Genomic DNA, 144,179 nt, shown 5'->3' with positions numbered 1-144,179 from the left:
GCCAAGATTCTGTTTTTTTCTACCCTCAATGGCTTATAGCCTAGTAGTAATCACTGTGTCTTGGACACTCATGACACCAGACTTTTCCAGTGTGACTTCCTTTTGTGTTCTTCTGGCAAGGTATTCTTTAAGCAAAGGATGATCCAGACTAGCTTGTTCTTTCCTAGCCCCAGCCAGGCCATAAGGTATTTCTGTACTAAGCCAGAGTTATTTTTTTGAGACCTTGTATTTAGGCATTGGTATCTGGTTGCTGGGAGGGAACATTTTCATGGGGTCACTTGATTTAGAAGATACATGCAGACATCCATCTGTGCTTACAGCTATAGGTTCACACTGTTTTTCTTCCTGGCTCCCATTATCTCATGGATCTGTCCCTTTATATTATTGAATTGTGACAGCCACTGCTTTGTACCCACAGAAATGTACCAATGCTCCCAGCATGAACCTTCTCTGCATCCTTCCACAGGAGGGGCTCTAATACTACTCAGTGTCTCATTTACAGATCGAGTGTCTTCCAGATTGAATTATTCAGAGAGAGAGAGGGAGAGAGAGAGAGAGAGAGAGAGAGAGAGAGAGAGAGAGAGAGAGAGAGAGGGCGGGGAGAGAGGGAGAGAGGGAGAGCAGAGAAGAGATAAAAGAGAAATTTGCTAGAAATCTAAAAACATGTTTTAAGGCTCATGGTGTTTGATTGAATTATCCTACTATTCTTTACTTTCCATTGAAAAACAATGTCTCTTTTATATATGAGAAAGAAGTTACATGACCTTCTCAGGAGTCGATATCAATGAAAACTGTCTATTCTATCTAGGATACATTTGTCTGTATCAAATGTCAGTGACCCTCAAATATTTATGGCTTAGACAAAATAGAATTTTTATGAGTAGCTACGCATTTACTTTTAAATTATATACTTAATACTTATATTATGTACCCCCTCTGTTGGCCTTCATACTGGAGGCTTTCCACAGAGGTCTCTGGCCCAGCCAGTTTCAAGGGTTAATTCAGGTAGGGAGGGGGAATTGGCTCAGCTCCAAGGTGTTGGCTGGGCTGAGCCAGTAGGAGGCTGGCTAGCCAGCAAGGGGTGCAGAGTAGATCTCTTCCCCAAGTGTCAGTGTTACAGCTCTTATGACAGATGCTCTCAGATGACAGAGGAGTTCTTGCACACCTTTAATCCTTCTGGATAAAATTCTTATATACAGTTTTGGTGTGGGTTGGGATCTCACAGTAGGTACTTCCTATTAGCTTGGTATGAGAGCTTGGGAAGGCCTATCTACATGTGAGAGGGCATGGTCCTGCTTCTAAGTGACTGATGGACACAAGCCTCTCTACAGGGGAATGTGGGGACCTGTAGCTATGTAAGAGGTGCCAGGCCTCCTGAGAGTTTAGGGAAATGCCTACCATCCCTTAGGATCACCGGATTTTCAACCTTATCTCTTTCTCGACCTGGAACCGGGATACCTTTCACACCCTGCAGCCCCGCCCCTCTGTTTTGTGTGTGTATCTGTGAATGTGTGAGTGTAGGTGCCCCTGGTATCCAGAAGGGGTGTTGGATTCTCTGAAGTTAGCATACAGGCTCTTGTGAATCAATTCATGTGGGTGCTAGGAATCTAACTCAGGTCCTCTGTAAGAGTAGGTTTTTAACTACAGAGCCAGCTATCTTACCTCCTGCTTACTATTTTTTAAACTAACACATGCTAAACACTATTTTAATCACATTACATGCTATATTTCATTCAGTCTTTAATGTGTGTGTGTGTGTGTGTGATGTTTGTGTGTATGCAGCTACATACGTGTGTGTACATGGAGGCCAGAGGACAGCCTTGGCTATTGTTCCTCAGGTGTTGTCTGCCTTGTTTTTATTTTAAATATTTGTGTGTTTTGCCAAGTTTATCATGGCATGTGTATGTCAGAGGTCAGAGGACAACTCGGTGAAGTCAGAGTCCACGTTTACCTATGTGTGGGTCCTGGAAATCAAACTCAGGTTTCTTTGAGACAAGGGTTTGTATTGCCCTGCAACTCACCAGGTAGGCTAGACCGGCTTGCTAATGAGCTGCAGGGATCTCCCTGTCTCCATTCCTCGGTGCTGGGGTATTAGTATATGTGACTGTCTGGCTTACTTTATTTTTTATTAGGATTCTGCAGGACTGAATTCACATCATAAAATTTTTAAGATAAATATTTACCAAATGTGCTATCAGTCTACCTATGGTAGTCTAATTTTAAACCTCTACTAATGGCTACCTATACCTTCATAGTCTGGCTAACTGCAGTTGTCGAAACAAATGCAGATGTAAGTACAATAAGTCTTAACAGTCATGGTTGCTCTTCATGTTGTCTACATTCTACTTTACAGGATTATACTGCATTTATAACTCATCAGTGCTATCCTCAGTTAAATTAAACTGATACCTAAAAAACCTAAAAGACATGTGTCCATCAGATGTTAACTTAACCAACAGTTACATTTTCCATAAGTTGCTTAGACAAAACCATGGACTTAGAGGTTTGTGTGTTAAGTAACTCTCTGTGTCTCTGTCTCTGTCTCTGTCTCTGTCTCTGTCTCTGTGTTTCTGTCTCTCTGTCTCTGTCTCTGTCTCTGTGTCTCTGTGTCTCTGTCTCTGTGTCTCTGTCTCTGTGTCTCTGTGTCTCTGTCTCTCTGTCTCTCGGTCTCTCTCTCTGTCTCTCTCTCTCTCTGTGTGTGTGTCTTTTTTTCTCTTTCTCTCTCTCTCTATCACACTGTAGTTAGAAGATGCAGAATCAAATACCAGCAAGCACCCAAACTGAGACGCGGTGGGACAGTTCAGAGCAGGCCAGAATCTAGGAGGAGGAACCTACATTTAGGAGTGCAACCAGAATGCTTTTAGAGTCATTTTAATTACAGATGCCCATGGACTCTAAACATATTGCCTCAAATGTTTATGCATGCTTTTATGTAAAATAATTTCATAAATTGAGACCATATCATGTGCTGTTGTGCATATTGCCTTGTAACATAAGCAAATCACCCGACAGAATTCTTTCCTAAAATAAAGTGCCCTGAAAATTTTGGGAACAGGGACTGCCTTGGTGGCCTACTTAGATGCCACTTTTGGTGTAGCTATCAATGAGAATTTACTACTGCCTCCTGTGCTTGCTTCCCATCTGGAAGATGAAGTTGTAGTATCAATTTACATCTCTTACTCAAGGGTTTACTAACTAGAGTGGGGCTTATCACAGATCAGAAGGATGGGAGAGGACCTTTCTAGTAGTTACCAGATCCTAGAGAGTGGCCAAGTCTTCATCTTCCAACCAGCACAAGAACCTTTTATGAAAGTTAGGACAAAGTTTCAAAGATCCATTTTGCTCACAGTAGACAGAGACATGGGGCTAGATTTGGTCTATGGGCTGCTCTCATGGTTGACATTAACTGTCAGTTTTACAGAACTTAGAACCCCATTGAAGACTGGATTGTGAGGTATTATCTAGATTCAGTTGATTGAGATGGAAAAAGCCACTCTAAGTGTGGCCAGTACCATTCTGACTGTGGACTCATCTTCTCCAGCTGCCTTGTTATTCTGCTCCCTTGCCTTTTCCCACCTTGACAGACTGTAGCTTCAGACTGTGAGCCACAGTCAACTCTTCCTTAAGTTGCTTTGCTCAGGTATTGTACTGTAGCAATGAAGAAAGCAACTGACACTGTCCAACTTCCTTTATAGAACCCAGTGGCATTTGTGAAGCTGTTTAAAAGCAAATAGAAATAGCCAATATGGGGTGGAGAGATGGATCAGCAGTTAAAAGCAGTGGCTGCTCTTCCAGAAGTCCTGAGTTCAATTCCCAGCAACCCATCTGTAATGGGATCTGATGCCCTTTTCTGGTGTGTTAGTGACAATATATTTATATACATAAAATAAATAATTAAATCTTAAAAAGAAGTAGATAACATATGTCTATATTATCTATTTTGCCACAAGACTATTAACCTTGCTTGGTTGTCCTACAGGAAGTGACATGGTCATGGAGCTTTATAAGTTCGGAGATCAGTATCCAACTTTAAAGTTGAAAACTCAAGACAGATGATTAAAATGCGAATGCTTCACTCCTTCTTTAAAAGGGGAACAAGAATACCCTTGGCAGGGAATAGGGAGGCAAAGATTAAAACAGAGGCAGAAGGAACACCCATTCAGAGCCTGCCCCACATGTGGCCCATACATATACAGCCACCCAATTAGACAAGATGGATGAAGCAAAGAAGTGCAGTGTGTCTCCTGAGAGACACAGCCAGAATACAGCAAATACATAGGTGAATGCCAGCAGCAAACCACTGAACTGAGAACGGGACCCCCGTTGAAGGAATCAGAGAAAGGACTGGAAGAGCTTGAAGGGGCTTGAGACCCCATATGAACAAGAATGCCAACCAACCAGAGTTTCCAGGGACTAAGCCACTACCCAAAGACTATACATGGACTGACCCTGGACTCTGACCTTATAGGTAGCAATGAATAGCTTAGTAAGGGCACTAGTGGAAGGGGAAGCCCTTGGTCCTGCTAAGACTGAACCCCCAGTCAATGTGATTGTTGGGGGGAGGGCGGCAATGGGGAGAGGATGGGGAGGGGAACACCCATATAGAAGGGGAGGGGGAGGGGTTAGGGGGATGTTGGCCCGGAAACTGGGAAAGGGAATAACAATCGAAATGTAAATAAGAAATACTCAAGTTAATAAAGAAAAAAAAGTTGAAAACAACGTTTTCTAAGTTTCTACGATTAATATTTGGGGGCATCTTGAATTTTCTCTTCTCTTCAATTCATTACAAAAACCAAGCTGCTATAAATGCTTTAATTGCATAAAGTGGGTTTTTCAAAATTTCCTGACAACAGAATAAAGCCTGGATGTTGACTGAGTGTGGTTCTGTTTTTCACCATTTCTCTTGGTGTGTCCAGGTGCTGCTGCATACCAAGAGGGGAAGGATGGAGTGGAGCTTAATTTTATGGTCTGCATTTCTTCTGTTTTTTTGGTCCCAATGCACATCCAGCAGAAAAGGGTGAAGTAGAGTTCAGACTGGGTGTTTCAGCAGGCTCCTGTCTGGCAGTGAATACACAAAAACCATCATAAGTCAAAAACCAATGTACTGAAGAGTTTTGGGCTGAACCCACACTGTTTCCAGCATACTTAAGTTAGCTTGTGGCTAGACCAAATCATTCAGCGCCAGGCTTTGATAAATTGTAGAAAATCTGTAACTTATGACTGCCTGTGTGATGAACATGAAGAGTTTCTAGGGCTACTAGCACTGACCTTGCTCCAGAAGCAGGAGCCAAAGGCTGGCTCCAAAGGAAACACATGATGTACAGTTTCCAATGAGTGTGTATCACATTTGTAGAACTCCAAGGGGAAAACATCACTACTTGCGGTACAGTTCTGTTTCCTATGGTTAGTCTAGAAATTTCTACCTTGGCTCCTTTCAGGTATTTGAAAACACCCAGAATAGTTTTCTAGGAAGATTTTACTGTTTAGTTTTCTTCTTCCTTCACAGATTACAGTCAGCACAAATGCAGGGAGATAATGTAACACGTTACCAAACTTTAGCACATGATCATGGTTGTATCGTAGGCTCATAGGCAAGTCATGAGGCCTCAACCATTGACAAAAAACCTATAGGTCATAGTCTTCACCAGGGAAGAGCACATAAATGTTTATTCAAATCCCAAAGGTTATCCCTGAAAACATATACATGTAAGTAATATTATATGGTCTGAGCAGGTTGTATTTATATATTTAGGAGTATGTGTGTATAATATATATATATATATAATATAGTTAGTTATATATACAACTATATACACAATTATATTAAAATATATAAACAATGAAAGAGAAAGCCATAAATTTGATAGGGGTGTGGTTTATAGTGAAGAGTTTGGGAGGAAAAAAGGGAGAGGAGAATAATGTAATTATATTATAAACTCAAAAATTAAAAAAATTAAAAAAGATCCTGAACATGATCTTGGGCAAGATTATGTGAGTTTTGGTATATATGTTTATAAACCACTTGAGTTCCCCCTTGGAAGAAGCAGAGAATGGGACATATGTGTTCCATGTATACTTGGGTTTGTCAAGGAAAGAGAAGACAGCCCATGCAGAGATCTTACATATCTGAGAAAATCTTGGAGATTTCTTGAAGGGTGTGTTAGAAGGATGCTCATTTCTACAGAAATTCACATAATCTTTTCTCAAAATTTCCTTGAAATTGTATTTTTCCTTTGAGATGCAGTACTTATAGAAATTTTAAAAGTTGTATTTGATATTCAGTATTCAGGCTTTGTTTTGGGGTCACCTTTTATGTGAGATTGTATTAAGCATTCTAATAAAAATTGTGCAGTTGCCATCTCACTTAAACCAAGCATCCACACTTGAAGGTTTTACTTTTCTCATAGACCTACAGAGGAAGAAACAGGGGACTAATGAATTCATCAGATAAATGGAGCCTCAGATTCACTGTCTGTGATCTGGACTTTGCTCTATCCTACTCTATTACCATTTGTAAAATATCATGCAACTACCTGAATTGTGTCTGTCTTCTTTCTTTTTCTTTCCTTCCTTCCTTCCTTTCTTTCTTCCTTCCTTCCTTTCTTTCTTCCCTCCCTCCCTCCCTCCCTCCCTCCCTCCCTCCCTTCCTTCCTTCCTTCCTTCCTTCCTTTTTTTTACACTCAAGATTTTATTTCCCTTCTGGCTCACCCTCCTACTGTTCCACATACCATACCTTCTCACTTCCCACCCTCTAAACCCTCAACACCTGTATCCACTAGGATGTCTCCACTCCACCAACCCTGCCAGACCTCTAAACTCCCTGGTGCCTCCAGTCTCTTGCCAGTTAGGTGCATCTTCTCTGACTGAACCCACCTTGGCAGTCCTCTGTTGCATATAGGGGCCTCATCTCAGCTGGTGTATGCTGCCTGGTTGGTGATCCAGTGTCTGAGAGATCTCAGGGGTCCAATTTAATTGACACTGCTGGTCCGCCTACAGGGTTGCCCTCCTCCTTAGTGTCCTCCAGCTTTTTCCTAATTCAACCATAGGGATCAGCAGTTCCTGTTGATTGGTTGGGTGCACATAATCTGCATCTGACTCTTGTTGGGTCTTTTGGAGAACAATCATGATAAGTCCCTTTTTGTGAGTGCTCCATAACCTCAGTAATAGTGCCCCCCCCAAGCTGTATCCACTTTTGGGCCTGTCCCTGGATCTCGTTTTCCTTAGGTTCTTCTTCATTTCCATCCCTGCAGTTCTTTTAAACAGGAATGATTATGGGTCAGAGTTTTGACTGTGGGATAGCAACCCTATCTCTTGATGCCCTGTCTTTTTGCTCGAGGTAGTCTCTACAAGTTTCCTCTCTCCACTGTAGTGCATTTCATCTAGGGTCCCACCTTTGAGTCCTGAGGGTCTCTTACCTCCGGGGTCGCTGGTGCATTTTGGAGGGTTAACCAACCTCCCATCTCCCGAGGTTGTCTGTTTCTATTCTTTCTGCTGTCCCTCAGGGCTTCAGTCCTTTCCCCCCACTTAATACCAGATCATGTTCCCCTCTTCCTCCCCACCTCCATCCCCTTTCTCACCCAGGTCTCTCTCCAATTGTGACTGCTTTTTTTTCTCCCTCCCAAGTGGAATGAAGGCATCCTCACTTGGACCCTTCAGCTTGTTGACCTTTTTGAGATTTGTGAACTGTATCTTGGGTATTCTATACTTTTTTTTTTGGCTAATATCCACATACTAGTGAGTACATACTGTGCATGTCCTTTTGGGTCTGAGTTACCTCATTCAGGATGATATTTTCTAGTTCCATTCACTTGCCTGCAAAACTCAGGATATCATTGTGTAAATGAACCACTTTTTCTGTATCCATTCTTCTGTCATGGGATATCTTGGTTATTTCCAACTTCTGGCTATCACAAATAAGGCCACTATGAACATAGCGGAGCACATGCCCCTGTGGCCTGGTGGAGTATCTTTTGGGTATTTCCAAGAGTGGTATATCTGGGTCTTCAGGTAAATCTATTTCCGATTTTCTGAGTAACCTCCAAATTGATTCCCAGAGTGGTCATACCAGTTTGCAGTCCTAGCAGCAATGAATAAGTGTTCCTCTTTCTGCATATCCAAGCCAACATGTGCTATCACCTGAGGTTTTGATTTTAGGTTCTGGTGGAATCTCAGGGTGGTTTTGATTTGCATTTCTCTGACCACTAAGGACTTAGAACATTAATTTAGGTGCTCCTCAGCCATTTGAGGAATGTTGTTCATCTGTAGTGAATTCTTAGTTTAGTTCTATATCTCATTTTTGTTGTTGTTGTTGTTGGTTTTTTTTTTTTTTTTGATTGGGTTGTTTGGTTTTTGGTGGGTTGCTTCTTGAGTTATTTATATATTTTGCATATTAGACCTCTATCAGATGTAGGATTAGTAAAATTTTTTCCCAATCTGTATATTGCCTATTTGTCCTATTGATTATGCCTTTTGCCTTACAGAAGCTTTCCAATTTCATAAGGTCCCATTTATCTATCAATTCTTGAGCTGAGGGCATGAGCCATTGGAGTTCTGTTTAGGAAATTCCCCCATGTGCCAATGAGTTCAAGGCTCTTTCCCACTTTCTCTTCTATTAGATTCAGTGTATCTGGTTTTATATTGAGGTCCTTGATTCACTTGGACTTGATCTTTGTGCAAGGTGGCAAATATGGGTCCATTTTCATTTTTCTACATACAGACTGCCAGTTAGACCAGCACCATTTGTTGAAGATGTTTTCCTTTTTCCACTGTATGATTTTGACTTCTTTGTCAAAGATCAAGTGGCCATAGGTAAGTGGATCTTCAATTCTATTCCATCAATCTTCCTGCCCATCTCTGTATCAATGCCATGTGGTTTTTATCACCATTGCTCTGTAGTACAACCTGAAGTAAGGGATGGTGATTCCCCTAGAAGTTCTTTTATTGTTAAGAACTGTTTTCATGAGCTGAAGGGGCTTGCAATGCCATAAGAACAACAATGCCAACCAACCAGAGCTCCCAGGGACTATACCACTACCCAAAGACTATACATGGACTGATCCATGGCTCTAACTGCATTATGTAGCAGAGGAAGGCCTTGTTGGGCACCAATGGAAGAGAAGCCCTTGGTCCTGCCAAGGTTGGACTCCCAGTGTAGGGGAATGTCAAGAGGGCTGAGAAGGGGAGGTGGATGGGGTGGTGAACACCCTTATAGAAGGGGAGGGGGATCGGATAGGGAGCTTATGTCCGAGAAACCGGGACAGAGAATAACATTTGAAATGTAAATACAAAAATCCAATAAAAAGAAATGCAATAATTGAAATTCCTTCAAAACAATGGATGGATGGCAAAACATAAGCCTACGAAATAAGACTGTCAAGAGCTGATGGTTTTTGAAGCTGATCCAAAGGGTGCAATCAAAATTCATTAAACTGTTTTCTCCAAAAAAAAAAAAGTTTTCACTATTCTTTTTTTTTTCATATGAAATTAAGAATTGCTCTTTCCATGTCTGTGAAGAAGTGTGATGGAATCCCGATGGGAATTGCATTGAAGCATAGATTGCTTTTGGTAGGATGGCCATTTTTACTGTTAATTCTGCCAAACCACGAGCATGGGAAACCTCTCCATTTTCTGAGATCTTTGATTTCTTTCTTGAGAGATTTGAAGTTATTGTCATACAGATCTTTCACTTGTTTGGTTAGAGTTACCCCAAGATATTCTATATTATTTATGATTTTTGTCAAGGGAGTTGATTTCCTAATTTTTCTCAGTCTGTTTATCATTTGTATAAAGGAAGTCTACTGATTTATTTGAGTTAATTTTATATCCAACCACTTTGCTGAAGTTGTTTATCAGCTAGAGAAATTCCTTGGCAGAAATTTTGGGGTCACTATATATACAATAGTATCATCTACAATTAGTGACACCTTTATTTCTTCTTTGCCAACTTGTATCCCCTTGATCTCTTTTTGTTATATTATTGTTCTAGCTAACACTTCAAGTAGTATATTGAGTAGATACCGGGAGAGTGGGCATCCTTGTCCTGTCCCCTATTTTAGTGGGATTGCTTCAAGTAACTCTCCATTTAATTTGATATTGGATGTTGGTTTGCAGTAAATTACTTTTATTATGTTTAGATATGGACCTTGAATTACAGATCTCTTCAATACTTTTAATATGAAGGGGGATTGTATTTTCTCAAATGCTTTTTCTGCACCTAAGGAGATGATCATGGGATTTTTTTTCTTTGAGTTTGTTTATATAGTGGATTACATTAATGGATTTTCGCATATTGAACCAACCTTACATCTCTGGGATGAAGCCCACTTGATCATGGTGAATGATGGTTTTAATGTGTTCAAGAATTTTATTATTTTTACATCGATATTCATAAGCGAGATTGGTCTGAAGTTCTCTTTTTTGGTAGGGCCCTTGTGTGATTTTTCTATCAGGGTAATTGTCATTTCATAGAATGAATTATGTAGTGTTCCTTCTGTTTCTATTTTGTGGGATAGTTTGAGGAATATTGGTATCAGGTCTTCTTTGAATGTCTGGTAGAATTCTGAACTAAATCCATCTGGCCCTGGGCTTATTATTTTGTTGTTGTTGTTTTGTTTGTTTGTTTGGGAGGTTTTAATGTTTTTTTTTCTATTTCCTTATGCGATATGGACCTATTTAGAAAGTTTACCTGCTCTTGATTTAACTTTGGTATGCGGTAGCTGTTTAAAAATCCAATCATTTTTTCTAGATTTTCCAGTTTTGCTGAGTATAGGCTTTTGTAATAGGATCTGATGATCTTTTGAATTTCCTCTGCTTCTGTTATTATATTTCCCTTTTCATTTCTCATTTTGTGAATTTGGATACTGCTTCTGGGCCCTTTAGTTAGTTTGGCTAGGGGTTTATCTATCTTGTTGATTTTCTCAAGGAACCAGCTTTTCGTTATTTTGATTCTTTATTTCTATTTGGTTGATTTCAGCCCCAAGTTTACAATTTCCTGCCATCTACTCCTCTTGTGTGAGTTTGCTTCCTATTTTGTTCTAGAGCTCTCAAGCGTGCTATTAAGTTGATAGTATAAGATTTCTCCAGTTTCTTTACAAGGGCACTTAGTGCTATGAATTTTCCTCTTAGCACTGCTTTCATTGTGTTGCATAAGTTTGGGCATGATGTGTCAACATTTTCATTAAATTCCAGGAATTCTTCAATTTCTTTGTTTCTTCCCTGACCAAATTATCACTGAGTAGAGAGTTGTTCGGTTTCCACGTGTTTGTGGGTTTTCTGTTGTTTTTAGCTATTATTAAAGATGAGCCATAGGTCATGGTGGTCTGATAGGGTGCATGGGATGATTTCAATCTTTTTGTATTGATTGAGGGTTGTTTTGTGACCAATTATATGGTCAGTTTTGGAGAGGATATCATGAGGTGCTGAGAAGAAGGTGTATTCTTTTGTTTTAGGGTGAAATATTCTGTAGATAACTGTTAAATCCATTTGGTTCATAACCTCTTTTAGTTTCACTGTGTCTCTGTTTAGTTTCTGTTTCAATGACCTGTCCTTTGTTGAGAGTAGGGTGTTGAAGTCTCCCATTATTATTGTGTGGGATTCAATGTGTGTTTTGAGCTTTAGTAAAGTTTTATGAATGTGGGTGCCCGTGCATTTGGGGCATAGATATACAGAATTGAGACTTTCTCTTGGTGGATTTTCCTTTTCATGAATATGAAGTACCTTCCTCATCAGATTTGATAACTTTTCATTGAAAGTCTATTTTATTGGATATTAGAATGGCAATTTCAGCTTGTTTCTTGGGACCATTTGCTTGAAGGACCTTTTTCCATCCTTTTACTCTGAGATAGTGTATGTCTTTTTTATTGAGGTGTGTTTCTTGTGTGCAGCAAAGTTCTGGATCTTGTTTGAGTATCAAGTGTGCTAGCCTATGACTTTTTATAGGTCAGTTGAGTCCATTAATATTGAGAGATATTATAGATAGATAGATAGATGACTGTTGGTTCCTGAACTTGTGGTTCTCTCAAAAAGAGGTGTTTATGAGATGCTTAATATCTTGTCTTTTCTTTGGTGTAGGTACCTTCCTTGTGTTGGAGTTTTCCTTCTAGGATCCTCTGTAAGGCTGAATTGGTAGATAGATACTGTTTGAATTTAGTTTTATCCTGGAATATTTTGGTTTTTCCTTCTATGTTGATTGAGAGTTCTTCTGTGTATAGTAGCCTGGGCTAGTATTTGTGTTGTTTTATAGTCTTCATGACCTCTGACTAGTCTTCTGGTATTCATAGTCTCTTTTGAGAAGTCTGATGTAATTCTTATAGGTCTGCCTTTGTATGTTATTTGGCACTTTTCCCTTGAAGCTATCTTTCTTTGTTCTGTATATTTAGTGTTTTGATTGTTATGCGATGAGAGGATTTTCTTTTCTGGTTCCATTTGTGTGGATTTAGTGTTTTGATTGTTATGCGATGAGAGGATTTTCTTTTCTGGTTCCATTTGTGTGGTATTCTATAGACTGCTTGTACTTTTATGGCCATCTTTATATTGGGGAAGTTTTCATCTATCATTTTGTTGAAGACATTTTCAGGTCCTTTGAGTGGGAATCTTCACTTTCCTCTATTCCAATTATTCTTAGACTTGCTTTTTTCATTGTGTCTTAAATTTCCTGGATGTTTTGGGTTTGCAGCTTTTTATGTTTTGAATTTTGTTTGACAGTTGTTTCAATTCCTTCTAAGGTATCTTCTACACCTGAGATTCTCTCTTCTATCTTTTGTATTCTGTTGGTGATGCTTACATCTGTAATTCCTGACCTCTTTCCTATGTATTCCATTTCTTGGTTTGCCCGAATTTGTGTTTTCTTTATTGTTTCTACTTCCACTTTCAGGTCTTGGACTGCGTTATGCAATTCCTTCACATATTTGTGTATTCCCGTATTTCTTTAAGAGATTTCTTTGTTTCCTCTTTAAGGACTTCTACCTGTTTACCTGTGTTTCCCTGTATTTCTTTCAGTAGTTATGTATATCCTTCTTAAAGGACTCTATTCTTTTTATGAGATAGGATTTTAGATCAGCTTCCCAATTTCAGGTGTATTGGTATATTCAGTGTTTGCTGTGGTGGGTGAACTGGGTTCAGATGATGGCCACATATATTGGCTTCTGTTGCTTATGGTCTTGCACTTGCCTCTTGCCATCTGGTCATCCCTGATGTCTACTGGTCTGGATGACTCTGTCTGGAGTCTGGAGTCTGCCTCTGCCTCTTTTTTTCTGTGTTGCTATAGGTATCCTGTTAGGCCTGCTGTACTGTCTGTAGCAAATATCCTGTGGGGCTTTTTAACTGGAGGGTCTTCATAGGGGCAGAGAAACTGCTGATTTGTTGCCCTGGCTGCAGTAGATCTCCTGAGTATTTTACAGACTATTGGGCCTTCAGAGGAGCAGTCAAACTGTTGTTCTGTGTGAACCTGTTCTCCAGGAGAGCCTATGGACTGTGGTTTCTCTTTCCCTGTTTGCAGCAGAACCCCAGTGAAGCCTTCAGTCTTTTGTGTTAGTTGCCCTGTGTGCCGGGGATCTTTAGACTATGGTATCAGTGGCCCAGTTGCCCTATGTACAGAGGCACTCCTGGGATGCCTACAGAGGTGTCCTGAGTGCAGTCCATCTCCTGTGATGTCTCTAGCTGTGGTGTCAGATGCCCTGGGTGCAGCAGGTCTCTTAGAATACCTCACAATATGGTGTCTTCTGGGGAGTCGATTAACTAGCACTCAAATGCTCTGAATGTAGCCTCTGGTATGCCTCAGGATATAGCCTCTTTCAGGGAGCAGACTAGTTAGCAGTCAGTACCAGCAGAAAGGAACAGACAGAAGGGCATGTCTCTTCTTAATGTTCAAGGTCTCTGGAGAAGCTCTGTAGCTCTCTTGGAGCTGAGTCAGGGAGAATGTGGAAGGGTAGGGGTGGCTTTTCATTACATCTGGAAATGATAAGACATAATTTTTGCCCAAAGCACATAGATCTAGTAACATGGCTATATCTCAGGAAGTCTTGTGAATCAGGTCTACGGATACTGCCTATTGCCTTCCTCTCACTCTTTTCCATTTGGTTGCCATTGTGTGAACTACTCTGCCACGTATTCTCCACCATTATTGACTAAAGCATGTGGAACAATGAGCCAGAGTATGTTGTTTGTACTTTGACTTGCTTATGTAAGGTGTTTTTATTTTTCCTTCTTACTATGATGTAAAATGCAGTACATTGATTAGGTATTAGGTTTATATGAAAATTAGAATTAAGAAAGGTACCTGTACTAGTGCAATTTTCATTGCTATGACAAAGTACTGGAAATGGGATAATGTATAGAAGGGAAAAGCTTATTAATTTATTCTTGGATATTTCAGTACAAATAACACGGTGCCAGCTCTGGAGAGGGTTCTTTTTGGTTTTGTCACATCATGGTAAATGACATTAGGATAGAAGAATAAAAGCAAGTGAGATATGGTGATTTAGGAAACCAGAGAACTGGAGGGAAAGCCCTGTCTTTTTATAGAGTATCCTTCCACTGAGAACAAACCAAAGTCCTGTGAGAAGTACATTCATCATTTGGAAGGGCAATGTCCAGTGACCTGATTACCACCAACTAGGCCTTACCTCTTAGCAATTCTACTGTCTTGACACTTCCCCACTGAGGACTGAGTGTTCAGGACAGGAACCCTGAGGGATGCACTCAAAATACACCCAAACCTGAGCAGCAGGTAAAACCTTCAGATGCTGAGGTGAGAACACAAGGAATTTTTGTGATGTGGGATTGAAGGTTGAAGAGAGGGTATAAGATAGGCCCTAGAAGGGGTTGGGGATTTAGCTCAGTGGTAGAGTGCTTGCCTAGTAAGCACAAGGCCCTGGGTTCGTTCCCCAACTCTGAAAAAAAAAGAAAAAAAAAGATAGGCCCTACAGTGGGCAAGGGCCTTACTGATGTATTTGGCTAGGGTAGATTTTTCAGCTGTAATAACAATACCTATCTTCTCCTCCTTTCTGTGGCAGAAGGAATTGTGTAGGGAGTGTGTTACCCAGTTTATTTGTTTGGGGAGATGTGCATCTCCAGCAGTTGTTTTGGTGGTCCACAGTTCTCTCCCTCTCTCTAGTCATGTGCCTTGGGTGTTCTCTGATGAGGATAAATATGCTCATATTATAGAGTCTTCTTCTAGCTATCTCTCCATCACTAGATATTTACATGTTTTATGTCCACAGCACCTCCATATTTGCTCATATGTCAATGAAGCCCACTCTGACTACCACATGGCAAACTGTAATTAAGGGTATCTACAGGTGACAGGCAGGAAAACAGACCACAATGAGGTGAAACCTGCAGGTGTCAGGCAGGGACACAGATTATAAAGAGTCGAGAATCAAAACTCTGCTCAAATTAATTTCATCAACCTGGTTTTTGGGGGAGTTTGATGGCAGGTAGTTTATTGATTTAAACCCAGTATAATTTGGAAAAACTTTCTGGGTGGAATACAATTTCTAATGCACAAGAAAACATAATTATATTGAAACTCAATTCAGGGTACATGTCATTTCTTCCAAGATGAGTTCTAGAAATTGTCTACCTGTGCTAGTTTAAGGGCTTAAGAAGGATCTGGCCTGGTCTTAGTCATATAGATAACATGGAAGTCATTTGCACCATTGGCCACTATAGTCCTGGTTGTATGAGATTCGGTTATCCCCTGGCTATATAGAAAAATATAAGGGCCATTTGGACTATTAGATATCTCTGGTCCTGGTTGTGGGGTATGGGGAATCCCTGGTTCAAAGGGTCATTTAGCTTCTAGCCACTTCTGGTCCTGGTTGTGGGAGTTTGGTATGACTTGGCCCAGCAAATAACACAGATTACTGGGCTATTGATTATCCCCAATTTCCAGATTTCTGGATAGAAGAACAGATTTTACATCTTTCCTAATGGAAAAAAAATTGTGTGTGCCTAGCACTGCTGGTCTCTCTGGAGATCTGTGAGTGCAGACACCTTCATGCTGTGCTCCCAAGAGTGTACTCTCCTTTCCTTCTTGATTCTATATCTTACTGCAACACTGACTATATTTAAGCATACTATAGATTCATAACTGACATGCTATTTGCATAATCTTTATTATGGTTACTTTTTTGTTGTCCACCTTTGACTACTAGAATAGACACTATAAAAGAAGGAGCTTTGTTCTTTCCCTATGTGATGTATTTTAATTCTCAGAATATGATTTAGCTTACAAATGCTCAGTAAATATTTGCCAAATGACCTTTCAAATAGTTTATTTTTGAATTAAATAAAAGTAAATAAACTATCACATGCAATAGTTGTCCAATAGTAACCTCTAGAAAAGTGGGAATACTCCAGATCTGCACAGTTCATCTCATTTTCTGTAGGTGTCTAAAGTTGAGGCATTGTTATGTTTTTGCCACTTTTAATGATAGATCTGGCACTATTAGGATTTATTGAAAAAAAATCTGGACAACATCTTTTATAATCTTTTTTTTTTATTAACTTGAGTATTTCTTATATACATTTCGAGTGTTATTCCCTTTCCCGGTTTCCGGGCAAACATCCCCCTCCCCCTTTCCCTTCCTTATGGGTGTTCCCCTCCCGACCCTCCCCCCATTGCCGCCCTCCCCCCACCAGTATAGTTCACTGGGGGTTCAGTCTTAGCAGGACCCAGGGCTTCTCCTTCCACTGGTGCTCTTACTAGGATATTCATCGCTACCTATGAGGTCAGAGTCCAGGGTCAGTCCATGTATAGTCTTTAGGTAGTGGCTTAGTCCATGGAAGCTCTGGTTGCTTACCATTGTTGTACATATGGGGTCTCGAGCCCCTTCAAGATCTTCCAGTTCTTTCTCTGATTCCTTCAACGGGGGTCCTATTCTCAGTTCAGTGGTTTGCTGCTGGCATTCGCCTGTGTATTTGCTGTATTCTGGCTGTGTCTCTCAGGAGCGATCTACATCCAGCTCCTGTCAGTCTGCACTTCTTTGCTTCATCCATCTTGTCTAATTGGGTGGCTGTATATGTATGGGCCACATGTGGGGCAGGCTCTGAATGGGTGTTCCTTCAGTCTCTGTTTTAATCTTTGCCTCTCTCTTCCCTGCCAAGGGTATTCTTGTTCCCCTTTTAAAGAAGGAGTGAAGCATTCACATTTTGATCATCCGTCTTGAGTTTCATTTGTTCTAGGTATCTAGGGTAATTCAAGCATTTGGGCTAATAGCCACTTATCAATGAGTGCATACCATGTATGTCTTTCTGTGATTGGGTTAGCTCACTCAGGATGATATTTTCCAGTTCCAACCATTTGCCTACGAATTTCATAAAGTCGTTGTTTTTGATAGCTGAGTAATATTCCATTGTGTAGATGTACCACATTTTCTGTATCCATTCCTCTGTTGAAGGGCATCTGGGTTCTTTCCATTTTCTGGCTATTATAAATAAGGCTGTGATGAACATAGTGGAGCACGTGTCTTTTTTATATCTTGGGGCATCTTTTGGGTATATGCCCAAGAGAGGTATAGCTGGATCCTCAGGCAGTTCAATGTCCAATTTTCTGAGGATCCTCCAGACTGATTTCCAGAATGGTTGTACCAGTTTGCAATCCCACCAACAATGGAGGAGTGTTCCTCTTTCTCCACATCCTCGCCAGCATCTGTTGTCCCCTGACTTTTTGATCATAGCCATTCTCACTGGTGTGAGGTGAAATCTCAGTGTTGTTTTGATTTGCATTTCCCTTATGACTAACGATGTTGAACATTTCTTTAGGTGTTTCTCAGCCATTTGGTATTCCTCAGCTGTGAATTCTTTGTTTAGCTCTGAACCCCATTTTTTAATAGGGTTATTTGTTTCCCTGCGGTCTAACTTCTTGAGTTCTTTGTATATTTTGGATATAAGGCCTCTATCTGTTGTAGGATTGGTAAAGATCTTTTCCCAATCTGTTGGTTGCCGTTTTGTCCTAACCACAGTGTCCTTTGCCTTACAGAAGCTTTGCAGTTTTATGAGATCCCATTTGTCGATTCTTGATCTTAGAGCATAAGCCATTGGTGTTTTGTTTAGGAAATTTTTTCCAGTGCCCATGTGTTCCAGATGCTTCCCTAGTTTTTCTTCTATTAGTTTGAGTGTGTCTGGTTTGATGTGGAGGTCCTTGATCCACTTGGACTTAAGCTTTGTACAGGGTGATAAGCATGGATCGATCTGCATTCTTCTACATGTTGACCTCCAGTTGAACCAGCACCATTTGCTGAAAATGCTATCTTTTTTCCATTGGATGGTTTTGGCTCCTTTGTCAAAAATCAAGTGACCATAGGTGTGTGGGTTCATTTCTGGGTCTTCAATTCTATTCCATTGGTCTATCTGTCTGTCTCTGTACCAATACCATGCAGTTTTTATCACTATTGCTCTGTAATACTGCTTGAGTTCAGGGATAGTGATTCCCCCTGAAGTCCTTTTATTGTTGAGGATAGCTTTAGCTATCCTGGGTTTTTTGTTATTCCAGATGAATTTGCAAATTGTTCTGTCTAACTCTTTGAAGAATTGGATTGGTATTTTGATGGGGATTGCATTGAATCTGTAGATTGCTTTTGGTAAAATGGCCATTTTTACTATATTAATCCTGCCAATCCATGAGCATGGGAGATCTTTCCATCTTCTGAGGTCTTCTTCAATTTCCTTCTTCAGTGTCTTGAAGTTCTTATTGTACAGATCTTTTACTTGCTTGGTTAAAGTCACACCGAGGTACTTTATATTATTTGGGTCTATTATGAAGGGTGTCGTTTCCCTAATTTCTTTCTCGGCTTGTTTCTCTTTTGTATAGAGGAAGGCAACTGATTTATTTGAGATAATTTTATACCCAGCCACTTTGCTGAAGTTGTTTATCAGCTTTAGTAGTTCTCTGGTGGAACTTTTGGGATCACTTAAATATACTATCATATCATCTGCAAATAGTGATATTTTGACTTCTTCTTTTCCGATCTGTATCCCCTTCACATCCTTTTGTTGTCTGATTGCTCTGGCTAGAACTTCAAGAACTATATTGAGTAAGTAGGGAGAGAGTGGGCAGCCTTGTCTAGTCCCTGATTTTAGTGGGATTGCTTCAAGTTTCTCTCCATTTAGTTTAATGTTAGCAACTGGTTTGCTGTATATGGCTTTTACTATGTTCAGGTATGGGCCTTGAATTCCTATTCTTTCCAGGACTTTTATCATGAAGGGGTGTTGAATTTTGTCAAATGCTTTCTCAGCATCTAATGAAATGATCATGTGGTTCTGTTCTTTCAGTTTGTTTATATAATGGATCACGTTGATGTTTTTCCGTATATTAAACCATCCCTGCATGCCTGGGATGAAGCCTACTTGGTCATGGTGGATGATTGTTTTGATGTGCTCTTGGATTCGGTTTGCCAGAATTTTATTGAGTATTTTTGCGTCGATATTCATAAGGGAAATTGGTCTGAAGTTCTCTTTCTTAGTTGTGTCTTTGTGTGGTTTATGTATAAGAGTAATTGTGGCTTCGTAGAAGGTATTCGGTAGTGATCCATCTGTTTCAATTTTGGTGAATAGTTTGGATAATATTGGTATGAGGTCTTCTATGAAGGTTTGATAGAATTCTGCACTAAACCCTTCTGGACCTGGGCTCTTTTTGGTTGGGAGACCTTTAATGACTGCTTCTATTTCCTTAGGAGTTATGGGGTTGTTTAACTGGTTTATCTGTTCCTGATTTAACTTCGATACCTGGTATCTGTCTAGGAAATTGTCCATTTCCTGAAGATTTTCAAGTTTTGTTGAATATAGGCTTTTATAGTAAGATCTGATGATTTTTTTGAATTTCCTCTGAATCTGTAGTTATGTCTCCCTTTTCGTTTCTGATTTTGTTAATTTGGACACACTCTCTGTGTCCTCTCGTTAGTCTGGCTAAGGGTTTATCTATCTTGTTGATTTTCTCAAAGAACCAACTTTTGGTTCTGTTGATTCTTTCTATGGTCCTTTTTGTTTCTACTTGGTTGATTTCAGCTCTGAGTTTGATTATTTCCTGCCTTCTACTCCTCCTGGGTGTATTTGCTTCTTTTTGTTCTAGAGCTTTTAGGTGTGCTGTCAAGCTGCTGACATATGCTCTTTCCTGTTTCTTTCTGCAGGCACTCAGCGCTATGAGTTTTCCTCTTAGCACAGCTTTCATTGTGTCCCATAAGTTTGGGTATGTTGTACCTTCATTTTCAGTAAATTCTAAAAAGTTTTTAATTTCTTTCTTTATTTCTTCCTTGACCAGGTTATCATTGAGTAGAGCATTGTTCAATTTCCAAGTATATGTGGGCATTCTTCCTTGATTGTTATTGAAGACCAGTTTTAGGCCGTGGTGGTCTGAAAGCATGCATGGGATTATTTCTATCTTTCTGTACCTGTTGAGGCCCGTTTTGGGCCAATTATATGGTCAATTTTGGAGAAAGTACCATGAGGAGCTGAGAAGAAGTTATATGCTTTTGCTTTAGGGTAGAATGTTCTATAAATATCCGTTAAGTCCATTTGGCTCATGACTTCTCTTAGTCTGTCTACATCTCTGTTTAATTTCTGTTTCCATGATCTGTCCATTGATGAGAGTGGGGTGTTGAAATCTCCCACTATTATTGTGTGAGGTGCAATGTGTGTTTTGAGCTTTAGTAAGGTTTCTTTTACATATGTAGGTGCCCTTGTATTTGGGGCATAGATATTTAGGATTGAGAGTTCATCTTGGTGGATTTTTCCTTTGATGAATATGAAGTGTCCTTCCTTATCTTTTTTGATGACTTTTAGTTGAAAATTGATTTTATTTGATATTAGAATGGCTACTCCAGCTTGCTTCTTCTGACCATTTGCTTGGAAAATTGTTTTCCAGCCTTTCACTCTGAGGTAATGTCTGTCTTTGTCTCTGAGGTGTGTTTCCTGTAGGCAGCAGAATGCAGGGTCCTCGTTGCGTATCCAGTTTGTTAATGTATGTCTTTTTATTGGGGAGTTGAGGCCATTGATGTTGAGAGATATTAAGGAATAGTGATTATTGCTTCCCATTATATTCATATTTGGATGTGAGGTTATGTTTGTGTGCTTTCATTCTTTTTGTTTTGTTGCCAAGACGATTAGTTTCTTGCTTCTTCTAGGGTATAGCTTGCCTCCTTATGTTGGGCTTTACCATTTATTATCCTTTGTAGTGCTGGATTTGTAGAAAGATATTGTGTAAATTTGGTTTTGTCATGGAATATCTTGGTTTCTCCATCTATGTTAATTGAGAGTTTTGCAGGATACAGTAACCTGGGCTGGCATTTGTGTTCTCTTAGCGTCTGTATGACATCAGTCCAGGATCTTCTGGCCTTCATAGTTTCTGGCGAGAAGTGTGGTGTGATTCTGATAGGTCTGCCTTTATATGTTACTTGACCTTTTTCCCTTACTGCTTTTAATATTCTTTCTTTATTTTGTGCGTTTGGTGTTTTGACTATTATGTGACGGGAGGTGTTTCTTTTCTGGTCCAATCTATTTGGAGTTCTGTAGGCTTCTTGTATGCCTATGGGTATCTCTTTTTTTAGGTTAGGGAAGTTTTCTTCTATGATTTTGTTGAAGATATTTACTCGTCCTTTGAGCTGGGAGTCTTCACTCTCTTCTATACCTATTATCCTTAGATTTGGTCTTCTCATTGAGTCCTGGATTTCCTGTATGTTTTGGACCAGTAGCTTTTTCTGCTTTACATATCTTTGACAGTTGAGTCAATGATTTCTATGGAATCTTCTGCTCCTGAGATTCTCTCTTTTATCTCTTGTATTCTGTTGGTGATGCTTGTATCTACGGCTCCTTGTCTCTTCCTTTGGTTTTCTATATCCAGGGTTGTTTCCATGTGTTCTTTCTTGATTGCTTCTATTTCCATTTTTAATTCCTTCAACTGTTTGATTGTGTTTTCCTGGAATTCTTTCAGGGATTTTTGTGATTCCTCTCTGTAGGCTTCTACTTGTTCTCTAAGGGAGTTCTTCACGTCTTTCTTGAAGTCCTCCAGCATCATGATCAAATATGATTTTGAAACTAGATCTTGCTTTTCTGGTGTGTTTGGATATTCCATGTTTGTTTTGGTGGGAGAATTGGGCTCCGATGATGCCATGTAGTCTTGGTTTCTGTTGTTTGGGTTCCTGCGCTTGCCTCTCGCCATCAGATTATCTCTAGTGTTACTTTGTTCTGCTATTTCTGACAGTGGCTAGACTGTCCTATAAGCCTGTGTGTCAGGAGTGCTGTAGACCTGTTTTCCTCTCTTTCAGTCAGTTATGGGGACAGAGTGTTCTGCTTTCGGGCGTGTAGTTTTTCCTCTCTACAGGTCTTCAGCTGTTCCTGTGGGCCTGTGTCTTGAGTTCACCAGGCAGCTTTCTTGCAGCAGAAAAGTTGGTCTTACCTGTGTTCCCGAGGCTCAAGTTCGCTCGTGGGGTGCTGCCCAGGGGCTCTCTGCAGCGGCAGCAACCAGGAAGACCTGTGCCGCCCCTTCCGGGAGCTTCAGTGCACCAGCGTTCCAGATGGCCTTTGGTGTTTTCCTCTGGCGTCTGAGATGTGTGTACAGAGAGCAGTCTCTTCTGGTTTCCCAGGCTTGTATGCCTCTCTGAAGGTTTAGCTCTCCCTCCCAGGGGTTTGGGTGCAGAGAACTGTTTATCAGGTCTGTTTCCTTCAGGTTCCGGTGGTGTCTCAGGCAGGGGTCCTGCCGCTCTTGGGCCCTCCCACACGGGAGCCCAGAGGCCTTATACAGTTTCCTCTTGGGCCAGGGATGTGGGCAGGGGTGGGCAGTATTGGTGGTCTCTTCTGCTCTGCAGCCTCAGGAGTGCCCACCTGACCAGGCGGTGAGGTCTCTTTCCCACGGGGTCTGGGAGCAGAGAGCTGCTGCGGGCCGGGATCCGCGGGCGTGGGACTTCCGGGAAACACAGGACGTGCCTGGTCCTAGATGAACTCTGCCTCTGTGTGTCCCGATCTCACCAGGCAGCTCTCTTGCAGCAGACAAGTTGGTCTTACCTGTGGTCCCGAGGCTCAAGTTTGCTCGTGGGGTGCTGCCCAAGGGCTCTCTGCGGCGGCAGCAACCAGGAAGACCTGTGCCGCCCCTTCCGGGAGCTTCAGTGCCCCAGGGTTCCAGATGGCCTTTGGTGTTTTCCTCTGGCGTCCGAGATGTATGTACAGAGAGCAGTCTCTTCTGGTTTCCCAGGCTTGTCTGCCTCTCTGAAGGTTCAGCTCTCCCTCCCACGGGATTTGGGTGCAGAGAACTGTTTATCCGTTCTGTTTCCCTCAGGTTCCGCTGTGTCTCAGGCAGGGGTCCTGCCGCTCCTGGGCCCTCCCCCACGGGAGCCCAGAGGCCTTATACAGTTTCCTCTTGGGCCAGGGATGTGGGCAGGGGTGGGCAGTGTTGGTGGTTTCTTCTGCTCTGCAGCCTCAGGAGTGCCCACCTGACCAGGCGGTGAGGTCTCTTTCCCACGGGGTCTGGGAGCAGAGAGCTGCTGTGGGCCGGGATCCGCGGGCGTGGGACCTCCGGCAAACACAGGACGTGCCCGGTCCTAGATGAACTCTGCCTCTGTGTCCTGATCTCACCAGGCAGCTCTCTTGCAGTAGACAAGTTGGTCTTACCTGTGGTCCCGAGGCTCAAGTTTGCTTGCGGGGTGCTGCCCAAGGGCTCTCTGCCCATCTTTTATAATCTTAAAAACATCCTTCTATACTATTCTCAACAATAAGAGAACTTCTTGGGGAATCAGCATCCCTTACCTCAAGCTGTACCACAGAGCAATAGTAATAAAAACAGCATAGTATTGGCTCAGAGACAGACAGGTAGATCAGTGGAATAGAATTGAAGACCCAGAATTAAACTCACACACTTATGGTTACCTGATCTTTGACAAAGAATCTAAAACCATTCCGTGGAAAAAGGACAGCATTTTTAACAAATGGTGCTTGCTCAAGTGGTGGTTGACATGTAGAAGAATGCAAATGGATCAATTCTTATCTCTTTGCATAAAGCTGAAGTCCAAGTGGATCAAGGACCTCCACATAAAACCAGATACACTGAATCTAATAGAAGAGAAAGTGGAAAAGAGCCTCAAACACATTGGCAGAGGGGAAACTTTCCTGAACAGAACACCAATGACTCAGGCTCTAAGATCACCTATACACAAATAGAACCTCATGAAATTGCAAAGCTTCTGTAAGGCAAAGGATACTGTCAATAGGTCAAATCAGCAACCAACAGATTGGGATATTATTTTTACCAATCCTCCATCCAATAGAAGGCTAACATCCAATATATACAAAGAACTTAAGTTAGACTCCAGATAACCAAATAACCCAATTAAAAATGGGGTATAGAGCTAAACGAAGAATTCTTAACTGAGGAATCTTGAATGGCTGAGAGACACCTAAAGAAATGTTCAACATCCTTAGTCATCAGGGAAATGCAAATCAAAACAACCCTGAGATTCCACCTCATACCAGTCAGAACGGCTAAGATCAAAAACTCAGGTGACAGCAGATGCTGGTGAGGATGTGGAGAAAGAATAACACTCCTTCATTGCTGGTGGAATTGTAAGCTGGTAAAACCACTTTGGAAATCAGTCTGGTGGTTCCTGAGAAAATTGGAAATTGTTCTACCCAAGGACTCAGCTATACCCTCCTGGGCATATACCCAAATATGCTCCAACATATAACAAGGACACATGCTCCACTATGCTCATAGCAGCCTTATTTATAATAGCCAGAAGCTGGAAACAGCCCAGATGTCCCTCAACAGAGGAATGGGTACAGAAGATGTGGTACATCTACACAATGGAGTACTACACAGCTGTCAAAAACAATGACTTCATGAAATTCTTAAGCAAATGGATGAAACTAGAAAATATCATCCTGAGTGAGGTAACCCAGTCACAAAAGAACACACATGGTATGCACTCACTGATAAGTGGTTATTAGGAAAAAAGCTCAGAATACCTACAATACAACTCACAGACCATATGAAGCTCAATAAGAAGGAAGATCAAAGTGTGGAAATGCTTCAGTCAAACTTAGAAGGGGAAACAAAATAATCATGGGAGGTAGAGGGTGGAAGGGACCTGGGAGGGAGAGAAGAGGGGGAGGGAAAAAGGTGGGTAAGATCAGGTGTAGAAAGAGATGAGGGAGATGTAGAGAGGTCAGAAAATTGAACAGAGGTTTGTGGCAGTGGGGGATGGGGAACTGGGGTAGCCACTAGAAAGTACCAGATGCTCAGAAAGCGAGGGGCTCCCAGGACCCCACAGATATAACATTAGCTGAAGTACCCAACAAAGGGGAGGTAGAAACAGTAGAGATCATATTCAGAGGTTAGGCACAGCCCCTGGTTCAGGGATGGGGCCACCCATCCATCTCAAAAATTCTAACCCAGAATTGTTCCTCTCTAAAGATAATGCTGGGACAAAGAGTGGAGCAGCCCATTTGCAGACACCAATCCCAGATATTATTGCTGATACCAAGAAAAGCTTACTGACAGGAGCCTGGTATGGCTGTTCCCTGAGACTCTGACCAATACAGATGTGAATGGTTTCAGCCAACCATCAGATTGAGCACAGGGACCCCAATGGAAGAGTTAGAGGAAGGATTGAAGGAGCGGAAGGGGTTTGAAACCCCATAAGAAGATCAACAATATCAACCAACCAGATGCCCCAGAGCTCCTGGGGAGTAAACCACCAACTAAAGAGTACACATGGAAGGGCCCATGGCTCCAGCTGCATATGTAGCAGAGGATTACCTTATTTGGCACCAGTGGGAGAGGAGGCCCTTGGTCCTGTGGAGACTCGATGCCCCAATGTAGGCAAATGCTAGGGTGGTGAGCCTGGAGTAGGTGGGTGGGTGGAGGAAGGAGGAAGCTTTCTCATAGAAAGGGGGCTGGTGGAAGAGGGTTTTCAGAGGAAAAACCAGGAATGGGGGATAACATTTGAAATGTAAATAAATAAAATAAATAATTAAAAAATGAAAAAAATCTTTCTATAAAGAGTTCAGAACAAACAAGATAGTAAAGACTTATTTTGACAAGACTTCATTGACAGAAATCTAGAAACACAATGCTGAGTTGACCATTGGCCTGAGAGGGGAGGGAGCTTTTGCAGATCTAGATGTGTGGAAGACAGGACAGACCAAGAACAGGCTGTGATGTGTTTTTGCTGGCATTGAAGACAGTGTGTGTGTGTGTGTGTGTGTGTGTGTGTGTGTGTGTGTGTGTGTGTGTGAGTGTGTGTGTGTGTGATGTTGCAGATGGATCCTGGTGACCCCACAAATGTGAGATTTGTTTAAACACCAAGATTGACTGACAATGGGCTGCTTAAGGGATGACTCTAGCAATGGCAGCAACACAGACACAAGCCATGCACTGTACCTGGCCAGGATTTCTGGCATCTCTGGTTGCAGGACTTGAAGCTCACAAGTTGATCAGAAGACCTTACCTTGCTGATGCCTGGGATCTTGGCAGTAGTAAGTGAACATCTTGTTGCAGAGGAAGACAAAGGTCATGCTTGTCTTTAAATTATTACTGTAAATTATATAATTAAAGATAACCTGCATACAAAAACACACAAGGAAGCATAAATTAGAGCCATCATGAACAACACAGTTCTGAAGCAGATCCTAGGTCATCAGGAGAGTGAAATGACTAGAGGCAGACTGGCGGAAGGCATGATAGTGGAGGCCAAACTAAGGCTTGAACCTTTCATCATAAAGCCGGAAACTGTAAAAGGTAACATTGCATATCTGGAAGAAATACATTATGAATTCTAGAATTGAAAAATATGATGCTTGGACTTGTGGTCCTGTCTCATAGGTACACTGGGAGTGTGCACTACTCAATGTGGTGTTGGTGAGTGCCTCCATATTACTTAAGGTTCTAGGACTTAGTCCTAGAAAGGTTTCTAGGCTTCTTACTCCCTGGACTTCTTTTTACTTTTCCTTCCAGTTTGGCTGGAGGTGAGTGTGTCTGCCATAGGAGGTGAATGTGCCTGTGCCACAGGAGTTGAGTGTGTTTGCCGTAGGTGAGTGGTGTGTGTGTGCCACAGGAGGTGAGTGTGTGTGTGTGTGCACTGCAGGAGGTAAGTGTGTCTGTGCCTCAGGGTCTCTCACTATAGTGGTACTTTCCCCTCATAGCTTTGCAGTTGCTGCTTTTGCATATCTGCAAGAGACTTTTTTTTTTTTTACTGCATCATTTGCTGTGAGATATCAAGTTTAAACATACACTACCCCTGGTTTTCAAGATATCAGGCTGAGAAGAGGAGCTAAGGCCAGAAACCTGAGCCCCTTTTTCTTGTTTTTAGGGAACCCAGTGATTCTGGGGGAGTTAGGCATTACCAGCCGTGTTTCACAACCATCCTAATGCTGTAATGCTTAGCACAGTTCCTTATGTTTGCTGAATTCCAATCATAAAATTAGTTTTGTTGCTACTTAATAACTGCAATTTTGTTACTGTTATGAATCATAATGTAAATATCTGATATGTGGTCTCTGTGAAAGGGTTGTTTAACTTCCACTAGAGGTTGCACCCTACAGGTTGAGAGCATTTCTTGTGAGCCAATCATATTAAGCAGTATGTGATAGTTGACATTTGACTTACAGCAGCTGATATTTCAGATAACTTGGCACAACTTTTCTCTTGTACTTTTGAAGGCACTTGCTTAGCTGTGGCACCTAACCTGGATGTTGTATTTGAAGGAGAGTATAGCATAAAGATGAAACACCTGCCTGATCTAAAATGTGAGAAAGGAATATTGTATTTCATTTATATATTAATGATTAGTAGGAAAGTTGATGGAATCAATGGTAGAGACAATGTATCATGAATGTTATAAGCAATACCTCCCTGATTGCAGACATTTTGTATGTTTGTAGATCAAACTCAGATTTAGGAGCTGGGTCCATGGTCACACAGGAAGATGTTGGAACAAATTGCGATTTTTGACATCCAGGTGAACTGGCTGGGGTTTGGAAGAGGGTGTTTTGCTCTTGATGGACAGGTAGACAGCTGGAGTACAACTTGAAAAGATGGAAAAGTCCAATGACCTTCTCAACCCAGATGCCAGCACAGGTTCCTAGCTGGGCAGTCATTCTTGGAACTAAGAGAAGCATTGCATAGCCAGCTGTATTCATCTATTCTTTTATTTTTATTTTTCCTTCATATATTACAAACTGACTGCAGTTTCCCCTCTTTCCTTTCCTCCCATTCCCACAAAAGTCCATACACCTCTCTTCCATTTCCCTTCAGAAAAGGAACACTTAGGGATGACAACCAAGCATGGCATGTCAAGTTTAATAATAGTAGGATCCTCCTCTCATTAAAGGCTGGACAAAGCATTCTAGTGGGACGAAAAGGGTCTCAAAAGCAGGCAAAGAATTAGAGAAATCTCCAGTTCCCACTGTTAGGAGTTGCACAAGAAAATACAAACTACACAAGCATAACATATATTCAGGGGACCTTGGTCGGACCCATACAGGCTCCCTGATTGTCGGTTCAGTCTCTGTGAGCACCTGTGAGCTCAGCTTAGTTGATTTTGTGGTTTTCTTGTAATGTCATTGACTCCTCTGGCTCCAACAATTCTTCCTATCCCTGTTTCACAGGATTCCCTGAGCTTCATCTAATGTTTGGCTGTGGGTCTCTATCTGTTAACATTAGTTGCTGGATGAAGCCTTTCTGATGACAATGATGCTGGGCTCTTGTCTATGAAGATAGCAGAATATCATTAGAAGCCATTTTATTAACATTTTTTATGGTCATGTTTGATTCTATCCTAGGTCTCTGTGCTATTCAGTCTCTGGGTCCTGGTTCTCCTGGTAATATCAGGGGTTGGCTCCCTCACATGTCATGGATCTTAAGCTGGACTGGTCATTGGTTGGCCACTCCTTGATTTCTGTGTTACCTTTTCATCTTACAGGCAGGACAAATTAGAGATCAAAGATTTTTTGAGGCTGGGTTGATGGCCAACTGGAAGTCTCACTTGGTTAAGGGAGATGGCCAGTTCAGGCTTCATATCCCCCATTACTAGGAATCTTAGCTAGAGTCACCTTCACAGATTCTTGGGTGTTTCCATTGTACCAGCTTTCTAGCTTGTCCCTGAAATGCCCTTAATTCTAGTTGTCCCTCCAAGTGCTCTCTCCCTCCATCTTTCTCCTACTTGATGTCATCTGGTCCCATCCCCACCCATCTGCAGTTCACCGCCAACATCTGTTTCCTCTTTTAGGGAAGAGTCATTTTAAGGGAGAGTCATTTATCCTTTCTTGAGCATTTCTTGTTGCTTAGCTTTTCTGAGTCTGTGGATTGTAGTATAATTATCTTTTGTAGTAATATCAACTTATAATAGAATAAATACCATATTTGTCTTTCTGTTTCTGTGTTATCTCAGGATGATTTTTTTCTAGATCCATCCATTGTCTTCAAATTTCATGAGTAATACTCCACTATGTAAAAATATTCCTTTAAAAAAACATTCTATGGTTGAGGGATATCTAGGTTGTTTCTAGTTTCTGACTGTAACAAATAAAGCTGCTATGAACATAGTTGAACAAGTGCACTTGTGATAGAATAGAGTATACTTTGCATATATGCCTAAGAGTGGTATAGCTGGGTCTTGAGGTAGGCAGATTCCCAATTTTCTGAGAAACCACCATATTGATATCTTAAGTGTACAAGTTTTTAACCCACCAGAAATGGATGAGTGTTCCCATTGTCCCACATCCTTTACCAGCATGAGTTGTCACATGCTATTATTTTAACTACCTTGACAGATGTAAGATGGAATCTCAGAATTTTTTTGATTTGGAAACCAGGAAAGGGAATAACATTTGAAATGTAAATAAGAAATACCCAATTTAATAAAAATGGAAAAAGAAAAAAGATTTCCTCACTCTTGGTTTCCACCTATTCCTGGAGCTGACCTGGTCCCACAGCTCTCTGTACCCAGATACCCTGGGTAGAGAGCTGGACTTTCAGAAGACAATCCTGAGAGCAGAGGAGAGACCACCACTTCTGCTCATATACCTGGCTCAAGAAGAACCCGCTTGGAGCCCTCTGGACACAGGAACCTAGGAGCACTCTGGGACAGGATCCTTTCGGTTTCTGCTTGCACCCAGAGCTGACCCTGTGATACAGCTCTCTATACTCAGATCCTGCTGGGAGAAAGCTGACACACAGGCTTACAGAAGAGTCAAGCAACTGTCAGAGACAGCAAGACCAGCTAACACCAGAGATAACCAGATAACAACAGGCAAGCTCAGGAACCTTAGAAACAGAAACAAAGACTATTAGGCATGATCAGAATCTAGTTTACCCACCAAAGCAAATACTGGATATCCAAACACAATGGAAAAGCAAGACTTGGGTTTAAAATCACACATCATGATGATGATAGAGGATTTTAAGAAGAACATACATAACTCTCTTAAAGACAATCCTGAGAGCAGAAGAGAGACCACCTTCTTAAAGAAATACAGGAGAGCACAGGTAAACAGGTAGAAGCCCTTAAAGAGGAAACACAAACATCCCTTAAAGCATTAAAGGAAAACACAACCAAATAGGTGAAGAAATTGAACAAAACCATACGGAATCTAAAAATGGAAATAGAAACAATAAAGGAATCACAAAGGGAGACAACCCTGGAGATCAAAAACCTAGGAAAGAGATCAGCAGTCATAGAGGCAAGCATGACCAACAGAATAAAAGAGATAGAAGAGAGAATCTCAGGGACAGAAGATACCATAGAAAACATTGACACAGTCATCAAAGAAAACATAAAAGGCATAAAGCTCCTAACCTAAAACATCCAAGAAATCTAGGACACAATGAGAAGATCAAACCTAAGGATACTATTATACTATAGAAGAGAGTGAAGACTCCCAACTTAAAGGGCCAGTAAATACCTTCAACAAAATTATAGAAGAAAATGTCCCTAACTTAAATAAAGAGATGCCCATAAACATACAAGAAGCCTACAGAATTCTAAATAGATTGGACCAGGAAAGAAATTCCTCCCAACACATAATAGTCAAAACACCAAATGCGTAAAACAAAGAAAGAATATTAAAAGCAGTAAGGGAAAAAAGTCAAGTAACATTTAAAGGCAGACCTACCAGAATTATACCAGACTTCTTACCAGAGACTATGAAAGCTTGGGAAGATGTCATACAGACCCTAAGAGAACACAAATGCCAGCCCAGGTAACTATCCTGCAAAACTCTCAATTAACATAGATGGAGAAACCAAGATATTCCATGACAAAACCAAATTTACACAATATCTTTCTACAAATTCAGCCCTACAAAGGATAATAAATGGAAAGCTCCAATGCAAGGTGGGAAACTACACCTAGAAAAAGCAAGAAAGTAATCTTATTGAAACAACCCAAAAGAAGAGAGTCACACAAACATAATTTTATCTCTAATAACAAAAATAATAGGAAGCAACAATCACTATCCCTTAAAGACATAGACTAACTGACTGGATATGTAAAGAGGAGCCAGCATTTTCCTGCATACAGGAAACACACCTCAGTGACAAAGACAGACACTACCTCAGAGTAAAAGGCTAGAAAACAATTTTCCAAGCAAATGGTCTGAAGAAACAAGCTGGAGTAGCCATTTCAATATTGAATAAAATTGATTTTCAACCAAAAGTTATCAAAAAGGATAAGGAAGGACACTTCAAATTCATCAAAGAAAAAAAAATCTACCGACATGAACTCTCAATCTTAAATATCTATGCTCCAGGGGTTGGGGATTTAGCTCAGCGGTAGAGCACTTGCCTAGCAAGCTCAAGGCCCTGGGTTCGGTCCCCAGCTCCGAAAAAAAGAAAAAAAATCTATGCTCCAAATGCAAGGACGTCTACATTCATAAACAAAGCATTGCTAAAGCTCAAATCACACATTCCACCTCACACAATAATAGTGGGAGGCTTCAACACCCCACTCTCAGCAATGGACAGATCATGGAAAAAGAAACTAAACACAGACATAGAGAAACTAACAGAAATTATGAACCAAATAGATTCAACAGATGTCTATAGAACATTTCATCCTAAAACAAAAGAATATACCTTCTTCTCATGAGATCTTCTCCAAAACTGACCACATAATCAGTCACAAAACAGGCCTCAACAGACACAAGAAGAAAGAAATAATGGCATGCATCTTATCAGATCATTACTGACTAAGGCTTGTCTTCTACAACAACAAAAACGACAGAAAGCCCACATATACATGGAAGCTGAACAATGCTTTACTCAATTATAAGTTGCTCAAGGAAGCAATAAAATTAGAAATTAAAGACTTTGAATTTAATGAAATCGAAGGTACAACATATCCAAACTGATGGGAGACAATGAAAGCAGTGCTAAGAGCAAAACTCCTAGGTCTGAATGCCTCTAAGAAGAAACTGAAGAGAGCATACAGTAGCAACTTGACAGCATACCTAAAATCTCTAGAACATAAAGAAGCAAATACACTCAAGAGGAGCATAGGGAAGGAAAAAAAATCAAACTGTGGGGTGAAATCAATAAAGTAAAAATAAAAAGAACTATACAAAGAATCAACAAAAACAGGATCTAATTCTTTGAGAAAATCAACAAGATAGATGCTTAGCGAGAGTAACCAGAGGCCACAGAGACAGTATTCAAAAATAACAAAATCAGAAGTGAAAAGGAAGACATAACAACAGAAACTGAGGAAATTAAAAAATCATCATATCCTACTACAAAAGCCTATATTCAACAAAACTGGAAAATCTGGATGAAATGGACAATTTTCTAGACAGATACCAGGTACCAAAGTTAAATCTGAATCAGATAAATGATCTAAACAGGCCCATAATTTGTAAGGAAATGGAAGCAGTTATTAAAAATCTCCCAACCAAAAAAAGCTGAGAACTAGATGGGTTTAGTGCAGAATTCTATCAGACTCTCAGAGAAGACCTAGTACCAATACTCTCCAAACTATTCCACAAAATAAAAACAGAAGGAGCACTACCCAATTCCTTCGATGATGCCACAATTCTGCGTATACCTAAACCACACAGAGACCCAACAAAGAAAGAGAACTTTAGACAATTTCCCTTATGAATATTGATATAAAAATATTTAATAAAATTCTTGCAAATCGAATCCAAGAACACATCAAAATGATCATACATCATGATCAAGTAGGTTTCATCCCAGGGATGCAGGGATGGTTCAATATATAGAAATTCATCAACATAATCCACTAACTCAAAGAAAAAAACACATGATTATCTCATTAGATGCTGAGAAAGCATTTGACAATATTCAATAGCCTTCATGTTAAAAGTCTTTGAAAAATCAGGAATTCAAGGCCCATACCTAAATATAGTAAAAGCAATATACAGCATATCACTAGCCAACATCAAACTAAATGGAGAGAAATCCCACTAAAATCAGGGACTAGGCAAGGCTGCCCACCTTTTCCCTACCTATTCAATATACTATTCATAGTTTTAGCCAGAGCAATCAGACAACAAAAGGAGGACAAAGGAATACATATTAGAAAGGAAGAAGTCAAGATATTACTATTTGCAGATGATATGATAGTATACTTAATTGGCCCCAAAAGTTCCACCAGAGGACTCCTAAACCTTATAAACAACTTCAGCTAAGTGTCTGGATATAAAATTAACTCAAACAAATCAGTAACTTTATTCTACTCAAAGGTTAAACAGTCTGAGAAAGAAATTAGCAAAATGACATCCTTCACAATAGTCATAAATAATACCTTGGGGTGACTCTAACCAAGAAAGTATGACAAGTATCTGTATGACAAGAACTTCAAGACTCTGAAGAAAGAGATTGAAGATCTCAGAAGATGGAAAGATGTCCCATGCTCATGGATTGGCAGGATTAATAATGCAAAAATGGCCATTTTGCCAAAATCTATCTACAGATTCAATTCAATCCTCATCAAAATTCCAACTCAATTCTTCATAGAATTAGAAAAAACAATTTGCAAATTCATTTGGAATAACAAAAACCCAGGATAGTGAAAACTATACTCAACAATAAAAGAACTTCTGGGGGAATCACCATAACTGACCTCAAGCTGTATTATAGAAAAATAGTGATAAAATCTGTATGGTATTGGTACAGAGACAGGCATGTATATCAATGGAGTAGAATAGAAGATCCAGAAATGAACCCACACACCTATGGTCACTTGATCTTTGAAAAAGGAGCTAAAACAATCCAGTGGAAAAAAAGATAGAATTTTCAACAAATGATGCTGGTTCAACTGGAGGTCAGCATGTAGAAGAATGCAAATTGATCCATTCTTATTGCCTTGTACAAAGCTCAAGTCCAAGTATATCAAGTACCTCCACATAAAACCAGATACACTCAAACTAATAGAAGAATAAGTGGGGAAGAGTCTTGATCACATGGGCACTGGGGAAAATTTCTTGAACAGAACACCAATGAACTATGCCCTAAGATCAAGAATTGACAAATGGGACTTCATAAGCAAAGCTTCTGTAAGGCAAAGGACACTGTCATTAGGACAAAACTGTAAGCAACACATTGGGAAAAGATCTTTACCAATCCTACATTCTATAGAGAGCTAATATCCAATGTATACAAAGAACTCAAGAATTAGACTCCAGAGAATCAAATACCACTATTAAAAGTGGAGTACCAAGATAAACCTAGAATTCTCAGCTGAGGAATATCAAATGGCTGAGAAGTACTTAAAGAAATGTTAAAAATCCTTAGTCATCAGGGAAATGCAAATCAAAACAACCCTGAGATTCTACCTCACACCAGTCAGAATGGCTAAGATCAAAATCTCAGGTGACAGCAGATGCTGGCGAGGATGTGGGGAAAGAGTAACACTCCTCCATTGTTGGTGGGATTGCAACCTGGTACAATCACTCTGGAAATCAGTCTGGAGGTTCCTCAGAAAATCATACATAGTAGTACCTGAGGACCCAGTTATACCACTCCTGGGCATATGCCCAAAAGATGTTCCAACATATAACAAGGACACATGTTCCAGTATGTTCTTATCAGCCTTATTTATTATTACCAAAGTTTGAAAGAACCCAGATGTCCAACAGAGGAATGGATGCAGAAAATGTGGTACATTTACACAATGGAGTATTACTCGGCTATTAAAACGACTTCATGAAATTCATAGGCAAGTGGATGTAACTAGAAAATGTCATTCTGAGTGAGATAACCCAATCAGAAACACACACACACACACACACACACACACACACACACACACACACACACAGCATGCATTCACTGATAAGTGGATATTAGTCCAAAAGCTCAGATTACCCAAGATACAATCTACAGACCACATGAAGCTCAAGAAGGACAACCAAAGTGTGGTTGTTTCAGTCACTCTTAGAAGGGGAACAAAAATATTCATAGGAGGAGATATGGAGACAAATTTTGGAGCAGAGACTGAAGGAATGGCCATTCAGAGCCTGCCCCACCTGTGGATCCAGCCCATATACATACAGTCACCAAACCCAGACAATATTGATGGTACCATGAAGTGCATGCTGACAGGAGCCTGATATAGCTGTCTCCTGAGAGGCTCTGTCAGAGCCTGACAAATACAGAGGCAGACTCTAGCAGAGAACCATTGAACTGAGAACGGGGTCCCCAATATGGGGGGAGGATGGGGAGGGGAAGCCCATATAGAAGGGGAGGGAAAGGAGTTAGGGGGATGTTGGCCCAGAAACCAGAAAGGGGAATAATAATCGAAATGTAAATAAGAAATACTCAAGTTAATAAAGATTTAAAAAAAAAAGCATTGAAGAAGCTGAAGGCGTGTGCAACCTCATAAGAACTATTTCAACCAACGAGAGCCCCCCAGGGACTAATCCATCACCCAAGTGTTCACATGGACAGACTCATGCCTCCAGCTGCTTATGTAGCAGAGGATGGCCTTGTTGGGCACCAATGGGAGGAGAAGACCTTCGTCCTGCCAAGGCTTGACTCCCATTGTTGGGGAATGTTAGGTCATGGAGGTGGGAAGTGGTGGGTGGATGGGTGGGTGGATGGATGGGAGAGGGAATGGGATTGGGCTTTTATGGACAGGAAACTGCAAAAGAGGAGCATGCGTGAAATGTAAATCAAAACATATCCAATAAAAATTTCCTCACGTATTTCGTTTATATGTGTTTGTACCTGAGCATATATGTGTTTTCCAAATGTATGTCGTGCCTGTGGAGGTCAGAATAGGGCATCAGATTCTCCAGGAACCAGAACTACAGCATCTGTGATCCCTGATGAGGATGCTGGTCCCCTGGAAGAGAAGCAAAGACCCAACCTCTGAGCCATCTCTCTAGCCTATGATACATGTCTGTAAACGGACAAGAATATCTGTGTGCAAATCAAAATATTAGATCGGTTCCTTTTATATACATACCCATCATCCATCCATTATTCACTGATCAGTTACATACCTCTGTTATGTGTTATGTGTACTGTGTTGAATAACAGAATTACAAAGATATCAATTCACAGTGGAAATGTCTACTTGAGTATTAAGCTATCCACAGTTGTGACTCTGATCTTAGTAAATGGCAGAGCAAGCTGGGAGATATGTTCACAGGAAGCCCTTTTATCTATTCTTGACTAAAGAAAGGTAATTTTTTGTTGATAAATATATTCATTTATTCATCTGCCAATACATTATTCATTGTTATCTTCTGCATCCGTACTCAATGTTGGGACACAGCTATACAGAAATACAAAGTGTGGATCCCATACATATAGCAAAACTAGTCATGTGCTTTTCTGTATTTCCCCATCATGTTCTGCTTTTACAGCACATGGCATGGTCCCTCCCATGCATGAGGTGCTCAGTAAATATAGAATATAGCATGACACTGTGGTGCTATATGCAGTGAGAAATCTCACCGATATATAGACCAGGAATGCCACTGCAATTATGCTTCCATGAGACTTAAAATTTATTATTAGAAGTGAACATTCATCACATATGGATTCACAGTTATAAACAAATAATAATTTGAAGGACCAAAGCCAGGAGTATGTGAACAGATAAAAGAGGGTTTGATAGGAAATTGATATGTATCCTTAAAGGCTCCTGTGATAAAGTCTTAATTCTTCAGCTCATCATACAATTGGAGAGTAATAGACACTTGATCTTCCTAATTTGGCAATCCCTTAATACAGTTTTCATGTTGTGGTGTTCCTATCCATGAAATTATTTTGTTGCTACTTCATAACTGTAATTTGCTACTACTATAAATAATAAGTAAATAAATGATATGCAAGATATATGTCTTTCCAATGGTAAAGATGAAAACTTGTTCTTGCATTCAAAAAGCTGAGAATTGGAAGTGATTAATAGCCTTGTAATCAGTGTTATCTGTTGGGCCAGGCCATATCATGCTTTTACAACCTGGTCAGGAGTTGGCTAATAATCTAAACACCCCTTATAACTGGAGGCTCCCCTAAGCTCCCACAACCAGGACCAGAGGTGGATAATAGCCTAAATGATCTCAACACCATCTGTATGACTGAGACCAAGCCAGACCCTCAGGCCCTTAAGCTAGTACAGGCAGCATGTCTCTAGAACCCATCTTCTTGGAAGACCCTGAGTTGAGTTTCCATGTAATTACACTTCCTAGTATAATGAAAATTGTATTACACCAGGAGACTTTTTTTTCCAAATTATACTGGGCTTAAATATATTGGAAATTAACCTCCTGTTACCAGACTCCAGGTTAAAGAAGTCCATCTGCATTGGGTTGTTCCTCTTACTTCTTGGCTGAAGTTTACTTCACTCCTCACTGGTATATTAGATGCAAGTGATGTCACTATTGTTTATGTTTTAAAAAGTTATGCTGTAGGAGACCTGACCACCTGGTCAGGTGGGCACTCCGGAGGCTGCAGAGCAGAAGAGACCACCAACACTGCCCACCCCTGCCCACATTCCTGGCCCAAGAGGAAACTGTATAAGGCCTCTGGGCTCCTGTGGGGGAGGGCCCAGGAGCAGCAGGACACCTGCCTGAGACACCGCCGGAACCTGAAGGAAACAGACCGGATAAACAGTTCTCTGCACCCAAATCCCGTGGGAGGGAGAGCTAAACCTTCAGAGAGGCAGACAAGCCTGGGAAACCAGAAGAGACTGCTCTCTGTACATACATCTCAGACGCCAGAGAAAAACACCAAAGGCCATCTGGAACCCTGGTGCACTGAAGCTCCCGGAAGGGGCGGCACAGGTCTTCCTGGTTGCTGCCGCTGCAGAGAGCCCGTGGGCAGCACCCCGCGAGCAAACTTGAGCCTTGGGACCACAGGTAAGACCAACTTGTCTGTTGCAAGAAGGCTGCCTGGTGAAATCGGGACACACAGAGGCAGAATTCCTCTAGAACCGGGCACATCCTGTGTTTACCGGAAGTCCCACACTCGCGGATCCCGGCCTGCAGCAGCTCTCTGCTCCCAGACCCCGTGGGAAAGAGACCTCTCCGCCTGGTCAGGTGGGCACTCCTGAGGCTGCATAAGCTCCCGGAAGGGGCGGCACAGGTCTTCCTGGTTGCTGCCGCCAGAAAGAGCCCATGGGCAGCACCCCGCGAGCGAACTTGAGCCTCGGGACCACAGGTAAGACCAACTTTTCTGCTGCAAGAAAGCTGCCTGGTGAACTCAAGACACAGGCGCACAGGAACAGCTGAAGACCTGTAGAGAGGAAAAACTACACGCCCGAAAGCAGAACACTCTGTCCCCATAACTGACTGAAAGAGAGGAAAACAGGTCTACAGCACTCCTGACACACAGGCTTATAGAACAGTCTAGCCACTGTCAGAAATAGCAGAACAAAGTAACACTAGAGATAATCTGATGGCGAGAGGCAAGCGCAGGAACACAAGCAACAGAAACCAAGACTACATGGCATCATCGGAGCCCAATTCTCCCACCGAAACAAACATGGAATATCCAAACACACCAGAAAAGCAAGATCTAGTTTCAAAATCATATTTGATCATGATGCTGGAGGACTTCAAGAAAGACGTGAAGAACTCCCTTAGGGAAACACAGGAAAACATTAATACACATGTAGAAGCCTACAGAGAGGAATCGCAAAAATCCCTGAAAGAATCGCAGAAATCCCTGAAAGAATTCCAGGAAAACACAATCAAACAGTTGAAGGAATTAAAAATGGAAATAGAAGCAATCAAGAAAGAACACATGGAAACAACCCTGGATATAGAAAACCAAAAGAAGAGACAAGGAGCTGTAGATATGAGCTTCACCAACAGAATACAAGAGATGGAAGAGAGAATCTCAGGAGTAGAAGATTCCATAGAAATCATTGACTCAACTGTGAAAGATATTGTAAAGCAGAAAAAGCTACTGGTCCAAAACATACAGGAAATCCAGGACTCAATGAGAAGATCAAACCTAAGGATAATAGGTATAGAAGAGAGTGAAGACTCCCAGCTCAAAGGACCAGTAAATATCTTCAACAAAATCATAGAAGAAAACTTCCCTAACCTAAGAAAAGAGATACCCATAGACATACAAGAAGCCTACAGAACTCCAAATAGATTAGACCAGAAAAGAAACACCTCCCGTCACATAATAGTCAAAACACCAAACGCACAAAATAAAGAAAGAATATTAAAAGCAGTAAGGGAAAAAGGTCAAGTAACATATAAAGGCAGACCTATCAGAATCACACCAGATTTCTCGCCAGAAACTATGAAGGCCAGAAGATCCTGGACTGATGTCATACAGACCCTAAGAGAACACAAATGCCAGCCCAGGTTACTGTATCCTGCAAAACTCTCAATTAACATAGATGGAGAAACCAAGATATTCCATGACAAAACCAAATTTACACAATATCTTTCTACAAATCCAGCACTACAAAGGATAATAAATGGTAAAGCCCAACATAAGAAGGCAAGCTATACCCTAGAAGAAGCAAGAAACTAATCGTCTTGGCAACAAAACAAAGAGGATGAAAGCACACAAACATAACCTCACATCCAAATATGAATATAATGGGAAGCAATAATCACTATTCCTTAATATCTCTCAACATCAATGGCCTCAACTCCCCAATAAAAAGACATACATTAACAAACTGGATACGCAACGAGGACCCTGCATTCTGCTGCCTACAGGAAACACACCTCAGAGACAAAGACAGACACTCCCTCAGAGTGAAAGGCTGGAAAACAACTTTCCAAGCAAATGGTCAGAAGAAGCAAGCTGGAGTAGCCATTCTAATATCAAATAAAATCAATTTTTAACTAAAAGTCATCAAAAAAGATAAGGAAGGACACTTCATATTCATCAAAGGAAAAATCCACCAAGATGAACTCTCAATCCTAAATATCTATGCCCCAAATACAAGGGCACCTACATATGTAAAAAAAACCTTACTAAAGCTCAAAACACACATTGCACCTCACACAATAATAGTGGGAGATTTCAACACCCCACTCTCATCAATGGACAGATCATGGAAACAGAAATTAAACAGAGATGTAGACAGACTAAGAGAAGTCATGAGCCAAATGGACTTGACGGATATTTATAGAACATTCTATCCTAAAGCAAAAGCATATACCTTCTTCTCAGCTCCTCATGGTACTTTCTCCAAAATTGACCATATAATTGGTCAAAAAACAGGCCTTAACAGGTACAGAAAGATAGAAATAATCCCATGCGTGCTATCGGACCACCACGGCCTAAAACTGGTCTTCAATAAAAATAAGGGAAGAATGCCCACATATACGTGGAAATTGAACAATGCTCTACTCAATGATAACCTGGTCAAGGAAGAAATAAAGAAAGAAATTAGAAACTTTTTAGAATTTAATGAAAATGAAGGTACAACATACCCAAACTTATGGGACACAATGAAAGCTGTGCTAAGAGGAAAACTCATAGCGCTGAGTGCCTGCAGAAAGAAACAGGAAAGAGCATATGTCAGCAGCTTGACAGCACACCTAAAAGCTCTAGAACAAAAAGAAGCAAATACACCCAGGAGGAGTAGAAGGCAGGAAATAATCAAACTCAGAGCTGAAATCAACCAAGTAGAAACAAAAAGGACCATAGAAAGAATCAACAGAACCAAAAGTTGGTTCTTTGAGAAAATCAACAAGATAGATAAACCCTTAGCCAGGCTAATGAAAGGACACAGAGAGTGTGTGTCCAAATTAACAAAATCAGAAACGAAAAGGGAGACATAACTACAGATTCAGAGGAAATTCAAAAAATCATCAGATCTTACTATAAAAGCCTATATTCAACAAAACTTGAAAATCTTCAGGAAATGGACAATTTCCTAGACAGATACCAGGTATCGAAGTTAAATCAGGAACAGATAAACCAGTTAAACAACCCCATAACTCCTAAGGAAATAGAAGCAGTCATTAAAGGTCTCCCAACCAAAAAGAGCCCGGGTCCAGACGGGTTTAGTGCAGAATTCTATCAAACCTTCATAGAAGACCTCATTCCAATATTATCCAAATTATTCCACAAAATTGAAACAGATGGATCACTACCGAATACCTTCTACGAAGCCACAATTACTCTTATACATAAACCACACAAAGACACAACTAAGAAAGAGAACTTCAGACCAATTTCCCTTATGAATATCGACGCAAAAATACTCAATAAAATTCTGGCAAACCGAATCCAAGATCACATCAAAACAATCATCCACCATGACCAAGTAGGCTTCATCCCAGGCATGCAGGGATGGTTTAATATACGGAAAACCATCAACGTGATCCATTATATAAACAAACTGAAAGAACAGAACCACATGATCATTTCATTAGATGCTGAGAAAGCATTTGACAAAATTCAACACCCCTTCATGATAAAAGTCCTGGAAAGAATAGGAATTAAGGCCCATACCTGAACATAGTAAAAGCCATATACAGCAAACCAGTTGCTAACATTAAACTAAATGGAGAGAAACTTGAAGCAATCCCACTAAAATCAGGGACTAGACAAGGCTGCCCACTCTCTCCCTACTTATTCAATATAGTTCTTGAAGTTCTAGCCAGAGCAATCAGACAACAAAAGGAGATCAAGGGGATACAGATCGGAAAAGAAGAGGTCAAAATATCACTATTTGCAGATGATATGATAGTATATTTAAGTGATCCCAAAAGTTCCACCAGAGAACTACTAAAGCTGATAAACAACTTCAGCAAAGTGGCTGGGTATAAAATTAACTCAAATAAATCAGTTGCCTTCCTCTATACAAAAGAGAAACAAGCCGAGAAAGAAATTAGGGAAACGACACCCTTCATAATAGACCCAAATAATATAAAGTACCTCGGTGTGACTTTAACAAAGCAAGTAAAAGATCTGTACAATGAGAACTTCAAGACACTGAGGAAAGAAATTGAAGAAGACCTCAGAAGATAGAAAGATCTCCTATGCTCATGGATTGGCAGGATTAATATAGTAAAAATGGCCATTTTACCAAAAGCAATCTACAGATTCAATGCAATCCCCATCAAAATACCAATCCAATTCTTCAAAGAGTTAGACAGAACAATTTGCAAATTCATCTGGAATAACAAAAAACCCAGGATAGCTAAAGCTATCCTCAACAATAAAAGGACTTCAGGGGGAATCACTATCCCTGAACTCAAGCAGTATTACAGAGCAATAGTGATAAAAACTGCATGGTATTGGTACAGAGACAGACAGATAGACCAATGGAATAGAATTGAAGACCCAGAAATGAACCCACACACCTATGGTCACTTGATTTTTGACAAAGGAGCCAAAACCATCCAATGGAAAAAAGATAGCATTTTCAGCATATGATGCTGGTTCATCTGGAGGGCAACATGTAGAAGAATGCAGATCGATCCATGCTTATCACCCTGTACAAAGCTTAAGTCCAAGTGGATCAAGGACCTCCACATCAAACCAGACACACTCAAACTAATAGAAGAAAAACTAGGGAAGCATGTGGAACACATGGGCACTGGAAAAAATTTCCTGAACAAAACACCAATGGATTACGCTCTAAGATCAAGAATCAACAAATGGGATCTCATAAAACTGCAAAGCTTATGTAAGGCAAATGACACTGTGGTTAGGACAAAACGGCAACCAACAGATTGGGAAAAGATCTTTACCAATCCTACAACAGATAGAGGCCTTATATCCAAAATATACAAAGAACTCAAGAAGTTAGACCGCAGGGAAACAAATAACCCTATTAAAAAATGGGGTTCAGAGCTAAACAAACAATTCACAGCTGAGGAATGCCGATTGGCTGAGAAACACCTAAAGAAACGTTCAACATCTTTAGTCATAAGGGAAATGCAAATCAAAACAACCCTGAGATTTCACCTCACACCAGTGAGAATGGCTAAGATCAAAAACTCAGGTGACAGCAGATGCTGGCGAGGATGCAGAGAAAGAGGAACACTCCTCCATTGTTGGTGGGATTGCATACTGGTACAACCATTCTGGAAATCAGTCTGGAGGATCCTCAGAAAATTGGACATTGAACTGCCTGAGGATCCAGCTATACCTCTCTTGGGCATATACCCAAAAGATGCCTCAACATATAAAAGAGACACGTGCTCCACTATGTTCATTGCAGCCTTATTTATAATAGCCAGAAACTGGAAAGAACCCAGATGCCCTTCAACAGAGGAACGGATACAGAAAATGTGTTACATCTACACAATGGAATATTACTCAGCTATCAAAAACAACGAGTTTATGAAATTCGTAGGCAAATGGTTGGAACTGGAAAATATCATCCTGAGTGAGCTAACCCAATCACAGAAAGACATACATGATGTGCACTCATTGATAAGTGGCTATTAGCCCAAATGCTTGAATTACCCTAGATGCCTAGAACAAATGAAACTCAAGACGGATGATCAAAATGTGAATGCTTCACTCCTTCTTTAAATGAGGAAAAAGAATACCCTTGGCAGGGAAGGGAGAGGCAAAGATTAAAACAGAGACTGAAGGAACACCCATTCAGAGCCTGCCCCACATGTGGCCCATACATATACAGCCACCCAATTAGACAAGATGGATGAAGCAAAGAAGTGCAGACTGACAGGAGCCGGATGTAGATCGCTCCTGAGAGACACAGCCAGAATACAGCAAATACAGAGGCGAATGCCAGCAGCAAACCACTGAACTGAGAATAGGACCCCCATTGAAGGAATCAGAGAAAGACCTGGAAGAGCTTGAAGGGGCTCAAGACCCCATATGTACAACAATGCCAAGCAACCAGAGCTTCCAGGGACTAAGCCACTACCTAAAGACTATACATGGACTCACCCTGGACTCTGACCCCATAGGTAGCAATGAATATCCTAGTAAGAGCACCAGTGGAAGGGGAAGCCCTGGGTCCTGCTAAGACTGAACCCCCAGTGAACTAGACTATGGGGGGGAGGGCGGCAATGGGGGGAGGGTTGGGAGGGGAACACCCATAAGGAAGGGGAAGGGGGAGGGGGATGTTTGCCCGGAAACCGGGAAAGGGAATAACACTCGAAATGTATATAAGAAATACTCAAGTTAATAAAAAAATGTTATGCTGTAGTTAGTATTTATTATCCTTGTCTGAAGATGTAGTAAATATCATTTAGCCTTGAGCTCTAACCACAGTGAGCTTTGTACTGTTCATCCCTTGGCTCCCAGTTTTACTTTCTGTGATCTCCTCTACCCACAGACAATTGTACCCTGAAAGTATTGAATGGAAATTTATATAAACAAGCTATTCATATATTTTAAATAGCTTTTATTATCGCAAATTATTATAGTCATTTTATTTCATCCCTAGCCATTGTTTCTCATCTTTTACTAATGTATAAAGTAAATTTTATCATGATAAGTATATACAGGGGTTAGTACCATCTGTGATCTCAGGCATACACTATGGGTCTTGAAATATATCATTTTTGGTTAATAGGAGTACAGCACCTGGGCTTAGAATTTGAATTTGTGGGCGGACTTTTTGGAGGGCTTCAGTTTACACAGAGACTTCTGTGACTCACCTTGCGCTCTCCCCTGCGTGTTTGGCATGCATTCTAACCTTGTCTCTGCATTTTTTCTTTGTGAGGAAGAAACAATGGATAAAAGAAACACTTTTATTTCTCTTTTTAAAATTCAAATTTTCATTCTCCCTACCTCCACTGGCTTTTATTACTGGGCAAAAAAAATTATATTATCAAACCTTTTTTCTGCTTCTTATAACTTTGTTGGGTACCTGGTAGGTGTTTAGTAAATATCAGGCAATCCAATAACGATAAAATTTTAGTGTAGCAACCAATCTTACTGTAGTTATTGGAAAAACACTTTGTGAGTTTGATGGGATCTTTCAGGAACTAGAGAACAATATTAGACTGATGATAAATGTGTAAATATTATGCATATTTAACACTTAATACTGAATGTTTCCATACAGCTGAATTATATGTAAAATTTTGACATGTTTTTATCTGTTTCTCTTAGTTTTTCTACACTTCAAAAATATTTTGTTTGTTTGTTTGAAACTAAACCCAGTGGATTAAGCCATCTGCCTACTATTTTCAAAATGAGATAATTATTTTCTCCCAAATGAATGAATGAAATTTATTTGAATAAAAACTCTTAGAGGGCAAGAATTAATATTTTCATGTCACTTAATATTCTACAAGGGAAAAATGCAAAGTCCCATAATTATGAGTCACCAACATCCTAAGGAAGCTCTTCATACTAGTCTGAAAATGGTTCCTTGTTTGTGTTTATCAGCATCTATATTTAGCAACCATAAAGTTTCATGAGACAGTTCTCCATTTTCCAGATTGCCTAAATATTATCTACATTTAACAGCACCAATTTAAAATTGGAACAAAAGAATCCAAACATCTTTAAAACAGTTTTAAAATAGGTAGATATCTTTCTCCAGACAGTGTCCCCAGTGTCTGGATGCCACACTGTTTCGGACAGGTAGATCGCTCTCAGACTATCTCTGCCTCCTACACACACGCACACCCCGAACCCCCCTGCGTGCCCCCTCTCCCTCTCGGTCTGGATGCCACACTTGTTTCTGTCAGGGAGTTAGCTTTCAGACAATGCTCTGCCCCCCTCCACACCTTCTCCCTGAGTCTGGATGCTACATTTGTTTCGAGCAGCTTTTCATTCCTTTACGTATTTTCTCACAAGACTTTTCAGCCAAACAAGGAGCTGCTGATAATGTATGGTGGTTGCTTATAGTCATTCTAAGTTCTATGCACAGAAAGCGGCTTTTGGAGAGACAAAATAGCCATAGCTGTGAGCACAGGTTATCCTTCTTAATAATCTCTGGTGCTAACTGTGCCTTAGATGTTTGGTATAGTTGGGTGGAGGATTTGTTTGCTATTGCAGACAATGGCTGGAGAGAGCCGCTTCTATTTTGGGAACATATATTATGTGTCCAGCCTTTAATGCAGTGACTCACTTAATACACAGAGTAGCTCTGAAATGTGTCTCAAGGCCACACAGATGCTGTAGTGGGAAGGGACTTGCACTCTCTGGCCTCCCTTCCCCATTCTGTCAATTTTCATAGAGAAATTTGGCTTTAATGCCACGAGAATTCAGAGACATAGAAGATTAGTTTCTCACGAGAAGGTTATAGTAGGTATGTTGGCCAAACTTACTGTGACAGAGTACTGTGTCTCAGCTGATAGTTTCAGCTGATGGTTGCTTAGTCTATGCAACTGGTAGAACACTGAGGCAGCAGGGAAATATGCAGCCAGTGGAGGTTGCAATCCTGTTGCTAAGGATATGTCTCCACTGACCTACTTTTTCCAGGTAGGCCCTGCCTTATACCTTGTACCACAACAATGACAAGATAGTCCGAATCCTTCAAGGACTGAAAGCAAGGACTTCCCCCAAGTCAATCAAAAGCTCAATACACAGGCTGGGAAGACATTTCATATTCCAATCATGAGTAGGTTCACTCTAAGGCAGAATTTTTGTCTATTGTGGTTTGCCCTGAAGTTATCTGTATTTTGATGCTAATTTCATTGCCCCAAGGACAGCTGCCTAGTCCCTACTCAGGAATCAGGTGACTTCAACAGAACCTTCTCCCCATTGAATTTGTAAAGTACAGGTGAGGGGCAGGTACAGGATAGAAGGAGGCCTGTCATTGGAGGAGAAGGAAGGATGGGCGGGAGAGAGTTTGAAGGAAGAGGAGGAGACTAGACAGGAAGGAGAGGAGAGAAGGAGAATACGAGGAAGGATGATGGAGGCTGAGGTAAAGATCTCGCTCTGTGTATTTACAGGTTATTATTAATGTTCTCAAGGGATGGATGGTACCGGGCTTTGTATGTTTAAGTGGGCAATTATATCTTACCAATTGGGTCAAAGGTTATTGTGTTGTATGTTTTTTTATGTGACAGTTTGAGTGTAGGAAAGTGTGCAGCAGCAAGAGACACTGGGCCTCCTCGGAGTTGGGATGCGGAGTTGGGATGTGTTTCTGCCAAGATATCTAGCAGATATCTTAGGGTACTGCGGTGCAGGACCTAGCGGAATAAAAGACACTATACTTTTTTTTATTTTTATTTTTTTACAACAACATTTGACCAGTTCTCAACATGGGACCACCCGTACTCTGGGACTGGGGAATCTGCCTTGACTTAGGGCAGGGATGGTTTAAGGCCATTTGTCATTATTAGCCCCTTTCTGGTACCTTCATCAACGATTGCTAGAGGAAGGCCAGGCATTTTTCATGTCCAAGCTCATCCCTTTTCTCTCTTTAATCAGACTGCACCACAGTTGTCTAACTTCCTTTGGCACTGAGCTCAACTGCACAGCGTTTGAGACTAAGGCGTAAGGAGGAATAACAAGGGCAGAGGCTCACCATTGGTGAGTCACTGGTGGCACCCTGCATTCCAAACTTTAAACAACCGAAGTTGAGAAGCCAGAGTGTTTCTGGCAAAATTTGTGTTAAGATATGCACACAGAGCTACACTGTGGTTAAGTTGCTCCAAATAAAGAGCCAACGTGTTAGCACTTCACTGAACAACAAAGGTGGGTCGATAATGTTTGTGATAGATACTTTAATGGAGTCATTTTAGTTCAATATGGATTGCATAAAGGGGAAACTATATGCTGCAGTCTTCATTATTATATTCATATATTAATTATATGTAATATATATTCTTTACAAATGGTATGTGTGTCTGTACCTGCCACAGCCCATGCAGAGAATTGTTAATCAACGACTCTTAAGAAATCAGCGTCTACCACTTACCAGAAAGTTCTGGTACTATTATTACATTGCATATCTTTGTGTCTTCTCACACACGCTTGCATACTTTAACGAGATATTGCTTCATTTTATGTGTTTTTGAATTTTACGGAAATACAACTATCTAGCTTATGCTTATCTTGAGTTTTATCTTCTCATGTAGCGCTGGGTTCTGGAGAGTAACCTTTGCTACTGCATGTCTCTCTCTGTGAATCGCTAGAGCACCAGATAGACGCCTCTGTAGGCACATATCTCGATTGATGTGTTTGGACCACATTTGACTGATATTTTCTTCTATCTTTTCCAGTAATTATGATCATAATTAGGTAGATACAGTAATTTTTCCAGCTACATAAACCTGAGAAAAATTTATCAGTTACCGACTGCTCATTTTTGATTTTATCAGCTAACTTTAAGAGTCCCATAGTAGTCACATTAATTAAAGACTCATTTCTCCATGTACTAAATATTGTCAGACTCCGAGCCTTTGCAGGGCTGGTGTGTAAGAAGAAGACATTTCCTGCGGCTTCAGCATGTGTTTCCTCAGAGTTGGAACACTTTTCAAGTGATTTTGGTTATTTATCTTGTTACAGTGATGGACTTCTTCAAGTGTTTTTGTCTCATTTTCTTTTGAATTGTCTCTTACTGGTTTTCAGGAGTTTTAAGGAACATTTCAGACACAAATCCCATCTTGCAGCAATCCTAAGGGATATGGACATTTCTAGGGTTTATGAGGCTGGTTCAGTATAATTTCAGCATGTGCTTTACTGTAAATGCCCCGAAAATTATTCTCTACCTCGAAATAATGAGATAATATTTTTATCCTCTGTTTTACTAAAAAGTTTTGGCTTTCTGCCTTTCACATTTAAATTTCTGATACACCTAAGATCTATCCCAATTTTTCCCATTTTTGTACGGTATAGACACTTATTTTTCTCTTCAGAATGGGCAACAGGTGTCTAGAATATGCTGCTCACGTGTTTACAGAGGTAGCTACAAACAGCACACACATGGCCTTATTTCCATGCTCTTCTCATAATCTATTTTGCTTATCCCTATCTGTCTCTGTATTACCACATAATTTATATAAATTATAATTTATATAATTTTATAATTAAAATTTTATAATTTTTATAAAGCAAGATAATTTATACTCAGCAAGATAAACCCCATTCATTTTTGGGGGAGGTTTCATTTTGTCCATTAATCTTTTATATAAAATTTGCAGCTGCATTATTAAATATCAGTTATAAACTTGCACACAGAACCATGTGATTTTGATTGGAATTGTCTTGAACCTATAAATCAATTTAAGCAAAAGAGGGAGATTAAACTAAACTTGTGTAATATGAAGGACTTTTTTCGTTTGTGAAGAGGGTATATGTTTATATGTCACTATTTAGATCCAGAATAAAGAAATTATACAAATAAACAAAAATATAGACAACCCAATTTAAAGTGGACAAATACATTGAATAAACACCTGTCCAAATAATATATAAATAGACATTAAGGATTGAAGAGGTAGGCGCTCTGTGTCCTTAGTCACTAGAGGTAGTTATTCCATACTCACTGAAACAGACAAAATAAAATAGAAAATAACAAGTGTTGACGAGGATCTAGAGAAATTGGACTTTAATGCTGACTGGAATATAAAATTTTGTTGCAATTTGGAAAATAGTGATATAGTTCTTCAAATATTAAGAAGACTTATCTTGTGACTTAGTGATTTCATCACCAGGCATGTATATACTCAGAACAGAAAACAAGTGATTGAATAAGGCTTATATTTGAATATTCATACCACATTTCTCATGGCAGAAAACAGAACAACTCAAATACTCAGTAATACATGAATACACAAATGCGACCGGTCTATCCAGCCATTGGAATATTATTTGCTTATTAAAATAAAATGCTGGCACATACTTTAACATATATCATAAATGAAACAAGAAAGAAGGCCACATATTGTAATAAATATATGTGTAATTGTATAAAGTGTTTGAAATAGGCATCCTTATCTGTAAAGATAAAATAGTGGTTGTTAGGGATGAGGGAGAGAAGAGAAGACATAGGGCTTCTTTATGAGAGAATGAAACTGTCTAAAATTAATGGTGGTATTCACACAACTTTGTAAATATGCTATAAGTCTTACATATTTTACATATTTTAATTTTAATTATTTAATGTATTTAATATGTATGTGAAAGTAAACAGACAGACAGACACCCACACCCACACCCACATCCACACACACCCCGAGAGAGAGAGAGAGAGAGAGAGAGAGAGAGAGAGAGAGAGAGAGAGAGAGAATGTGAAGTTGGGTGGGTAAGGAGGTAGGGGAAGGGGAAGAATTTGATCAAAATCTATTGTATGAAAAGTGTTTTAAAACATACAAACAAACAAATAACAAACAAACAGACAGTAAAAAAAAAGGGCAGAGCTCAAACCCAAAGGCCTGTCATTGCAGGCACGGCCTGTCACCTCCGTATTTTCTTCTTTCTAACAAGTCAGGAGGCTTCAGTTCTATGCTTGATACTTAGTTACCAGAATGCAGATGGCTATGCTACTGCTGCTACTTACACAATATCTTCTTAGATTTCACCATGTCTACTCATCCTCGGTGTTCTTACAACAGAATCCCCGCCTTTCTCAAATGTGAGGACTCAGTTTCTTGCCGTGTGCGGTCTCAGGTGCCATTTTTATATGAAATCTGCCCCGAGCCTGTGATTGTTCTGGAGATCTGGCTGTAAACACTTCTTACCCTTTCAAATAGAGAACTCAGCGGCTCTTCATGTTTTCGCAGAGTTGTGCAACTTTCACACTATCTGTGTGTAAGTTCACGTTGTTTTCTTTGGTGCTCCTGAATCTAAACGGGAGCATCTTGCAGCAGTTTTAGGAAATCCTAAATTGCTTCTCTTTCTCTGCACACACTCTGATTCTCTTTGTTTTTGCCAGCTGAGATGGGAACTAAAGTTGCCTCTTATTGTTCTCCTTCCATATTTTCTAACCTATTTTTCGTGTTTTTTTTACTTCCCTTTCTGTCTTAACCCTATTTCTTTTTCACTTTTCTTCCAGATACCTAGTCCTCCTCTTTTTGATTTTTTTTTTTGAAATTTCACAGATAGATACCGTGCACCTTAATCATGTTTGCCCATACATTCTCTTTCTCTAACTCCCCCTTCCATTTTTATGTCTGTTAAAAAGCTACCTACTGAATCCAATTTTGCTGTTCATGTGTGTATGGGTATGGGGCCATCCACTGGGCACGGAGCATGAGTCAGTAGGTCATCTGTTCAAGTCCAGCCAGGGGTCCCCTTATTGCATAGTTCAGGAACTGTTGTACCTTTCCTAGATCTCTGCTTCATTGTTATTTGAGGCTATCTTGCAGTTAAAGGCATTGTCTTGTATCACTGTCTTTAAACTACCTGTAACGCTCTAGTTTCTTTTGTTCTTCAAATTATCAACATGCTGCTCAGTCATTGTGTCTCTGCCTGACTATTGTCAGTAGGAAGGGTGCTTATTTCTGAGGAGTTGAGCTGGTGCTCCACGGATTCAACCTGAAATTCTCTGTTGAGCAGAATGTAGGGTGCTGAGGCCCATCTGAGGCAGACAAAAATTAGCATTCTGCTCATTTGCAGAAGCTCAGGGAAGTTTCAGGTTGCCTTTTTTTTTTCTTTCACTGCAGGTGCAGCTTAAGCGCTCAGAATTTAGATTCCCATGGCCCATTCATACTGCAAGAGCCCAGGCGTTCACAAGGGAGAGCATTCTAGCTTAAAAACCTCCCTTTCAAAGAGTACAGCATGACAGAACCCCTTTGCTTCTAGCTTTGCCCTGTGCAGTTATTTATTAGTCTAGGAATAACCTTTGCTGTAACATCTCCTCTGCTATAGGAGGAGGATGGGAGAGGAGTTTACATTTCAACCCAAAGCAAAAAGAGCAATGTTCAGTCTCAGCTGACAGACATTCCCGGCACCCTATTGTAACTTAAGCATGCTCATGGCAGCTTTTTACTGATTAAAAAAAAAATACTTGTTATAGAACACATACCATAGAATGAACCAAATGTACAAAGTGGGGCTTTCTGTTTAAATAAATAAAGCACCACTTGACATCTGGTGCAAATATCTCCGAAGCACTCTTTGTTCTCTTTTGCTACATCCACAAGTTTCTCGAGTTGAAAAACTGCCCTGTTAGGAAAGGAAGCACATGAAGAAACATGACTATTAGATTTCCTTTGCTGTGAGCGTCTGAGAAATCTTACATCTCGAGTCTGTAGTTATTATAGGGTTTGGCGTGTGGGTGGCTGAAAATATGGGACTTGGCCTTTTGGTGCCAAACTTTGATGCAGCTTCAGCTGTCTGTATACAAAAGACATGGCAGAGTGTACTGCTTTACTTTAATATTCGAATTGTTGGCCGTGCCAGTGGAATAGTGCGTATGTGGATGGTGCTGTTGATCTTGGAGCCTGCCAGTCTCAGAGAATCTTAATTGATGAAGATGCTGTTAGGAACAGAGTGAGCATGTGGGTGGGTGGGGGAGTGGCTCGGCTAGAGTTGCAAAGGAAGAGATGCTGCCCTGGGCCCTCCTGGATCCCCTTCTGGCCCCACACCCTATTCCCCACTTCTTTTATCTTCCTTAACTCAAATTAATGCCTTTGCTTTAGGAGTTCTCCAATGCCCAAGAAAATAGAAATTAAATGACAAGCTTTACTGTCATGTGGCCCATTCTTTGGTTGAAATTTCTTGACATTTTGTTAGGTTTGGAGGAATAAGAACAGGGAAGACGTCAGCTTTTGGACAGCTTCTGCTATAAACCTGATTGCATGCAAGCCTTAAACGTGAAATGAACGGAGCTGGTGAGACCTGGTGCTGGCTGAGTTCTGCTTTCCTTCCTTCACCTCTCACGTTGTTCTTTGAGATCCTTTCATTCTCTGCATCTCTGTAGTTAAATTGGGGAGTCATTTAGAATCTTACTTTGCTACTCACAGAGGCTTTGAAACCCATATTTTTTTTTAAGAGTTTTGTTGTTGTTGACTCTTGAAATTGATTTCTTGTGTTAGTGTACAGAATTATTTTGGCACTGTCATATGAGTTTCAAAGTGATATTAGTGATGACTTTCTGGGATAATTTCCAAGTGGCTCTTGTACATGTGACCTGGTCTATGATAGTGTGGGCTGTTTGTGTTAGACAGATCACTGTCTCACAGCCAACATGATTTCTGCATGTAGACTCCAGCCTAGAATGACCAGGTATTCTCTCAGTTCATGGCTGCACTCATGAGCCTCCTCCTCATACTCATCCTGGACTTGCTGCTGTGTGAGCACTGTCTGGAATGGATTTGATTCAGTCATGGTGAAGACGGAAGCTTTAATTCTTTGAGATAGTAACTTGATTTTATTACGGCCTACACACCTGACCTGTGATATCCATGGGGATTTGTTTCAAGATACCCAGGGTGCCAATTCCATGGATACTCACGACTCTTATAAAAAGAGATACAATATTTATATATCTCCTGTGGATTTAAAATAATTCCTAGATATTATATTGCCCAACATGTTATAAATGCCGTGGGAATAGCTATTAAACCGCTTTGTTCATAGACTAGTGACAAGAAGGGGAACCTGTACAAGTATGCTGTGGTTGTGGCCTTTTCTTTTGAAATATTTTCTATCTATGATTGTATGAACTCACAAATTTCAAAGCCATGGATATGGAGGGCTAACTATATAACAGTAAATCCCATGGTGCAGCCTATGGAGCCCTGGACCAGGCTGAGGGTTTGATAGACATACAACAGGCTCCTTTCTCCTAAGTTGCTTGTAGTTTACTGAGGATTTGTGAGGTAGCATGGAAAACAACAGTGGGCGTTTGGTTTAAAAGTTGTTTAGAACTTTTAATATTTGATAGCAGAAAAGACCAAGGGCACACAATCAGTGAGGAGTCCTTCCCAGCATAGGCTCTAGGAAGCTATAAAGTTGCATACACATAAGGCCAGGGAGGGGTAGCACAAGAGAAGTTTGGTATGAAGGGATCCAGGGCTGGGTGGGGAAAGTCTCAGAAAAGCAGTGTGTTAAGTCTGCAGTGCAGCCACAGAGAAGTGAGGAGTAGCCATCTCTGACAGGCTCAGAGCAGTGCTACCAATAGGTTTCAGAAACACATTTCCCTGCAGTACGGAGTCCAGAGGCTTTGCCATGCCAGTCTGAGTATATTCTACCACACATATCCTTCTTGTTGTGTAAAAAAAATGTAGTTCATAAATGCACAGATGACAATATACGGTATAAAATATTCCAGGGAGGAAATTAGAAGTATAATACAATAAAGAAAACCAATAATGGTATAATCATACATTATAGTATACATCCCATGAAATCTTTGCATTTGTTAGCATTCAGTTACAATGCTAGCAAGTTTAATTTCTATGAAATATGTATAACATGCAGTTGATCATTTTGATGTCAGAAGTGCAGAGAGGTGCATCACTCTTGCGGTGATGCACAGCCATCCCATCACCATCTATCTGCATAAGCCTTTCACCTGGCAAAGCAGACATTCAGTACCTGTTGACAACTGATGCCCCCTTTTCCCCTTCCCAGCTTCTGGCAGCCCCATTCTCCTTTCTTCTGTGACTCATGTGAGTAGGATTATACCATGTCTACCTTGTTTTTGTCTTCCTGGTTTCTCTTGGCATAAAGTCTTCAAAGTTCATCCATATTGTAGCATATATTAGAATGCCATTCTTTGTAAGGCTAATATTCCAGCATGGGTATGAACCAAATGTTCATTCAGCCACTGAGGGACACTTGGCCAGTTCTACCTTTTAGATATTGTTTTCACTGCAACAGTGGCTATTCAAATATCTGCTTTGAGTAAGCCCCCAGAAGTAAAATTAACAGGCCATCTGATGATTCAATGCTTAGTTAAAATATTTATATTAAAGTATGTGTCTGTCAGTGTCAGTATACACATATAAGAGCAGGTATCCTGGGAGTCCATTTCTGCCTCCCAGGACCCCTGGAACTGGAGTTTCACATGGTTGTGAGCAGCCTCATGCTAAAACTAGGAACTGAATTCCCATCTTTCTGGAAGAGCAGTAAGTGCTGTTCACTGCTGAGCTATCTAGTCCACCTTCTGTTTAATGGTTCAGGAAAAAGCAAATTTAACTTTGAAGTTTCTAGAATTCCTTACAAAGAATGAAACATAAGCTAAACAGCCTTCAGGAAAATTGAGTGAGCTGTAAAGAAGGTGCTGTGCTTAAGAGAAGGCACAGCGGCCTTTGAGTCAATATAAACTGCACTTTCCTTCCTGGGTGCCTAGTGCAGCCGGGGCACCGTGCCAATGAACAAGCAGTGACAACGTAGGCCTGGCTCTGGTGATGCTTACAGAATCCTTACAGAATGGAAACTCAGAGGAAAGGGCTGGCTACCAAAGAAGCTAGTGAAGAGAAAGCTGCTTGCTTAAGAATCATCCTCTAAACTGCACAATTTAGGAGGGTATCTTCCATGGTCCCCGGAGGTCAGCTCTTTTTTTTCTACAGCAAGCTGCATTGTTGATTAATCCTCAGCTTCCATAAACTTCAAATGGACCATACAAATCGTCTAGTGCTGCTCAAATCCCTCTATGGAGCGTACCGTTTCTGCAGTGACTACCTAGGATTCTGTTTTTATTACCTAACCTTGGCTATTGAGGGAAGAGAAAAGGGAAAGGTACCCCAGAGTTCAGCAAGGCCAAAAACCATCAGAGATACCTAGGGAAGCTGCCCCAAGGCCCACGATGAGAGCATCACTACTGCAGATAATAGCCAAAACAAGGGCTCTGTGTAGCTCCCTGGTGATTCGGTGCAGGAGCGCTGTCCGCTGACATTCCAAGAGGCGAGCAGCATCAGTGACTGCGGGCCCTGATTGGGGCAGTGAAATATTGCTGGCAAAAATTAAAAGGTCCCCGTGTCAAAATAATTCATGCTATGCATATCTTCCACTCTGATGAGACCGCTGATATCTGGATTAGCAAGATAATAAAACCGATCAGGCTACAGTTAAACAATTTAAGCAGGAGAGCTGTTCATTTTGTAGGTGTCACTGTCAGATCAGGGGGTCAGAGTGGAATGAAAGGCTCTCTCCAGTAACCTTCCAGAGATGGGGATCTGGACCGCTCCTCACCAGCCATCCAGAGTTCTCATCATCGCCTGCCTACTAGCATTACCGCGGCAGGCTGTATTCTGACATTCAAATCTCAGGAATGACAGGCTATTAGGAGAAAGGAGAGGCACTCATACATTAAGCTTCGTATCTCTGACCTGTAATATGAACTGATAGTGATATTGTAATTGAGCTAGTCTGAAAAGAAAAAAAAAGTGTGGGTGAGTCTTTATTAAAATCCCTGGCTGGAAAGAGTGCGTTTATACTTACGATGATTTGTGAGTTTGTTGACATGTTTTCTGTTTGCTCGACCGAAGGGTGCATCCTGTTTATTTGGTATGTGGTAATTTGTGATAACACTGCTTTTTCCCAGCCTCCTATTCAGGTGCTGAGCAGGGATAGATCAGAAGAGATTTGTTCCATAAAGGGCATAGCTTTTAAATGAACAAAACGAACTGAGCACAGGCTGAAGCCAGGGTTGCCTTTCACCTCCAGCATCAAAATATGCCTCCCAACAGAGGGCCCTCCCTTCCTAAGCCAATGTAGTGCCCTGGGAGGAGTAGACTTGATGTTAGATTGGGCCTTCACTATAGTCAGCATCAGGCATTGAGTGATTCCTTTAACACACATAAATCCGGTGTCTCAGATGAGTGTCAGACTTTTCAAGAAAAGTCTGTGTTCAAGGGTGTCTGGCTGTGGGTCTCCTGCAACCACCAGGTTATTTGGTGACCATAAGGAGTGCAATCTTGCATATTTATGTACGAGATCTGGGGGGTACATACGGGTAAAGGAGGCTCCATGTCAAGCATTCAAAACTGAAGTAGTATATTAGCACTGATACACTAAGACATTTTGGGCATGTGAACTAGCATCTTCGTCTGTGAGATGGCAAACACAGTATCACAGCAAAAAGCAAATTAGAAATGGTGTCGGTGGGGCATGGAGGCCACTTTAAAACACACAGGAACAGAATATGCTGCCATCAACACAAGCAGGACTGACAAAAGTGTATCCCAGCTCACATTCACTGAGTGAAGATATCCTTTTGACTTTTAAACTTGGAGCCACCCCAAAAGAAAGATGGCGCCCCTGTAGAGTGCTTTTTTGACCTTACCATGCAGCTGTCCATTTTTCATTTTTGTGAACATTATTTTGGATAAAAGCTCAGTGTGTGGAGAAGAAATGATCTTTGCCCAAACCAAAGCTAGAAAGTACTCTTCTTAGTTGCTGGGGTGGGGTGGGGTGGAACAGAGGTGTTTAGAGATGCCTAAAGCAAGCCGGCAATGAGGGAGAGTGGAGACAGTGGGGCAAGTACAACTTGAGATTCTTGACTTAAGGAACTGGGTGATTGAGTGATGGTGACAGTTTTAGAGATGATAGACACCAGGAGAAAGATGGCTTCTGGATGGGAAAAACTGAAGTTCTGTTTAGAACATAGTGAGTTTGAAATGCTCATTACTTTTCCTTTTTTCATACTCTGGAAAGGTGGTGGACGTTCAAATGACTTACTCTTACAGTCAGATTTACATGCAAAGCAAAGATGTGAAATGATGTATCGGTTATACCCATGTGTGCACTCGTACATCCTAGACAGTTTTAAAATGATATCGGAGAAGCCTAAGACACAAGACTGAGATAACTAAACTAGAAACACAAATGTTGGTTAAGTAGGTGAATTGCAAATAATGATTAAGGGTTTTCTTAAACTTAACAAACATATATAACATGGAAGTCTAAATAGTTTTTAAGGTCCTGATCTGTGAAAGAAAAAAAAACTAGTGCACAGCAGTGGGGCATAATAAACATCTCAGATTAGAGTCATCAAAGGATGCTGTGAGGCATAACTTACCTGAGAAAGCAGGCCTGGCATATGGGAAATGCTTGGGCATTCCAGAAAGGAAGATGTCTATGGTAACTGCTTTGAATTTGAAGTTGGATGAAGGCCTACCCAAATATGGACTTTGGACACGAGTAAAATCCACTTCTCAATAGAGGCAGAAGTAAATAGAGCAAGGGTGGAACAGTGAAGAGGAGGAAGCAGCCCTGTGGGTCACTGATTCCATCTCGTGAATGCATGTGCTTTGCCTGGCCTTTGAGGCAGGAACAGGTCCAGTTGTGGCTCAATGAACGGACTTACTCTCCCACAAAGAAATAAGCTGATTAATCTTGCAGTTACCAGGTGATTCTTGGATGGAGGTCATTTCCAGGCAACTGTCTATGTCCTGTTTACAAGGATCTGTGTATATGAGCCATGCCTAGCCCATATACACTATGGGCTCCTCCTAGTTTGGTAACATCACAGGGACAGGAGAATAGGGAGAGAAGTGTTTGGGAAATCATGACAGGTGACCATTTTGTGTGCCAACCCATTTTTATATTTGTTGGAGGGGAGTGTGGTAGCCGCATAGTTTTACTGTCTCCTAAACTACAGTCCCCTGGGTGGCTTGGGTCAGCCTGAGCTGGTTCCAGCACGGCTGGCTGGCACTTTGAATTGTCAAGACAAAGACTCTATTAATAACAGGTGTGAGTGGTCAGCCTATGACCTGGCTCCCAGCATAGGCATCATTTTACATAGAAGTTACTGAGGATTAAGGACTGGGTAACGATGCATTTGTAATTTTAAAAATAATATATGAAGTATAAAACCTTCAAAAATGTTTAGGAAGATTTATCAAAGTCCATTTGTTGTTTTTATGAAAGAGAGAATTGAAGGAGATACCCCTTTTTTATACAAGGAGAGAAAACTGGGATGGGTTGGGGGAAAAGAGTCAAGAAGAACACCAGTCTGAGGGCTGATATGGCTAACAGATTCATAGATGCAGGTTTTAGTCCTACATAGCTTGGCCAAACAACCATTAACGCAGGCAGGACTACCTTTGCAGTGGGAATTGGAATGTCAGTGGGACTTATTGCTTGGTAGGTTAGAGCTGTGGACCCAGGAGCCTGGGTTCTAAGCCTCACCATTTGTTTGTTAGCTTTGTGATTGTGGATGGGCCACGTACATCTCTCTGTGCCCCCACTTGTCTCACCTATAAAGTGAGGAGCAATAGTAAGTGATAATGGTCTCACAGGTTTGTATAAAGGGTAAAGTAGTTAACCAATGCCCACACTGTTACTGCTGCTGATTTGCCATTACAGACTTATCACACTCTTAGTTCTTGGTTGCATAGGCCCTCACTCATCTCTGGAGATGTATGTGAGAGAGGAGGCAGTGGTCCATGGAGAGTTTGGTGGATTTTACCATAGTACATTACTCGCCACATTGTTAAGCATCTATGGGCATTAGCATAGATGTTTCCCTACATACCAAGATCTAGGAGGGAAGAGTACAAAGGAGGGGAATTGGAGAATTATGTTTTAGAGGGGGTGGTCTGCTGAGTGTGGGCTACTAGAGGGATACTCCAAATGGAGCTACTGTTTTACTACTCTGGACTAGAACTCTGGCCTAGAGTCCTGGGTCCTCCAGGAACAAAGTGAAGAATAGTTTGCACTTTGTCTTGCCTGGTGGGGGCGACATCTGTAGCCCTGGTCATTTGTATCCTCAGGCATTTCTCTGCTCCTTTCTCCTTTCTGAAACACATTGTTTTTACAGCCCATCTAATTTGGGTGTAAGCTTGGCCAGCCTTGTTGTCATTTTAATATATATTATTTTAGTTTTTCACACAATCTGTAATTCATTTTATTGACTTTCTAATAAATGGGTGGTGGGGAGAGCTCTTATTTCCATATGGACTGTGCATTTTGGAGATGTGTATCATGGCTTGGTACTAGAGCAGATCAGGCTGGCTTGTGTTCATTCCTCCTATTTGGGGTTTATGTGCCTCTCCTCGCCTAATTTTTCATTAGGATATAATAATAGTCTGCGGAAAGGGCGATTTGGTGTGTGATGTATTTCATTGTGCTCTTATGGTAAGGGTAGCATCTAAAGTGGGAGAGCATCGCTGATTTTTCTGCACAGTAATTTATTCTCCGGTATTTAAATGCTGTAATTTTCACGCGGAGGCACATGCTGCCACATCTATCTTCCTCTGGCCCAGTCTGTCTTGCTCTTTCCTTTTCATCTGTTTTGTTTTTGCATATTTTTTTCATAAATTCGACAGATGGCCTCTTGATGAATCCTTGATAATACTGTCATGTAAAGCAGCTAAGACTAGAAATCATCTCACAACAATTTTTCATTGCAAAGAGAAAATTGAGCACAGACAAACATCACTAAGTCCATAACAACAGCCACAAAATATCTACTTCGTGTAAATAAAGGGGACAGGCTTGCCTCCTACGGCTGCTGTACAAATGCCAGCGTCCTTTTAAAGGCCTCTGAATATTTTATGTTGTGTTTAGATTCCCCCTTCAAGCTGGGGTTGGTTGGGATTTGTGAGTTTTCATATTCTGAACATTTGTACAGACTCTTTGATGCATCCTCTCCCTTCTCCCCGAGTCCCTCCCCTTTGGGCTTCATAATTGTGGATCAGGTGAAGTTTGCATCCCCTCATTTCAAGGTCATGCACCAGTACGACCATTTTCCTGACTCAGAGGGCACGTAATTTCACAGCCATGTACTCCTCATTAATCCCCCTGAGTGGGGGTTCAGGAAGTTCCACATCACAGGTTTGTTTTTGTCTCTTTCTCTGAATGAATGCTTCACAAAGGGATTAGATTAACCCCTTTGATTATATTTATATCTTACTGCAGTGCATGCTGAAAACAAGTGATTTCTTTTACCCTCTCCTCTCTCCTCCAACTCCATCTCTTTTTTGTATCCTATTTTCATATTTATTCTTTCTTAAGGAACAGGGTGTGGTTTGTTTCAGAGAGGTTTGTAGCATATACGGCGAATTGCTCACTTACTGGTAGCAACTGTGGCGCTCTCTCTCTCTCTCATATATATATATATATATATAAAATATGTGTATATATACATATGCTGTATGTCCATATTTACATGTGTCAGTATACATAGGCATATTTTCTGTTTCAGAAGATGCTGAAGCCTCTAGCATTACTATGAACATGAAATTTTTTTTTGTTCCTTGGGCCTATGAAGTTAGAGTCACCTGTAGTCCATTTCTTATACTATGCATAAATTAGAACGAACTCACTCCAGAATGCTATGGGATTTTTTTTGTAAGCACTTGATCCCCATTAAACAGTCCCCTCTCTTTGCCTTTTGTTCCTGGTCTTGACTCCCAGCTCTGATGGCTTTGGTGATTCTCAGCCAGCACTGAAGGAAGGGGCCTTCAGTATTTCCTATAGTATAAGAGCTCCTCTGAATACCCTTTTTGGGGTTTTGGAGATTCCTTCCTCTTCACAATTGTGGGGACCAATAGATTTCATGTTTAAGGTATCAGGCTTGTTACCATCATTGACTCATTTTACATACTAGGACACTGGCCTGCAGTCTGTCATGTTGGAAGGTTATAGCCAGGACTGAAACAGATTCTATGGATTTCCCAGGCATTCTCTTCCCTTAGCTGAGAAACTCTGCCTAGCTCCATCAATCACCCTTTCAAGTGATTTGAGGATGCTAAATGAAAGCTGTGCTTCTTGTGAAGAGAGGATTAATTTTTTTCTTTCTTGTCTCTGGATGACAAATGTATACTGAGAAATAAACAGAGTTAGGGTACACACTGTTCAAATCCAGCTTAAGAGACAGAGGATATTCATACTGCTCTGGCTGCTGCTCTCTCTAATCAGGAGGTTGGTCCAAAGCACCAGCTCTGTGTCTCTGTGTCTTGTGGAGCAGAAGTTGATTTCTAAAGACTGAAAACAAGTACATAGAAAACTCAGAGAAGGTCTCTGACTTAGAGAGTGTTCAAGTCTTGATGATAGAGGAAGTTATGGCCCTGAAAACATGCACTTAGTAATGGCAAGGTCCGTGTACATAGCTGCTGGTACTCAAAGCACATGCTGGGGTAGCTGGAGGATGATTGCAGGACCTGCTTATGCCAGGCGACTGATAAAGACTGGCTATAGTGTAGGTCATCAGATGATCAACTATCTTCTTGGTAACATTCTGCACAGGAGGTAGAAGGGTTGACAGGAGAGTCGAGTCCCCATTGGTAAATAGTAGGGGCTCCCCTTAGTGGAAGACAGAAGTGGGGTAGAGGTGAATATTTAGCAATCATCAGAGACCTTCTGTGATCTTTCTATGTACTTATTTTTCAGTCCTTAGAAGTCAAATTCTGCTACATGAGACACAGAACTGGTGCTTTGACCTAACAGGTTCTGTCTCACTTCAAATTTGGCTTCAGAGAAGCTCCCCTATAGCCACACATTGACTGCTTTCTGCAGGATCCTATGAAGATTATAAACAGAAATTTATCCCTTCCACTTTTAGAGTTTGATAAGCTCAGGGTAGAGATGTTAGCAGGATAATGTGTGGTGATGTATTGATTGCTTGATAGTTATCTTCTTACCCTGACCTCATATGGTAGAATGCCTGAGGGCCTCCCTCCAGCTTTTTTGATATGGGCACTATTTCCACTTGTGAGGGTAAGGTCTGCACCCTCATGGCCCAGTTACTTTCCAAAGGCTCCACCTCCTAGTATCATCTCTTGGTGTTGAGAATTTCAACATACAAATTTTTGGACAATGTAAACATAGATCATAGCAGTGTCAATAGCTAATTATTTTCTATGGGAATCATTTATGTGCTTGTGAATATATTGCCTTGAGAACCAATTGCAAAAGTATTTAAAAGTATAAACTTCTTAGTCATGCATAGTAGCACACATCTGTAATCCCAGCACTTGAGGCATAGGCCCAGAAGCGCTCGTTAGTTCAAAGGCAGCCTGGGGGTACATAACCAGACCCTGTCTTATATAGTCAAGGACTGGGATGTAGGTGAATGGTAGATTGGTGCAAACCCCTGGGTTCAATCTCTAGCATTACAAAAATACACAAAAGTGTAAACATATAACTCTGTGTGTGTGTGTGTGTGTGTGTGTGTGTGTGTGTGTGTGTGTGTTGCAGTTTGGGGGATAGCACCTATAACTTTATGAATGATAGATAAACTTTCTCCATGGAACCACATCTTTGGCCAAAATAAAATAACTTTTTCTGTTCATTATTTTCCTTTAAGCAAGTAAAGCTTTTTTTGGGGGGGGGAGGGTGAGAGTATTTGAGAGAAATGATTGCTCTTCATAGTTTCTCTTCAAACTGCAGTTATTTTGACTATCAGGTTAGAATTCAACTCCTATTCATTGATCTTAGGTAACATGCTAAAAATCCTGTCTCCATCAAATGTTTCTGTTCCATCAAGAATATGCAATGAATATTTTTCACCCCCTCTGACCAACGAGCATGCCTTGAGCTGGGCCATTGAGTTGCCAGACTCCACAGTGAGAAATGAGGGAGACAAGGTTTAAACCCAAGTCACCTTGATTCAAGGTCAGGTCTTTTTCCTTCACCGAGAGAAGAGCTTTGACAGATTCCAGGGTTTTTAAGCACTCCTGGTTTTTTCATTTGCCTTGTTTGTCAAATGAATTTCGCATCCACTCATAAATTCATTAACTCCATTTGCTAAATCTTTAGAAGACAATTAAACCTTCCTTGTATGTTATATAGGAAATAGTTATACGGCCCAAGGGATTTTGTTGTGAGATTACAGAGGGCAGAGGTAGATGCGAGGGAGGTGTGAATTTATCATGTTATGTTTGAGATTCAGCTAGGATATATAATATTTATATTTACACACACACACACACACACATACACACACACACACACACACACACACACAAGTCAGTGAACATGAGTTTGAAAAGGTAACTTCAGCATTTCAGTTCTCACTAGGATTTTTGCCACTGAAAGAAGAGATGTTTCATTTGTGTTCTTTGGCTTGCCTTGATTTGAAAATTTGATAGAGTCTATTGTGATTTTGTTAAGGCAAGTGGCTGATTTTTGCTATGCCCATTTTAAATATTTTTCTTATGTAACAAAATTTTAAATATTCCATCAATAGTATTTCTGTGAGAAGAAATTAGTAAGCATTGTTAAAGTTTACAAGGGTAAAGAGCTTCTACCCATTGAGCAAAGTGCCTGACCTCTGCTCTGTGACCCATGTGGAGTCCTAGGCAGAAGCCGCATGCTCTATTCATAGCAAGGCACAAGAGCTAGTCTGCTTCATTTGTGAATATGTATCTGGGAAGCATCCACTAAAAAGAGCTATCTTCAATGACTCGGCCATTGTAGTTTTATTTTTGCTGTAGCTCAGGGTAAGGCAGGAGTCCTAGTGCATGGTACTGCAATCCATCCATGTGGCCAGTATTGTCTTGGTATGGTGTACATTAAAATTCACATATTGCCATTAGCAGGAACTTATTCTGCATCATTTCAATTCCTTAGGGGCTGGGCTGCTCCATTCATAATTAATTTTTAAAACCACATATTCATCACATGCAATTTGCCACATAGAAAAGCATCTTACTAACCTTTCATCCATCTCATCTGAATATCCTTGAGCCTTTAAAAAAATCAAGTAAGATGCCCCGACTTCTCAATGCAATTTCTGCTGTCCCCCGCAAATGTCAAACCAGAAAAATTCCCACATTCTGTAGCAATTTCAGTACCAGCAGAGGCATCAGCTGTTTGCAGCTGTCCCTTTGGGATCACAAAATCAAACAGTAATATCCCTGATATGGACAAAGCCTGGGCTTCAATTATTCAGCAAGAATCACAGTTGTGCAGAGAAAGCAGCATGCCAAAGTAGCCCCAGCACAGGCCTGTAAGCAAAAAACAATGCATTTGAATTTAGATTCTGGCCTTGCTGTACTGCATCATCCACCATGAACTTTTCCTGTGTCTCTGTTTTCGGGTTTATGGTCAGTACCTAGATCTCTGGATCACAACGTGATGAACACAAGTCTGTCTTCTATCTGTCACTTATCACTAGTTGAAATACTCATGAACTTCCAGAGAAGGTCAGTAGGGCCTTAGTGTCGCTTTCCTTCTAAGCCTCTTAGCCTAAGGATTAGCAGTGTCCAATACTAACTGGCCTAGACACAACTGTGCAGTATAAGATTTTGGTGCAGTTGGGACAGTAGTTGCCTGAAGCAGGACTGTGAGCAGACTTGAGTCTGCCCTTTATCACAGCTCATTTACTTGTTTGGAGACATACTTTTACTTGTAGAGAATTGGAGTGTGGTTTGTGATCAGGGATATCTGTACATGGGAAGTATAGCTGACATGACATCGCCATCGTGAAGCATATCTGTTGTGTGTGACTTTCAAGAAACTTTGATCCAGTCATGGCAGTGAGATAAACTGCTGTACAGCTCATAGCTATGTCTGTAGTAAAGAGATCGTTAACAGTCCCTCACAGGAATAGGGAGGCAAAGTTTAGAACAGAGGCAGAAGGAAAACCCATTCAGAGCCTGCCCCACATGTGGCCCATACATATACAGCCACCAAACTAGATAAGATGGATGAAGCAAAGAAGCGCAGGCTGACAGGAACCGGATGTAGATCTCTCCTGAGAGACACAGCCAGAATACAGCAAATACATAGGCGAATGCCAGCAGCAAACCACTGAACTGAGAATAGGACCCCCGTTGAAGGAATCTTAGAAAGGACTGAAAGAGCTTGACGGGGCTTGAGACCCCACATGAACAACAATGCCAACCAACCAGAGCTTCCAGGGACTAAGCCACTACCCAAAGACTATACATGACTGACCCTGGGCTCCAACCTCATAGGTAGCAATGAATAGCCTAGTAAGAGCACCAGTGGAAGGGGAAGCCCTTGGTTCTGCCAAGACTGAACCCCCAGTGAATGTGATTGTTGGGGGGAGGGTGGTAGTGGGGAAAGGATGGGGAGGGGAACACCGATAGAGAAGGGGAGGGAGAGGGGTTAGGAGGATGTTGGCCTGAAAACCGGGAAAGGGAATAACAATTGAAATGTAAATAAGAAATACCCAAGTTAATAAAGATGGAGAGAAAAAACAAACAAACAAACAAACAAACAAACAAACAAACAAACAGTCCCTCACAGAAGAGGCAGAAAGGGTAATGGCCTGATCAGAAATCCAGTTCTTTCTGCTTTAGCTGCACGCGGTTTTCAATTTGCTACACTGTATGGGAGATAGAAAAGGTAGGTTTCAGTGGAACTTTCCCCAATGTGAGCTTATAAATTGCCCATGCTCAATAAACCCATTTATTAGTCAAGCTGGTTTAGACAAAGTGCTTCTTTCATATGCCAGCTTCTTCCCTATTGGGGGTGATTAGATAAGCATCCCCCCCAGGCAGTCACAACAGCGGCATGTTGTCGTATGTGAAGGCTCAGTAATATTTTCTTTCCTAATGGGACAAAAAGTAGTGACAAATCTTACAGTTGAAGCTGATTCAAATTTAGCAAGAGGCTTCTGTATGTAATCTTCAAATTTCACTTTAAAGTGGATGGGTAATGATGGTGTAATGGTGCAGGTTTGTTCTGAAGACACACAAGATAGCGTGTGATGGAATCTGTCAGGTAACTGAACTGTAACCTCCGTTCTGTGGATGTTTGTGAATCTTCACAGTCAGGAGACTGTGTGGGTGGAAGCCATGATCTAATGTTGCTTCCTTCTCTGGTATACAGAGTTAGTACCCGTACTCTTATAGTGATGTCTGTGTTGACACCAAGCCTAGTCTAATCTATAGCAACATTTTCTCTTCTCTTCCTTTCCATTCCAACCCTCAGACTCTTTTCTGTTTGTATAAGAAGGTTAGAGAAGGAAAAATGATTTAAGATTCAGAAGCTTAGAAAGCAAGACTAAAAATACTAATTTGGCCCCTATTTTAAGACACAATAATGATTTATCAAAGAATTGTAATGGATTGTTTTTCATTTACATGTCTTTAAAAATATTAATACTTTTGTCGTCCTGGCCCACAACCCAGATGGAAGCTCCCTGCTCAGCTGCAGGCCATGCTGGCCTCTAGAACTCCAGGAAGGTTGCTCACAAGTAGACTATCCCCATCTTTCAGTGTCTACCCACCCTATCCCCATCACTTCTCCTCTCTTCTCAGCTATAACCCAGACTCCGACTAAGGTAGAGGCCTCCTGCTTGATCACAGGCCATGCAGGCTGCCAGAACTCAAGGTAGGCCACACATCTGTGGACCCCTCTCACTTTCTTGCTTTCCCTAACCCTACCTCTGATCCCCTACCCCTCCTCATTGCTGTGTCCCAGTTGCCAACTCAGCCAGAGCACTCTCTCTTCCCTCCACCTTAACCAGCAGCTGCCCTGGCCATCAGAGGTTTAGTCTGAAAATTGGTTGGAGATCCACTAGTCAACTACAGGACACTAGGGACAGAGACCAGAGAAGAGACAGAAACCAAAAACCAGAACACCCAAGAAAGACAAGTTCAGGAACTGGCAACTAGAATAGAACTATAATCAATCTAAACCCAAAAGCCTAGATGCCAGTGTAAGAACTAAATCAATAACAGTCACGGCAATGTCACCATCATAGTCCAGCCCTCTTACTATAGCAAGTCTTAATATTCTAACATAGCCAAAGCTCAAGAAAAGACCTTAAACCAAATTTATGAAGATAGCAGAGGTCCTTAAAGGGGAATGAATAAGTCCCTTAAAGAAGTTCAAGAAAACACAATTGGAGGAAATGAATAAAATCCCTTAATGAAAATCAAGAAAGCCAAGGGAAAGCAAACAGTTGATAGACATGAATAAAATTGTTCAAGGCATGAAAATGGAAATAGAAACAATAAAGAAAACACAAACTGCAAGAGTTCTGGAAATGGAAAATCTAGGTAGGTGAACAGGAACTACAGACACAAGTATTACCAACAGAGTACAAAAGATGGAGAAAAGACTAAGGCATGCAAGTGAATTATCTGGAGATGGCCCAGTGTTTTGCATGGCCTGTGATGGGTGACCTCTGAGAATGCAAGATTCACAGAGACTTCATCCCAGGATTGCTTCTTGCTGTTGATAAGCCTTTTCTGTCACTATTACACAGACTAATGATTCGTGGACATTAGCCCACCCTATTGAACAAATTTCATGCAGATAATCCTGAAGAATTAGTGACTTTATGGAATTCCTACTTTGATTCAAATAATTTTAAGAAAAACATTTAAGGAGGTGGTTTTAGTCATTTTGTCATTTAGTCATAGTAAAGTTAAAATCAAAACTAGAATGTGCTCCCTCCTCATAGAATAGTAAGTAAAGGCTGCATAATCAGGAATACAATGAGCTTTACAGTTATACCAAGAAGAGAAGTAGGCTTGGGACAAATTTGTGATCAAGGAAAAAGATTTATTCTAGGTTGATTCCAAGGATAAAACCACAGGTGTGCACTATGATAAATCAAGGCCATATGAAACGGTTACTTCAAACTTATAATGAGTTTATAGAATGAAACACTGATTTGAACTTACTATCAACATCCTTCTGTAACTCCCCTTTTATGTAACATTTTATCCATGAGGTAATTTTTTTCAACATATAGAACTTTTTGTGCACTATCAAAGGCTGTAAGCAACAATAAAGTTTTGGGATAGACATTTCCACCACATCCAGACTGTGTGTTTTTTCTATGTGCATAACTCTCCTTTCTCTCTGGCCCATAAAGAGTTAACAAACTCCAAGCTCCTCACTTCCCTGGGCCAGCAGGGAGACCCTGAGCTAGAAAAAAATGAGCTCTAGCAAATTATTTTTTCTCCTAAACCCTCTGCTGCTGAACAGCAGGAGTTAATCAGAAGTCAGCAGCTTTTGGCAATAGAACAACGAAGACTTAAGGAAAGAGAAAATTACCAAAAGTAAGCTACTTCAGCCCTCTCAACCACAACTTTTGCCACAGCAACTGCCAAGCCCTTTGCTGACTGCTTTAGTCTATATGAATGCTGGCCTGGTCTCTCACAATAATAGAAGAAATTGTTACACCAGTTAAAGAAAAAGCCCCTGGAACACCATAAAAATGACAAAAATATAAAAATAATAGCAGTAAAAGGAGTAGAAACCCAGCTCAAAGGCCCAGAAAATACTTTTAAGAAAATAATAGAAAAAATATTTCCTAACCTAAAGAAGGAGATGCCTATAAAAGTACCAGAATCTTAAAGAACACCAGACTAGAAAAGAAAGTCCTCCAACCATATAACCAAAACACTAAATATACAGAACAGAGAAAGAATATTAAAAGCTGCAAGGGAAAAATGGCCAAGTAACATATAAAGGTAATTATACTAGAATTGTGCTCAACTTCTCAATGAAGACTCTAAAAGCCAGAAGGGCCTGGACAGAGTTTAAGACCATAGATGTTACCCCAGACTACTCTACTCACTAAAAGCAGAGAGAGAATATCCAAACTAACAAAATCAGTAACAAAAGGGGGACATAATAAGAAATACCAAAGTCAAACTTTAAAAATTTGAATTCCACAAAATTGGAAAATTTAAAAGAAATAGATGATTTCTTGGTAGATAACACCAAGGTTAAATCAAGATCAAATACCTCAAATAGACCTATATTTGCTAAGGAAAATAGAAACAGTCATTAAAAGTCTAAGAACCAAAACAGAGTCTAGGACCAGACAGTTTTAGTGCAGAATTCTTCAAGAATTTCAAAGAAGATTTAGAACCAAAGGAAACAACAATCATTGGTCCCTAATATTTCTTAACATCAGACTCAATTCCCCAATAAAAAGACATAGAATAACAGACTGGATACATAAAGAGGACCCAGCATTTTGATGCATACAGGAAACATACCTCAGTGACAGACACTACCTCAGAGTAAAAGGCTAGAAAGCAACTTTCCAAGCAAATGGTCCCAAGAAACAGGCTGGAGTAGCCATTTTCATATCAAATAAAATTGACCTTCAGTCAACAGTTATCAAAAAAGATAAGGAAGGATACTGTATACTCATCAAAGGAAAAATCCAGCAAAATGAACTCTCAATTCTGAACATCTATGCTCCAAATGCAAAGGCACCCATATTCGTAAAAGAAACTTTACTATAGCTCAAAGCATACATTACATCACACATAATACTAGTAGAAGATTTCAACATATCACTGTCATCAATGGACAGATCATAGAAATAGAAACTAAACAGAGACACAGGGAAACTAACAGAAGTTATGAGTCAAATGGATTTAACAGAAATCTATAGAACATTTCATCCTAAAACAAAAGAATATACCTTCTTCTCAGCACCTCATGGGACCTTCTCCAAAATTGGCCATAATCAGTCATAAAACAGGTCTCAACAGATACAAGAAAATTGAAATAATCCCATGCATCCTATCAGATCACCATGGACTAAGGCTGGTCTTCAGTAACACCAAAGCAACATGAAGCCCACATACACATGGAAGCTGAACAATGCTCTACTCAAGTTAGACTCCAGAGAATCAAACAATCCTATTAAAAAATTGGGTACAGAGCTAAACAAAGAATTCTCAACTGAGTAATATCAAATGACTGAGAAGTACCTAAAGAAATGTCCAGTATCCTTAGACATCAGGGAAATGTAGATCAAAACCACCCTGAGATTCCACCTCACACCAATCAGAATGGCTAAGATAAAAAAACTCAGGTGACAACAGATGCTGGTGAGGATGCTTACAGCTAACCAATTGGACTGAGCATGGGGACCTCAATTGAGGAGTTAGGGAAAGGGCTAAAGGAGCTGAAGGGGTTTGTAACCTCATAGGAAGAATAACAATATCAACCAACCAGACTCCCCCTCCCCTCCGCCAGAGCTTCAAGGGCCTAAACCAACAACCAAAGAGTACCCATGGCTCAAACCCCATCTGTAGCAGAGGATTGTCTGGTATCAATAGGAGGAGAAGCCCTTGATCCTGTGAAGACTTGTTTCCCCATTGTAGGGGAATGCCAGGGTGTGGAGGTGAGAATGTGTGGGTGGTAGGGGAAGCATCCTCATATAATAAGAGGGAGATGGGCATGGGGGAATCCAGGAAAGTGAATTACATTTGAAATGTAAATACATAAAATATCCAATAAGAATGCAAAAAAATGAATGGCACCCTAATGGGAAAATTTCTTTATTTTCTGATAGAAAGCTAATATACAAAATACATAAGAACTCAAGAAACTAGGTATCTACAAACCAAGCAATCCAATTTAAAAAATATAGTACAGATCTGTGGTGGCTTGTATATGCCACTACATATACAAGGGTGGCACTATTAGGAGGTGTGGCCTTGTTAGGGGAGGTATGTCACTGCGGGCAGTGGGCTTTGGGACTCTCCTCCAAACTGCCCAGAAGCCAGATTGCTTTCTTAACAAGATTTAAACCTCTCAACTCCTCTAGCACCATGCCTATATCCCGCCTTGATAATGGACTGAATCTTTGAACCTGTAACCCAGCCCCAATTAAATGTTGTTCCTTGTAAGAGTTGCTTTGGTCATGGTGTCTCTTTACAGCAATGAAACCCTAACTAAGACAAGATATAAACTGAATTCTCAGAAGAGGAATCTCAGATAACTGAGAATCAGATAAAGAAATGTTCAACATCCTTAGCCATTAGGGACATGTAAATCCAAACTACTTTGAGACTCCATCTTATATCTGTCAGACTGACTAAGGTCAATAATACAAATGGCAGCTCATGCTGGCAAGGATGTGGAGTAAAGGAATACTCATCTATTTCTGGTGGGAGTGCAAATTCATATTGCCACTATGAAATCAGTATGGTGGTTCCTCAGAAAATTGGGAATAGATTAACCATGAGACCCAGTTATACCACTCTAAGGCATAAAGGCCCAAAAGATGCTCCATCCTACCATGAGGACACTTGCTCAACTTTGTACATAGCAGCTTTATTCACAGTAGCCAGAAATTGAAAGCAATTTAGATGTTCCTCAATAGAAAATAATGGATAGAGAAAATATGGAACATTTTTACAATGGAGTATTACTAAGTTGTTAGAAAAAAAAAGACATCATGAAATGTGCAGGCAAATGGATGGAACTAGAAAAAAATTATCATAGGTGAGGCAACTTAGATATTGAAAGCTATACATGGTATGTATCCTTAAGAAGTTAACTATACCCAAGAGGACACAAAGAGTAAGTAATCACAGAAGAGTTATTGACATTATGGAAAAATGATAGCAGAAAATAAAAGAAACTAAACACTGCTCATTAATAACTCTCAATAGTATCAACTTCCCAATTAAAAATAATGAATTGGATGAGAAAATAAAGTCTATAATACTCTTGGGAATATATCCAAACGTTGCTTGATCCTACCACAGAGTCACTTGCTTAACCATATAAATTGCTGCTCTATTCATAATAGCCAGAAATTGGAAACAACTTAGATGTTCCTCAACCAAAAAACAGAGTATTACTCAGCCATCAAAAAATGATGTCATGATATTTGCAGTTAAATGAATGGAATTGGAAACAAGTTAGTCTGAGTGAGATAATGCAGACCCATAAAGTCAAATATGGTATATATTTGCTTATACATGGATATTAGCATTAAGTTGGTGATAATTAAGCTACAATCTATAGAACCACAGAGTCTAGGTACAGAGTAAGGGACTGGTGGAGATGTCCCTATTTATTTGGGAGAATAAGAATAAATAGTTATAAATGGATGGTGATGCTGGTGGACTGGAATGGGAGGATCAAGAGGGAAGGGGGAGGGAACAGGAGAATAATGGAGAGAATATGGAGAGAAACAGCTAAAATTATGGGCATTTGAGGGGTAATTTAGAAACCTAATACAATAGAAGCTTCCTAAAACACATATGCATATGAAGATGATCTAAGTGAAGTAGCCAAATAATGGGGAGACATATCTCCAAATGGATATCTCTTACCACCTAACGAAGTTTCCAGTACCAGGACTTGGTAACATTCAATTGAGCTGTTGGACAAACAACCTAGGTTGTTGCCAAAACTATAGGTTTTTCTCCATAAACTGACAGTAAGGCCTCATTGCTGAGGTTAACAGCCACATAACTCATTTAACATGGAGTTGAGTTGGTGCCTACACAGAGCCTTCACTACAATGTTCCAGTACCTTTGGTACAGGAAGGTACTCTGTATACTACCAAAAGAGTAAGGTGTAAGCATCAGCTTAGCTACAAACATTTTGATTAGAATGGTGTCCTACTTGCAAGATATGCTAGGGCAATGGTGGCATAAAATTTGTGGAAGTAACCAACCAGTATCTGATTTGACTTAAGTCCTACACTATAAAATGGAGCTCATCCCCATTACTACTTGGGTGACCTGAGACTAGCTACCTAGAGTAAAATCAAATACTCTTATTTGAATACTAACTTACAAACCCAACCCCCAAACCAGCTCTCAATACCCTCCAAAACAAATAAAACCTCTCATAGTAATAATATGACTCCCAATGACTTTCTGCTATACTCATAGATTAGTACCTTGCTCATCCATTAGAGAAGCTTCCTCCTTCAGCAGCTAAGAAAGAATACAGAGACTCATTGACAGACATTATGTAGAGAGAGACCTTGGAACACTGAGCCATAAATGGGATATCTTCACCAAATCCCTGCCTTCAGGGCTCAGAGCACCCCAAGGAAAAGGAGGTGGAAGGCATTTAGGGGCCAGAGAAGATGGATGACACTAAGAATACAAGGTACTCTAAATCAACATGACCCATGTATGTATGAACTCACAGAGACTGAGGTAGCATGCACGGGTCTACACTAGTTAGGGTTCTAGAGCTGATAGAAGTAGACACATGTTCTGATCCTCAATCCCACAGCTAGTGACAATTGACAACCATTTGCAAATGAAAAGTTCATTTTCTCCAATCCTACCTAAGGGTAGGTCTCATGCCCAGCAGTTGACATTCAGCAGAAAAGGAACTCAACAGTATCTTTGGAGGTTCTTTGTCAGCACTTTTCTTTTAAAAAAGACTACACACACACACACACACACACACACACACACACACACACACACACACACTTCTTAAATTAGAACAGAAAATGTTAAGATACTGCCATAAATACTAGGTCACTTATTCCAAATAATTCTTAAATATTTAAATAAATGTCTTATAAGAGTTGCCTTGGTCATGGTGCCTGTTCACAGCAGTAAAAACCTATGACAGTGAGAAAAAAATGTATTTTCAATAAAAGGAATCAAAGACAAAATTAACAAAGATAAATGAAAACACAACACATCAAAATCTATGGGTAAACTGTGGGTAGTTCTAAGCATCAAGTTCATAGTAACATGTGCCAACATCAAAAAACTGGAGAGATCTTATATTAATAATTTCACAACACACATAAAATCTATAAAAAACTAGAATAAATAATACTCCAAAACAGTAGATGGAGGGAAATAAATAAGGTCAAGGTTGAAATCAATGAAATCAAAACAAACAAACAAAAAAAAAACAGTACAAACAACGAAATGAAGAGTTTGTTCTTTGAGAAAAACAGCAATATTGACAAACCATTAGCTAAACACTAAAACACACAACAAGAAGATCCAAGTTATTAAAACTAGAGATGAAAAGAACATTGCAACAGACACCAAGAAAATTCAGAGAGCCATGAAAACATACTTTAATAATCTGTGTATACTAACAGAAAAACCTAAAAGAAATGAATGCATTATAGACACCAAGAAAATTCAGAGAGCCATGAAAACATACTTTAATAATCTGTGTATACTAACAGAAAAACCTAAAAGAAATGAATGCATTGTTGATAATATGACCTACCAGTAATTAAATATCTCTAGACTTTCAAAGAAATAATCAACAATCTTCAAATTATGCTGCCAAATATAAACTGAAAAAATATTTCCTAATTATTTATACAAGGCCATTCATACCCTGACACTAAAACCACATGAAGGCCCAAGGGGAGAAAAGAGAAAATTGTAAACCAATGTTTCATGTACACATAGATAAAAAATTCTCAGTAAAACACTTGCAATCAAATCTAAGAGTACATTAACAAGATTTTCCACCATGATCAAGCTGGCTATATTCCAGAGTGCAGAGATGGTTCAATTCAGACAAATCAATAAATGTAATCAACCACATAAATAGATTGAAAGCCAAAAACCACATTGTTCTGTAGATGCAGAAAAGACCTTTGACAAAATCTAACAGTCTTCATGATAAAAAAGAAATCATAAGCCAGGCAGTGGTGATGTATGCCTTCAATCTGAGCATTCAGAAGGCACAGGCAGCTGAGTTTCTATGAGGTTAAGGCCATCCTGACTTATAGAGTTCTAGAAAGAATAAGTTACACAGAGAGACCTAGTCTCAACAAACAAACAAACAAAGTCCTAGAAATAGTAGGGATTCCAGGGACATAGTTCAACATAAAAAAGACTATTTACAGCAAGCCTACAGCCAGCATGCACTGGAGAGAAACTCAGTGCATATCAACCAAAATCAACAACAAGATGAAAACATCCACTCTCTCCATATCTATTCAATATAATACCTCAAATCTTAGAGGTGATCAAGGACATACATATAATAAAGAAGTCAGAGTATCTATTTTCAGATGATATGGGTACTCTAAAGACTACCAGGAAGATTCTACACCTGATAAACGCTTTCAGTAAAGGAGCAGGATAAAAAATTAACATACAAAAGTCAGTAATCTTTTTATATATAAATGACAGACTGAGAAAGAATCATGGAAACTATATCTTTCACAGTAGCCTCAAAAAGTAAAGCATCTTAACATAATTCTAACCAAGCAAGTGAAAGACTTGCTTAACAACGATAAAACAAGAAACTGAAGCTATTGCAAGATAGAAAAATCTCACATGCTCATGAATTGATCAGCAGGATTAATAGTGAAAATGGTCCCCCTCCAAAAGCAATCTACAGATTACATCCCAATCTCCATTGAATTTCTAACACAGTTATTCACAGAAATTGAAAAATGGTAACACACACACACACACACACACACACACACACACACACACACAAACAAGATGTATAAAACAATCCTGAATCATTAAGCAACTGCTGGATGTATCATCTGGGATTTCAAGTTGTACAAGAGAGCTGTAGCCATAAAAGCAACAGGGCATTTGCTTAAGAACAAACACATGGAACAATGGAATTGAAGACGCAGATATAATTCCATAAACCCATAGACACCTGATTTTTTTTTTCAAAAAAGCTTGGAATACAAACTAGAGAAAAAATAGCATCTCCAACAAATGGAGCTGGTTAAACTGAATCATTACATGTAGAAGAATGAAAATAGATCCACGTCTATCACCCTACATAAAACTCTACTCCAAATAGATCAAGGATCTCTGATAAAAGAGAAACTGGCTATTAGGCTTCAACTCACTGGTACAGGAAAGGACTTTCTGAACAGGACACTGATAGCACAGACATTAATAACTAATGAAAGGGACTTCATGAAGCTTAAAAGCTCTGTAAAGCAAAAGATACCACCACTTGGTCAAAGCAACAGCCTAAAGAATGGTAAAAAAAAACCTTTAGTGATTATTCATTTTATAGAGTGCGTGGTGATTCTTATATATCTGAATGTTTGGCTCCCCGTTATTCTATGGTCTAGGAAGGATTAGGAGGTGCTGTCTTCTTGGAGAAGGTATTTGAGCTTTAACAAATCCCATCCCTCTCTTTTTGCTTCTAATTTGCAAATCAAGAGGTAAGCTCTCAGCTGTGGCTCCATTTCCATGCCTGCCTGACTGCTGCCATGCTTCCTGCCATGATGGTCCTGCACCTACCTTCTGAAACTAAGCAAGTCTCTAATTAAATAATTCCTTTTATAAGTTGGCTTGGTTATGGTGTCTCTTTACAGCAGTAGAACAGTAACTGAGACAGAGTTAGTGTTTAGAATATATAAAGAAAGCAAACGACTGCAATATCAAACAATCCAATTAAAATTGGTGTATAGAAATAAAGAGAACTATCAAAAGATGAAATGCAAATAGCTGAGAAACACTAAAAAAAACCTCTTCAACATTTGTGATGTCTAGTTTTATGTCAACCTGACATGAGCTAGAATCATCTGAAAAGAGGGAGCCTTAATTGACAAAACTGCCTCCATAAAATCTGCCTGGAGGGCATTTTTCAAACATGATTGGTAGGGGAGGGTAAAGTCCATTGTGGGCTGTACTACCTATAGGCTGGACCTATTATTATTTTCTTAAGAAAGAATGCTGAGCAAGCCATGGTGAGCAAACCAGTAAGCAGTTCTCCATGGCCACTGTGTCAGCTTTTGCCTCCAGGTTTCCGCTCTGCTTGAGTTTGTGTTCTGACTTTCTTCAGAGATGAAAAGTGACATGGACACATAAGATAAGCAAACCCTTTCCTCTCCGAGTTTCATTTGCTCATGGTGTTTTATCTCAGCAATAACTCTAAGACAATATCTTTAGCCTTTAAGGAATAGCAAATTAAACCTACTTTGAAATTTCATCTTTCATCAATCAGGATGGTCGAGTTCAATATGAATGACAGCACATGTGGTTTGCCCAGCACAGCTTGTTCAGCATTCTTAAAGTGCAGAGAAAGGGGAACACTTCTCCATTCTTGGTGGGAGTACAAACTTATACAGCCTTTATGGAACTAAGTGTGGTGGTTCCTCACAGAGCTGAAAATTGATCTACTTTAAGATCCAGCTGTATCACTCTTAAGCATATATATCTTATTCCAGAGATATTTGTTCATCAATGCTCATTACCGCTGCATTCACAGTAGCCACTAATTGGAAACAGCCTAGCTGTCCATCAGGGGATGAATGGATAATGGAAGTGTGGGACATTTGCACAGTGACATGTCATTCAGCTGTTAAGAAAAATAAAATCATGTAGTTTGCAAGTAAATGTATGGAGCTAGAAGCAATCATTCTGAGTGAGGTAACCCAGACCCCAACCTCTCCCCTCAAGGCTCAGGAACTGGTGCACAAGTCAGGGCAGGAAGATTATAAGAAAAGGTGGTGGATGACTCTCAGAAAACAGCATCTTTCAGACACAAGAAGACTAATTTACATAAAAACTCACAGAGGCTGTGAAAACATACACAGACCTGCACAGGTTTAAACAAGACAGAATCAGGACCGAGAATGGTAAGTGAACACAAATCCCACCCCAAACCAAAAAGCTATCTGCAATTGATACTTTCTGGGAAAGATAAATAATTTTTCTTCAATGTAATGTCCCTGAGTATATTACTCATATTCTAGGTCAGTCCCCATGCCCAAAATGTAATTGTCCAACACACAATGAATTCTATGTTTTGTTTTTTTTTTTTTAATTTGTTGTGTGGACTTTTGGTATTTTTGTCTCATTGTTTTTTTTCATTTGTTTTTGTTTTTGCTTTTTGAGAGATGATAGATGTGTCATGCTGGAGTGAATGCTAGAGAAGGAGAAATGCATGAATTGATGGGTTGGATGTGGGGGAAGTTGGAGAAGGGGAAAGAATATAATTAAAGTACATGAGAAAAATTTAAAAAATAAAAATAAACTACGTTTTATGCCCAAGCTGAAGTTCTATTTAGACAAACATGCAAAACTCTACAATAACCAAAACCAAAAAACCACCTCACAATAAACACATACTATTGTGTCAAGATTAGGCTAGTCCACTAGTTTTCTGTGTGGGTGGTGATCCTTTTGGGGGTGGGGGTCCAATGACCCTTTCACAGTGGTCACATATTAGATATCCTTCATATCAGATATTAATATTAAGATTCATAATAGTTGCAAAATTATAGTTCTGAAATAATGGCAAAAATTATTTTATGGTTGGGAGTTACCAACGGCATGAGGAAAGGAACTAAAGGATTCTAGCATTATGGAGGTTGAGAACCACTAATTTTCAAGATTAACATATTAGGTGAAAAAAAATACCAAGGAAGGAAAAATGTGTTCTATGACATCAGTACCCCAAGGACATCAAGGCTGGGACCCATGTGGCAGATGTGTACTTTCAGCCCCTTTTTAATGGAGCACAGAGATATGGAATAACCCTCAATGCAACTTTCATGTCTCAAAGTTCTCTGGATGCAGGAGGCACAGAACCAAACTGTTGTTAGGGAAATGTTCCCTTAGCAGGGCCAAATGGAGGACCCTAAGTAATCTCTTCCTGGTGTTTGCTGATTTGCTGCCTGGCTTTGGAGCCTTCTGGATTGTAGTTATACCACACCAACTTCTGCCTGCATATTTACATGACTGTCTTAATTGTATATGTCTGGCTCTTAGCCCTTCTCCCCTGACTTACAATGTCACCAGCTACTATCTTGTATCATAGCTCAATTTGGTTATAGCTGCAAAGGAACCGTTTCTAGCATATCTTTTAAAAGACATTATTCAACCCTTAACAGAGGCTACAAAAAAAAAATACATATGTAACAGAGGCTTATGTTACTCAGAGTAAACATTATTTTAAATTTGAAACCATGTAAATATTTATATAATTATCTAACAAAATGAAATGTAAAATTCTCAAAAGTAAAATTAAAATGAAATAAAGCATAGAGTACTGGGTATGTGGCATATTATGAAGACACTATTTTATTTAATTTTATTTTTAAATTTCATTTTATTTTTCCATTAGCATATGAAATGACAGGTTTCCTTATGACACTTTAATACATACATAAAACTATTTTATGACTTTAAAACAGGCTTCTCTAGCCATATTTTTCTAGTGGGATATATTTTAAACAAAACAGAATGGAAACTGTTTTCAGTAATTATGTAGTAGGTGGTAGTGTTGGCATAATTATTTTAAGACTGTCCAACGTGTACTTTTTAAATGAAGCAAGTGAGTTAGAGTGCACATCTTTGGACAAAAGATGTTAGTATCATGAGCCTAGGTTACACTAGGTCACAAACCTTAGAGGCTGAAGTGTGAAACAGAAATAGAACTCAGTTCACGAACTATCTAACTTTAAGGCAGCAAGATGTAACTTGTGTTCATTTAAAGTCAAGGGAACCATGGCTAATGAAAAAGCAATCAGCAAAGCTGGTGTTCAAACCTTTCTCTGTAGCATCATTTCCTTCCTAGAGGAGCACGATTCCTCAGAACATCAGAGCTGCTGTTGCATCCTCCCACACTGCAGAGTTTGGACCTATCAAAGGCTACTCAAGAGGCAGCCATGGAATAGAAGGCTGGCTTACCTCTGCAGGCAAACAGTGGAACAATTTGAGGACCAGTGATGATAGTAGTAGTGAAACAATGCTTTCCCAAGTATAATTAAATTTGTAATTTAAAAGTTAGCCACAGCAAAAACCGTCATCAATGATGATTCATGGAGAATGTTAGGGAATCAACTTATTACTTTGAAAAATCAAGTATTTACTCCTTTCCCCTTATGTCGACCAGATACTCAGGTAATGGAATTACTGGTGATGGAGATTTCTTTTTCTAAACATTTCAAGCTAATAAACTAGAAATAGTAAACGGAGTAAAATAAAAGAAAATGGCTAGTTTGGGAAGAATGAAATGTTGGTCTAGGCAATGATACAAGATAACTGCTAATGTGCAAAATCCAACAGTACATGAGCATTCCCTGATAGGAATGGAGGCTTTGCCTAAGAAGAACTTGTGTCAAAACTTGAGCCAGCATCTGATGGGGCTCCTAGCACTAATGACCAGGAAAGATAGGGGACAGAGGAATACATTAAACCACCATTGCATGTATTATTAGTAAGATTAAATGGAGGAAATCTCTAAGGACAAATTGACATCTTAAATATGTATATTTTGAGGACTTGCCTTTCTTTGCTTTTCCCTCAAAGAAAAAGACAGTGATAGAGGCCCAGGACAAACACAAACCAAACCAAAAAACCCTTAGGACATATTAACCCATTATAACATGAAGTCATTTAGAATCTGTCTCAAAAATCGTTTTGGAGCCACTTAGGTAAAGTTTATTTGTGTTTTTTGGGTATGTAAATGTATTTTAGGTATGCTGATGATATGTGGTTGTGCTTTCAAAAGTACACTGAAACTTAAGATGGAATGATAAGACTATTGATACTTACTTGAAAAGAGTCTGGGCAGCATGTAGATTAAACTGTAAATTGATCATAAGCTTAAACTCACTGACTCTGGATCAAAGCTACATATACTGTCATATTATAGATAGTTAAAGTTTTAAATAATAGAATTTATTTTGTTATGGTGAAAATTGAACGTGGGGCCCCAGGCCTGGCATATGTTTTACCACTGCGCGACAACCCCAACCTGTTTTGATTTTGTTTGCTCTTTTCTTTTAGGTAGTACTTAGAGAAGTCTGACCATGCTGCTAGAATATGAGAGCCAAAGTCAGTTATATATTAAATAACATAACCAGGAAATGCTCCAGAAATCATTAGAAGTTTAGCTGGTGATTGAAATTGAAAATAATTATCAGGCAATTGTTCCTGTTGTTTAATGTAAAATTATGATCAAAAGTTTCTTGACTCTAAAGAAAGAAAGGGGAACCAAACAAGAGGCATTTACAACCCCAGGTAAAAATGATAAACACAAAGCAAAGAAATGACATTAGAAAGTGTAAGGAAGACAGCACAAAGTCACCTCAGCAACAAATATTAGATCACCAACAGATATCTTATTACTAACCTTCAAATCCAGGAATCATGGGACCATGAATCTAGGTCATGTTAGGTAACAACTGGTAATATGGCCATTTTCAGCAATACTATCCTTTAGATTTGATGAAGAAATAAGACTGTAAGAAGACATTTAAAAGAATACTGTACACAGAGGAAGAAGAAACGAAAGAGATAAAGAAAAGAATTCATCATTTCCTCAAACAAGCAGGCACAACCAAGAGAGGAGAAAGTAAAAAAAAGCAGTAATCCAGTCAACCAGAAAGACAACTAGCAAAATCCTAGGAATTAGTTAAAATCCTCCAGTAGTAGCCTCAAATGGAAATAATCTTAGCTCACCAATAAAGAAGTACAGAGACCATGACTGGTCTAACAAAGTTTTCTGTTGTCCCAAAGAAATATACTCATAGGCAAAGATACCTAGAGACCAAGAGTCAAAGGGTGGAAGTCAATCGATCAAAGTCCCAACAAGCTGGTATAGTTGTTGTAATATCTGATAAAGATTTCAGACAAAATGTACGAGATAAAGATCAGTGTATAAAGGGAAGGTTTTATCAAGAACCTATAATAAATGGGTAGGTAAATAAATAAATAGATAAGTAACAAATGTTGAAGCCCCTAGTTTCAAGAAATCAAATTAAAACATAAAATAATAGGATAAGAACTAGTACAAAGGGAGTGACTTCAGTACCTGATTTTAGTCTTTAGACATTTAGACAGTAATCTAAACATAAACTAAAAAAAAAAAAAAAAGCTTGGTAGAGCACTGGACTGTGCCACCAGACAGACATAAGAACTGGTGAGGTGAAGTGAGCTTAATCGACAAATGAGATCTCATAAAACTGCAAAGCTTCTGTAAGGCAAAGGACACTGTGGTTAGGACAAAACGGCAACCAACAGATTGGGAAAAGATCTTTACCAATCCTACAACAGATAGAGGCCTTATATCCAAAATATACAAAGAACTCAAGAAGTTAGACCGCAGGGAAACAAATAACCCTATTAAAAAATGGGGCTCAGAGCTAAACAAAGAATTCACAGCTGAGGAATGCCGAATGGCTGAGAAACACCTAAAAAATGTTCAACATCTTTAGTCATAAGGGAAATGCAAATCAAAACAACCCTGAGATTTCACCTCACACCAGTGAGAATGGCTAAGATCAAAAACTCAGGGGACAGCAGATGCTGGCAAGGATGTGGAGAAAGAGGAACACTCCTCCATTGTTGGTGGGATTGCAGACTGGTAAAACCATTCTGGAAATCAGTCTGGAGGTTCCTCAGAAAATTAGACATTGAACTGCCTGAGGATCCAGCTATACCTCTCTTGGGCATATACCCAAAAGATGCCTCAACAAATAAAAGAGACACGTGCTCCACTATGTTCATTGCAGCCTTATTTATAATAGCCAGAAACTGGAAAGAACCCAGATGCCCTTCAACAGAGGAATGGATACAGAAAATGTGGTACATCTACACAATGGAATATTACTCAGCTATCAAAAACAACGAGTTTATGAAATTCGTAGGCAAATGGTTGGAACTGGAAAATATCATCCTGAGTGAGCTAACCCAATCACAGAAAGACATACATGGTATGCACTCATTGATAAGTGGCTATTAGCCCAAATGCTTGAATTACCCTAGATCCCTAGAACAAACGAAACTCAAGACGGATGATCAAAATGTGAATGCTTCACTCCTTCTTTAAATGAGGAAAAAGAATACCCTTGGCAGGGAAGGGAGAGGCAAAGATTAAAACAGAGACTGAAGGAACACCCATTCAGAGCCTGCCCCACATGTGGCCCATACATATACAGCCATCCAATTAGACAAGATGGATGAAGCAAAGAAGTGCAGACCGACAGGAGCCGGATGTAGATCGCTCCTGAGAGACACAGCCAGAATACAGCAAATACAGAGGCGAATGCCAGCAGCAAACCACTGAACTGAGAATAGGACCCCCGTTGAAGGAATCAGAGAAAGAACTGGAAGAGCTTGAAGGGGCTCGAGACCCCATATGTACAACAATGCCAAGCAACCAGAGCTTCCAGGGACTAAGCCACTACCTAAAGACTATATATGGACTGACCCTGTACTCTAACCTCATAGGTAGCAATGAATATCCTAGTAAGAGCACCAGTGGAAGGGGAAGCCCTTGGTCCTGCTAAGACTGAACCCCCAGTGAACTAGACTGTGGGGGGAGGGCGGCAATGGGGGGAGGGTTGGGAGGGGAACACTCATAAGGAAGGGGAGGGGGGAGGGGGATGTTTGCCCGGAAACCGGGAAAGGGAATAACACTCGAAATGTATATAAGAAATACTCAAGTTAATAAAAAAAAAAAAACAAAACAAAAAATAAAAAAAAAACCCTGAGAATCTCAGAGATCTTAGATGACAGGAGTGGGGCTGCTCCCCCCCCCCCATGCCTGCTTTGAAACAGGTGGTAACCATTAGGTGACCATGGGTACTAAGTCATAAAAGGCTTCTCCATGCCAATGAGGAAACTCAGTAGCCTTAACCTTCAGTCAATGACTTTCCTTTCCTGGATAGTCTCATGTCCTCCCCCAAGTTAATCTCTGGTTCATCCTGAATAAACATTCAAATCCACCCCCAATAAAGAAATATGAACAAGCTAAGATTGTCTCAGAGAGCTGCTTCATCAAAGGTTACTATAGGGAGCGCTTTCACTTAGAGGAACCATGACACTGATTCGAAAAGAAGGCTGCCTCTCTTCTGACCTTCAGGCACTCCGCACTCAAACTTAGACTGGATCCTACTCATCTCAGGGCTCTAGTTCCTTTCAGTCTGGCGTGTAGACCATGGACTCTCATTCCTGATTTTTTTCTCTGGGATGGTGCATTGGTAGTGCTCTGGCATGCCCAGAGGAGATCTTGGCCACAGCATTTTTCCCAAACCACAACTTTCCCTTCCAGTCTGGTGTGCAGCTCCACTCTGAGGCCCCAAAGGGAGCCTCATGGACTATCGACTTCACATTCTGGACTTTACCCTGCCACTAGTGGAGAGACAGGACCACAAAACTTCAAAGTTAATCTATATTATAAACCACATATCTGTAGAACATTCCGTCTAACATACACACAATGCACTTTCTTTTCTCTAAAGTAGATCACATTCTAGACTATAAAGTGAGTTTTAATAAATGCAGAAGGAACAAAACAGTTTCTTTTCTCTTATGACATATTATGATAAAACCAGAAATAATTAACAAGAGAAATTACAGAAGCCTGGCAAATACTTGGAGATTAGATAATATACTTTTGAATGACCAGAGAGTTATTGAAGAAATCAAAAAGGAAATACAAATTAATAAATTTCTAGAATCAAATGAAATAATCTATAATTTATCAGAACCTTTGGGATAGAACAAAACAGTTCTAAGATAAAAGGTTATAGCTATCATGCTTAGGTTAAAAAAACCAGATTTTGTGAATGAAGCAATGGCCCAGTGGTTTATTATAATTAGTGCTCTTGCAGAGGACCTGGGTTTGGTTCCTGGAACCCACATGTTGGCTCACACAAGTGTCTATAATTCCAGCTACAATGGATCTGTTGCCCTCTTTGGACCCAGACATGCATCAGTCATATATATGATACATGCATTTACATGCAGGCAAAATAGTCATGCACATAAAAATAAATAAATCTTTAAAAAATCATGTCTCATGTACGAATATTGTATGAACATATGAAGACACAAAAGTAGAAGCAGAAATATAGAAGGAAACACTGATGTCTAATGGGAGTGGGTTTTGAGGAGTCGGGGATCTGCCTATCAGACAGTATATACTTGTATTCGAATTCTCCTATGCAACATAGAGCATCCCAGCTTTAACCCATCAAGATTTCTTCCCTTCTAGATTCTTATTTTACTTTGAATTGTTTTAGAAGCATCCTATGTGCTGATGAGTGATGTCTTTCAAAGTATCATCATGAATTGCTATTAATTTTTTTTTTACTCTTCCAAGGCTGTGTCTCTAACTAGATTTTAAAAATTAAGTTTAGTTCTTTGGAAATTTTCGACATGTATATAATATGCTCTGCTTATTTTCCCTTCTGGTATCCTCTTTGTTTTGTTTGTATTCCTCTCTAGATTCTTGGGTTTTGTTGAATAACCCTGGGCCATCTTTATACCGTTGGCTTAGGACTATTCACAGGTGCCTACTACTGCTAAACTTTTAAACATCCTGAGTGCATAAGCAGTGCCTTTTTCTTCAGTGCCCTCATACATATTGGCACAATGCTTGCCTCCTAAGTTGTTCTAGTCAGTAAAATGTGATTGGAAACTTGATTATTGCTTTAATTACTTTTTAATTATTATTAAAAAAACTCTGACCAATCAAACTCAGAACAGAGTATATCGAGGTCTATAGTTTTGGAGAGTGAGTCTAGGACCATCATGACAAGAAGCAAGGCATTAGGCATAGACATGGTCCTCATGTACCTGAGTTGAGAACTTACATCCTTATCCTCAGTAAGGAGACAGAGAGCTACATGAGAATGGGTAGGCTGTTAAAGGGTCAAAGCCCTCCCCTCAGTGACACACTTCCTCCAACCAGGCCATGCCTACTCCAACAAGGCCACACCTCTTTATAGTGCCACTCCCTGAGCCAAGCATATTCAGATCCACCACACCTTCTAATCCTTCCCAAACAGTTCTCCAACTGGGAAGCAAGTATTCAAATCTATGAACCTATGAGGCCCATTTCCATCCGGACAGTAAGGACAGGCCAATAAAAAAGAGATTCTATCGTGCCCATATTGGCAAGGATGCATAGACACAAGGAGAGAGCCAGCAAATGATGTTAAATTGCCTACCTATGTCCATCCATGAGCTCATATTCAAGTCATTGCCTGCCTTGCTATCCTTTACCAAGCATTTCTGGAGGGAGAAATGAGCAGAGAAAAAGAAATCTGAAAGACGAAATTGAGAAGAAGATATCAGCTCCTGGATGTGCAGCAAACTAGGCGGAACTGGTTCTGCCCAGGATCTGGGAAGGTGAAGCATGCTAATGAGGCTGCAGGACTTGCAGTAATAGTGATGAGCACTTCTTGGACACAGTCTGTGATTTGAAGACAATTGAGCAATCCTTAGAGGGTGCATTTATCCTTCTCACCTTCCGCAAAATTTCCTAACAGCTTTATTAAAAATGAGGACTGCATTTCATTTTTACCAACCTGGATCTGTGTGCATCTCATTTCTGAACTGAGATGGGGAAAGGAAATGTGTTATTTGTAAGCTTTCAAACCTCAAATTTGTAAAGGAGTCAGGTTTTAAGATCATTCTTTTTAAAGCAAAATTTTACTCTTTTCTCATACAGTGCAACCTGACCACAACTTTCCTCCCATCCATTCCTCCCAATCCTCTCCCCCTCAAAATCACCCCTTCCTTACTTCCCTCAGAAAAGAGCAGCCTCCCAGGGATAGCAATGGAACATGACACAACACGATATAATAAGCCCAGGCGCAAACTCTCACATTCAGGCTGGGCAAGGGGACCCAGTAGGAGTAAAAGGTTACCAAGAGTTGGTAAAATAGAGACATTCCCACTGCCATTGTCAGGAGTCTCCCAAACACCAAAAACCAACTATAATATATATGCAAAGGACCAAGTGTCGACCCATGTAGGCGCTGTGATTTCCACTTCAACCTCTGTCTGCCCCCATGTTTAATTAGATCTCCAACCTGAGACATCTCCCCCCACCCCTCTCTCTCTCTGGCTAATGTTTGGCTGTGGGACTGCGCATCGGTTCCCATCAACTGTCGCAGGACATCTATCGATGAAACTGTACAAGGCACAGAAGATTATTCATTTTATGGCATTGGAAAGGCAGGGTTACTAAGAACTGAACTCCCAGAGTCGTCGTTGTTAAAACAGAAACCTCAGCTGAGCTGATGTAGTGGAAACTGTCACAGGCACTCACTGTGTGTGATTTTTCTTCATGCTAGGGATGATGCTGGTGGATACTGTAGCAGAGCTGTGATGGTATGGTGTTCTCTAGGTATCTGCAGTGGGGGAGGAAAGTGAAGTAAAATGGGAATGAGATCTGGCAAAGGTGCAGTGGGACTGAGCAAGAGTCAGGACATTCTTAGGGCTTGAATCTAAACTGTCCTCTGAAGGTTTGGTTGCCAGTTGATGGGCCTCTGAAAAGGAAATAGATCACAAGGGCCTTAAGTTTCATGGTTAACCCATCAAAACTTATGGTTGGTTGTACTTACACAGGGAGGCACCTGCTTAGAGGGTGGTTACTGGAGAAAGGACTTTAAAGGGAATGTCTTATTTCTGAATCCTTTTCAGTTTCATCCAACTCCCTGGTTTCTGCATGGACCCATCTTGCTCCATCATGTTTTTCCTGCTGTGATACCCACCTTGCCACACATAGGCCAGGAGTGATGGAGCTTGCAAACAAACACAGACCTGCTATAATACCTACCTTACCACATGTAGACCCAGGAGTGATGGATCATCGAAACACAGACGGAAGTCTCCAAAACTGAGAGAAAAGACAAATTTTCTCTTTTCAGCCCTTTCTGGTGGATACTTAATCACAGTAACAAAACTGACTAAAACCATACCATATGTACAACACTGTCCAAAACAAATTAGGTCCCGGCAAAAATTGAAAGGAAAGAAGGAAGGAAGGGAGGAAAGAAGGGAGGGAAGAAAGAAGGGAGGGAGGAAGGGAGGGAGAGAAGAAAAGGGGACTATGAAGTAAAACCTTGAATGCAGACAAGATTTCAAGTCCAAGCATTTGTTGTTATGTTGGGACTACTTTGAGAAGCTTGGATCAAAACATAGATAAAGACAAAAAGTGACTCAGGAACAAAAAGATAATTAAACAATGTCACAGACGTTGGGCTCTTATTACAGTTGAAGACTTCTGCCATCTGAGCTAGTTGTGATGACTGAATGAAATCAGGCTGAGGAGAGAGTGGGCCAGAGCAAAGATACACAGTTAACTTAAACACTCTACTTTGTTTTGCCTTTCAAACCAGACTGGAGAGTGAGTATCTTTGGAAAGATTAATTTCTTGTGTTAAACAAGTTTAAAAACCACTGTGTGGGACACTTTGGATCCTGTTTGCATGTATCTCTCAAAGGTTATGTGCTAGAGGTGTGGTCCTCAGTGGGTGATTCTGAGGTGGTAGAACTCGTAAGAGGTGGGGCTCCATGGAGAAAGGTCAGACCATTGGGGAAACCTGCCCTCAGCAATGATACATGGTTAATTACACTAGCCAGGGCATGGTTATTGTGAGAGTTGCAGGGAGAATGAGTGTCTGATTTCCATCTTCCTGCCACCTTTGTGATGTCCTGCATTATCTTGGCGCTGCCTCCTTGTTCTTAGCAGAGTTCAAATAGATGGAGTACTCCATCCTGGATATTTTCAACCTTGGAATTGAACTTCTTCATAGAATTCTCATCTTCCACTATTATGTTATAGCAGCAGAAAATGAAACAACATACCACACATCACTATAACCTTTATTTTGATATTGAATGATTGCTGGGTTGAAAAGATACATAAGGGCAAAGCAGTGACGTTTTTCTTCCATTTTGTGAAATCTGATGCCATCATCCTCTTAAGATGGGCCACCCACAAGGTGGATGATGAAGCGTTCCAAGCAAGTAGAACTTGGCTATGAGAGTGGTCCACAGGCAAGCTGCATCAGCATCATCTGACCAGTTAGAAATGGAGATTCCCTGGGAGCATCTCAGAGCCAATGACAGAATTTGTCGTTTATCAAAATCAATTTGTTAAGTACTAATACAGCACACCTTCAAGCTTCATTTTCTGAAATTTAATGACTTTTAAACATTTAGCTCTAATGTATGCCTTTTATAATTCTATAATTAAGTGGGTAATTATGGTTCTGGAAGTCATCTCAGACATCTTTCCTCCTCTGTGCCCATCTATTCCACACTGCACAACATGGACAAGGCTGTTATTGTGTTCCCAGGAGTAATGACACAATTTCTCCACAGAAAACATTAAATTTAAAAGATCCTTTTAATTTCTTCAGTTAGAAACATATTTTTGGGAAAAAAAACCAGTCAGATCCATGAATGGTAGAAGTGTTTACATGTTCAAGGTAGGTCATTACAGCTCCTCAATGTGTCATGAGCCCAGGGCTTGGTTTTTATAGAATGGGTCATGTGGAGGGAAGAAAAAACCTCTTAATTATTTCAGTAACTCTGATTTTATTTTTTTACATTGTAAACAGACTTTTGCAGAATTCATAATTACTTATAAAAGCTAATGCTGACTGTATTTTAAAATCTAAAAATTTCTGTCATTGGAGTTGTGTCTTGAAAATATGTTTCTCTATCTTAGTGCAAATGCTTTCTAGAATCCTGGAAAGGCATTTAAATTTTTTTTTGAGGCACTTAAGCTCAACAGCTAATGGAAGATCATGTATTTAAATAATTTAAACTTCCATCTGGCTGAAAGAACACCAGGTGGAAGTCTCTGGTCGGGATGAGTCTGTTACGTGGAAGGAAATGTTTGCTCAAAATAAATGAAAGGCAAACATTTACATGCATTCTGTCTTTTTGTCTGCGTGGGTAGACTCCTGTTTTCTATTCTAATGTTCCCAGGCCTGGATTGCATCTTAAACATTCACTTTGTGTTGCCGAGGGTCCAGAGGAGTTCGATTAACGGAATGATTGCTACTGTTTTATTTTCTTGTTCACAGCCTTTTGATCACTAGCAATTATTGTCTCTCATTCTCATCCTTTCTGTATGCCAACCCCAAATCAAAAGGGGCTGCCCACTTTCTGCAGGAGAGAGGAAGCTGAGCTTCCTGGATGAAGTTTTCCTTGTTGCTGGGCCAGCTGGCAAATTTTATGTTTCCCACCGAGTGTCACAGTGTGCTGTCAAAGGCTTGGTTTTGTGAGTTGACTTCTGATAGGCACTGTCTGCATCTTACCTGTCAACTCCACAGTGGACTTCCTCATTTGCAGCATGTGGCTTGCAAGCACAGACCGAGCCTGCCAAGCCAAGAAAAATCCTATGGAGCACTCCACTTACCAGCCCTTTTCTGCTCTTTGTGTTTGCCAGACATATTCTTCTGTGCTTGGGCTCATTCAGTGTGTGGGTGTCTGTGTATCACTGGGGACACATGGGAGTTTCAGCACTATCCACGTTGTTAACTCTAAAAAGTGGGGGAAGTCAGGTTTGAGTTTCTGGTATGCTAAAGGAGAATTGCTGGTTGTGGAGGGGATTTTCTCCAAGGTTATAAACTGGCTCTCTCAATGGCTCACTCCCCTGCTTAAATGGGCATGCATTCAGTAGTTTACAGTGACTGCATAAATGTTTGGAAATCAGCCTTTGTAGCCCATGTATTTCAAGAATTTCAAAATATTACAGTCTCTAGATTCTATCAGGATCACACTTGGATTTATCTTCCAAGCTTCTAAGACTCCCCATGAAGAGATCACAAAATCTGTGGAGGCTTCAAACTTGTATTTTCTACCAGAGCCAAATGAAACACAAAAATTCCAAATGTTTCAAGTTTTATTCTAGGTTTAGAAGTGACACATTTTTGATTCAGCTCTAAATCTGACGGATCTTCTTTCTTTCATTGCTAGGAACAAGCCAGGCTGAGCTGGGGTGGGGTGTGGGGAAAACCTGAGTATACCCAGAAAGACCACCGCCCTGCCATATGGGCCTCACCATGAGATGGGGTTCTGGCCTATCCAAAAAAGTATCGGTCACAGAAAGGTAAGCTGCTCATGGGATCTCTCTGGGTACACTGTAGGGTATAGTTTGACCACTCTTTTTGCATTGGACAGGAGTTCTTTCTGTTATCACTTTTTCTGTTTAGCATTTGGGCTTGGACCAGAAAGAAGGCTTCTGAAAGATGGGGCACTGAGCCTATGCTTCATGGGGCTCCTTCTACCTCTGTCTCTGGCTGGCCCAAAGCTTTCAGGTTGTGAAGCCGGTATATTCAGAAGTGTAGGTATTATAGTAGTCACCCTCAGATGGGGCCACTCCTCGTGGCTCTATGGGCAGGTGCTTGTGCTTTATCAATGTATGGAAAGCATATGGACGAGCTGTCTTAGTAAGCTTGGCAAGGACACTGTTTAATATTGTAGTCATCATGTTGAGCAAGCAGGGCTCATGAGGCATACTCAGAAAAATCCCTCCATTCATTTTTTCTTATGTTTGCTTTTCTTTAGTCCCAAAGGCCAGACTCTCAATTCTGAGTTGACTGCCCAGTGTCCTGTAACACCAGAATTCATGGTGATTGTTATAGAAGAAGAGAGAGACAGGAAGACCTCACAGTTGGTGTGGGTACTCTCTGGAGCCTGAACATTTATGAGCTGACTTTGCTTCCATAGAACATACAGGCCGAATGTTCCAGCCTTTCTCTGCAAGTCCAGGTTGAAAGGCCAGCTCTCAAGGGATGGTATGTAGAAGTAGAGCTTTTGGAAGATAAGTAGATTGTGGAGGTGGTAATCTCTTGGATAAGATTAAGAACCTGTAGAAAAGAGGCCCAGAAAAGTTTCTTTTCCTTTCTAGCATATAAGGGCATAAAAGGCAGGCCTTATTAATGTATCAGGGAGATAGAGACCCTACCAGACACCATAGCTGATGTGCTATTGGACTTCTAATTTCCAGAGCTATAAGAAGCCATATTTAATGTTGTTTATAAGTCACTCAGTTTATATTATTTGATACAGCTCCTCAAACAGACTAACAAGTTCATGACTTACACTGTACTTTTCTCTCTCTGCCCTTATCACTAACATTTGAAGGTTTCCCCTCTTTTAAATGTGATTCCACTTGATGGTCATATTCATTTCTTCCCCCAGCCCTTGGGGTCACCTCATTATCCATGGGGTCACAAGCTGAATCTATGTTAGCTTTTCCTACAAGAAGTCACTGGGTAGCACTTTGTCACTGTGAGAAGAAATAACATAGTAGCTTCCTCAATGCAGAAATGCCATCAGATAACAGTTGTCTTCATTAAGTTTTCTGTTGGTGTGGTAAAAACATCATGACCAAAAGCAGCTTGGGAAAGAAAGGGTTTATGTCATTTTATGGCTTGTAGTCAATCATCCAGGAAAATCAGGGCAGGAACTCAAAGCAGGAACCTTGAAGCAGGGACTGATGCAGAGACCACAGAGGAGTTCTGTTACTGGTTTGCTCCTCCAGGCTCCTCAGTTTGTGTGTTTTTTAAATATACCCCAGGACTATCTGTCCAGGCATGGCACCTCCCACAATGGGATAGGCCCTTCTACATCAGTCTTCAATCACGAAAAATACCCTACAAACTTTTCTAGAGGCATTTTCCCAGTTAAGATTTTTTTCTCCCAGATGACCCTACTTGTGACAAACTGACATAAATACTAGCCAGCATACTGATCTGCAGTGTCCTATGGGACACCCCAGCTTGATAACACAAGCCAAGCTTTCAAAGGAACATCAAAGTTCTTCTCTTAGATTCAAAGGGAGGAGGCAGACACCAAGTTACACCTCCATGTTCCTTAACCTCAAGGGACAGAGCCCTCAAGTGCTGCCCTAAAGGTTCTGTTTGAATATCTAATTATTTCTCCCATTCTGTCTAATCCTCTTCGAATGTGAAAACCTGGGTTACTTTTTGTCCTGAGAACTGTGATAATTAAGGTTGGAATGTTTTAGTTAACATCCGATACATGAAATCAACCAGTTAAGTTCTAATAGCACGTTGTCTGCTAAAAAGCATACATATGACCAACACTAAATGGGACCAGCAGTTTTCACTTATTTATTTACTTATATTTGCTTATTTTTTATGTAACAATAATAAGAGAGGCCATGAATTTGAGAGGGAATGGGAGCAGGGAGATGTGGGAGGTTCAGAGAGAGAAATGTGATCATCCATGCACCCTCAGTGGACATCTGCTTCCTCTTTAATTACCCCTACCCTTGAATTAAGAGCTTGTGGAAGAAACAAAAATCTTTTAACAAAGTCAGTATTGTTCTCTTGCTCATTTAGCTAGACAACATAACAGGGAAAATTTTAAGAGAACTTTAAGAGATAAATGGAAGAATTTATCTAGAACACTCTGGCACACTTCTCCAGTCATGTGATGGTTTGTATGTATTCAGCCCAGGGAGCGGCACTATTAGAAAGTGTGGTCCTGTTGGAGTAGGTGTGTCACTGTGGTTGTGGCTTTAAGAATCTCATCCTAGCTGCCTGGAAGCCAGTATTATGCTAGCAGCCTTCAGAGGAATATGTAGAACTCTCAGCTCTGCTTGCAGCATGCCTGCCTGGACTGTGCCATGCTCCTGTCTTGATGATAATGGACTGAACCTCTGAACCTGTAAGCCAGCACCAATTAAGTGTTGTCCTTACAACAGTTGCCTTGGTCATGGTATCTGTTCACAGCAGTAAAACCCTAAGCCAAGTTGCAAGGTCTTTAACACAAAATTACAAATAAAAAGGAAGAAGTAGCTCAGGGAACCCTGACAAAGAAGGGGAGGAAAGACTATAGGAGCTAGAAGGATTGAGGACACCAGAGAACATGGCCCACAGAATCAATTAAGTATGAGGTTTTGTGTGTAGTCTTATCATGTCTTGTTATGCTATGTGTGGTTGATATCCTTGTGAGCTCTGCTCTTTCTGAAGAGAAATGGAAATGCTGTGGATCTGGGGGAGAGAGGAGGTGGGGTGAAACTGAGAGGATTGAAAGAAGGGGAAACTGAGGTTGAGATGTAATGTATGAGAGAAGAATAAATTAAAAATATATAAAAAAGAAAAAATGAAAGGAATAAGATACCAATACTTAAATAGCTGACATTTATGGAGCAATCAATGCTGCTCCAAATGTAATGCTGAGTACTGATTGGGATAGGGCAGAGGGTCCTAGTTGATGGCTTTGTGTGTGTATATGTGTATGTGCACACATTTGCATGCATATTTGTATACCTGATGTGTACGTGTTGGAGTTGTATGTGTAACAGTTGATGTTATTTTTATCTTGATGGGATTTTAGTAATTTTCAAGTTCATACAGATTTAGGTGCTAGAGTATATTTTTTCTATAGAAGTTCAGGTTCATAGTTTACTTCCTTAGTAAGACCACAAACACAGAGAAGAACAATAAATTCTGAAACGACAAGTCCTGCAAAACAGTGGATTGTAGAATTTTCAATACTGTTTCATTCTTATGACTTCATGTTAGGTGTTTTATATTCTTTATTTACTTTAATTAAAACATTTATTTATTTATTTATTTATTTATTTATTTATTTATTTATTTATTTTGGTTCTTTTTTTTTCGGAGCTGGGGACCAAACCCAGGGCCTTGCACTTCCTAGGTAAGTGCTCTACCACTGAGCTAAATCCCCAGCCCAATTAAAACATTTATTATTATTGTGCTTGTGCATTTGTTTTGTATGATGTATGTGGGCATGTATTTGGAGGTAAGAAAACAACTTTGTGGAGCTGGTTTTTTTCTTCCAACTTTTCACAGGTTCCCAGGGTGGAACTCAGGCTTGCTTGGTCAGTGACTTGACCTGATAGGCCCTCACTGGCCCCATTTTATTTGCATGGAGGTTTTAGACAAAGGGGAAGTGCTAAATAATGCATTACTCCCTGCCACCACAGATCTTAAAAAGAAACTTCCATAAAATGTAAAGTCTGAAGGTCCCTTCTTAGCAGCCAAGTAAAAATCTCTTTACTCAGATTAATATTTACAGAACTGGGATGGGCTCCCATGTAAGCATGTTTTTTCTTCAGAAAAGTAGTATTTTATTGATTTATTTATACATATTAATCATAGCCTTGGATCACAGATTCACTGTTTACCCCCGTCTTCTTCTACTTGACCCAGGGTAACAACATTGTCCATCAATGTAGCAAATGCTCACAGTGGTCCTTAAGATACAGGAAAACTGAAGAAGGAAGAAAAGAAATAAAGTGGGTATTTTCTCATCTTGGGGAAGGATATGTTTGATAACAACCTGCTGGTGTACAGTATCCTAGTGAATTCTGTTCTTTCTATTCCCAGTGAAAAATTCGACTTACGATCATTGTCAACCGTACTGAATTGTGTCTTTAGGTACTCCATATTAACTGAACAGCTCTTTTCCTTCTTTTCCCCATTTTTTAAAGGATCGCTTAGAAAAATTTGATATGATTAATTCTCTGTGACTTGGGAGCAGTTAGCATTCACTTTCACATTTTTCTTCTTTTTGTTTCTTTTATTTCCTCTTTTATTAGATTTTTTATTTACATTTCAAATGTTATTTTCTTTCTCAGTTTCCCCTCCAGAACCACCACATTTCATCCTCCCACCCCCTGCCTCCATGAGGGTGCTTCCCCACCCACCCATGCACCCACCATTCCCTCCCACCTCCGCACCCTGGCATTGTCATCAAGCCTTCACATGACCAAGGGCTTCTCCTCCCACTGATGCCCGACAAGGCCCATCCTCTGCTACATATGCGGCTGGAGCCATGGGTTGCTCATTGTGTACTCTTTGGTTGGTAGTTTAGGCCCTGGGAACTCTGAGGCATCTGGTTTGTTGATATTGTTGTTCTTCCTATAAGGTTGCAAACCCCATCAGGTACCTCAGTCCTTTCTCTAACTCCTCTATCCAATCCAATGGTTGGCTGTGAGCATCTACCTCTATATTTGTCAGGCTCTAGCAAAGCCTCTCAAGAGACAGCTGTATCAGGCTCCTGTCAGCATGCACCCAGAGCTAAACAAAGAATTCTCAACTGAGGAATATCGAATAGCTGAGAAACACCTAAACAAGTGTTCAACATCCTTAGTTATCAGGGAAATGCAAATCAAAACAACCCTGAGATTCCACCTCATACCAGTCAGAATGGCTAAGATCAAAAACTCAGGTGACTACAGCTGCTGGTGAGGACGTGGAGAAAGAGGAACACTCCTCCATTGTTGGTGGGATTGCAAGCTGGTACAAACACTGTGGAAATTAGTCTGGTGGTTCCTCAGAAAATTGGGCATAGTGCTACCTGAGGAACCAGCTCTACCACTCCTGGGCATATACCCAAAAGAAGCTCCAACATATAACAAGGACTCATGCTCCACTATGTTCATAGCAGCCTTATTTATAATAAGAAGCTAAAAACAACCCAGATGTCCTTCAACAGAAGAATAGATACAAAAAATGTGGTACATTTACACAATGGAATACTACTCAGCTATTAAAAACAATGACTTTGTGAAATTCATAGGCAAATGGATGGAACAAGAGTGAGGTAACCCAATCACAAAAGATCACACATGATATGCACTCTCTGATAAGTGGATATTAGCCCAAAAGCTTGAATTACCCAAGATGCAATCTACAGACCACATGAAGCTCAAGAAGAAGGACAATCAAAATGTGGATGTGTCAGTATTTCTTAGAAGGGGGAACAAAATGATCACAGGAGGAAATATGGAAATAAAGTGTGGAGCAAAGACTGAAGGAAAGGCCATCCAGAGACTGCCACACATGGGGATCCATCCCACATGCAGTCACCAAACCCAGTCACTAACCATGTTTTGCCAGCTCTCTAAATACAGGAAAAGGCAAACCTGAAACTGACCACATGAATAATTCAAGTGGTCTTTACAGATACAGCCATGGGTCATCTCAACAAGGCCTTGATGGGAAGGTGATTCTTGAGCTGAATTCAAAGAGACCAAGAAGTGAGCTGAATGGAAGTTGGGAAGGCCTGAGTACTTTGATGTTAGGGAGAAACACTGTGAGATTCTTCTGGTATTGTTCCTCTAGGGTATCTGCACAGCTCAACTGATCTTTGAATATGAAGGCACTGATAGTGGGACATTCTAGAGAAAAGGAGGGAAGGGAAAGCCTCTTGTTTAGCTTGGCAGCTGCTTCTGGGCCACCTTTTTGACAGTGGAGAAGACACTGTTCAGTTTCATTCTCTAGTACAGCATTCTGCCACCCTCTCTCCAGTTATTGGTATATGCAAATTTCAGGTGTCTGTAAGATTAAAGGGACACAATTCAGGACTCCTTTCTGATGTTAATTGTAAGTTTGAGGGGTTTTCACAAAGCACTCTAAGTAGTGGGGTGGGAGTTTTGTGCACTGGCCTGTTTAATCTTGATTGTTGACTTGAAGGGATTTAGAAACACTTAGGAGACAAGCCTATGGGCATACCTGTGCTGATGTTTTCAGAAAGAGGTTTAATTGAGGTGGCAAAATGTGGGTTCATGTTCACCCCCGCTATTGGTCACAGATTCTGGTGAGGCAAAACTTGGGAAGCTTGACTGCATTGGGTGTTGGGCTGTAGAAAAGCAGTGAGACACTGCTCCAGGGTGGGAAAATGCAGTCTGAGATGTAGGAAAGCTGAACCTGGTAGTCCCTGACTCCCTGGGCACCTAGTTGCTGTTAGAGAACCTTCACAGAGAAGTCAGCAATAAAGTGTCAGGGGTCCACAGGGCTGAAATGAAGCTAGGTCCATTGGAGGTCCACGGGCTGAGAATGGCATCTAGTCAAGGGCCAAAGCTGTGAGCTCTGGCTTAGCTCATCAGTGGTTGTCTGGAAGGAAATGCAGAGAGGCCATCCAAGGGAGACATAAACTGCAGTCTGTAGGTGAAGACCTTCTCCAAGCTTCCTATTGTCATGGTAGTCCTTGGTTTCAAATTGTTTATTGGTTGTTCATTGTGGAAAATGAATGTGTACCAACTTCTCAGGGTGGGCTAGAGGTTAAATACTTTTTGCAGGGAGTAATGTTTGGGAAGGGGAGCTTATTGGCTAAACTCTCGGGCCTCTAGGTACCTCATTAGCATAGAGAACTTTGTTCTGGGCCTACATGGTCACAGGTCATGGGTCCTTATGTGGGAAGTGTGGAGTGTATTCCAGGGAACACAGCAGGGAACATGGGGCTGCCTAACATCTCAGGTGTGTACTTCCAAGTTTCTGGGGACTCAGACCCACTCTACCTTGCCAAGTTTCCTGGCAAAGTCCTCCTCTTCCTTGTACAGGATTAATTTTTTGCTACACTGCAATAATTTCTTCAATGTGCATGCTTTGTAACACTCTAGCAATGCATGTGATAAATGAAGAAGCAGGGGTGCCACATCAGTACACATGGGAGCCCACATACTTGACATGTACATTGTAAGTATCTTCACTATTGAGTATGTAGTGGATGCCTTTGGATATATATTTTTTATTGTCTTGTGTCCCTTTGGGGGGCACATGAGGGGAGTCATGAATTTTTGACAAACAATATGTACATATCTTATGCAGAATCATTGAAGGTAAGCAAACTAATAGCACATAGATTTAAATGTTTACTGGTTTGTGTCAGTGTCTGGGTATACAATGAATAATTCATATCAAACTAGTAGAATGTAACATTTACATAAAATAATACTTTGCAAATTTATGGTAAGTACTAATTACTTGCCTTATTTGCCATGACTATGATATTAAATATTCATAAAAATGTGATTATTTCTTTGATTTGGCAGACATTTAGATTTCTCTACAGCTTTTCACACTGCTAATTTTAATCCAGTAAATTATCTGGAAGAAAACAGTATGCAGCCTAAAAACTGTTCAAAATTCACTCCAACACTGAGCACATTATGGACGTAATGATCCATTACAACCAAACTTCAAGAAGGGATCATAAGAAAACTGAGAATTAAACAAAGAAATATGGAGGCTATCATCATGATTTATCAGATATTTTTATTAGAATTTTTTTTACCCTGGACAACTTTTAGGAGTATTGTTGTGATATGTAACAAATGTGCTTTGAGGTGTTTTGTTCCCACCAGAGACCAATTTAAGAGAATTTAACAGAACTGTGCCAGTGTTCATAGTCCAGCCTGATGTGCATTGAGGTTATTTCTGAGGCCCATTGATGTGAAAAACCTGAATAGTGGGCTCTAGAAAGATGATCTATATGGGATCAGAAAAGGGAGAAGACCTACTTCTGTTGTTGTGGCTCTTAGGTAGCAAGTTGTAGGTTGCTAGAGTTTCTTGGCATAAGCTTCGCATCAGAAAAGATCTGACTTCTGAGTAACAAGAGTAGTTTGTATTGGTAACTTACAAGGTCCTGCTAACAAGCATCTTATTTTGTTGTTGCTGTTTCAATGAGCACAAAATTAAACTCCTCTGATATTCTCCATTCTCTGGTCTAAAGTAGAAGGAAAGTTGGGACATAAAGGCCTAAGAGTCGGAGAAACTGGAGGGATTAGGTGATGGGGGAAGATTTGTAAAGTGTTTTCATTACATTGTTTGTAACTATGACAAACTGCCCAGTAGAACAAATGATGGGAGAAAGGAAGGGTTTATTTTGACACATAGTTTGAGTGTATCATTGTGGGACTTATAGTCATGGCAGCCGAGTCTGAGGCAGCTGGTCATACTGTGTCTGTAGCAGGGAAGCAGATAGGAGGGAAAGCTTTCTTTCCCTCCCTTCCTCCCTCCCTCCCTCCCTCCCTCCCTCCCTCCCTCCCTCCCTCCCTCCCTTTTCTTTCTTTCTTTCTTTCTTTCTTTCTTTCTTTCTTTCTTTCTTTCTTTCTTTCTTTCTTTCTTTCATAATTTGGTCATGGGTCCTAGTCCATGGAATGGGACATCTGTTAAACCTCTCCAGAAATATTGTCATATACATACCTAGGACTGTTTCCATGATTCTGTATCCTTTCATTTAGTCAATGAAATGAAGCATTACATCATGTAGGAGGTTGCTTCTCAGAAAATAGTTGGAGGGACATCATAGGCACTAGTCAGATCATGTCTTGTTTATTCCCTGACTACTGTCACAAAAATCACTTTAAGAGAGAGATTGTATAGTAGAGACTATTTGAATGTTAGCACCTGACATAGTAGGTGTATAAATAATATGTCTGGACCTAGAACTAGGGAGATCTCCATGTTTACTTATTTTGTTTTCTGCTTCTGAAGGGTTTTTGAATAAGACAAGGGCCTTGATTCTGAATGACCAAAATTCTGACTCTGAAGCGTCATGTCTTTAGAATGCACGCACCAACTCTAAAGTCTAGAATCTAGGGTTGAGAGAGGAAGGAGATGTGTGTTATGCAGTCACAAAAAGATAGGTTAAAGCATATCGTGCATAAACCTTAAAGAAAATGCAAAATGAAAATCACACCTGAAAATGCAAAAGAAAAGCAATTCAATGAAGCATGTAAATCCTGAAATCAGGGTTGCCTTTGAAGGTGGCTATAATATAGTATTAGATCTTATACAGTGGGGATAAAGGAGAACAACTTGGCTTACTGTGTGCCATATGACATAATGGTATAAGTTTAGAAACAGATAGTGTATATATTGAATATATTGAATATTGAAAATTAGTAAAGGTCTTTTCCCAATCTGTTGGTTGCTATTTTGTCCTATTGACAGTGTCCTTTGCCTTATAGAAGCTTTGCAATTTTCTGAGGTCCCATTTGTTGATTCTTAGAGCAAAAGCCGTTGGTGTTCTGTTCAGGAAGTTTCCTTCCATGCCCATGTGTTCAAGGCTCTTCCCTACTTCCTCTTCTATTAGTTTCAGTGAATCTGGTTTTATGTGGAGGTCCTTGATCCACATGGATTTGAGCTTTGTACAAGGTGATAAGAATTGATCCATTTGCTATTGCGGATGCCAAGAAGTACATGCTGAGAGGAGTCTGATATAGATGTCTCCTGAGAGGCTCTGCTAGAGCCTGACAAATACAGAGGCAGATGCTCACAGCCAACCATTGGACTGGGCACAGAGAAAGAACTGAAGGAGCTGAAGGCATTTGCAATTCCATAGGAAGAACCACAATATCAACAAACTAGACACCCCAAAGCTCCTAGGTACTAAACCACCAACCAAAGGGTACACATGGAGCAACCCATGGCTCCAACCACATATGTAGCAGAGGATGACCTTGTCAACATCAGTGGGAGGAGAGGCTTGATGCCCCAGTGTAGGGGAATGCCAAAGTGGGGAGGCAGGAGGGAGTGGATGGGTGGGTGGGGGATCACCCTTATAGAAGCAGGGGGAGATGGGAGAGTAGGTTTCTGGAGGGGAAACCGGGAAAGGGGATAACATTCAAAATGTAAATAAAAATATCCAATAAAAGAAAAGGAAAGGAAAGGAAAAAAAAAAGAAACAGATGGTGGACATTGCTGCATATGAGGTATGGTATAGATGTTACACAACTCATATGCCTTAGTTTCTCCAGTTCTGCTTTAAAAAGAAACATTTTTATGACACTGTTTCACTTTGTTTTTCTGGTTAGACTACAGTTTATTACCCCTCTGCCTCAGTATCCTGAGCTGTGCAATTTCAGATGTACACTAGTGTACCTGGCTCTAGTTCCTTAATCATGAGTGGCAGAATACAGTAGTATTCAGTTCATACTGTTCAAAACTGTTGTGAACATAACCCAGGGGTATTTAGGATAAAGTACTATTCTATCCATTCCAGGTACCAATATCTTTCTTAATTATGGTTTCCATTGCTAGGAAGTGACACCATTACCAAGGCAACTCTTATAAAGGACAACATTTAACTGGGACTGGCTTACAGGTTCAGAGGTTCAGTCCATTTTCATCAAGATGGGAAGCATGGTCATGTCCAGGGAGGTATGGCTCTGGAGAAGGAACTGAGATTTTTATATCTTGTTCCAAGGTACCAGGAGAAGGACATCATCCTCAGGCAGCTAGGAGGAAGCCCTCTTTGTTCACCCCAACAGTGACACACTTTGTCCACCAAGGCCACAACTACTCCAACAAGGCCACATTTCCTAATAGTGACACTCCCTGGGCCAAGCATATTCAAACCACCACATTCTACTTCCTCATAGGCTTATTCAAACACATGAGTTTATGGGAACCATATCTAATCATAGCATAATGCAAAATACATTTAGTCCTACTTCAAATTTCCCTATAGTCTATCATGGTCTCATCAATGTTTTACAATCCAAAGTTCAAAGTCTCTTCTGAGACTCATGCAATTTCTTAACTCTAATCTCCTATAAAAATCAAAGGCAAAAAGCTGATCACATATTTCTAACATATCGTGGCACAGAATATATTATTACTGTTCCAAAACATCACAGTGAGGAAATACTGGACCAAAGCAAGAGCATAAATGAGCTGGACAAACTCCAAACGCTGAGTCTGATGTCAAAGTGTTCTTTGGATCTCTAACTCGTTTCAACATTGTTGACTGATATTGACATATCTAGCATTAGTCAGCAATAAAACTCTATTCTCTTGGTCTGGTTTGACTCCCTGTTTATAGCTTTCTTCAGCAGATGTTCCATGGCTCTGACATCTCTTAACATTTTGGGGTTATACTAGGTAACTTTAACTTTATAGCCTCATGGTCCAATGTCTGGGATCCATACATGGTCTGGGCTCCTCCAAAGTGCTTGGGCTACTTCTCCAACTCTGCCCTCTGTAGCACTCCATGGTCTGGCTGACTATACTCCATTGCTGTTGCTGTTGCTTTTGTTGGTGGTCATCTCATGGTACTGGCATCTCCAATATGCTGGGGTCTTCCAATGCAACTAGGTTTCACCAATAGACTTTCCTAGGCTCCTTTCATGGTGCTAAGCCAAGCCTCAGCTTCTTTGCCTGACCCCCTCAGCCATGGGCAATTGCAAATGAGGCTGTATCTTCTCTGGTAGCCTCCCCTAGCCTCTCACAGTGCCAAACCTCAGTTGCTCTCCAACCCCCTCATGCCTTCAAACCCAATAACACTTGGGTGATTCTTATACATTACCAAGTCCAGCTGCACAGCACCAGGTACAACCTTGGTTATCTCTGGAGCATAGGTTTGTGTGTGTGTGTGTGTGTGTGTGTGTGTGTGTGTGTGTGTGTGTGTGCTCTCAGAAAACTCTTCCTAAATATTTTATCTTAGTGATTATGGTCTCTTCTTAATCATCAATAATTTCTTAGTCCATCTAACCAGCATCAATTGTTTCTTCTATTCTTGCCTCTAAAGCCAGAACCACATGGCCAAAGCTACTGAGTTCTGCTGCTTTTTAAGTTTGGAATATGCCCTCCTTTGTTCTATTACATCTTCACCAGCTTTTGGTTCTTGATGATTTCCTTCATGGCCTAAGCTTAGTTGTCCTAGAACTTGTTCTGTAGTCTGACTTTGAACTCAGAGATCTCCATGCTTCTTTCTCCTGAGTTCTAGGGTTAAAGATCTATACATCAGGCCTGAACCTAAGCTTTTCTCTTCTTGGAATTTGCTCTATATCCGACTGGCCTTTTACTCAGAGATATGCTTGCCTCTGTCTCCTGTGATTAAAGACATGTATCCCCATGCCTGTGAGGACCACTATGCCTTATGATCTGGGTCAAGAACCTGTGTCTTCCAGCCTTAAGATCTAGATAACAGGTGTACCTTCCATTTCTGGATTGAGGTTCATTCCAGACTAAAGGTATAAATGAAAATAATAACTAATTCATAATAATGCCTAACATAAGTATGCCTTGTTCAACTGAAAACACAAACAATAAGCTCAACTAGGTGGGATCTTACTCTGAAGTCACCACTCTCTTAATCTGTTTAGCTCCTTGAACACAGCATTTAACTCCATTGCACTTTTTGGTGCCATTTTACTCTTTGAACCATACATTTTTTTATTTTTCCTTTCTAAACATCCTCTTCATGAGAGTAAACCATAGAACACAGGTTATGCTGGACTTTTCTGAGACTTTGACAGTGCAATTAATTGAATTCTTTTTACCTTAGCCTCAGGTAGTTGCATCAGATATGGGCAAAATCAGCCACACTCTTCACCAAAATATCACAAGAAGAGTCTCTAGACCACATACTGAGATTCTTCCCTGAAACCTCTTGAGCCAGCATGCCTCTTCATTTTAAATCACCCTCATTGCCACCATCTTCAATAATTTTACTATGATGGTCCATAAAGCCCCACCTAAAGCAGTGCATGACTTCCACACCCAAAGTCCCGAAATCTGCATTCTTCCAAACAAAAGCTTGGTCAGGCTCATTACAGCAATACTTCAGTCCTAGTAACAACTTCTGCCTTAGTTAGGGTTTCCATTGCTATGAAGAGGCATGATGACCAAGGCAACTCTTATAAATGACATTAATAATTGGGGCTTGTTTACAGGTTCAGAGGTTCAGTCCATTTTCATCAAGATGGGAAGTATGGTAGTGTCCAGACAGGCATGGCTCTGGAGAAGAAGCTGAGAGTTCTACATGTGTTCCAAAGGGAACCAGGAGAAGACTGCTATCTCCAGGGAGCTAGGAGGAAGCTCTCTTTGCCACTCTACACACTTCATCTAACAAGGCCACCTACTCTAACAAGATAACACTTCTCAATAGTGTTACTTGCTGGGGCAAGCATATTCAAACCACAAAGCATCCATCTTGTGGTAAATGCTTAGTAAACCTTTGCTAATATTATGACTATGACATATAGGAAATTAAAATACAGGAGAAATCAGTTGAATATCCTGTAAAGAAGAATTTCAGGTATTTAACTTACTTAATTCATCTTTTCTAGAAATGATTGAATTTATTCAAGCTCATGGTTTTAGGAGAGTACAAAACCAGTGTGACTGGACAAATGGCTCAGTGGAGGAGAGACAGCATGATACTCTTGCAGAGGACTTGAGGTCAGTTCCCATTATCTGTTTCCAGTACTTTACAACTTACTGTAACTCCAGTTCTGGGGAAAGTCAATGCCTCTGTCTTCTGTGGGTCTGTGGGTACTTAAGCTCTCATGGACAGACTACATACATATACACAAATACAAATATAAATCTTAAATCAGTGTGTTCTGGTTTAGATTGGTGACTACCCTTCTGGGGCAACCTGATTTAGTGTTTAAAAAATATTTATTTTGATTGTGTATCTGTGTGGGTATGTGTACATGGGTGCAGATGTCTGAGGAAGTCAGGAAAGGGTGTCAGAACACCTAGAGCAGGAGTTAAGGACAGTTGTGGTTTGTCTGCCATGGGTGATAGGAACCACAGTGTTGTGACCTCAACCCCCACAGATTTGCTGTGGGACCATTTTGTTCCATGCCTGCCAGCTATTTCATATTGTTGATGTAATATGCCTACCAGTCATTGACACAGAAAAATAACTTGTCATGCTGACCACATCCTCTGTTATGTTCTGTATGTCCTGGGGTTTATTAATTTTAGGGAATTCCATGATCCTTTATGTAGGATCCATCAAATCAAAGGTCAGTATGAACCATTACGCCTAAAATGGCTTGAGTCAGAGCCAATCACTGGATAGCACTTCCTGTACCTATGTATGAGCTCTTTCTCTTTTTTCGTGTGCGTTTTATTTTTTTCTTTATAAGCTGACTAAAAAAGATGTTTGTGGTCATGGCTTAGTACAAAAATCTGAGATAAGGTCCTGATGAATCAATATTAGTGTGTGTGTTCAATAAGCCATCACTGTCTAAGATCTGTGTTTGTATGGTTTGTGAAACAATTCTCAGACCCCAACACTTGGATTCTTTTGAAGAACAAGTGCTATTAACTTCTTAGATTTCTTTCTATCCCCTTGATTTAGTTCATTTAAATAAGAATGAGTCAAGTGGACATTTCAGTGTAAGGGACAGGATGAACATCTATTCTGAATATTGACTAAGGTTGCTTTGAATATGTTGTAGATTGATAGCTTCTAATCTGGGATCAAGAGAAAGTGGGTTTTGTGCTTTCTATTCACAGACTCTTAAATGACTTTGTGAATGACTGGAGACAACAGGCTAAATCTGTACATATTAACATATTGGGGAAAAGACTCATAACTTCCATAGACTGTGTAGTAGGGCATGACTTTAGACTTTCAGAGCAATTGATCTACTTCATATAGCTTTTTCCTAATACTCTCTCTGTGAACTGAAGATGGTTCCAAACTCCCTGGCTGGCCTAAGCTTGGAAGTCAGCATACTGCCTGGTCTGCTTTGACACTAGAAGCCTCATTTGCTACAGTTTGCATTCCTCACATGGTATTTGTACCCACCTAAATCTACTTCTGTGCTACTAATTACTGTAGTTTCACTATGGTCCTCGCATAATTACTATTAAACCTCAAAAGCCAAACTTTCCTTTTATGACAACTGTATTTGTTATAATTGTTTTCTCTTTGTTCTATAAAATTATCACACTGAAATGATTTTAAATTGTGATTCTGTCATCAAAATATTTTAATACTTTCAATTTCCTTTTAACTATAAATGATATAACTAAGTGCATGTGGACAAGTCTTGAATCCACTTAAAAGTCTCTTCAAAGGCTTAATAAACTTTTCCAATACAGAATCTTTTCTTGACACAATTGCTTTCTGGCAAAACAGAAATGATCTTGTATGGCAAAGTCATTCGTAATAGTCATGATAAAGGAGAGAGCAAGTAGGATAGGTCAGACTGTGTATGACTCTGCTAATTTTTTTGTGTGTCATTGTTTTGAAACGTGATACATGATTCACCTAAGTTAAAAGTCTATAAAAAAAAGTAGCACAAGGAATGTCATGGTAAAGTGTGAAACTATTCTGACCCAATTTTTTTCCCTTGTCAACAAACCCACACAAAATCCTCAGAAAAACTGCTGCAAGATGGCATGATAAAACAGCCATGCATAAGTTAATCCCATCTCTTCTTGCTCTCACCTTTGGTATGGCTACAGGTCTTCAAATTAAAAAAAGTAAAATAAATAAAAGCAATCCTAAACTGAGTGCTGGATACTCTGGAGGCTTTGCACTGAGTACTGATTTGTTTCTAAGCCTCAACCCACTCAACCTTTTCATATGCTTGCTTACCAGGTGGGAAAAACAAGTGGAAAGCTAGCTCAAAATCAACTGTTGGCTCTAAGGGATCCTCTCCAGTGCCTGGTGCTAACCATAGTATTGGATCTAGAGCTTTCAAAATAAGAGAACCTCATGATATATAGGGAAAAAATCCTTCCTATCAAAAAATTCCAGCAAAATATATCTCATTCTCCTTTCCATTAACCTGTTCTCTGAAAGCTTATTGTTACATTTTTTTAATTCCTGACCAAGGGTGGTCTGTGAGCATCTCATTATTGCAAACATGGGGCCACAGGAGGAAAATTTACTAGGAATGCCAGACACAGGAGGTCAGAATACTTCACAGGGGCTGATAGCAGCTGCGGGTACCATCTGACTGATCTACACACATCCTCCGAGCTGCTTCAACAGTATGTGGAGCTTACAGAAATCTGGGCCTGGCTGCTGAATGTCATTTCCCATAAAGGAACTGGCTGACTCCCATTGGTTCTATCCTGAGAAAATGTGTCTGGTGGATCAGGCTATTAACCCAAAGTGTCTAAAAGAAGCACCAAATATGGAGGAGAGGATGTTCTTTAACAGGGAAACAGCATTGTTTGCTTCTGTTAATTTAAAAGTCAGGCGGGAAGCATTCTGACATCTGGGTTTTAAAAAGTCAAATCTGCGTTTTGTATGTGCTGCCTTTCACTTAATTGGAGTATAATTAAAAGCATAAACAAGGAAAGAAGTGAAAGTTCAGGGTCTCTAGCATTTGTATTCCTGGCCTCTTGCCTCACTTGAGTGGGAGCAGGTCACCTGGAAAGGAGCAGATCTTAGATGGCTTTTTGATTTTTCAGCTTTTCTTTTGCAGATGAGAAGGATGATTGGTTGATAGTCACTCTTCAAATTAACCAGGACAAATGAACCGAGGTAAGCTCTCTGGAGTCTGGTCCTGCTGAATTTGTTTACTTTTTTCTGACAGTATTGGGAGTAAGTAGTTTGAGTTAGTTACTTAAGAAAATGACATCTAGAGTTCCCTGCACCCAAATCCTGTGGGGAAGAGAGATGACCACCCAGGAGTGCAGACATCCCAAGGCGGCAGGACAGACTCCCACCTCTGCACACCTCGGCCCACATCCCTGGTCTAAGGGGAAACTGCACAGTGCCGCTGGACAGAGGGATATAGGAACAGACAGCTGCCAGTACCTGGTTTACACCCAGGTCTGAACTGATCCCATCAAACAACTCCATAAACCCAAATCCTGTGGGGGAGAGAGCTAGACCCTCAGAAGTGTGGATGCTGCTGAGAAGTGAGAGGAGAATACTCTCTGCCCACAGTCCAGACCCAAGAGGGAATCCCATAGTGCTGACTGTGCCTGAGGGGTGCAAGGACCTACCCGAGCAATCAGGGGCAGGAGTCTTTGATTCCTACTAGCGCCTAGAGCTGGAAGACAGTCTCCAGGAGCCCTGCCACAACTGAGAGCAGAGCACCTGTTCTCAGGAAAGGCTGAAAGAAAACAGGAAAACAGTTCTACAGTGGTGCTAAAACAGAGGCCTACAGCAGGGCCAAGTCACTCCCAGAAACAGCAAGACATGAAAACACCAGAGACAACCCAATGGCTAGAGGCAAGCACAGGAACCTAATCAACAGAAACCAAGATTACTTGGCATCATCACAGCCCAGTACTCACACCAAAGAAAGTACTGGATATCCAAACACATCAGAAAAGCAAGATACAGATTTGAAATAACATTTTTTTGATAATGATGGAGGACTTCAAGAAAAAGTTCTTCTAAGAACTCCCTTAGAGAAATGCAGGAAAGCACAAGTAAACAAGTAGAAGCCCTTAGATAGGAAACATAAAAATCACTGAAAGAATTACAGGAAAACACAACCAAACAGGCGAAGGAATTGAAAATGGAAATAGAAACAATTAAGGAAGCAAAGGGAGACAATCCAGGATATAGAAAGCCAAAGGAAGACACAAGGAGCCGAAGACACAAGCATCACCAACAGAATACAAGAGATAGAAGAGAGAATGTCAGGGGCAGAAGATACCATAGAAAACATTGACACAATTGTCAAAGATAATGTAAAACACAATAAGCTCCTAAACCAAAATATACAGGAAACCCAGGACACAATGAAAAGATCAAACCTAAGGATAATAGGTATAGAAAAAAAAACGAAGACTTCCTACTTAAGGGGCCAGTAAATATATTCAACAAAATTATAGAAGAAAACTTCCCTACCCTAAAGAAAGAGATGCCCACGAACATACAAGAAGCATACAGAACTCCAAATAGATTAGACCAGAAGAGAAATTCCTCCCGTCACATAATAGTTAAAACACCGTGTGCACAAAACAAAGAAATAATATTAAAAGCAGTAAGGGGAAAAGGTCATGTGACATATAAAGGCAAAACTATAAGAATTACTTCTCACCAGAGACTATGAAAGCCAGAAGATCCTGAACAGATGTCATACAGCCCCTAAGAGAACACAAACGACAGCCCAAGTTACTGTACCCAGCAAAACACTCAATTAACATAGATGGAGAAACCAAGATATTTCATGATGAAATCAAATTTACACAATATCTTTCTACAAATTGAGCCCTACAAAGTATAATAGATGGAAAACTCCAACACAAGGAAGAAATTACACCAGACAGAAAGCAAAAATATAATTTCCTTGAAATGTAACCAAAAGAGAGACAAACAAACATAATTCCACCTCTAACTATGAAAATAACAGGAAGCGACAATCACTATTCCTTAATATCTCTCAACATCAACGGACTCAATTCCCCATTAAAAAGACATAGACTAACAGACTGGATATGTAAAGAGGACCCAGCATTTTGCTGCATGCAAGAAATACACCTCAGAGACAAAGACAGACACTAACTCAGAGTAAATGGGTGGAAAATAATTTTCCAAGCAAGTGACCAAAAGAAACCAGCTGGAGTTGCCATTCTAATATCAAATAAAATTGACTTCCAACCAAGAGTCATTAAAAAAGATAAGGAAGGACACTTCATATTCATCAAAGGAAAAATCCACCAAGAGGAACTCTCAATCCTAAATATCTATGCTCCAAGTGCAAGGGCTCCTACATTCATAAAAGGAACCTTACTAAAACTCAAAGCACACATTGCACATCACACAATAATAGTAGGAGATTTCAGCACCCCACTCTCATCAATGAACAGATTATGGAAACAGAAATTAAACAGAGACATAGAGAGACTAACAGAAGTTATGAACCAAATGGATTTAACAGGTATTTATAGAACATTCCATCCTAAATCAAAAGGATATACATTCTTCTCAGCACCTCATGGAACCTTCTCCAAAATTGACCATATAATTGGTTACAAAACAGGACTCAACAGATACAGGAAGATAGAAATAATCCCATGCATCCTATCAGATAACCACACACTAAGACTGGTCTTCAATAACAACAATAATGACAGAAAGCCCACATATACATGGAAGTTGAACAGTGCTCTACTCAATGATAACTTAGTCAAGGAAGAAATAAAGAAAGAAATTAAATTCTTAGAATTTAATGAAAATGAAGATACAACATTCCCAAACTTATGGGACACAATGAAGGTGGTACTAAGAGGAAAACTTGTACCTCTGAGTGCCTGCAAAAAGAAACAGGAGAGAGCATAAGTCAGCAGCTTGACAGCATACATAAAAGTTCTAGAATAAAAAGAAATAAATAAACCCGAGAGGAGTAGAATGCAGGAAATAATGAAACTCAGGGCTGAAATCTACCAAGTAGAAATGAAAAGGACTATATAAAGAATCAACAAAACCAGGAGCTGGTTCTATGAGAAAATCAGAGATAAACCCTTAGACAGACTCACCACAGGTCACAGAGAGTGTATCCAAATTAAGAAAATCAGAAATGAAAAGGGAGACATAATAACAGAATCTGAAGAAATTTAAAAAGATCATGAGATCCTACTACAACAGACTATATTCAACAAAACTGGAAAATCTGGAGGAAATGGACAATTTTCTAGACAGATACCAGGTACCAAAGTTAAATCAGGAACAATAAATCATCTAAACAACCCCATAACTCTTAAAAAAATAGAAGCAGTCATTGAAAGTCTCCCAACCAAAAAGAGTCCAAGTCCAGATGGGTTCAGTGCAGAATTCCATCTGACCTTTATAGAAGGAAGACCTCATAACAATACTGTCCAAACTATTCTATAAAATTGAAACAGGCAGAGCACTACCAAATACCTTCTATGAAGCCACAATTACTCTTATACCAAAACTACACAAAGACCCAACAAAGAAAGAGAATTTCAGACCAATTTCCCTTATGAATATTGACACAAAAATACTCAGTAAAATTCTTGCAAATTGAATCCAAGAACACATCAAAATGATCATCCATCACGATCAAATAGGCTTCATCTCTGGGATGCAGGAATGGTTTAATACATGAAAATCCATCAATGTAATCCACTATATAAACCAACTCAAAGATAAGAACCACACGGTCATTTCATTAGATGCTTAGAAAGCATTTGAAAAAATTCAACACCCCTTCATGATAAAAGTCCTGGAAAGTCAGGAATTCAAGGCCCATATCTAAACATAGTAAAAGCAATATACAGCAAACCAGTAGCTATCATCAAACTGAATGGAGAGAAACTTGAAGGAATCCCACTAAAATCAGGGACTAGACAAGGCTGCCCACTTTCTCCCTACTTATTCAATATAGTACTCAAAGTCCTAGCCAGAGCAACCAGACAGTGAAAGGAGGTCAAAGGGATACAAATTGGAAGGGAAGAAATCAAAATATCACTATTTGCAGATGATATGATAGTGTACTTAAGCGACCCCAACAGTTCTACCAGAGAACTACTTAACCTGATAAACACCTTCAGTAAAGTGGCTAGGTATAAAATTAACTCAAAGAAATCAGTAGTCTTCCTCTACACAAAGGATAAACAAGCTGAGAAAGAAATTAAGGAAATGAGACCCTTCACAATAGTCCCAAATAACATAAAATATCTTTGTGTGACTTTAACTAAGCAAGTGAAAGATCCGTATGACAAGAACTTCAAATCTCTGAAGAAAGAAATTGAGGAAGATCTCAGAAGATGGAAAGATCTCCCATGCTCATGGATTGACAGGATTAATATAGTTAAGATGGCCATTTTGTCAAAAGCAATCTACGGATTTAATGCAATCCCCATCAAAATTTCTCCTCAATTCTTTATAGAGATAAAAAGAGCAATTCGCAAATTCATTTGGAATAACAAAAAAAAAAAAAAAAAACAAAAAAACAAACCCCCCCCCCCAAAAAAAAACCCCAAAAAAACAGGATAGCGAAAACTATACTCAACAATATAAGAACTTCTGGGGAAATCACCATCCCTGACTTCAAGCAGTATTACAGTGCAATTGTGATAAGAACTGTATGGTATTTGTACAGAGACAGGCAGGTAGATCAATGGAACAGAATTGAAGACCCAGAAGTTTACCCACACACCTATAGCTACTTGATCTTTGACAAAGAAGCTAAAACCATCGAATGGAAGAAAGATAACACTTTCAGCAAATGGTGCTGGTTCAACTGGAGGTCAGCATGTAGAAGAATTTAATTTGATCCATTCTTTTTTTTTTTTTTTTTTTTGGTTCTTTTTTTTCGGAGCTGGGGACCGAACCCAGGGCCTTGCGCTTCCTAGGCAAGTGCTCTACCACTGAGCTAAATCCCCAACCCAATTTGATCCATTCTTATCACCATGTACAAAGTCCAAGTGGATCAAGGTCCTCCACATCAAACCAGATACACTCAAACTAATAGAAGAAAGTGGGGAAGCATCTTGAACACATGGGCAGTGGAGAAAATTTCCTGAACAAAACACCAATGGCTTATGCTCTAAGATCAAGAATCGACAAATGGGATCTCATAAAACTGCAAAGCTTCTGTAAGGCAAAGAACACTGTGGTTAGGACAAAATGGCAACCAAAAGATTGGGAAAATATCTTTACCAATCTTACAACAGATAGAGAGCTTGTATCCAAAATATACAAAGAACTCAAGAAGTTAGACCGCAGGGAGACAAATAACCCTATTAAAAAATGGGGTTCAGAGCTAAATAAAGAATTCACAGCTGAGGAATGCCGAATGGCTGAGAAACACCTAAAGAAATGTTCAACATCTTTAGTCATAAGGGAAATGCAAATCAAAACAACCCAGAGATTCCACCTCACACCAATCAGAATGGCTAGGATAAAAAACTCAGGTGACAGCAGATACTGGCAAGGATGTGGAGAAAGAGGAACACTCCTCCATTGTTGGTGGGATTACAAACTGGTACAACCTCTCTGGAAATCAGTCTGGAGTTTCCTCAGAAAATTGGACATTACAGTACCTGAGGATCCAGCTATACCTCTCTTGTGCATATACCCAAAAGATGCTCCAATAAATAACAAAGACACATGCTCCAGTATGTTCATAGCAGCCTTATTTATAATAGCCAGAAGTTGGAAATAACCCAGATGGCGTTAAACAGAGGAATGGATACAGAAAATATGGTATATCTACAAAATGGAATATTACTCAGCTATCAAAAACAGTGACTTCATGAAATTCATAGGCAAATGGAATGAAGTAGAAAATATCATCCTGAGTGAGGTTACTCAAACACAGAATAACACACTTGGTATGCACTTATTGATAAGTGGATATCAGCCCAAAAGCTCAAATTACCCAAGATGCAATCTACAGATCACATGAAGCTCAAGAAGGATGACCAAAATGCAGATGCTCCTACTCCTTCTTAAAAGGGGGAAAATTATTCTTAGGAGGGCATATGGAAACAAAGTTCAGAGCAGCGACTCAAGGAATGGCCATTCAGAGCCTGACACACATGTGGCCCATATCTATACAGCCACCAAAACTAAATAAGATTGATGAAGCTAAAAAATGCATGTGGAGAGGGACTGGATATATATCTCTCCTAAGAGACACATCCAGAGCATGTCCAATACAGTTGTCATTGCTAGCAGCAAACTATCGATATGAGAATAGGACCCCCTTGGGGGGAATTAGAGGAAGGATTGAAAGAGTTGAGGGAGCTTGCAACAACATAAAAACAACAATGCCAACCAACCAAAGCTTCCAGGAACTAAACTATACAGGAAAGACTATATATGGACTGACTCAGGGCTCCAACTACATATGTAGCAGAGAATAGCCTTGTTGGGGCACCAGTGGAAGGGAAAGCCCTTGGTCTTGCCAAGGTTGGACCCCCAGTGCAGGGGAATATGGGGGAGGACAATAGGGGAATGTATAGGGGGATCACCCGTATGAGGAAGGGGGAGGGTAAGGAATGGGGGTTTATGGACAGGAAACCAGGAAGGGGAATAACCTTTGAAATGTAGGTAAAGAAATATATAATAAAAAATTTAAAAAGAAGAAGATGACATCTAGAGATAGTGAGAAGAGAGCTTACTGTAGCCTGTGTGCACTAAGTGGGGTTTTAAAAGTTTTAGAACCCTGCTGTGAAATGCCACACACTGACCCATCACTTCTTGGCTGCTGGGAAAGAGAAGAGTAAAGATGTTAGAGAAAAGCAACCAACCACTGGGTCGTTGGTTTCCATGGGCACCTTTGCATGCCAGGAGGTAGGAACCTAAGGCTGTACAAAATGGTTCCGGGAAGATTGCTCACTGTCATGTTGCGGAAAGAGGGTGAGGCCAATTTCTGTATGTTTCTGGGGTTTTACCCTTAGTTCTCTGCAGTAGTTTGCCAGGACTTCCATAAAAACCAAACCAAACCAAACCAAACCAACAAACACTAGGTGATTTTAAACATTATGGTTGGATTGCTTTATAGTTTTGAGGATGAGAAGTACAATATGTCCATGTCTGCATGGCAAGTTTTTGAGAGTGTGACTTGAAAACAACAAGAGAGTTGAATTTTTTGCGGGGGTGGTGGAGAAGAGGTGCTGGGGTAGAGCTGTTCCCATACTGGCAGCCAGGAAGCATGGAGAAGAAACACAGGCTCTCACTAGTTTTCCTGCACCCTGTGACTCCTCCAGAGAAGTCTTTTTGCTTGTTTCTAGGAGTCTATTCTTTATGGAATACCTCCTATCTCTTCTTTCTCTCTTCAAATGGCCATCTTCTTGGCTCACTGTCTTTTCAGGGCTCTTCTCTATGTCTCCTTTCTTACATAGGTATAATGCAGAGTAAGAGGCTATCCTCCTGTACTGTAACCTCACCATAACTAAATGCTAATGCAACAACCTTGTTTTACAGTAAGGTTTCATTGTGAGGTGTGGGAAGAATAAAAGTACAGCATAGGTTTTGGGCATGATTCCTTCAATAAGTCACAATATCAAGGAAGCTAGAGCAGAGCTGGATAGTTTTATGTTAATTGGACACAGAAGCTTGTATCATTTTGGAAGAGGGAATATCAATGAAGATAGTACCATCACTGGATTGGCCTATGGGCAAACCTGTGGTACATTTTCTGATTGATTTTTATGTGGGAGGGCCCAGCTCACTGTGGGTGGTGTTACCCTTGGGCAAGTGGTCCCCTGAGTACTATAATAAGAAAGCAAGCTGAGCAAGCTATGAGAAGCAAGCCAGTAAGCAGTGCCCTTAACAGTTTCTGCATTAGTTACAGACTCAGATTCATGTCTTGACTTACTTTGATGATGAACTTTGATGAGGAAGTATACACTTTTGTCCCCAATGGATTTTTGGTTATGATCTTTCATCATAGGAATAGAAACCCTATCTAAGACAAAAGTAGACAAAGGAAATATAGGACAGAGTTCTGAGAAAAGCAAGCTATTACTTCATTCATGTTGAGTTTATAGTTGGTTAGAAACTTTACAATGAACTGCTATGGATTGACTATGTCACCCACAAATGTGACAGTGTTAGAGGTGGGATCCAAGGGGATGTAAGGAGGTTGCGAAGATAGTTAGTTCACTCTTGTCTTTCTTCTTTCGTTCAGTCACTTTTATTGCCTTCAATGGGATGACAAGCAAGAAAGAACCGAAATTCCAGGATGCTCATCTCAGACTTTCTAGCCATTAGAATCAATATTTTTTGTTCATTTTAAATTGCCAACCTGTAGTATTTTATTATAATACAAAATAATGACTATGAATTTTTTTCAGTGCCAACTATAGGCAGGGATTTAGCATTTTCAGATTAGGAACAATAGAAGATATGGTATTGGAATTAACAAGATCTGTAAGTGAAGGCCTTGCCAGTGGAAGTTCTCATGGAGTGTCTTTGGTTCTGCTGACAAGAAAAGCTTCTTATGAGGCTGCTATATCATGGAGAAAAGTGCCTTTATGATTTGTAGTATGTAGTATTTTAGAAAATTCCCATAGTAAGTTTTTGAGATTGTGACAAATATTTGAGAAAAATGACAGGATATTGAAAGACTTCTTTTGGTGGGGAAGAGGTGCTGGGGTAGAGCCGCTCCTGTCCTGGCAGGCAGGAAGCATAGAGAAAAGATCCGGCGTTCACTGTAGTTTTCCTGCTTCCCTCTTATTCCTTCTTGGCCTCCAGCCTTGTGAGATGGTGCCACTACAATTCTTTTGAGAATCCTGTCCTAGATGTAACATACCTAGAGATATGTTTTACTAATATTATAAGGAATTCTCCATAAAATCATTCAGCCAAGTAATAAACTCAGAACTCTTTCAAATTCTATCTATATTTTGAATATACAAAGTCATATGTCAAGTTTATAAAATGTGTTATGATTTGTACATGATGTGCTTTCCATAGGGCTCATGGGTTGACTGTTTGGTTCCTAGCTGGTGAAGCCAATCAATGAGAAGCAATTGTATTATAAGGGAACTAACTTCATCAATGAATGAATCTTTTGATAAGTTTAATGAATGAAGTCAGAAAGTGGAGTCTTGTTAGAGGAAATTAGTCAACAGAGGCACATATATGTATTTGAAAGATGCATCTTGCTTTGGCCACCTTGATTCTGCCTCTGTCTGCTTCCTGGCACCATGAGATGAACAGCTCTCTTTACCAGATTCATCTGTCATGAAATACAGAGGCAGAAGATTAAGGACTTAAACCTTTGAGACTCTGAGAAATACAATCCTGAAAGGACAGAACTTTTTAGGGCTGTGCAAAGAGTAGAAGCAATAATTAAGCACAGACTACTCTGAATTGCAGGTTATTGAGTGGTAGTTTTGTGATGCGCATGCTGAAAGATATATAATTTCCCCACTAGTTAGTATAGGCACTTTCCTGTCCTATCTCATTGCATAAAATCCATGAAAATGTTATTTTCAGTTTTCCAATGGAAGACACTGAAGTTCCGAAAAGTAATAAATAGTAGTTGTCAGAGTTGGGCATTACACAATTGCAAGCAGCAGGTAGAGACAATGGCAATTTTGTATTATGTGAGCAAAATCCACCTTGTTAGTCAAATGGGAGATAAAATTGGAAATGTGTGGGCAATTGATGGAGGATTTAGAATGTCAGCCTGAAGACTGTATCTACCTACAGTGGCATTGCCAAGCAACTGCGGATTTTGAGCAGCTGGGTGAAGTGATGAAAACAATATTGAAGAAAAGGAATTCAACATTTGTGAGGGAAGAAAGTAGGGAAACCAGCCAGAAGGGCTTTTATAGTAATCGAGGCACATGTTAAATTCAGCATATATGTGCAGTGGCTATAGACAGGAGAAGAAAAGGAGCTTATTCGCTTCTTTGTTTATGATTTATTCTATTTCAAAAATGCTTTAAGGCACTTTGCAAGACTTCAAGAAACAGACTATACAAAAGAATGCCATGAGGAAAAATTATAAAGATTGCACTAGGGTAATCAAGTAGAACCAGGGCTAATTCCTAATGTGCAAGGTATCCTACTCATATACAAAGTAATTCAATAAAGGAACAAATGTGAATACTGTATGGATACAATCCTGCTTACTCGGCATAATTAAGGTGTATATACCTTGTTTAGTCATTCCAAAGCTTATACTCTTTGATAAATATTTCATGGCAGTATGTTCATGTTATAGGAGTCACATGCTATAGTGATTTACTGACTATAGAAGAAACCAGAAGCACAAACTTTATTAAGTTCAGCTGGCTGGGAGTAGAATCAATTGGAAAGCTCGCAAGGATAGATGCCTAACTAGACCACCCCAATTCACTCACCACTCAGCCTGATGACATGAGTTCAATACTCTGTACCCCCACGGAGGAAAGAGAGAACTGGGTTTTTTGCAAGTTGTCCTTTGACCTTCACACATGTGCCATGACAATAGACACATATGTGCACACACACATATACAAAATAAATGCAATAAAAATAAACTTAAAGCAGGTATAATTGACATTACAAATATGAATATCTGTACAAATTACATATTTTAGCATTATGCAGTTTTTACCTTAGTTGTCTTTTGTATATCCTGTGACATACATTTAAAAGTAAATCATTGTACTGTATGGTGTGTGGTCGTGATTAGCTTAATGGCACCAGACAGTGCATTAGTAGAGTTGGGGAATGTTGGAAATGTAGATGTGACTGTACCCTTTTGTTGATTCCCAGTCAAAACAACACGAAGAGGTTTTTAGTTGCAAACAACAGAGTCCGTGGTACCATGGTGAAGGGAGTTTTGTTAAATGAAGCTTTGACTAGTACTTTCAGTTATGACAAACCTATTATAGCTTTCACATATATCTGTATGTTTTAATATATAAATGAAACAAAATGTTTTTATTTTTACACTAGGAGACTAAGCCATGTGTTTCTATTCTGTTTCATCTTAAAGGACAAGCTATAACTCTCTAAATTAACTTTATACCCAAATGGGTTATGAACAGTATTTGAAAGCACTATTCTAAAACCTATCACTGCTGTGAAATGGGAAGGCAAGCAATGGTCATGGACATTATGCAGTCTGTCACAACTGCTCAGCTTGAGTCACACTAATGTCTCTAACATGCGAACTCCTATCTCTGATGTAGGTTCCCAAATGCTGGAAAGTCCATTACTATTGACTGTGAAAGTTATTATTGTAGTCAGAAAAAGGATGCCACCACAATTTGACTCCATCCAGTTGCTCAGTCCCATGGAAGGCTCCACTGGAGTGTTGACCCAGAGCTTCAAGCATGTATTGACAGGAGCAGCAGCTACCTGCCCCAGTCTTGTGCCTTGAGAAGGGATCATGTTGCAGAAATTCTCCCACACATTAGGTAGCTTGTCTTAGGCATGCTCACCAGTTATACAAGTGCTCAGTACATGCCAGATAAATGGAGGTTTCTATGAAGAGAATAGAGAGAAATAATTCTCAAGATGTTCAATGTTTGCTATTTAAAAAAGGTAGTAAAATGCAACTGTAATAAAAATTACTATCTTACCCATTTTTAAGCATACAGTTCTATCACATTGTGTGTGCCCACATTATTTTGGGTCTGACACCACCATCCATTTTCAGAATGGGTTTATCTTACCAAGCCTATTGGATACTAGATCTACATTCCTTATTGCCAACCATGCCTCTGATTCACTTTGTCTCTATGTATTTGGCTTCTTCAGATACTGCATGTAAGTGCATTATACAAAGTTTGTTCTCTGAGCCCTTGTTTTCCTCGTGACTGTTGTGTAACCTCATGTTGGACGGGTAGAGGTGCAGACCAATATACATTGACTCCAAGCAACCACTGGAAACAGCATCATTGGCAAGGGGTCAGAAACCACCTTATTGCTTATTTTCAAAAGATATTTTTTCTTAGAAACAAATGTATTATCTGAGTCACCAGCAGTTAAGACAGATGCTGTACATTTCCAAAAAGAAGAAGGTATAGAGATCACACCATGTTCATTGACAACAGACTTTCACATTTTATTTGTGTTTTAAGGAAACAGAATCCCTTATTACCTCTAGAACTGTGGTATAAAGATTTTTATTAGGTCTAGAACCCAGATGATTTTTCAAAACTCAAATAGTTAATCATAGTTGCCAATGGGGAGCTGAAGAAATATGACTGGCACATTTTCTTTCTTTTGAACACGGGCATTACAGCATTCAGCAGATCTTAGCAAGTGCTTCTGGCAAAAGCTGTCAATTATGGTAATAAACTGAATAGTTGGGAGCTGAGAGGATATAGATATGACCTCTGTTGTTCTAATTATCATCATTGCTGTACACAACACCCAGTAGACAGAATGAGTGACTAACCCAGGGCATAATTATCTGTGATTGTCGTGTTGAAGGAACACTGTTTTGGATTGCACTCATTTGAGTTAGTGGGGTGGGTCGGAAGGAGAAGGGTATGTCCTAGTGGGATTGGAATATTGACACAGTACCATTTCAGACACATGGAGCATGAACTTTCTAATAGTGCTTAGGTTCTATTCCTTATCATATCTGTTGTTTAAGAGCAGAGACACAGTCTTACTGCTTGACTGGTTAACCCCAACCAAATGTGGCTATCCTTTAGGTAGAGCAAAATGTGGGTTGCATTAGAAAGTGAAGAAAGAGAAAGGCAGGCAGGAAATCATACAACACATGGAATAATGGGTGCAAAATAAACCTCAGAGCAAATTCAAATTGATGATCTGAGATGTATGGACATCACTGAGCACTGCTAGTTAAATGTGATTAGGACCCATTCTCCAACTGGCATCACTTCAAATTCATAAGCACTTCGTTTTCTCAGAGGATCCCCACATTTTCCTAGTTTTCTCTCTTTCTCTCCCTTTCCCCCTCTCTCCTCCCCCTTTCCCTCTTCTCTCTCCCTTATTTAGGATTGAGCTCCTACATGTTAGGCACTGCACCATAATAGGTGTGGGAACAGAAATGTATAGCAGCTTCTTCTATATGTTTTCTATTTTCTAAGTATAAAGAAGAATGTTAACACCTCAGAAAATATGGAGAGAAGATTTGAGCACAAAGGAGAAGTTATGAAAAGAAATCACATAGAAAAACATGAGACTGAGCTGAGGATGGTGGTGCAGGGATGTAATCCCAGTTACCCGGGAGCCTGAGATGGAAATGTAAGAAGCTCAAGGCCTTTCTGGGTTATAGAGAGTTTAAGACTAACACCAACAACTTTATGAGATTCTGTCTCAAAACAAAGAGTGAAAGAGGTTGAGATTATTATCCAGAAATAGAGGACACACATTTTTGATCTGGGCTTTGAGGAATGGCAACCATGAAAAACTTAGGCTCAGGCATGTTGATACACACCTTTAATCCCAGGAGACAAAGGCAAGCAGATCTGTGAATTCAAGGCCCAGCCTGGGGCAGAGCAAGTTCTAGGTGAAGAAAAGACTAAATCCAGACATGGTGACACATACCTTTAATCCCAGCATTCAGGAGACAGAGCCGTGCAGATCTATTTGTTGAAGGTAAGTTATAGAGCAAGTTCTAGGTCAGCCAAACTTAGCTGGTGATAATGTAACTGGACATGTTTCAGCTCTAGTAAGCAGCAGAGCTTGGCAGCTTAAGCTACTTGGCTCTGGCTTTAGAGTCAAGAATAGAAGGGGATAATGGGACAATTGATGCTGGTTAGATGGAGCTAAGAAATTTGCAGTGATTAAGAAGAAGCCAGCATCACTGAGGTGAAACATTCTGGGAAATGCTTTCTGAGAGCACAAAGAAGCTGTGTACCAGAGGTTGCTAAGATTGTACCTCATGCTACAGCTGGACTTGGTAGTGTGTAAGAACCACCCAGGTGGTACAGGTTTGTAGGCATGAAGGGATCATGGAGAGCAGCTGAGCTTGGCATGGTGTGTGGCCAGGAAAGTCCATTGGTAAGAGTGCAGCCTTAGTTTCAGTTGATGGCCCAGGATTGAAGGGGTCATGCAAAGAAGTTGAGGCTTGGCACGATGAAGGTTGCTTATGATAGGTTATTGGTGGCAAGAAGCTGTAAAATTGAAGTTGCCTTGGATACTCCCAAGATGTTAGCGATTTTAGAGTCGTGGGATATCTGCCAAGGAGTAGAACCAGCCCAAGAGAACTAAGTTTGTAGTTACTGAATGCCAGATCTGCCAACCACAGTTGACAAGGATGAAAGGAGTTGGAGATCTGCAGAGCACTTTGACATCAGACATGGAAATGTGGAGTTTGGAATTTGTCCAGGTGGTTTTCTATCTTGCTTTAGTCTAGTAGTTCCTCACTATGACATTTTTGGAATAATAATGTATATCCTGAATGATTTTAAAGGTATGTGATCTACGTTTTTATTTTGATTTCTTAAGGGATTACAGTTAAGAGACTAGGTGAGTCTCAGAAGAGACTTTTAGCATCGTTGAGACTGTTATAGACTGGGATTTTGAAGTTGGACTAAATCTATTTTGCACTATGCTATAGCTTGATATGACTCCTACAGGCTCATGCATTTGAACAAGCCTATGAGGGGCAAGGAATGGAATGTGGAGGTTTGATTATGCTTGGCCCAGGGAGTGGTACTATTAGGAAGTGTGACCTTGTTGGAGTAGGTGTGACCTTGTTGAAGGAAGTGTGTCACCATGGAGGTGGATTTTGAGATTCTTGTCCTAGCCACATGGAAACAGTCTGTTCCTGGCTTCCTTTTGATGGAGATGTAGAACTCTCTGCTCTTTCTATGCCATGCCTGCCTGAAAACTGCCCTATTCTAACCTTGATGATAATGTGATTCTGTAAGCCAGTCCTGATTAAATGTTATCCTTTGTAAGAGTTGCCTTGGCCATGATATTTCTTCACAGCAATGCAAACCTAAGACACTCATCAACCTATTGCAGTTGTAAATGTGCTTATTTTTTCTAAGCAGTGATAATAAAAGAACCAAACATGCAGCATTTCACTGGATCCTGTCCCTCTGTCTTACATGACTTCTACTGCACACCTGTCTAATTCATCATTAAATTCTACCACTCTGATATTTTTGGATGACTCTTTTCAAACCTAAATACATCATTATATTCTTCTTCTGGGAAGTCCTCTTCTGGTGTTACCTACTTTCTCATTGCTTCCCTAGCTTGCATGTGGTTGTACTTCCTTCTCCCTTTTTCTCTTGAGCTCTTTTTAGAGTTTGTCATGTATACAAAACAATCTTACCTCCTTACTTGTGACCTTTCTATTGTCCAGTTCAAGATTTGGTTTTTAACCTTCTTTAGTCTTTGAAGCACGTGATGGAGTTAACTGATGGAAATTTCTGGTTTTGTTGACCCAATTGTGTAATGTGATATTTTTCTGGAAAGTGTCTTATGAGAAGATGTTTTACTGAAGCAGACAATAGGTATTTTTCTGGAAATTGCCTGATGAAAGGACATGTGATGTTTTGCTGGAAAGGATGATTAAGAGGATATGTGACATTTGGAAAGAGTACAAGTATAACCCAACAGACAATGGATGATACTCTGGCATTGGTTTGCTTTCTTCTCTGATCTTTACTTGTTATCACTTTATAGAGACAATTGCACCAAAGAACTTCTGGTGGAGTTCTGACTCCTTCTTGTTACTTCGGACAACTCATGCTGATCATCAGAGCCTTGGGGTTTCTTCTGGATTGAGCTGTTACTGCTGATTTGTGTTTGTTTTGCTAGTGGAATGGATTACAGACAGTAAAGATTGGAATTTCTCTAAAGAACTACTTCTAAACAGGTTCATGTTTCCCTTGTCCTATTAGCCATCTTCTTCCCCACATTTGGTCAGTGGGGAAGGGAGGTTGAAGTGTTTAATATCTCTTATTAAAGTAGGTTTTGAAAAATCTAAGCCTATAGTTGACAGGATTTTCTTATGTGACCTTTGTGGCCTTTGGCATGAGAGCATTTCCCCTTGCTCACAAACAGCTTCTTCTTGCTCTGTCTGTTGATTCCACCTCAGCCACCTCACTTCATTTCTTAGGTTAGCTTTCTTTTTCACTTCTTTATACCTCATAGAAATTCTTAAACTTTGGTCTTAGAATTCTACATATTGTTAATGCTTAAAAATGATCTTGAGGTAAACCTGCTAATTTCTATTATTACTGTATTAAAATAAAAACTGAAAATTAAAAAAATTAACTCATCTAAAATAATAAACTCATTGCATAGTAATATGGATGTTCCTATAAAGAGTGCATTTTCTTCTTAATTTTTTTATTTTAGTAATTTCATATATATATATATATGTTTGTGTAATGGTTTGAATATGCTTGACTGAGGGAGTGGCACTCTTAGGAGGTATGGCCTTGTTGGAGTAGGTGTGTCACTGAGGGTGTGGGTTAAGACCCTCACTCTTGGAAGTCAGTCTTCCACTAGCAGCCTTTTGATGAAGATGTAGAACTCTCCGCTCTGCCTGCATTATGCCTGCCTAGATGCTGCTCTACTCCCACCTTGATGATGATGGACTGAACCTCTGAACCTATAAGCCAGCTCAATTACATGTTGTCCTTTTTAAGACTTGCCTTGGTCATGGTGTCTGGTCACAGCAGTAAAACACTAACTAAGACAGTGTGTAATGTATTTTGATCACATTCCCCCCCCCCCCATTACTTTCTCTTATTCCTCTCCCACTCCTGCTGGACCACTTAACTACTTCCATGTCTTTTCTGTATTGCAGTGGCCAGGTCATGTGAAGAAGATGTTTTTTTTTTTGTTTTTTTGTTTTTTGTTTGTTTTTTGTTCCTCAATCCTCTGGTTCTTACAGTCTTTCCATTCCCTCTTTTGCCATATTCACTGTAGCTTGAGGGAGGGAGGGATAGAGATGTTCTATTTAGAATGAATACTGAAAAGACATTTATTTCCAGAACTTAGACCAGTTTTAATTTTCGGTATTTACTGTAACTCACTACAAAAAAGGAGCTTCTCTCATCCAGTCTGAGAAGAGCACTAATTGATCTATGGGCATGAGCATAAATATTCATACATATGGGTATGAATATAAATACCTGATAGAGCCTGTGATCTCCAGTCAGTCGTAGACTTTTGAACAGAGCTATTATGCCAGGGTGCCCATTGAATGGGTCTTAAATCCAATAAGGAAGTGGTTGGTTAACCTCTAAACAGTCATACCTCTATTGCATCAGTGAAGGCTATCTTGTCTGACAGGTTTCAGGTTGATGGCAGGGTTAAGATTGTTGATAGCTTTTTTCCCTCAGTGGCATGAAAGCATGTTCCAACACTCTGGACAGCTAGTTGTCACAGAGGAAGCTTCTAGCTCATGTCCTGCTTGATTTCTCTGTGTATAGTCCCCAAAGTATGTGTTGCTTTCAATGTTGTTGAAAGGTTTTAGCATGTAGTTCACTTGACCAATCAAGAATAATGTCAATACCCTGTGTTGTTTTGGGAGTTTCTGGGGATGTCTTGGCCAGCAGCTTATAGGAAAGCATCACATATCCAGTATGTGATTTTTGTTTAATAATTGTGAAGCAACAATATCCACCTATGAAGGGAACTTTTGTTCAAACTCATTTTCATTTTAAAATTCTCCTATTTACTTTGTTTGTAAATTAATAGGTTTCTAGTTCTCTCTCTCTTTCTCTCTCTCTCTCTCTCTTCCCCCCCCCTCTCTCTCCTTGCTCTTCTCTCTTCTTCTCTCTCTGTTTGCTATGAATGTATGTGTACATGTGTATATGCATGTGTGTGGACACATGTGTATGTGGGCTGCATGAGCCTTTCCATATGTGTATGTATGTGAATTTTGTAGGACAGAGATTGACGTCAAGTGTCTTCCTTAATTTCTTTTTATTCTGTTTACGGAGGCAAGGTCTCTTGCTAATTCCAGAGCTTGCTGATTGAGCCAGAATAGCTATTCAACTTCCTTGGGGATCTTGTCTCTCCCTCCTAAAGTGCTCAGCTCTTATATGGGTTCTGCTCTTTGAATTCTGTGTGACTGGTGCTCACTTTATCCACCAAACTATCTCTTTACCCCCATATATTTTTCCATATATGCTTGGTTGACTCTTTCCTCATACCCCATCCTTTCCCTCTTTTCCTCAACCCTGTTTATGTCTTTCCAACCATAGCATTCTGCCCCCTCTCCTATTGTATCACACCATATGTGTCTGTGTCTTACTATTCCCCACAAGTCTCTCGTTACATATTATTTTTGTGTTTCTAAGTTTCTATAGAGTCAAGGAAGCAAGAATGCATTAAAAAATAATATAAAACAAAAGAAGTACCAAGCCAATAGAATTGGGAAGAGAATAGCATAGCTTATTGTTTTTCAGATCTCTTTAATATCTGGGTTAACAGAAGACAAGCTGCATTCTCGGATCTGTCCCTGCACCAAGCTGTTGCGATAAGACATCTCTTGTAGTCCCTCAGAATGGTACCATGCAAGAGTGAGAGAATGCAAAAAGGAAAGGCAAAATCTTCTCAGCACTAGTGTGGAAATAATACTGAGTAAGATCTGCATGGAAAGCCATAGAAATTTTAGTTCCCTTCTTGGGTGTGAAGGTTTAGGTGAGTCTCCTTGATGCCATGAAGTGATACGATAGTGATTCCCGAAGTGTCCTTCTCAGCAAAGGCAATGCTCAGAGTGCCAGATTTACACATGTAATCATATATGTAGCTTCCTTGGTTTAAAGGATGCTTCAAACTTGATATGTCTCAAGTTGAAGTCAACTTGTTTTCATAAACTTGGTCATCCATGTCAATGAACAGCATCCAGTTGTTTGAGCCAAAAACCAAAACAAAACAGAAAACAGTAAGGCAACAAACATAAAAACAAAAAGATTGCGTTGCTTTTAGTCCCTGTTAAATGCTATGTCAGGTCTATCTTGAAAATAGTCCCCAAATTTATCTTCTACTGATGCTTATAGTCCCCACTCTACTCTAGGCCATCAATTCTCTTGCCAAAATTATCTACGACTATCTTGCACTCCTGCTTCTACATTTCCTTTGATACCTTTTCTTATAGTGTCACATTTACACAGAAAGCCCAAGGAATCTGTGTAGAAGTTGAGGTAGCGCCTTCCATTTGCTTTCCATCTGACTCAAAGTCAAATGCAAGGCTTCTGTTGTGGCCTGAACAGCTCTACCCTATCTCTCTCCTACATCCAGTCTCTCCAGGAACAGCCTGTTTCCATCTTTGAGCACATCGAGTACTCTCCTGCCTCAGGCTCTAAACTCTGCTCTCTTTGCCAAGAATACTTCTCTCCATATAAGCTCACAGCTTAATCCCTTGCTTCTTTCAGGTCACTGCTCAGACCCCACCTTGAAAGAGCAGTGACTGCTGACGCCCTAGAGCATGCTGACTATTGCTTTATCTCCTTCCATGGCTTTATTATTCTTTTTGTCCTTTGTTGCCACTTGGTACATTATCCATTTGTTTGTTTATTGGCTCTGTCTCTTCCCAGGAGAATGTAAGCTTGAGGGCAGGGACTTTTTGCTATGTTTACTTCTGTGTCTCCAGTGTCTGATTTATTGTTGGTGCTTGTATGTCAAGGGCAAGTGGCCAAGCAGCACAGGCACAGGCCGGCTGGAACAGTGTTTATGGGGAAAACTCAGGGATACAAGAGCAATAACAAGTCCCCTGTTGCTCATTGGATTGCTGGGCACTGCACAGAGATCTAGCAAGTACAGATGTTAGACTCCAGGAAAGGGCCTCTGACCCTTAGGCTATGGGCCTTTTAAGCTGCATGATTAGATGAGCACCATGCCCTTCCTGGGATACAGAGCTTACAGAGTGGCAGAACTTTGGCTCCAGTCTTTCCTGACAGCTTGGTTCTGTGCTTGGGGTAACATCAGCCCTGCTCACATGAGGGGCCTCAGTTTTCTGTGGTGACAATGCAGTGACACAATTCACATGTTCAATTTCAGCACTGGAATTGCAGGACTTCTTTCAGTGGAGGAGTCTGAAGTAAAAGCCTACACTTGACCAGAAACCATTATCTTAAGCAATGGGCCAGTAGCCATTAAGCTTTGTAGGTGGTCAACTGCTTTTCCTGTCAGCTGGATTTCAGGACAAGATTTTTGGTACCAATTATCAGTCAGTAATGAATAAATAGTCTTAGAAATTGCTAACACTAGAGAGTGTTTATGTGTACTATAACATGCTAATTATGATGATTATAAATTTATAACTGGTTATACAAAACTAGGAGGGACAGAGTTGAGGCTGAAGATCTCTTTGAGGTCAAGGGATCTTTTGTCACTCTATTATCATTCAGCAAAGGTACTAAATTGTATAATCACCTTTTTAGACAAACACAATAAAGTATTTTTCCTTATGGCAGTGGAAAGGACTGTTTTCACTAAGTAGAAGCCATCGATATTCTTAGTGTATGTATTATTAACTTTCCAAGTTGAAGTACTAATTACTATAACAGTGGCATAAAAATCTAACAAACCTTTGTTTAAAACAATGTTCTAAAAATTTGGCTAATTTTTGAATAAAGTGTTCTGGTTTTATTTCTGTTGCTATGACAAATACCACACAAAAGGCAACATATCTGAGGAGAGGGTTTATTTGGCTTACAATCCCAGATTAGTGTTCCTGATAACAAGATCACAGCCAAGAGCAGAGATAAATGACTGTATACATGTTTCATATCCAGCTAGCCATCTCTGCCCTAATATAGTTTGGATTCCAAAGTCAGGGAATGGTGCCACCCGTAATGGGTGTGTCTTCCTAACTTAATTAGCTGTTCTTACCACAGTCCTCTACAGACATGTGAACAGGCCAACTGATCCAGACAATCTTTCAATTGATATTCTCTTCCTTGGTGATTCTAGGTTGTGTCAAGTTGGCATTTAAAACTATCACACGGTGCTTACATTATGTTTTAAATAAGCTTAGGGAACTGACTAAGACAAGAAACTTGGTTTTTCCTGTATTTTCCTTAGTCATTATCTTTTTGATATCAGTCATATCATCTGTGATAGTTAATTTCATGTGTACACTTGACTCAGTTAAGAGATGCCAAGAGGCTGGTGAAGCCAAGTGTGTCGGGGTGTGTGTGTCTATAAGAGATTAATAGTTGAGCAGATGACAGGATGAAGAAGGCACACCCTCATTAATGTAGACAGACACTATTCAGAACATCAAATTTGAGGGGAAAAAGGAAAGAAAGAATGAAATTTTTCTCTCTTCTTATGCTGGGAAATTCAGTTTTCTTTGTCTTTAAACACAGAAGCTGCTGACTCTCAGGCCTTCTGGTGCCGTTTGCATGACTTTTACCCTGGACTGGAAGTCATACTCTTTCCTATCCTGATTTCCTTCAACAATGAACAGCAATGTGAAAGGGTAAGCCAAGTAAACCCTTTCCTCCCCAACTTGCTTTTTGATCATGGTGTTTCATTGAAGCAATAGAAAACTTAACTAAGACACCTGGTTATTTTACATAGAGGATTAAATGACCATTTGTGGTGTGTGTGTGTGTGTGTGTGTGTGTGTGTGTGTGTGTGTGTGTGTGTGTGTGTTTTAGAGGCCTCAGGTGTTGTTACTTGAGAGCCATGCATCTTAGTTTTTTGAGAAGGATCTCACAGGCCTGGAACTTAACTGTTGCTAACTGTTGGGCAGCTCCAGAGATCCTCAAATTGCAGCCATGCCACTGTATGCTTTTGTTTGTTTGTTTTGTTTTGTTTTGTTTTGTTTTGTTTATGTAGGCCCTGGGGATGAAACACTGGCACTAATGCTTGCAAGGGAAACATTTTACCTTACTGACTGAACTCATGTCTCCCCATGACATGTCTCCTCATGTCCCATCTGAGTCTTATTTACTTGGGTCTGTAATTTGCTTTCAGAGTTTACATTTCTCCCTTGTGTAGCTGTATTGCGTTTCTCCCTTGTTTAGCCGTATTCCACAGGCCTGGTCACCTCTTTTTTTTCTAATCTCTTACCCTGTCTGCTAATGTGGGTCTGCTTGATTCTATTAGCAGTCTGCTTGAACCTTGAACCTTCATTATTTATTCCACCTCTTCTCCCTCAGAATTCTGACTTAGGGACTCTGCGTTCTCTCTGACATCAGCAGGAACCATCCTCAACATCTGGGGTACTGCAAATCTTATGTTAGTTTTCATTTCGATCCTGAGTCCTGAAATGCCCAAGAACCATTCAGCACCCTGAAATTTGTTCCTTATCATGTTAGAAAACAGGTGACTATCCCTCAGTCCTTACCTTTTAAACTATGTGGAATCGAGCATAGTAATTTCTTCCTTTTTTGCCTGCCTCTTATTTCTCCTTATTTTAATCTCTTCTGGTTTTCGTTTCTAATTAATCACAGGCAAGTTTAGCTGAAGCGTGTTCTTCATCCCCTGAGAGTCGGCATGAGTGTCTCACACGGTCTTCATAGTTTACTGCCAACACAACTTTACCTTCCAGAGTTATTCCTCATCACTTTCCAGCATAGACCTCACACTACCCTGCCTGGACTGCTCATGCACTATGCACACTCTTTGGCTCGAGTTGTCCCTGAGCTCCACATGAGTTTTCATACTTCTCTTTGCACTGACAGTGTACTCAATTTCTAACTACCTCCTGCATTGTCCTGTTGTGCCCAGTTGGATGTGATTTCTTGGATTTTGAATATTTTATTTGTACCTTTTGTGGTATCTTCTAGTTCTGTGTTATTATTGGTCATATGAACATTTCTAATTTTATCATTTACATTAATGTAAAGAATATTTACATTATTGTCCAGGTAATTCATTTGGACAGGGATCACACTATAAATAAGATAAAAACCCTGACTTTACAGAACTTAACACGTTAGATGAAATAGTACTCTTTTCTAAGATTATAATATCTAACTCAAATTTTAAAGTTGAAGATTCAATTTTCTTTATTTTTTTATTCTCTGACAACTTCATACATGCAAACACAGGATACTGGCCATTTTCACCCTAGCCCTCTATTTCATCTTTCCCACCCCACAACATCTTTCCTTCAGACCCCCTTTACTATGATGATTTTTGCAAATACATTTTGTGCATGGAATTTAATTATTGTTGCTTACATGAGCACAAGTGGGAGGCTACTTAAAGGAACAAGGACAACTTATCAGTAGCTACACCACTGAAAAGATCATACTCGTCTCCTAGAGCCCATTAGCTGTCTATAGTCCCTCAGTGAGAAGGGCCTCCTGAGGCCCTCCCCGATGGGTGATGAAATGCCAGTGGCCCAATCTTGCGTATGTCCTGTGCAATGAATGTAACAGTGTGATTGATGGTCATGTCACTGTTTTGCAGCATTTCTCTTCAACTCTGGCTGTTACACTGCCCACTCCACCAATCCAGGAGGAGAGATAGAGATGTCCCTTCATAGCTGAGCACTCTACAGACACCTACTGCTGATGCTTTGACAAATTAGGAATTTCTGTATCAATCACCAGTCATCGTAAGCATCATCTCTGATGTAGGCTCAGGGCAAAACATCTAAGTCTTGATAATGCCTTCTGTCATCTTAAACTGTCCATGATACAATGATATTGCTAGTCCTAGTTTCCTTTTCCCAGATTGCCAATTTCTGAAATTACCTTTTGTAGTAGCTTTCTGGTTTTGGCTTTTCACACCAAAGTTCCTCCTTAGGCTGGTACTTTCTATATTTAAAGCACTTAGCATCTTCTACATACAAACCCACTGTTGAAATTTCAGTTATTAAATGTTATTACCATCATTCTTGTTACCTGATGACTTGATTTTTCCCTCTTCTTCGTCAGTGAGAACATTTTTGTCTGTAATTTTGCTTGGTTATAATTGGCTGGCCTGCAGTCTTCAGATGCACAGAAACTGACCTGGAAATTGCAGACTCTGTATAGGGCATGCTATTGTCTCTTATTCCATGTTATTTCAACCCTTTATAATAGAAATTAAATATCAAAAACATCTATAGTAAGTTGACAAGAGTCACCATATAGAAATGGGCAAAAGGAAATATGGGAGCAGTGCACAAAGTGGCTGCTGGTCAGTGTGATGCAGAAAGCAAGCATCCTCAGTCACAGAGGAAGGGGGTAAGCAAGAGTACCTCCTCGTCTTTGATAGCACTGAAGAGTTCCCATCTATAGTGAATTCGTGCATCATGAATAGAGTGAAGCAGATCTGACACTGCCCCTTCCATGTACTATTTCCTAGAAAGTGGAGTATGTAGACACCACAGACTAAGAAGCCAGAAGTGGCTCTCACATGTGGTGAAGCCTGGATGGTATTGGGGTGTCTTCTCAATGCTTTTGACTCATCACAGCATAGAGGGATGCAAAGGACAGAGGAAGAACTGAGCACACTTGGTAGGGTACCTCTAACTGTACCTTAAACTCTGCAAATAGAACCAATATACCCGCAAGTATGTTTAGTTCAGCTTCTAGAGGGGCTGGAGAGATGGGTCACTGGTTAAGAACACTTGTTACTCTTCTAGAGGACATAGGTTTATTTCCTAACATCCATGTTGTTAGCTGGCTTATAACATCTATAACTCCAACTCTGGGGGTCGGGGGTGGGGAGCTGACTCCTCTAGCTCCCATGGGCACCCACACTCACATGTACAAATGCACACAGAGACACACAAACCTGTAACTAAAATAATAAAATAAATTATTTAAAAATTGGGTTGATCAAGAAAGAAATCAAAGAAGACCTCAGAAAATGGAGAGATCTCCCATGCTCATGGATTGTTAGGATTAACATATTAAAATGGCCATCCTATCAAAAGAAATATACAGACTCAACGCAATCTCCATCACAACGCCAACACAATTCTTCAAAGACATGGAAAGAGAAATTCTCAACTTCATGTAAAAAAAAACCCCAAAAAACCCAGGATAGTGAAAACAATTCTTTTTTTAGTCTATAAATTTTTTATTTGCCATTAATATTTCAATAGATGAAATGAAGTACATATAAGCAGACAAAAGACATTTTCATAAAAGAATGACTGGGGAAAAATGAAAACTTAACGTTCCCATTATTTTTATGGATCCAGATAACTTATAATTAAGGGGGAAAAGAAAGCTTTAAATATTATCAAAAATTTAAATATTTTTGACAATATTTAAATTATTTTTGTTAACTGACCATAAATTAAAACAATAAGAAAGCTTCAAAGGGAATATCAATGAGGAGCTTCATTTGAGCAACCTCAGCAAGTGAAAACAATTCTTTTTTTTTTTTTTCTTTTTCTTTTTTTCGGAGCTGGGGACTGAACCCAGGGCCTTGCGTTTGCTAGGCAAGCGCTCTACCACTGAGCTAAATCCCCAACTCCAACAATTATTAACAAACAAAAAATAAGAGAACTTCTGGGGGAATCAATACCCCTCACCTCAAGCTATACTACAGAGCAATAGTGATTAAAAACTGCATGGTATTTGTATAGAAACAGACACATTGATCAAAGGAATAGAATTGAAGACCCAGCAATAAAACCACACATTTATGGACACTTGATCTTGGACAAAGAATCCAAAAATATAGTATAAATGGTGCTGGTCTAACTGGCAGTCAGTATGTAAAAAAAGTGAAAATAGATCCATATTTGTCACGTTGCACAAAGCTCAAGTCCAAGTGGACCTCAACGTAAAACCAGATACACTGAATCTAATAAAGAGAAAGTGGGATAAAGCCTCAAATTCATTGGCACAGGAGTGCTTATAGACAGGAGCCTCCCATGGCTGCCCAAAAAGCAGCTCTCTGAGAGGTGCATATACTTAGAGTGAACCAACCAATCAATCCACTGAAGTCAGGGACCCAGGTGGTTGAATTGGGGGAAGGCCAAAGAAGCTGAAGGGGAGGTCTTCCCCATAGGAAGACCAGCAGTCTCAACTAACCAGGATCCCTGAAATCACTCAAACACTGAGCCACCAACCAGACAGCATACACTAGCTGGTCCGACGCTCTGGGACACATAAACAACAGAGGACTGGCAGATCTGGTCTCAGTGAGAGAAGAGGGGCCTAACCATTGAGAGACTTGAGGCCCTAGAAAGTGGGGAGGCCTGGTGGGAGGTGGGGAGTGGAGCTTAAAGGAGGTGGGGACTAGAGACATCCTCTTAAAGACAGGGGGGAGGAGGAATGAAATGTGGAACTGTGGGTGGTCAGACTGGGAATGGGTAATGACTGTACTGTAAAAAAATAAAAGTAATGATAAAAAACAATAAAAATCTAATCTTTCATAAAAAAAATTTGGTAGAAGCCTGTTGCGTATGGTGTGTGTGGGGGGGATGTGGGGGTATGGGGGCGTGGGGTGTAGGGTGTGTGGTGTGGTAGAGAATCGCCTTTACTAGAAAAGACAGTGATATTCTTTTGTGAATCCTGGTATGTTTTGTTCAATCTCAGAATTAATGTTTTGGTTAAAATACTAGAAGCTTGTAGTTCTCAACTGGGCCCAATTTTAGCCAAGTTTGAAGACATACAATTAAAGAATTAGTGTTTGCTATAATCTGGCTGCTGATTTTCCGAAGTTTATTTTTTTATTTTCACTCCAGAACATAATATAGCTGTGTGGTAAAGTATTTCTTCTGAGTCTGAGTTGTTCTCATGAATCATGGAATATTTGTGGCAGGGTCAGGAATACGGAAATAGTTGGGACACGTCACTGGGTGTATTTCATTTAGCTGATACTTAGAGAAATTATAGATAGTTCAACAAATAAAAACCCCACATTTTACATAGCATATTAAGGACTACAATTTTCTTTCCATGATTTAATTTCTCTCTATAACTCTCTTAAGAATTTGATTTTTTGAGAACAAAGCATAACTTAAATTTTCACCTCTAACAAAATTTATATAGTTATTTACTTATTCAACATACACTGGTCTATGTTCAGTCCTAATTTCCTTCATGGAATTTGTAAATATTAGCTAACATAAATTACTTTTCTTTGAAATCAAATTTTAGAATGTTATTGCAACAAAAGAATAAAGTCTCAAAACTCAGCTATATTTAGTTCAGATTAATTATTTCTTAACGTTTATTAAGTAACAATAACTGTTATTGTCTGTCTTGTGTAATTGTCTCTCTTGTTGGAAGCCTGCAATTATTCATGAATATATAAATTTTTTATGTTGAGAAAACATTTTTATTGGTTAAAAATGAGATAAAACCTGCTATATTAGGATGAATGATTTGTGGTTATTAATCTTTCAAACAAATGTTTTGAAATAAACAACTTAGGGAAGAAACACTGTGCCTCAAAGTGGGAAGCTCTGCCTCATAGTAGAGATTCAAATATCCCTGAGAGAATAGACTTCACCAATGGCCAAATCTGAGGTCCCTTTTGACTTTATGTCTGACTTTAGTTACAGAATAACTTTATTTAAGAGACACAATGGAGGAACTTCACAGGTGATATTTCCGGAATAGTAAATTTTTAGAAGAAATTTATTTGGCTAATTCTGAGTCATGTACTACGCATGTTGTTATTTACTTTTATACTGTTTGTATGATTTATAACAAAAGAATTGTTATGTAAAATTTTTATAAGAATATTTCAGAGTCTTCTAGATTATTTTCATTTAGTCACTCACATATCTTGTAATTTCGAGTAAGTTATAATTGCTTACAATCTGTAAACTTGGAATGTCTTGGAGAATTCATGTTAAAAATTTGGGCAATAGTAACTCACTCCCTAGTTCTGTTTGTGTCTGAAGAAGGTAACAGAATGTTGATGAAGTGGCATGCTTCTCTGCAGCTTTCTGACTTGAATGCGAGCCTTGAAATGTTGGGTAATACAAACAATCACACAATTTGCTTTGGATGTTTGATTATGAGAATACCCTTGCTACAACAGAGCGTGACACTTTCAATCATGTCTTGGATTTGTAAGTACAGAAATCATGGTGTGATTGCCACTCAGAAGCAGAGTCAATTACACAGGTTTTGTTCTGAGTTTGGAGATGACACGCTAATCAGGGCTCGATAGAAGATTTGAGGGAGAACTGTGTGAGTGGTGAGGGACCCGGTCTTAGGGATAGTGTTCTCATTGGGTGAGTTGCACCTGAAATGTGTGAATTGTGAGGAACCCCATGTATCAGGGACAGTGCTCTCATTGGGTGAATTGGAAAGAACAGTAGAAGGACAAAGAATGAAGAGGAGGAAAGTTGATATAAAGCCACTCAGAGATCTATTATGAAATTTATAAAAGGACTCCTGGATATTATATAAATAATCCTCCCCACCCCATAAGCTTTGTTTTAATATCAGAATTTAAACAATTTGTTTTGGCTACAGTAATCCAATAGTACTCAGTTGGGACCAGTTTTGTTGAAATCAGAAGACATTCTTTGTTGTCACAACTGAGGAGAAGTGCTGATGGTAACTGGCACTTAAGAGGCCATAGGTGCTGCTAACCATCCAGGGATACATAACATCTTCCCACTACTAAAATTGTTTAGTCGATATGATGGTGGTATTATGAAAAACACTTCCTCAAGCTGGTGGTGCGGAAGTGATTGCAGTAGATGATGTTTTCTGGTCCTGTTTTCCTCCATTTTTTTCCCGTTCCTACAGTGAGAGGCAGCACAGCCATAGATTTTGGAGCAGCTGCTCTGTACTGTTGTGATTGTGAGAACTTGCTGGGGATGGGTACCAGGATTAAATGTGATCAAAGTTGCTAGGGATACAGAGCAAACACAAATGCTAGCTATCATTTCATCAGCGCAGGGACTTTGAAAAGTTAACCTGCACTTTCAATGGAATAAAGTGGACATAATGAGAGCTTGTAGGATTTTAGTGAGGATTAAATGTTAAGTGGTTATCCAATTATCTGTCACAATTATGAAATCAGCATGTAATAGTTGGTATTACTAACTATTGTGACTATTCACCTCCCCAAATATATTTATGATCACCGGTAAAAACAAATGTCAGAGGAGACAAGGATGGACATATAAAAAAAATACAGAAACTGATGCTCTCTGCATCCAAATTGTTAGCCTTGAGAAAACTGAACTTCATTTTCCAGTTGAGTTGGTTTCTATTTCTTGAGAGTACTGACTGAGAAATAGGAAAAGCTTACCTTGTGTGCAGTGTTTGGAGACCATTGTTTCACCTTTATCCATCCGTTTCCAGTTTCTGAGCTAGAATATTATAAAGGAAAGTGACTTATAAAAGGCTTGTGTGTTTTAAAAAATGTGATCTTATGCAGCTGAAGTTAAGAAGAAGCAGGGTGTCGTTCAGAACTATCCTCTGATGAGAGTAAGGAGCTTGCAGTTCTCCATCTACTTTGACCTCTCACTGGTCAAGTGGAGCCTTTTGGTTCTGGTTACTCCCAGGTGAATGCCTGTGGATGATGGCAGAGCTCACACGGGACACTCCATGCAAGCTGCTGTGGAGTGACATCTCAGTGAAGCTGGTAAATGCTACCTTTGACTCTTTCTCAGAAAGCCTGGATGAAGTGATGCAGGCTGGTAGACTTGAAGGAGATCCTGGAGGGAAGATGATGCAATGAATTTACATGGTGTCTCCCTGTCTAGTGGAATCCATAGGGGAATGTTCTGTGCAAATTTCCCATGGCAAAGTAGTGTATGAACTGTCCTAGTTATTTCTATCCCTAGTGGGACCAAAAAGATTTAATGGAAGTCACTTAAGGGAGGAGAGGTTTACTTTGGCTTGCAAGTTCAGAGTTTCAGTCACGGTTGTTGGGTCCTGTGTGCTTGAACAAGATATCCTTCAGGCGGTGGAGGCATGATTGGAGACTGCAGTCACTTCCTGGCAAAATGGCAAGCAGAGAGAGCAGGAAAGAAGCAGAGATTGGGAACTCCTTAGGACTACCCCCAGGGGCCGATGTCCTCTTGTCAAGCTCTACTTCCCAAGGCTCCTTAGGACTAGACCCCAGTGTCTACTTCCTCCTGCGAGGCACTACCTAACAAGGTTTCAGAAACCTTCCAAAACAGTACCACTAGTTCAGGACCAAGAATTAAAAACATGAGGCTGGAGGGGACGTTTTGTCTTCCATCCACATTACCAGAAATTATCATTTAGATTGATTTTAACAATAAAGCAACAAACTCTACTTGAGGCAGCTGAGCCTATATGATAGCATAATACTAGTCTGGTAATCCACCCTGTGGCAAATTTAGATTTCTAAAATTACCTGTGGAGATGTTGAATCTCTATGTAATTTTCTTTTCTTTCTTTCTTTTTTTAAACGACTTTAAAAAATGTTTGATTATGTGTGCATGCAGTACTAATGGATCCAGGTCCTCTGCAAGAACTGTCAGTGCTCTAACCCCTGAGCCACCTCTCCAGGCCCAGAATCTTTATGTATTTTCTTTTTCTTTATGTATTTTCATGCTTTGAGTTCTATGGTGGATTGTAAGTTATTAGCAAACATTTGAAGCTATATATTTCAACTCAATTATATTTTCAGTATGGTGGGTTGAATAAGAATGGCTTCCCTAAACTCCTGTGTTTGAATATGAGTGACAGTTGGTGGCACTCTTTGGGTAGGTTTGGGAGGTGTGTGGTCTTGCTGGAAGAGGTGTAACACTGGAGATAGCCTTTAAGGTTTCAAAAGCCACTTGTCATTCGAGCTCATTCTCTTGCTTTGTCCTTGAAGTTCATGGTGTGAACCCTGAGCTTTTTGTTTCTGTGGCTGTCTTTACTCTGCCATCATGGACTTTAAGTCTCAGGAACCATAAGCCAAATAAATCCTTCCTTTTAGAAGTTGCCTAAGTCATGGTGTTTTATCACAGCAAGAGAAAAGTAACTAATACAAGGTAGCTTAGCTGTCAGTTTGAGATATGTTTTAAAAATATTTTCGTTCATTCTTTGAGAATTTCATACAATACATTTTGATCCTATTTATCTCTAACGCCTCCCTCCACTCTTCCCAGAGCCACACATACCCCCTTTCGTGCCAATATCATATCCTCTTTTTGTTTTTAATAACCCATCAATTAATTTATGCTGCATCCATTAACCCATGGTCAATTTTCCAAGAGGTATACCCTGAAAGAACATTGACAATTTCTTTAGGAGAAGTCACCAGTTGTCCATAGCTCCTCATTCAGGGCACAGAGCTCATGAACTCCTTCACATCCACACTAGAATGTTGTCTGGCTTTAACTTAAATAGGCAATGACAGCTGTTGAAACAGCTTTCTAACTAAAGAGATGTGGTTTTGAATTGTACTGCCTATCTTTCTTACTGTGGCAATGTTTAGTCTCCAATCTGCTCCAGTCTTGTTTGTGTCCCCAACACTCAAGTGAAAATAAAATAGATCTTAGAAAAATAGTGTCTTCCATACTGCTAAGCATAATAGTCATTTTAGATATAGAGGATTCTTCCTTTCTCATATCTGGTGTCTTAAAGCCAGACTCTTGCTTCACCTTCCTTCCTAGAGTGGTCTTTCCTGTGGATAGCATACTGCCCTGCCATCTTCCTATTTTATTCTTGGGTTCATACCTTCTGTCAGTTTCCCCGTGTCTCTGTTTAGTTTCTATTTCCATGATCTGTCCATTGATGAGAGTGGGGTGTTCAAGTCTCCCACTATTATTGTATGAGGTGCAATGTGTGCTTTTAGCCTTGGTAAAGTTTCTTTTATGAATGTGGGTGCTCTTGCATTTGGAGCACAGATATTCAGAATTGAGAGATCATCTTTGTAAATTTTTCCTTCTACTAGTATGAAGTGTTTTTCCATATCTTTTTTTGATAACTTTTGGTTAAAATCAATTTTATTTGATATTAGAGTGCCTACTCCAGCTTGTGTCTTGGGACCATTTGCATGGAACTTTTTTCCCCAACCTTTTACTCTGAGGAGGTGTCTGTCTTTGTCACTGAGGTATCTTTCCTGTATACACCAAAATGCTGGGTCCTGTTCCGTATCCAGTCTGTTAGTCTATGTCTTTTTATTTGGGGAATTGAGTCCATTGATGTTGAGAGATATTAGGGACCAATGACTGTTGTTTCCCATAATTTTGTTGTTATAGGTAGACTTCTGTTTGTGTGGCTATCTTCTTTTGGGATAGCTAAAAGATTAATTTCTTGCCTTTTCTAGGGTATAGTTTTCCTCCCTGTGTTGGAGTTTTCCATCTATTATCTTTGTAGTGGTGGATTTGTGGAAAAATATTGTATAAATTTGGTTTTATCATGAAATAACTTCATTTCTCCTCTATGTTCATTGAAAGATTTGCTGAATATAGTAGCCTGGGCAGGCAATTGTGTTCTCTTAGGGTATGTATGACATCTGCCCAGGATCTTCTGGCTTTCATAGTCTCTCGTGAGAAGTCTGGTTTAATTCTGATAGGTCTGCCTTCATGTTTCTTGACCCTTTTCCCTTACTGCTTTTAATATCCTTTCTTTGTTTTGTGCATTTGGTGTTTTCACTATTATGTGAAAGGAGGAATTTCTTTTTGGTTTGAATCTATTTGGAGTTCTGTAGGCTTCTTGTGTGTTTTTTTAAAAAATTTTATTAGATATATTTCTTTACTTACATTTCATATGTTAATCCCCTTCCGGATTTCTTTGTCCATAAGCCCCCATCCCTTCCCCTCCCCCTCCACCATATGAGTATTCCCCACATACATCACCCTTACTGCCTCCTCATATTCCCCTGCACTGGGGGTCCAACCTTGGCAGGACCAAGGGCTTCCCTTCCACTGGTGCCCCACCAAGGCTATTCTCTGCTACATATGCAGTTAGAGCCCTGGGTCAGTCCATGTATACTCTTTCTGCAGTGGTTTAGTTCCTGGAAGCTCTGGTTGGTTGGCATTGTTGTTGTTATGAGGTTGCAAGCTCCTTCAACTCTTTCAATACTTCCACTAATTCCCCTCAAGGGGCTCCTGTTCTCAGTTTGGTGGTTTGCTGCTAGCATTGACAATTGTATTGGACATGCTCTGGATGTGTCTCTCAGGAGAGATCTATATCCGGTCTCTTTCAGCATGCATTTTATAGCTTCATCAATCTTATCTAGTTTTGCCAGCTGTACATATACAGGGGCCACATATGGGGCAGGCTCTGAATGGCTGTTCCTTGAGTCACCACTCTAAACTTTGCTTCCATGTCCTCTCCTATGGATATTTTTCCCCTTTTAAGACAGAGTAGAGCATCTGCATTTGGGTCATCTTTCTTCTTGAGCTTCCTGTGGTCTGTGGATTGCATCTTGGGTAATTTGAGCTTTTTGCCTAATATCCGCTTATCAAGGAGTGCATACCAAGTGCATTCTACTGTGATTGAGTAACCTCACTCAGGATGATATTTTCTAGTTCATTCCATTTGCCTATGAATTTCATGAAGTCATTGTTTTTAATAGCTGAGTAGTATTCCATTGTGTAGATATACCACATTTTCTGTATCCATTCCTCTGTTGAAGGCATCTGGGTTCTTTCCAGCTTCTGGCTCTTATAAATAAGGCTGCTATGAACATAGTGGAGCATGTGTCTTTGTTGTATGTTAGAGCATCCTTTGGGTATATGCCCAAGAGAGATATAGCTGGGTCCTCAGGCAGTTCAATGTCCAATTTTCTGAGGAACCTCCAGACTGATTTCCAGAATGGTTGTACCAGTCTGCAGTCCCACCAACAATGGAGGAGTGTTCCTCTTTCTCCACATCCTCGCCAGCATCTGCTGTCACCTGAGCTTGTATCTTAGCCATTCTGACTGGTGTGAGGTAGAATCTCAAGGTTGTTTTGATTTGCATTTCCCTGATGACTAAGAATGTTTGAACATTTCTTTAGGTGCTTTTTGGCCATTCGATAATCCTCAGCTGAGAATGTTTTGTTTAGCTCTGTACCCCATTTTTAATAGGGTTATTTGGCTCTCTGGAGTCTAACTTCTTGAGTTTTTTGTATATTTTGGATATTAGCCCTCTATCAGATGTAGGATTGGTAAAGATCTTTCCCAATCTTGCTGTTTTGTCCTAATGACAGTGTTTTCTGCCTTAAAGAAGCTTCGCAGTTTTATGAGGTTCCATTTGTTGATTCTTGATGTTAGAGCATAAGCCATTGGTGTTTTGTTCATGAAATTTTCCCCAGTGCCCATGTGTTTGAGACTCTTCCCCATTTTTAATTCTACTGGTTTGAGTGTACCTGATTTGATGTGGAGGTCCTTGGTCCACTTGGACTTAAGCTTTGTACATGGGGATAAGATAAGAATGGATCAATTTGCATTCTTCTACATGCTGACCTCCAGTTGAGCCAGTGCCATTTGTTGAAAATGCTATCTTTCTTTCATTGGATGGTTTTAGCTTCTTTGTCAAAGATCAAGTGACCATACACATGTGGGTTCATTTCTGGTCCTTCAACTCTGTTCCACTGATCTATCTGCCTATCTCAGAACCAATACCATACAGTTTTTATGACTATTGCTTTGTAATACTGCTTGAAGTCAGAGATGGTGATTCCCCCAGAAGTTCTTTTATTGTTGAGTATCATTTTCCCTATCTGGGGTTTTTTGCTATTCCAAATGAATTTGCAAATTGCTCTTTCTATCTCTATAAAGAATTGAGTAGGAATTTTGATGGGGATTGCATTGAATCTGCAAAATGGCCATCTTTACTATATTAATCCTACTAATCCGTGAGCATGGAAGATCTTTCCATCTTCTGAGGTCTTCCTCAATTTCTTTCTTCAGAGACTTGAAGTTCTTGTCATACAGATCTTTCACGTGCTTAGTTAAAGTCACACCAAGATATTTTATATTATTTGTTACTATTGTGAAGGTTATCATTTCCTTAATTTCTTTCTCAGCCTGTTTATCCTATGAGTAGAGGAAGGCTACTGATTTGTTTGAGTTAATTTTATACCCCAACACTTTGCTGAAGTTGGTTATCAGGTTAAGTAGTTCTCTGGCAGAACTTTTGGGGTCACTTATGTACACTATCATATCATCTGCAAATAGTGATATTTTAATTTCTTCCCTTCCAATTTGTTTCCCTTGGACTTATTTTACTGTCTGATTGCTCTGGCTAGGACTTTGAGTATTATATTATATAAGTAGGGAGAAAGTGGGCAGCCTTGTCTAGTCCCTGATTTCAGTGGGATTGCTTCAAGTTTCTCTCCATTTAGTTTGATGTTAGCTAGTGGTTTGCTCTATATTGCTTTTACTATTGTTTAGATGTGGGTCTTGAATTCCTGATCTTTCCAGGACTTTTATCATGAAGGGGTGTTGAATTTTGTCAAATGTTTTCTCAGCATCTAATGAAATAATCGTGTGGGTCTTATCTTTGAGTTGGTTTATATAGTGGATTACATCGACGGATTTTCGTATATTAAACCATCCCTGCATCCCAGAGATGAAGCCTACTTGATCGTGATGGATGACTGATTTGATGTGTTCTTGGATTCGGTTTGCAAGATTTTATTGAGTATTTTTGCATCAATATTCATGAAGGAAATTGGTCTGAAGTTCTCTTTCTTTGTTGGGTCTTTGAGTGGTTTTGATATAAGAGTAATTGTAGCTTCATAGAAGGAATTTGGTAGTGCTCTGTCTGTTTCAATTTTGTAGAATAGTTTGAACAGTATTGGCATGAGGTCTTCTAAGAAGGTCTGATAGAATTCTACACTGAACCCATCTAGACCTGGGCTCTTTTTGATTGGGAGACTTTTAATGACTGCTTCAATTTCTTTAGGAGTTATGGGGTTGTTTAGATGATTTATTTGTTCCTGATTTAACTTTGGTACCTGGTATCTGTCCAGAAAATTGTCCATTTCCTCCA

General features: G+C 40.0%; 1 long non-coding RNA gene across 1 annotated transcript; it reads left to right on the top strand.

Annotated features, from left to right (window-relative positions):
- Positions 1–47,192: 47,192 nt before the first annotated feature.
- On the top strand, positions 47,193–132,218 carry LOC147996186 (uncharacterized). Its single transcript, XR_015671379.1, has 4 exons — positions 47,193–47,237; positions 47,747–48,013; positions 129,729–129,841; positions 131,785–132,218. It is a non-coding gene; the product is annotated as an uncharacterized LOC147996186 (long non-coding RNA).
- The last annotated feature ends 11,961 nt before the right edge of the window (positions 132,219–144,179 follow it).

The sequence above is a fragment of the Rattus norvegicus genome, chromosome 2 (genome assembly GCF_021556685.1).
Source record: "Rattus norvegicus strain SHRSP/BbbUtx chromosome 2, alternate assembly SHRSP_T2T, whole genome shotgun sequence".
In the NCBI taxonomy this organism is placed as follows: domain Eukaryota; kingdom Metazoa; phylum Chordata; class Mammalia; order Rodentia; family Muridae; genus Rattus; species Rattus norvegicus.
Note: the sequence above shows the minus strand (reverse complement) of the source record. Positions and strands in the feature narration are given on the sequence as shown.